This window comes from Salvelinus fontinalis, chromosome 3 (genome assembly GCF_029448725.1).
Source record: "Salvelinus fontinalis isolate EN_2023a chromosome 3, ASM2944872v1, whole genome shotgun sequence".
NCBI lineage: Eukaryota > Metazoa > Chordata > Actinopteri > Salmoniformes > Salmonidae > Salvelinus > Salvelinus fontinalis.
Genome location: NC_074667.1, coordinates 25,583,794 through 25,727,972, shown reverse-complemented (window position 1 = coordinate 25,727,972; position 144,179 = coordinate 25,583,794). Strand labels below are relative to the sequence as shown.

Genomic DNA, 144,179 nt, shown 5'->3' with positions numbered 1-144,179 from the left:
ACCTGTATTTGGGGAGTTTCTCCGATTCTTCTCTGCAGATCCTCTCAAGCTCTGTTAGGTTGCATGGGGAGCGTTGCTGCACAGCTATTTTCAGGTCTCTCCAGATATGTTCGATCGGGTTCAAGTCTGGGCTCTGGCTGGGCCACTCAAGTACATTCAGAGACTTGTCCGGAAGCCACTCCTGCATTGTATTGGCTGTGTGCTTAGGGTCATTGTCCTGTTGGAAGGTGGACCTTCGCCACAATCTGAGATCATGAGCAAGTTTTCATCAAGAATCTCTCTGTACTTTGCTCCGTTCATCTTTGCCTTCGATCCTGACTAGTCTCCCAGTCCCTGCCGCTGAAAAACATTCCCACAGCATGATGCTGCCACCACGATGCTTCACTGTAGGGATTGTGCCAGGTTTCTTCCAGATGTGACCATTGGCATTCAAGCCAAAGAATCTTGTTTCTCATGATCTGAGAGTCTTTAGGTGCCTTTTGGCAAACTCCAAGCGGTCTGTCATGTGCCTTTTACTGAGGAGTGGCTTCTGTCTGGCCTCTCTACCATAAAGGCCTGATTGGTGGAGTGCTGCAGAGATGGTTGTCCTTCTGGAAGGTTTTCCCATCTCCACAGAGGAACTCTAGAGCTCTGTCAGAGTGACCATGGGGTTCTTGGTCTCCTCCCTGACCAATGCCCTTCTCCACCGATTGCTCAGTTTGGCCAGGCAGCCAGCTCTAGGAAGAGTCTTGGTGGCTCCAAACTTCTTCCACTTAAGAATGACAGAGGTCACTGGGTTCTTGGGGACCTTCAATGCTGTAGAAATGTTTTGGTACCCTTTCCCAGTTCTGTGCTATGACACAATCCTGTCTCAGAGCTCTACAGACAATTCCTTCGACCTTTTGGCTTAGCTTTTGCTCTGGCATGCACTGTTAACTGTGTGACCTTATATAGACAGGTTTGTGCCTTTCCAAATCATGTCCAATCAATTTAATTTACCACAGGTGGACTCAAGTTGTTGAAACGTTAGGATTGTCAATGGAAACAGGATGCACATGAGCTCAATTTCGAGTTTCATAGGAGAGGGTCTGAATACTTTTGAAAATAAGTTTTTATTTTTATTTTGTATAAACTTGCCAATAAAAACTTGTTTTTGCTTTGTCATTATGGGTTATTGTGTGTAGATTGTTGAGGAAAATGTTTAAATTAATACATTTTAGTATAAAGCTGTAACGTAACAAAATGTGGAAAAAGTCAAGGGGTCTGAATACTTTCTGAATGAACTGTATATGGAATTGTTTTATACCAATACATTTTTAAATGAAGGCCAAGTTTTTTTTCTGGTGTGACTAGTTTGCACAATTACCAAGTCTCACCTCTCCTAACCTCTCTGCCCAGGTGTGTGACCTAGCCCAGCTGCAGCCGCACTGAGTACTGGAGCACGGCTGCAGATCAAGCTACCTTAACTCCAGTTCATGTCAAAGAAATACAAAACCAACCAACAATGAAGCTCAATGAGTACTTCTGTAATTGCTGAATCTGATAAATACCTGAAAATGTAATTTTATCTGTCAATAGAATTCTACTGAGTCTTGACAATTTCCACAAAGCATGAACCTTACCACTGTGAGATGTAAAAAGTTATGAAAGTTATGAGTAAACTTAGAAGTAGCCTATTTTTCATTTTAAAATATTCTATTTCCCAGCAAATATTGTAGCTCACATTTACTTGTTCACAACCTTACAGCAAGATTTTCAATGTTGTGGATACGTTTTTAACGTTGGTTCTCATGAACAAATATATTTACCACCACTCACTGACAACCCACATGTGATCCTGCTTTCGTGTTTTGTTCACGTACATTATCTTATAATCTTTATGCCTGCCTTTATATGGGCACCCTGAGAGACGCACACAGCACACTAATTAAGGGATACAATTCAATAGAATATGGAACGATCCGCAAAATTGGTTCATTTTCTAATTTTAAATTTCCAAAAGATTTCCTTTCAGTAAGAACATTACATCAGATACAGTGAGCTACAAAAGTATTAGGACAGTGATATTTTATTTTGGCTCTGTACTCCAGCACTTTGGATTTGAAATTATACAATGGCTATGAGGTTAAAGTGTAGACTGGCAGCTTTAATTTGAGGGTGTTTTTATCCATACCTGGCAAACCGTTTAGAAATTACACCACTTTTATACATAGTCCCCCCATTTTAGGGGATCAATAGGTATTGGGACAAATTCCCTTATATGTATATTAAAGTAGTCAAAAGTTAAGTATTTATTTAGTCCCATATTCACAGCACGCAATGACTACATCAAGCTTGTGAATCTACAAACTCGTTGGATGCATTTTCTGTTTGTTTTGGTTGTTTCAGATTATTTTGTGCCCAATAGAAATGAATGGTAAATAATGTAGTGTCCTTTTGGAGTTACTGTTATTGTAAATAAGAATAGAATATGTTTCTCAACACTTCTACATTCATGTGGACGCAGACCATGATTACGGATAGTCCTGAATGAATTATGATGAGTGAGAAAGTTAGACGCACAAAGATCCCAACCCCAAGATATGCTAACCTCTCACCATTACAATAACAGTGAAGATTATCTATGCAGTCACTTCACCCCCACCTACATGTACAAATTACCTCAACTAACCTGTACCCCCGCACACTGACTCGGTACCCCCTGTATATAGCCTCGTTATAGTTAGTGTTACTATTTATTATTACTTTTTATTTTAGTCTACTTGGTAAATAATTTCTTAACTCTTCTTGAACTGCACTGTTGGTTAAGGGCTTGTAAGTAAGCAGTTCACAGTAAAGTCTACACTTGTTGTATTCGGCACATGTGACAAATAAAGTTTGATTTAATTAGCATGTCTTGAGGGAATGATATAAACTTTCTCTCTGATCATTATTCACAATTCATTCAGGACTATCGGTAATCATGGTAGCATCCAGGTTAATGTAGAAGTGTTTAGAAACATATTCTATTCTTATTTACAACAAAAGTGACTCCAAAATGACACAATACATTATTTACCATTTATCTCTATTGGGCATAAAATAATCTGAAACACAACCAAAACAAACAGCAATTGCATCCATCAAGTTTGTAGTGTCACAGACTTGATGTAATCATTGAGTGCTAGGAATATGGGACCAAAAACTAAACATACAGCCTACTTTATTACACATAAGTGAATTTGTCCCAATATTTTTGGTCCCCTAAAATGGGGGGACTTTGTACAAAAAGTGCTGCATTTTCCAGACGCTCACCCGATATGGATGAAAATACACTCAAATTAAAGCTGACTGTCTGCACTTTAACCTCAAAGTCATTGCATAATTTCAAATCCAAAGTGCTGGAATACAGAGCCAAAACAACAACAAATGTGTCAGTCCCGATACTTCTGGAGCTCCCTGTATACATAGCAGGGTGATGAAGATATTCAGTTGGGATCATGCAAAGTTAACCTGTACTACAATGCAGTAAAAAAAGTGCTTAAAAGTCAATGTATCTGAACATTTCAGAAATGCATTTCATTAAAAAAGTTTTTGTTATATAAATTGCTAATGAACTTGGCATTTAGCATCATCCTGCGAGAGAGTTTGTCATATTAAAAGGGAAAGTTCACCCAAATTACAAGTTATGAAAAAATATGACAGCAATCCATGCTTTGGTCTATTTACCAGGCCACTGTTCCCAAATGCTTAATCTAAACCAAGTCAATGATATTGATATTAGCATTTTATATTCTTCATGTCCAAGTCATCTATAAGTAACTTAACTGAAGCGTGAAAAATGCTCGTATCGGTACCATTGACTTGCATTGGATGTGTGCCACAAATGCTAAAAGGTTAGCATTTGGAAACAGGTCAGGTAAACAAAACCAAAGCATGGATTACTGTCATACCTTGTCCAAAGACAACATACATTTGGTAATTTGGGTGAACACTCCCTTTAACAATGTACTTTGCTGCAGTAAAGCAAAGGCATTCTGAAATTGTAAGCTGTTAATGCCTAACTAAAACTGTATGGAGCTTGGTTTTTTAGAGAGTGTGTGTGTGTGTGTGGGGGCTGAGGGGTATAGGGGGAGAAACATGGCCTAGGTGGGGGTCGTATAAGAGGAGGATGTGGGCACGGCGCAGCTCTACGGGGGTCGAGGGTTTGAGAGAGACAAGGAACCAAACCACAGGATTCTTTGAAAACAGGAGATCTCAGAGGGCTTCAGAGCATCTCTCTACGCGCCTCAGAACAGTCAAGCCTTTGTTGGGCTCTCGAGTCGCAAAGCTGACAATCGAGAAATATTTACTCTCATGTCTGTTCAGGAACACAGTGTCGGAGATCTAAGAATGTTCAAGCATTATTTCCCATCTGTATGTTTTGTATTATTGTTTGCAAAAAAAAGTAATTCAAAAACATGGAACATCAGAATCTTGATAACAATAGACATTGTTCAAATATACACCAGATGTAACTGCTGTATATAAACTGTCATTCATTCTACAATAAACCATAGCAAGCCAAGTGTCCTCATTTCTACCACTTGCACCTGTTTGACCCGACACAGACACATTGCATTTTCTGTAGAACATTGTTCTAGAGATCCTCACTCCCTTCGAAAATATCTACCGGCATGTAGATAGAGGTATCAGGCAACCTCAAAATTCAATCAGAGATTTGTTTATTTCCTCTTACAGCTAATGTTATTACGCTGAAAGTAACACAGTCCTACCGCATTGTTGCTAACTAATAAAGTCATTTCAGCCCTAATTCCTAAGAACCTGATATATTTTATAGCCAACATAACAGATATGCATTCTAATTTACAATCTAGAAAAGTACATTTATTGAAGACGCGTGTGCTTGCTCATCTTAGTATTTTTCATGGTAGTGAGAGGCTCCTAGACTGCAGATTTGGATTGATCGACTGCCGCCCCCCTGTGGTAAATCTTGGCCCAAGCATAGAAGCGGTGAGATCTCCTTTTTCCTTTTTGTTTGAACAAAAAGCACTCTTATTCTTTTCTCTTTCATGAGATACAGACAGTTGTTGTGTGATCTCTTGTCTTGACAATGAAAACCACATGATCATTTTACTAAATGGCATTGGTTGAGATCAAATATGGCAAACAAAAATCATATGTTTAATTTAAAATAGGTTGTCAAAATTGGCTCAACAGACTGGTTGAGCTGCCTGTTAAAGGGTTAATCGTACCCCCAAGACATGCTAACCTCCCCTGTAATTGGTAATGGTGAGAGGTTAGCGTGTCTTGGTGTATGATCTTTGACCCTCTAACTTTCACTCTCATTATTCACAATTCATTCAGGATTATCTGTAATCATGGTAGCATCCACAATGTAGAAGTGTTGAGAAACATATTCTATTCTTATTTACAATAACAGTGACTCCAAAATGACAACACATTATTTACCATTCATTTATTTTGGGCACAAAACAAACTGCAAATGCATCCAACAAGTTTGTAGAGTCACAAGCTTGATGTAGTCATTGCATGCTAGGAATATGGGACCAAATACTAAACTTTTGACTAATTTATTTATAAGAATCTTTAGGGGTGTCAATAATCTTGACCACCTTTGAGGAAGAAAAAAATATATTACTTGTTAAACAAAATCTTTCTGAGCAATTACATTAGTATAAAATAGTATAATTTCCCTTTTTTTTAAGCATAAGAATATAGCTCAGTATTTGAATAATTTTTTTTATAGTCATTATTGCTCATGTTTATCAAGGGTGTCAAATTTTAGACCCAACTTTACATTGGATTTTTTTAAAGTCATCAACCAGTAATGTTATCATCAAATTTCAACCAGTGTTGTAAACATTGAAATTAGGGTAAAACTTCAACTTAAATATATTAAGACCTAATCTACCATAGACAAATAATAGTATACCTAGCATTGCGTTGAAATGATGGTGTCCTTTGGGCAATTCAGATGTCAATGTAGCCTACATTTACTTTCACATAAGTAAGTTACTTTCAAATCAAATAAAAAATGTATTTGTCACATGCGCCGAATACAACAGGTGTAGACCTTACATTGAAATGCTTACTTACAAGCCCTTAACCAACAATGCAGTTTCAAGCAAGTTAAACATTTAAAATAAAAGTAACAAATAATTAAAGAGCAGCAGTAAAAATAACAGTAGCGAGGCTATATATAGGGGTGACGGTACAGAGTCAATGTGAGGGAGCAGCGGTTAGTCGAGGTAACTGAGGTAATATGTACATGTAGGTAGAGTTAAAGTGACTATGCATAGATAATAAACAGAGAGTATCAGCAGCGTAAAAGAGGTGGGGCAATGCAAATACTATTCAATGTTATTTAGGTAGTCTACACAAAATAGTATGGAAGCTGATCACCATCTACATGTGTTGCCATGAGGGCTCAGCTGAAACATATACGGCTTGTTTTCAAAGGTAAGCAGGGTACATTGAGGTGGGCATCTGGATGGTAGACTTGTTCTCACTAAAGTCCATTACCCCTCATGTACCAATAGGAGTCACTGTTCAGGCAGGAATTGTAAGAATGTGGCTTCACATCTTACATCAATCAAATGTATTTATAAAGCCCTTCTTACATCAGCTGATGTCACAAAGTGCTCTACAGAAACCCAGCCTAAAACCCCAAACAGCAAGCAATGCAGGTGTAGAAGCACAGTGACTAGGAGAAACTCCCTTGAAAGGCTGAAACCTAGAGAGGAACCAGGCTATGAGGGGGGGCCAGTCCTCTTCTGGCTGTGCCAGGTGGAGATTTTAACAGAACAAGGCCAAGATGTTCAAATGTTCATAGATGACCAGCAGGGTCAGATGATAATAATAATCACAGTGGTTGTAGAGGGTGCAACAGGTCAGCACCTCTGGAGGAAATGTCAGTTGGCTTTTCATAGCCGATCATTCAGAGTATCTCTACCGCACCTGCGGTTTTTGGAGAGTTGAAAACAGCAGGTCTGGGACAAGGTAGCACATCCGGTGAACAAGTCAGGGTTCCATAGCCACAGGCGGAACAGCTGATACTGGAGCAGCAGCACGACCAGGTGGACTGGGGACAGCAAGGAGTCCTCAGGCCAGGTAGTCCTGAGGCATGGTCCTAGGGCTTAGGTCCTCCGAGAGAAAGAATTAGAGAGAGCATACTTAAATTCACACAGGACACCGGATAAGACAGGAGAAATACTCCAGATATAACAGACTGACCCTAGTCCCCCCGACACAAAGTATTGCAGCATAAATACTGGAGGCTGAGACAGGAGGGGTCGGGAGACACTGTGGCCCGTCTGACGATTCCCCCGGACAGGGCCAAACAGGCAGGATATAACCCCACCCACTTTGCCAAAGTACAGCCCTCACACCACCAGAGGGATATCTTCAACCACCAACTTACTATCCTGAGACTTCTCTTAAATTAGGTTGATGGAATGATGTTGAAACAATGATGTTGATTCAAATATACCATTTTACTATCAACATTGAAACAAGGTCAAATAACATGTCTAATCAAATATGAACAATTTCAACCACCCAATATACAGGTAGCTGACAAAATACTGGAAACACTTCAGTAAATGAGACACAAAGCATATTGAAAGCAGGTGCTTCCACACAGGTGTGGTTCCAGGGTTAATTAAGCAATTAACATCCCATCATGCTTAGGGTGATGTATAAAAATGCAGGGAAGGTCATTCTTTTGTCTACCATGGCTATACCCAAATAGGATGACAATGCCCCCCATCCACAGCGCACGAGTTGTCACTGAATGGTTTGATGTGCATGAAAACTATATGCCATGGCCGTCTCAGTCACCAGATCTCAAGTCAATTGAACACTTCTGAAGTGACACCTGAGACAGTTTTCCACCACCATTAACAAAACAGCAAATAATGGAATTTCTCATCTATGTCAAGGTGCATTGAAGCTGTTCCGGGTCGCGGTGGTCCAATGCCCTATTAATGGCAAAATGTAGATTTCTGCCTAAAGACATACCCAAAAGTAACTGTTAGTCATGTGCAATTACATATTTGACATACAAAAACGTGGTATATTTGGATAGACGACATCTGGGAGATTGAGGAAATTATCAGAAAATAGATAGGAGTTGTATAGCTCAAAACACACAAAAAACACGTTTGTATTTTTAAAGTCATCTTTCATTGACAAGCTGTAAGTGAATTATTGATGCCCAGAGCTGGAAACACATCAGATGGCTCCCACAAAGCGTGAACAATATCAGGAAACAGGTGTGGTCATGGGATGTTTCCAAGTCTCTGACCCAGGTAGCAATAGTTCGCATTACGCATAAAAGAGTCTAGGCCCTGCTTTGTCCCACCCAGGTCAACTGCATATCCCTGGAAAGCTTATCTCATTGACTACTAGACTGTCAAGATGCCATAGTAGCCAATCCCCTGTGTAATGGATGCCTACAGTGCGTAATGTTGATGACACAAGTTTACTGGAGAACTGAGATGAAGTAGAGACTCTGGACAGGGTGGATATTCGTATAATAAAAAGCAGTTTTATTCAGAGGTAAAGATATCTGATACAAGCATGCTTGGACTCGTTCATTCGGCTCGTAAGGAACCTGCAGACAGAGCCCAGATAACAGAAATACATAGTCATTTTATACAGCACAGAAAGTAGGTTGAGTCTGGAAGTTCTGGTCCTCTGGTTGGTTCTGATGAGTTGGGCGAGGTCTCCTTCAGGCTAGTATCACTGTCCCATTGGCTCTGAGTAGAGTTCTTTGTCTTCAAAAATGTTCAGACTGAAGAGGAGTTTTTTGTGTGTGCGTTGATGTTCCTGTCTTATCTGTGTTTTATGAAAGATTTACGTCAGCCCTCAGTCCTTGGTTATGTGTGTGTGTCTCATTATCTTGTGGGAAGCCGTACCAAGCACTCTTGCTCAAGGCCTTCCCTGCTTTATCAGTGTTTATGAATGTTCTGTGTCAGCCATCTGTCTCTGGTGTGTGTGTGCCTCAGTTTCTGCTTGTGAGTATGTGAGAGAACCTTGTTTAAGAAAGAAGTTAGTTATAACAATGTAATAGCAATATGCTTGTGTTATTACAATGGTATTTCTTACAAATCCCCCTCTTCACGTCTCATAAGAGACGTGACAAAAGCTAGGACAAAAGCTATAAATGGCAAAATTAGAGTAAACTTTATCAGAGATAAAGTTTTGATTCCCCCTCTTCACGTCTCATAAGAGACGTGACATAAACTAGGTAAGAGTAAGAAAAGCAAAAGTAAACAACCAGGGAAACTTTCTCAGAGAGAAAGTTTTAATTCCCTCTCTTCACGTCTCAAAAGAGACGTGACATAAACTAGGTAAGAGTAAGAAAAGCAAAAGTAAACAACCAGGGAAACTTTCTCAGAGAGAAAGTTTTAATTCCCTCTCTTCACGTCTCAAAAGAGACGTGACATAAAAAGCTAGAAATGGCAGAATAGGGCAAACTTTATCAGAAGATAAAGTTTTTTCATTCCCCCTCTTCACGTCTCACAAGAGACGTGACAAAAGCTATAAATGGCAAAATTAGAGTAAACTTTATCAGAGATAAAGTTTTGATTCCCTCTCTTCACGTCTCACAAGAGACGTGACAAAAGCTATAAATGGCGTTGAATCAGTCATCAGTCAAATAGCCTGGCTCAGCATCCTCCAGGGCAAGCAGAGGAAACATCTGTCCCTTCTCTGCCTGGTTGGGATCAATAGCAGTAGTTATGATCCTAGTGGCCAGTGTTCAAATACATGGAATGCAACAGCATCCACAAAGCACCAGTATCGCAGCGAAGACAGATATAGATACCAGTATGGAAGAAACAAGCGTCTTATATTTACCAAACGCATCCATCCAAGAGTCCCACATTGAGGTATTCACTCCTGAGTGGCTCTTCATTTTCCCATTAAGAGTACGAAGACCTTCTAAAGCAACAGTAAGACTACCATCAGTTGCTGTGTTATTGGGAATGAAAGTACAACATTGCTCTCCGAACATGGCACAAACACCTCCGCGTTCAGCCAACAACATATCCACCGCGATTCTATTTTGGAATGCCATCAGGGAAGTAGCTTCCAATTGGCCATGGACCGCCTCGAAGCCTTGTTGAGTCCAATTGCCCAGTTTCTGGACATTAAAATGAATGTAATTGATTCGGTCCACATTTTTATTAACTGTACACCACCAGCAAAATGATGATTCAAAACCCGCTGCAACCTGGTCTACTAGTTTATACTTATCTGTCACCCCCCTAGGGACTCCTATGGCGTCAATATAGGTGGGGTCTCCAGGATCCACTCCTGTTGATCTTTTGGACCGGGATAAATCCCCGTCCCTCTCTACACGGGCCATCAGGTCCTTTACTTCCATAGGATACACTGAAACAGGAAGAAGCAGAGAGACAAGAGCACAAAGACCAGTGGCATTCCCTGGCAGGCGGTCATATAGATGATTTCCTCCACACCACCACCAGACATCAGCTCTAGACACAGGTTGGAAAGGGGCATTAGGATTATGGGTATTATTGCACCATTCATAAGGTAGTGCTCCCAGTATTGGAGGGCCAAGGGACATATTTATACAAGTGAAATTAGCCCTGGCAACCCGAGAAGAAAACATCGGGGCTCTTTCTAGTACTTTTAACAATAGGGTAAAACTTGTCCCATACGGAGCAGTTGGCAGTTGGGTTGTCATGTTTCATAACAGGAAGAAGACATACGTCAGGTAGGGTAGCCGGTACAATGCGTAGGAGTGGACGGGCTCCCATACACACCACACAGCTCTGGTGGGTGGCCTTGCCCGCCTCCTCAGCCAATAATAGCCAATTATTCGTAAGTCCCGAGACCCCTGTAGCTGTAAGGATAGCACCGTCGAGAGTGGGCGGTGCAAGTTTGCCCACGATGAGGATGAGTAAGGACCAAAAGGAGACCACTCCAAGAACTACCCCTGGACATATTAGTAACCAAAAAACAAGAGTATGTTAAACCCTCAGGTCCATCCCTCTATACAACCTGTATCAGGTGGGCTCGTCGCCACCCGGGAACTTCAAACCTTCACAACAGGGAGGACAAACATCACTTTTTATTCATTTGACAACATCAACTACAGCGAACCAAGGGTCCTCCTCTGTCAGGCCCACTCTCCTGCGAAAGCTTGATTCCGTATCAGCCTCTCCTACTGGAGCATCAAGCAGCGGCATCATACCAGAGGCCCTTGCCACATCTGTAACAGACTTCTTCAAACAAGGTATGATACAGGCAGCACAGAAATGAAAAACAACAACTAGTGTCAGAAATTCAGTAATCATTATTGCAGTGTACTTACCAAACCAACCACCCAGCCAAGGGACCAGTCCAGTCTCCTCCACACCTGCAAGACCCTTCATCTCCACTGATAACCTTGCCAACCCACTCAGAGCTTTTGAAATGCTCCCATCCGAACTAGTATTGTTAGGGACAAACGTGCAACACTGTTCTCCAAACATTTTACATACGCCTCCCTGGATGGCCAGAATCATGTCCAGTGCTAGTCTATTTTGTCTACTGGTTTGAGAGGTAGCATCCAATTGTTCAGCCATTCCCGTAAGTGCTGTGTGGGTGTATTTAACAAATCATTATTAATTATAGTAGATATAATTGATCCAGGCATTATGCTTAGCATCAACAATAGCTGGGCCAATGATGGGCATCAGATGCCACAGGCCATCATTCCTGTTTAATGTCTGGAATTCGTGGGGGACCCCTATTGGGACCCCCAACAGGTTGGTGTGAATGTTATCTGTTCCCTCGGACCAAGGAGCGTCACGTTTCTGCCGTCTCCTGGGTTGGTCCCAAGCCTCTGTCATGTGCAGCTCCCAAAAGTTGGTTAGCTGTAACCTCAATAATAGGCAATGGTGTTTATCAGACTGGCCAAAACACATGTTCCCTGACAATCTCCTTTCCAAATGGGGTCAACCGCCTGGCAGGTCCACACATCCACCATACATCAGCAACACCTCTATTTAATAGTGACATTTAGTAATGCAGGCAGTAGCAGGGAACCTCCCATAGTCTATACCTCTACCTGTACCAGTGTTACAGCTGTAATATCCCCCATATGCCTTAACCCCCCATGGTGTCTTCTGGGGACGGACTTCTGGGAACACAAGACTCAGAGTTTTACACAGGGTTGAATTTGGCTTAAACTTTCCAATATGCACATCCAACCTTCCTCCTTACTTAGGGCAAATGGGCGAGCAGCCAGAATAGGTCTGGCATGTCCACATACGACACAGTCCTTTCTATTAAGTGTTTTATAGGCCAACCACATATTCTCCCTTCCCTCATAACCAGAATCAGTCCCCAATTGGTCACTATCTGAGATGTCTTTTACATTTATTACCTATACCAGATTGTAGAGTTTAGGTTATGGCGTGGGACTTGGTCTTGAAGTGGTGGAGGAGACCGGCTGAACCTGGTCCGTTGGAACTGGTGGTGGTTCTGGCAGTACTGTGATGGCAACATCCCCATCGTATCCTAAACAGACAACTCAGGACCACATACAGTCCTGTAAAGCCCCATCCTCTCCCAGATAACACATCATCAGCCAGAGACCAAGCAACACTTTCACTTCTATGAACAAACACAGTGAGGAAAGGTCGGGGGCAGGGAATTCTTCATTAAGGAGTTGACCCCTGAGCTTTATTAGCAACAGTTCTTCTCCTTAACTCTGTGATCATTCGGCAGTGTCAGTGTGTCTCACCCTCCAAGTGCGATATGCCCCCAGATCTAGTGAATCACCTTCTCCTTTAATTCACCTGCAATGCATAAAATCTTGGACATACAGGTTTGTTTAACAAACATTTTATCATTTGTTCTATCTGATCATATATTTACTTCTATGCCTATTTTTTAGCTAGAATTTTTAATTTTAAATTAGTTTATTATCCAATATGCCCCATCCTATCCTAGACCACAATGTACCCCTCCCCCGTTTGATACCTGGCTCTGCCCAGGTATCAACCTTATTAAATTTTCTTATGTTCTACATTATTATGTAGGAGCGCCCCTTTTATTTTCCACATGTCCAATTCTCCCTTTTGTCTCCATTCAGTAACTGTTATCTACCCATTCTGTTATCTCTGTCCTGGCGCCCCTTCCAAAACTCCCTTCTCTGCTCTCAAACCTTCAAGGTCTCAGCAGTGCGGGGAGGGCCACTCTGTCTGCCCTTTCCCTTATCTGTCTGTAGCTTGGTCCCAAACATTAACTAAGTGTCTCACTGTTTTGACTTTATCTAAAATCATGGATTTAAAATTAACAACATGTCTTATAGTGTCAATCTCTAAAGTCCTTACATAACCTTAATAAACCTATCTCTATCTTCTTATGGCCAAAACAAATGCTAACCATATAAATTCCTTTCTTTACTAATAAGCTCTCTATCACTTTTATTTCCATGCCCTATAGGCTTAAAATATCTCATGTTCAAACCAATTCAATAACAGCCCATTCAAAACCGTCATCGCCAATGTTTAAAAACAGAATCCTGACTCCTCTGTGGTTAAAACTACAATTATGGTCAAGAGTTATAAACTCTATTATATCAATTTACCTCAAAACTAGTATTCCCAAATGACCACAATTTCATTATCCTCACTACATTTCCCCTGTGGGTGATCAATCCACACGAAAATGCAATGAAGACAGGTCAAGAGGTTACATCACCTCCTTACATTCGTGTTTCATACTATATCTAGATTTACTAAAAGAACCCTTTATCTTAACAAAGTCCCTTGTCTAAATAAAACTCAAAGTAAAACACCTAATATTATCTTGTCTCTCGGAACACGGAAAACCCCTTAACCCAAAACGTTTACCACAAAAACAAAACCTAATAATTATGATAATACCCTTAAATCATTCGTTTTAAATTTCCCCGATGTTTCATGTACTAACCATACAACTGTGATAAACGTACACTGTCCCTTTAAAAACTCTCATGCCTGCCATACCAGGTTGCGAGTCATTCTTTGTTCCCCATAATGAAAACAGATCACGTTTAGAATACGTTTACTTATTGTTCGAATTCTCTGGTGTTACCTAAACCAAAACCCATAACTTTCAGCAACTTTTGAAAAGTATCTCAAAGCTATAATGTACACATTTTCCCTCTAAATGACACAACCAATTTTCTCTAGCATAATTTAATACGGCCACACCCGGTAAATCATTATCAAATGTTAAATATACAGGTTTAGTACTTTTATCAAATAGATTAGTATAGTTCAAATAAAGATATGCGTTTACTAGCGCTCAACCTGTGTTCAGAACGCAGCAACTAGCCAATATAATACCAAAAATGACTGTCTTATTCATGCCTCTAGGCAAAACATCTAGTTACTCCAACTAAGTTTAGCAGCAAAACTATCGTATAAGTAAAATCAACTTCTCAACTCTTTCCATTCCAAAGTGTAAACTTACCATATACTTCGCTAAATTTATATCGCATGTCAGCCAATCCATAACAATAATATCATTAGTCTGTAAATTTAACCTAAATAAGTTATTAAATGTATTCTCTCTACTCCGAATTGGTTCTAAGTTTTTCTGTCACCAGCCTTCAAACCGGCTCTCCATTTTCTGGGAGACCGTTGAGTGCTGCAATACTGCCATCTTCTGTCCATTCTCTGTACAGCTCTAAGAGTTATGAGTGTGTGAAGGAATATCACAAATAATGGGCCAGATATCCCATCAACCTTGCCCAGGGAGAGAGAAATGTCCCTCTAACTGGGAGAGGTTCCTTCTTCAGGGGAGGCGAAGTTTGATGCCGCATCACCTGAATCAGAAGTGTCTTAATTTGGAATCGAATTTAGGCCGCTCAAATCGGCTCTGACTTCTGTAAGGAATTGGAGCTAGAGTACAATGTGTGAGGTGGTGCCAAGGTGCGCCTGATTTACCTTTGACCTGAACTGAGTGTGAAGTAACCTCCTTCACTTCGTACGGTCCAGTCCACCTGGGTTCTAGCCACTTTCTCTTGTGGACTCTCACCCCACCCAGTCACCATTTTACATTCCGTGGTGGCGTGCCTCCTGGCAGCTTCCCCTCTCGGACCTTGCGAACCTGGGTAGAGAGTGCTACAGAGAGTTCCGTCAGTTGTTTCACATAATTACATCAAGAGCGGGCATATGACCTCCCTCTCTTGGTGGACCAGTCATTATCTCATGAGGAGAGAGATGGGTGCCTGCCCCTGGAGAGGCTCTCATGGCCATCAACGCCAGAGGCAGGGCTTCAACCCATATCAACTTCGAACCTGCACATACTTTAGCTATCTTAGCCTTAAGGGTTTGATTGGCGCGTTACACGAGACCCTCTCTGTCTTATAAATTAAGTACTATGTGTGTGTAATCTATCCACTATCTTTGTATACTTAGCCCGTCTCTGAGTATAAAACCCGAGACGAATTCTCGGTGCAAGTGCAGACTTATCTCTTGCACTTCACCCTCGCACACAAATAATTATTTACAGCAGTTATTAATGTTAATCAGTTTTTCGAGTTGTTGTATATTTTCCCAGAAGGTGTCGGAATCGCCCTTCCGGAAGAATATATTAACAAATCGAAGCGCTGCTGTACCAATTGTCAATGCAATTTTGAGAATTATTCTGCAATAGTTATAATTGCTTTTTAGTTTTTCGATTCGTTAAATACTTTCCCAGAAGGTGTCGGAATCGCCCTTCCGGAACAATACATCAACAAATCGAAGCGCTGCTGTACCAATTGTCAATGCAATTTTGAGAATTATTTTGCGATAGTTATTATCGCTTTTCAGTTTTTCGATCTGTTAAATATCCTCCCAGAAGGTGTCGGAATCGCCCTTCCGGAACAATACATTAACAAATCGAAGCGCTGCTGTACCAATTGTCAATGCAATTTTGAGAATTATTTTGCGATAGTTATTATCGCTTTTCAGTTTTTCGATCTGTTAAATATCCTCCCAGAAGGTGTCGGAATCGCCCTTCCGGAACAATACATCAACAAATCGAAGCGCTGCTGTACCAATTGTCAATGCAATTTTGAGAATTATTTTGCGATAGTTATTATCGCTTTTCAGTTTTTCGATCTGTTAAATATCCTCCCAGAAGGTGTCGGAATCGCCCTTCCGGAACAATACATTAACAAATCGAAGCGCTGCTGTACCAATTGTCAATGCAATTTTGAGAATTATTTTGCGATAGTTATTATCGCTTTTCAGTTTTTCGATCTGTTAAATATCCTCCCAGAAGGTGTCGGAATCGCCCTTCCGGAACAATACATTAACAAATCGAAGCGCTGCTGTACCAATTGTCAATTTAATTTTAGGAATTATGGAAACACCAACATCACAATAGAGGAAAAATACAAGTTAGTTTTCAGCTCGGCGGCTGTACAACGGGCCAAAAGAAGACTCAGCTGTCCTCCCGAAAGTTATCAACTTGTGAGTCTCGTGAAACGGCCAATCGTACATAGCATTCAAATTAACATTTCCACATTTGTATTTTATTACATAACAACATTAATACATTGATCGCAAGTTAAGTTCTTCACAGTGCATCTAGTTAAGTGCCAAGTCAACCATTGCCCGCTATCTGAACTCGTATTTTTATTTTTATTTTGTTGATTCCCCCTAGGTAACTTCCAAGTGTTTTAACCAATCAAATGTTGTTAAGTCTGGGGAACCTTTTTTAGACTTGGATTCTCACGGAATTCTCACTCAACCCGACTATCTGAATCTTTTTATCAAGTCAGTTACAATTATAACACAATTTCTTGGATTCTCACGGCTTCTACCCGACTATGTGAATCGTTTTACAACACAGTTACAATTATAACACAATTTCTTGGATTCTCACGGCTTCTACCCGACTATGTGAATCGTTTTACAACACAGTTACAATTATAACACAATTTATTGGATTCTCACGGCTTCTACCCGACTATGTGAATCGTCTTACAACACACATTTACTTAGATTCTCACGGCTTCTACCCGACTATGTGAATCGTTTTACAACACAGTTACAATTATAACACAATTTCTTGGATTCTCACGGCTTCTACCCGACTATGTGAATCTGAGTCTCGCGGCTTCTACCCGACTATGTGACCCTCTATAAGTTATTTGGATTCTCACGGCTTCTACCCGACTATGTGAATCTCTTCTTAATTACTTTAGAGTCTCACGGCTTCTACCCGACTATGTGACTCTGAGTCTCACGGCTTCTACCCGACTATGTGACTCTGAGTCTCACGGCTTCTACCCGACTATGTGACTCTGAGTCTCACGGCTTCTACCCGACTATGTGACTCTGAGTCTCACGGCTTCTACCAGACTATGTGACTCTGAGTCTCACGGCTTCTACCCGACTATGTGACTCTGAGTCTCACGGCTTCTACCAGACTATGTGACTCTGAGTCTCACGGCTTCTACCCGACTATGTGAATCTCTTCTTAATTACTTTAGAGTCTCACGGCTTCTACCCGACTATGTGACTCTGAGTCTCACGGCTTCTACCCGACTATGTGACTCTGAGTCTCACGGCTTCTACCCGACTATGTGACTCTGAGTCTCACGGCTTCTACCCGACTATGTGACTCTGAGTCTCACGGCTTCTACCCGACTATGTGACTCTGAGTCTCACGGCTTCTACCCGACTATGTGACCCTCTATATCTCAGATATCTTTACATGTTTGCTTTTACATTTACAATAGACATTTATCATAAATTTAACAGTAATCCATACTCCACCTCAGTACTTCTGATCTTTAAATTTGGATTTTCCTATTATACAATATGCAGATTTTGATTTAACAGGTACTGCTTACCTCTGTTTTGACGGCCGTCTAGATCAGTTTCCTGAGGCGAGCTGGATTCCCGGCTGCTCCGTCGGACCGGTCACCCTTCCTTTCTGATCCGTCTCTCACTTGTCTCTTTTCTCTGTCAACTTTGATGGATCGAATTCAGAGAAGAAAACCATTCCTCTGCTACCATTTTGTTGATGACACAAGTTTACTGGAGAACTGAGACGAAGTAGAGACTCTGGACAGGGTGGATATTCGTATAATAAAAAGCAGTTTTATTCAGAGGTAAAGATATCTGATACAAGCATGCTTGGACTCGTTCATTCGGCTCGTAAGGAACCTGCAGACAGAGCCCAGATAACAGAAATACATAGTCATTTTATACAGCACTCTTGCTCAAGGCCTTCCCTGCTTTATCAGTGTTTATGAATGTTCTGTGTCAGCCATCTGTCTCTGGTGTGTGTGTGCCTCAGTTTCTGCTTGTGAGTATGTGAGAGAACCTTGTTTAAGAAAGAAGTTAGTTATAACAATGTAATAGCAATATGCTTGTGTTATTACAATGGTATTTCTTACAGTAAGCAAGTAACATATTTTTGATGCGCAAAGATAGTCACTCAGTGGACAGTCAATGTTGCTATTAAGTCATACATCATCAGATAACATTGTCAATAGGTTAGATTTGTTCCTACCAACCTAATGATTCATCTGAAACCAATGTAGTTATAGCTCAAACACAGACCAAATCGAAGCTTACCTTGTAAAATGTTTGCTGTTTTACACAAACGTGTAAAATGAACATTTTGACTATCGGGGCTGGTGGTCAATAATCAATATAAAATAAAATATTTTAAAATATCCGCATGATCTGTGGAGTTCCGGCTTTCGATGTCAATCAACGTATTCCCTGTTTATTTCGTTGAAGCTTCACAACGCAAACCGGAATGTAGGTAGCAGCCATCTTGAAATTAGGTCATTGCCTCGGCATGTCCTTATACATACGCATGTCCATAGATGGTAGTAAGTCACATGAAAGAATTGAAGGCGCCAATCAATACCCAATATACTCAGCTTTTCGCAGATACCATGCTTTTGGAGATAGTGGCTACCGTTCTCATACCAGACTGAATTGAATAAATCAAATCTAAAAGGGTTCCCAAATATGGGGACTTTACATTTAGGAGGTTAAAACACTATGTTGGCAGTTACCTGTATATTAAATCTAGGATGAAACATATTTTGGGGGAATTTAACACAATTTCAACATATTCATAGTTCTGATGATCATGTTCAAATTAGATTGACGTAACAACCTGTCAATTTATTTAAGTTTAAGTTTGACCCTAATCTCAATGTTTACAACGCTGGTTGAAATGTATTTTCCACGTCGACAAATGACACTGAAACAAGTTGGATGTTTCATAGCTAATTAGTTTTGTTTTACTTTGTTGATTAGGCTACTCTGTATATCCAATATGAAACTCCACAACTCACCAATTGCATAGTTCGCGCACAGAATCCAACCATTATCCAGTGGTAGCGGTATTATCAGCGTCAGGTAGGCTACTATGCTCCAAAAGGGCCAAGATTAGGCTAACACCAGAGACAAACTCAGTGAGAAAGCAACTGTACCTATGATATCAATGCAAAACAATATGTCACAATAAAAGCTTGTTTTCGGTTTGATTTTTGATCCGATTTACAGCTGCTAGGACCATGGTTAAGTTTGATTGAAATTAGACAGACAAAACTCAATAGCTATTAATAGATTTCACCTAATAGCACTCTTCATCTAATCCATTCACCACCAGCTTGTCAAACCTCCTTTACAACCCAAACAGGAGCACAAACACTTTTGGGCTCTTGCGCCAGCCCTTGATGAGCTGAATCAGGTGAATTGGAGCAGGGCTGGGGCCAATGCTTACCCAGAAGCTCTCCAGGAGGAGGGATGGTTGATCCCTGTTCCAAAGGACATTCTGAATGAAAAAAGTCGAAGACAGAGTAACACATATTGTATCTCACTAATTATTGGTAAGACAAAGTGTACAGTGGAACTTGTAGGACAGATTCATTAATACACATGCTGGATAGGGGGAGGTCATATGCCATTCGGAATCAGTTCTGCTGAAACACTTGCTTGGAATTCAGACCAACAAAGTTTCTTTAAAGTAGATGTGTTTGATGTCATTGCAACATATGATTTTGGCTGTGAAGTAAGCTCTGTCACTTTAAAATGCGTCTTGCCGACAGAATGGAGCAAATGTGCAATTGCGTGTCGAGGTTGTCGATAACATAAAGCGATGACATAGTCCTTGAATGCACTATCGTTACGCTATCAGAACCATGTTATAGCATATATAATAAACAGTCTTGGCAGCTGATGAAGTGTATTACATTCATGACACAAACCCTTATTTTACAATAAGCATATGGCTAGCCAGCTAGCATACCTAAACTACTGCTGTGTAAAGTCAGTTGTCGTACGCCAATGTTGTTGCTGTTGAATTTTTATGATGTCCAGGTTGTCCGGGGCTTGACAGCTGTAAAACTTGTAAAATACTTTTATAAATGTATGTAGTTCTTTCCTTGAGCTGTTTTTGTCTATTAATGTTCTGTATAATGTCATGTTTCATGTTTTGTGTGGACCCCAGGAGTAGCTGCTGCTTTCGCAACAGCTAATGGGGATCCTAATAAAAAACGTCAAAGACGTCTAGCAACATCATCTAGAACACATAGTTGGTGAACATAAACAAACGAACATGGGAGCTTGTTTGTTGCAAATTGTGATGCCAAATAGCAGTGGTGGGAAAGGTATCCAATTGGTATCATACTTGAGTTAAAGTAAAGATACCTTAATAGAAAATGACTCAAGTAAAAATGTAAGTCACAGAGTAAAATAAGTGTCTAAAAGTATTTGGTTTGAAATATAATTAAGTATCAAAAGTAAATGTAATTGCTAAAATATACATATCAAAAGTAAAAGTAAGCAAACCAGACGGCACAGTTTTTCATTTATGGATAGCCAGGGGCACACTCCAAAACTCAAGACATCATTTACAAGTGAACCATGTCTGTTTAGTGAGTCTGCCAGATCATAGTCAGTAGGGATGACCAGCGATGTTCTCTTGATAAGTGCGTGAATTGAAATGTAAGTTAAGTAAAAGTAAAAGTTGTCAAAAATATAAATAGTAATGTACAGATACACCAAAAAAACAACTTAATTAGTACTTTAAAGTATTTACACCACTGGAACATGAAACTGTAACATTTCTCCATGTTAGCCTACTTTGCTTTACATATTTAGGGAAGCACGTGGAACTTGGTTGCTTTTGTTCATATTCACCAAACTGTCTGCTTTATATTCCACTAAACATATTTGTGATGAGTGTGTTCCTTGTTCAGCATCACAAGCCTATGATGGACTCATCCCGTAGCTTATGCCTGTGGTTGTTGTCTTGATCTGGTGCTTGTTTCCTTGCATGTGAGCCGGGTACATCTCCACAGGGTCAAGCTTAATGTTACACGCTGGACATGTAAAGGACTTGGCTGCAGACAGAGGAATATAGCAGACAGAATAATATTATTACTCAGAAACCTTGCTTTGCTCGGTTCCACACAACACTCAAACACATACAAACATTTTTGAAGGAGACAGAGCTATTTGAGGGGTTAAAAACCTTAGCCCATTTTCTCTGACCATTTTCTCTGGCAATGCTTTCCTTTCCAACCATTTCATGACTGGTGATCACCATAGACAGGCAGTCAGTGTAGGGCATGGGTACCTTGTGCGGGGTACTCTCAAAGGTCTTTGAGCAGCTGCTGGCAGGAGTGATTTCTCTGGTGCTAGCGGCCAACATAATGTTCCTGGGCCTTGTGGGGGTTGTTGCAGGTGGCACTGCTTGTTCGGATCACTCAGGTTCACAGTGGCTGAGGTGTCCTGGGGTCCCTTCCCCACCTCCTTGCCTGTTCCCTGGTCTGTGCCAGAGGTCTGGGGTGGGCCGGGAATGGGCTACTCAGGGCCACTTTGAGAGAGAGAGTGTCTGATTGGGAAAGAGAGATGTGTGGGTTCAGTTTTTAACACTGACTATTACTTAGTGTTAGATTACTAGTACTAACCTGCCTATTAGGCAGAGTGATATAGGCTGTACTAACCTGTGTATTAGGCACAGTGATATAGGCTGTACTAACCTCTCTATGAGGCACAGTGATTTAGGCTGTACTAACCTGTTGTGGAAATTACCACCAGGGATACCTGAATTCAATCTTAAATGAATCATTCTTTATTAACAGAAAGCTGGAGAGATCACAGTCAAACTTAGATGCATAAAGTACCAGTCTGAAGTGAGCTCTGCCGGGGCAGTCCTGTTAGTTTGCTTATATACTGCTTACACAGACAAGTTACCCGTTCAATCATGTGCTTGTCACCAACTCGGCCCCCTAGACAAGCATAGATCTGCCACCTTTTATATTTGCGTGATTTAGCTTATTCATTATTCATAATGAATTAATCATTCATGTTTGGTTTATGCATGTGAGCGACCAATACCTCACAAGGCTTCTTCTCTCCAAGCTGAGACCTTGAAACTGAGATATCCCTTTCGTTCTCAAAACAATGTTCTGGGCATACTGTCAAATTGCAAATACTGATAGTGACGATTGCTCCCAGGCACGATCAATCAGTCACTTGCATGAACCCAGTCAAATTGGTTATTAGAAAAGCACAAACATAAAATGTTCCTTCACACTGTCTATTAGGCAGAGTGATATAGGCTGTACTAACCTGTCTATTAAGCAGAGTGATATAGATTAGGGATATTAAACAGCCTTTAAAAAATCGGTTTTGCATTAAAACGATAAGAAAACTGCATAAAATTCCATGTGTATTCACAATGCAGCTGCGCTGCTGCCAGCAATGGTTTGGGTCTCACGGTGCGTCCCTTTCAGATGGTTAAGCATTGCATCTGTACTACCATTACTGTACCTCAATTCCACCTTCCACCTATCTCCACTCTGCTGATCCTCAACACTGGGGCCCCACAAGGGTGTGTTCTCAGCCCACTCCTGTACTCCCTGTTCACCCACGACTGCGTGGCCATGCACGCCTCCAACTCAATCATCAAGTTTGCAGACGACACTACAGTGGTAGGCTTAATTACCAACAACGACAAGACAGCCTACAGGGAGGATGTGAGGGCCCCCAGAGTGTGGTGTCAGGAAAACAACATCTCACTCAATGTCAGCAAAATAAATGTGATGATCGTGGACTTCAGGAAACAGCAAAGGGAGCACCCCCCTATCCACATCGACAGGACAGCAGTGGAGAAGGTGGAAAGTTTTAAGTTCCTCAGTGTACATTTCACCAACAAACTGGGCATACGGTCCACGCACACAGACAGCAAAAAAGATCATCAAGGACAATAACCACCCAAGCTAATGCCTGTTCACTCCGCTTCCATCCAGAAGGTGAGGTCAGTACAGGTGCATCAAAGCTGGGACAAAGAGGTTGAAAAATAGCTTCTATCTCAAGGCCATCAGATTGTTAAACAGCCACCACTAGCACAGAGAGGTGGATGCCTACCAACAGACTTGATATCATTGGCCACTTTAATAAATGGAACACTAGTCACTCTAATAATGCCACTTTAAGAATGTTTACATATCTCGCATTACTCATCTCATATGTATATACTGTATAATGTATCCTTCAAAATGTATTCTTTACTATCTATTGCATCTTAGCCACTCTGTCACTGCTTACATATTCTTATCCCATTCCTTTACTAGATTGTGTGTATTAGGTAGTTGTTGGGGAATTGTTAGATTAGATGTTAGATATTGCTGCACTGTCAGATCTAGAAGCATAAGCATTTCGCTACACTCGCAATAACATCTGCTAACCATGTGTATGTGGCCAATAACATTTGATTTGATTTGATTGATGAAAAACAAGATTCTATGGCTTGATGAAACCAAGAATGAACTATTTGGCTTGAATGCCAAGCGTCACATCTGAAGGAAACCTGGCACCATCTCTATGATGAAACATGGTGGTGGCAGCATCAAGACCTGGGGATGTTTTTCAGCGGCAGGGACTGGGAGACTAGTCAGGATCGAGGGAAAGATGAACGGAGCAAAGTACAGAGAGATTCTAAATTAAATCCCACTATAGACAGGTGTGTGCCTTTCCAAATCATGTCCAACCAATTGAATTTACCACAGGTGGACTCCAATCAAGTTGTATAAACATCTCAAGGATGATCAATCGAAACAGGGTGCAACTGATCTCAATTTTGACTCTCATAGCAAAGGGTCTGAATACTTATGTAACTAAGGTATTTATGTGTTGTTTTTTTTAATACATTTGCAAACATTTCTAAAAACCTATTCTTGCATTGTCATTATGGGGTATTGTGTGTAAATTGATGAGGAACATTTTTTATTTAATACATTTTAGAATAAGGCTGTAACGTAACAAAATGATGAAAAAGTCAATGGGTCTCAATACTTTCTGAAGGCACTGCATATTTTTTTCAATATTAATATCATACAGTTGACACATATGCATGCAATTCCCTGATGCATTTAGTGCTCAAAATCTTTGACAGCTGAACCTTGAGGTGGACCATCATATTTTAAAGAAAAGCTTAAGAAAACAATACAAAAATTGCACATGCTACACATCAAAACACAAGGAAGAGTGTTTTTGTAATTTGTTATATGCTGTATTGAAGGACATGTAAATGTGGCTCATTTGGCCAATATCCCCCCTTTATTGATAGTGCTGGCTGCACCATGTCGGATCTGAATGCATTTGAATGTCCGGTACATTTTTCAAATGTCTGGTAAATAAAAATCTGCCAGATCACGTTGTCTGACGTCAAATTGTCCTAAAGGAAACTTTGAAAAGTGCATATTGTTTTAGAATATTCGCAGGAAAATCTGTCGCCAATTGGATGGAAACCTATAGACACCCTCAAAACTCTGGTAAGTGTGCTAGTCCAGTGTGTCACGTTCCTGACCTATTTCTGTTAGTTTGTTGTATGTGTTAGTTGGTCAGGACGTGAGTTTGGGTGGGCATTCTATGTTTTCTGTTTCTATGTTGGTTTAAGGGTTGCCTGGTATGGCTCTTAATTAGAGGCAGGTGTTTGGCGTTCCTCTAATTGAGAGTCATATTTAGGTAGGCTGTTTCACTGTGTTCGTTGTGGGTGGTTGTCTCCTGTGTCAGTGTTTGTCGCACCATACGGGACTGTTCGGTTTGTTTTGTACATCGTCATTTTGTGTAGTCTATTTTTTCCCTGTTCTTGCCTTCTTCGTGTTTATGTAAGTTCGTCATCCAGGTCTGTCTACACCGTTTGTTGTTTTGTTAGTTTATAGTCAAGTTCGTGTTTTCGTGTTTTCTTTTAATAAATTATGTGTTCACAACCCGCTGCGCCTTGGTTCCATCACTACTCCTCCTTTTCGGTTGAAGAGAAGGAGGACCACCATTACAGAACCACCCACCAATCCAGAATCAAGCAGCGGTGTAATCGGAGGAAGGGACAGCGCAAGAAGGAGGAATGGACTTGGGACGATGTTTTGGACGGTAAAGGTTGCTATACATGGGAGGAGATCCTGGCTGGAAGGGATCGCCTCCCATGGGAACAGCTAGAGGCACTGAGGAGAGCAGAGGCAACCGGAGAAGGGAACCGGAGTTATGAGGGGACGCGTCTAGCACGGAAGCCCGAAAAGCCCGTGAGTACCACCCAGAAATTTCTTGGGGGGTGGCTAAGAGGTAGTGGGCCAAGGGCAGGTAGGAGACCTGCGCCCACTTCCCAGGCTAACCGTGGAGAGCGGGAGTAGGGGCAGACACCGTGTTACGCAGTAGAGCGCACGGTGTCTCCTGTACAGGTGCATAGCCCAGTGCGGGTTATTCCACCTCCCCGCACTGGTAGGGCTAGATTGAGCATTGAGCCAAGTGCCATGAAGCCGGCTCTACATATCTGGCCACCAGTACGTCTCCTTGGGCCGGCTTACATGGCACCAGCCTTACGCGTGGTGTCCCCGGTTCGCCTACATAGCCTGGTGCGGGTTATTCCACCTCCCCGCACTGGTCGGGCGACGGGGAGCATTCAACCAGGTAAGGTTGGGCAGGCTCGGTGCTCAAGGGAGCCAGTACGCCTGCACGGTCCGGTATTTCCGGCGCTACCTCCCCGCCTCAGCCCAGTACCACCAGTGCCTACACCACGCACCAGGCTTCCAGTGAGTTTTCAGAGCCCTGTTCCTCCTCCACGCACTCTCTCTATGGTGTGTGTCTCCAGTCCGGTGCCTCCAGTTCCGGCACCACGCACTAAGCCACCTGTGCGTCTCCAGAGCCCTGTACACACTGTTCCTTCTCCCCGTACTCGTCCTGATGTGCGTGCACTCAGCCCGGTGCCACCAGTGCCGGTATCACGCACCAGGCATATAGTACGCTTTGAGAGTCCAGTGTGCCCTGTCCCTGCTCCCCGCACTAGGCTTGGAGTGCGTGTCTCCAGTCCGGTGCCTCCAGTTCCGGCACCACGCACCAGGCCTACAGTGCGTATCAGCCGGCCAGAGTCTGCCGTCTGCCCAACGGCGCCTGAACTGTCCGTCTGCCAAGCGCCGCATGAACTGCCCGTCTGCCATGAGCCTACAGAGCCTTCCGCCAGACAGGAGCAGCCAAAGCCTTCCGCCAGACAGGATCAGTCTGAGCCATCCGTCTCCGCAGCGCCATCTGAGCCATCCGTCTCCGCAGCGCCATCTGAGCCATCCGTCTCCGCAGTGCCATCTGAGCCATCCGTCTCCCCAGCGCCGTCTGAGCCATCCGTCTCCCCAGCGCCGTCTGAGCCATCCGTCTGTCCCGAGCCATTAGAGCCGCCCGTCTGTCCCGAGCCGTCAGAGCCGTTAGTCAGTCAGGAGCCGCTAGAGTCATTCGTCAGTCAGGATCTGCCAGAGCCGCCAACCAGACAGGATCTGCCAGAGCCGCCAACCAGACAGGATCTGCCAGAGCCGCCAACCAGACAGGATCTGCCAGAGCCATCAGCCAGCCATGAGCGTCCAGAGCCGTCAGCCAGCCATGAGCGTCCAGAGCCGTCAGCCAGCCATGAGCGTCCAGAGCCGTCAGCCAGCCATGAGCGTCCAGAGCCGTCAGCCAGCCATGAGCGTCCAGAGCCGTCAGCCAGCCATGAGCGTCCAGAGCCGTCAGCCAGCCATGAGCGTCCAGAGCCGTCAGCCAGCCATGAGCGTCCAGAGCCGTCAGCCAGTCATGAGCTGTCCCTCAGCCCAGAGCGGCTATTTATCCAGAACTGCCTTTCAGTCCGGAGCTGCCCCTCTATCCTGAGCTATCCCTCTGTCCTGAGCTATTCCTCTATCCCGGTGCTGCCCCTTGTGTCGATGTTACCCAAAAGATTAAGTGGGGGTAATATGAGGGTGGTCATTTGTAGGGGGAGATATAAGCTGGGATTGACTATGGTGGGGTGGGGACCTCGCCCTGAGCCTGAGCCACCACTGTGGTCAGATGCCCACCCAGACCCTCCCCTAGACTTTGTGCTGGTGCGCCCGGAGTTTGCACCTTATGGGGGGGGGGGTTATGTCACGTTCCTGACCTATTTCTGTTAGTTTGTTGTATGTGTTAGTTGGTCAGGACGTGAGTTTGGGTGGGCATTCTATGTTTTCTGTTTCTATGTTGGTTTAAGGGTTGCCTGGTATGGCTCTTAATTAGAGGCAGGTGTTTGGCGTTCCTCTAATTGAGAGTCATATTTAGGTAGGTTGTTTCACTGTGTTCGTTGTGGGTGGTTGTCTCCTGTGTCAGTGTTTGTCGCACCATACGGGACTGTTCGGTTTGTTTTGTACATCGTCATTTTGTGATATAGCGAAACACCTGAGTGAGTTGGGTGTGCAATTACGCAGGTACTTTCCCTAACGGATGACACAAACAACTGGATTCGTTATCCCTTTCATGTCCTGCCTCCAGTCCACTTACCGATATCTGAACAAGAGAGCCTCATCGAAATTGCAACAAGCGGTTCTGTAAAAATTACATTTAAATCAGAAGCCACTGCCACATTTCTGGATTGGGCTGCGCTCAGAGTATCCTGCTTTGGCAAATCGCGCTGTTAAGACACTGATGCCCTTTGCAACCACGTACCTATGTGAGAGTGGATTCTCGGCCATCACTAGCATGAAAATTAAAGACAGGCACAGACTGTGTGTGGAAAAAGACTGAGACTCTCTCCAATACAACCCAACATTGCAGAGCATCCTTTCAAGCACACCCTTCTCATTAACCTGTGGGGAGTTATTCAACATTTTCGATGAACAAATCAAGTTTTATATGTAAGATGGCTAAATAAAGAGCAAAGTTATTATTATTACATTATTATTTGTGCCCTGGTTCTATAAGAGCTCTTTGTCACTTCCCACGAGCCTGGTTGTGACAAAAACTTACACTCATTCTTATGTTTAATAAATGTATTGTATAGTGTGTGTGGCAGGCTTACAATGATGGTAAAAAACAACATTTGAGAGTGCGCTGACCCTGGTGCTAAAGGGGGTACGCAGCTGGAGGTTGAATGTTTGAAGGGGTACGGGACTATAAAAAGTTTGGGAACCATTGATCTAAAGAATAAGCTACAGACTAGGGTTGAATATTTTCCCTGGATTTTGCAAATGTTCCATCCGGAAAATAATCCCTTTTCTCTTGGGTAACTCTGTATTTTCCCACCCAAACCAGTAGTGTTATTCTAAAGCATGCAAAGCATATTAATATGTCTGGATTTGATTAGAGCTTTGATCGACATGAACATTCAAGTCTGATGCTACTTGAGCCTGATGAGCCATACATTACATACATTTTATGAGCCCTACATTAATGCCCTACATTTAATGATCCCAAGCCCTAAAAAGCCCAAATGATTGTGCCATTATCCAATACTTAGCCTATGATATAGGCTACCATACATTACGCACAACAGAAAAACATAAAAGCTCAGAGGTATACAGTGGCTTGCGAAAGTATTCACCCCCTTGGCATTTTTCCTATTTTGTTGCCTTACAACCTGGAATTAAAATAGATTTTTTGGGGGGTTTGTATCACTTGATTTACACAACATGCCTACCACTTTGAAGATGCAAAATATTTTTTATTGTGAAACAAACAAGAAATAAGATCAAAAAAATGAAAACTTGAGTGTGCATAATTAGTCAGTCCCCCAAAGTCAATACTTTGTAGAGCCACCATTTGCAGCAATTACAGCTGCAAGTCTCTTGAGGTATTACTCTGTAAGCTTGGCACATCTAGCCACTGGGATTTTTGCCCATACCCCAAGGCAAAACTGCTCCAGCTCATTCAAATTGGATGGGTTCTGCTGGTGTACAGCAATCTATGTCATACCACAGATTCTCAATTGGATTGAGGTCTGGGCTTTGACTAGGCCATTCCAAGACATTTAAATGTTTCCCCTTAAACCACTCGAGTGTTGCTTTAGCAGTATGCTTAGGGTCATTATCCTGCTGGAAGGTGAACCTCCATCCCAGTCTTAAATCTCTGGAAGACTGAAACAGGTTTCCCTCAAGAATTTCCTGTATTTAGCGTTATCCATCATTCCTTCAATTCTGACCAGTTGCCCAGTCCCTGCCAATGAAAAACATCCCCACAGCATGATGCTGCCACCACCATGCTTCACTGTGGGGATGAGGTTCTCGGGGTGATGAGAGGTGTTGGGTTTGTGTCAGACATTGTGTTTTCCTTGATGGCCAAAAAGCTCAATTTTTGTCTCATCTGACCAGAGTACCTTCTTCCATATGTTTGGGGAGTCTCCCACATGCCTTATGGCAAACACCAAATGTGTTTGCTTATTTTTTTCTTTGAGCAATGTCTTTTTTTCTGGACGCTCTTCCGTAAAACCCAGCTCTGTGGAGTGTATGGCTTAAAGTGGTCCTATGGACAGATACTCCAATCTCCACTGTGGAGCTTTGCAGCTCCTTCAGGGTTTAATTGTGCTCCGTGGGATGTTCAAAGTTATGGATATTTTTTAAACACCCAACCCTGATCTGTACTACTCCACAACTTTGTCCCTGACCTGTTTGGAGAGCTCCTTGTTCATCATGGTGCCCCTTGCTTAGTGGTGTTGCAGACTCTGGGGCCTTTCAGAACAGGTGTATATATACTGAGCAAGAGGTCAAGTACATTAGAGTGTCTAATTTGAGAAACAAACGCCTCACAAGTCCTCCACTGGCAGCTTCATTAAATTGTACCCGCATAACACCAGTCTCAATGTCAACAGTGAAGAGGCGACTCCGGGATGCTGGCCTTCTAGGCAGAGTTGCAAAGAAAAAGCCATATCTCAGACTGGCCAATAAAAATAAAAGATTAAGATGGGCAAAATAACAGACACTGGACAGAGGAACTCTGCCTCGAAGGCCAGCATCCTGGAGTCGCCTCTTCACTGTTGGTGTTGAGACTGGTGTTTTGCCGGTACTATTTAATGAAGCTGCCAGTTTCGGACTTGTGAGGCGTCTGTTTCTCAAACTAGACACTCTAATGTACTTGACCTCTTGCTCAGTTATGCACCGGGGCCTCCCACTCCTCTTTCTATTCTGGTTAGAGCAAGTTTGAGCTATGAAGGGAGTAGTATTCAGCGTTGTACGAGATCTTCAGTTTCTTGGCAATTTATTGCATGGAATAGCCTTCATTTCTCAGAACAAGAATAGACTGACGAGTTTCAGAAGAAAGTTCTTTGTTTCTGGCCATTTTGAGCCTATAATCAAACCCACAAATGCTGATGCTCCAGATACTCAAATGGTCTAAGGCCAGTTTTATTGCTTCTTTAATCAGAATAAGTTTTCAGCTGTGCTAATATAATTGAAAAGGGGTTTTCTAATGATCAATTAGCCTTTTAAAATGATAAACTTGGATTAGCTAACACAACATGCCATTGGAACACAGGAGTGATGGTTGCTGATAATGGGCCTCTGTAAGCTTATGTAGATATCCCATAAAAAATCTGCCGTTTCCAGCTGCAATAGTCATTTACAACATTAACAATGTCTACACTGTATTTCTGATCAATTTTATGTTATTTTAATGGACCCCCCCAAAAAATATATTTAAAAAACAAGGACATTTTTAAGTGACCCCAAACTTTTGAACGGTAGTGTATATTAGGTATAAAAAATATACCAATGGAATGAAAACAGCTATATTTATTGGTGTTGACAACCTATTGGTATTGCATACTCTTCAGACAGCCATGTTATTCAGCAATGTGTGAAGTGTTAATGCCTTATGGAATTGAATTGGCCTACACAAGTAAATTAAATGTTTTACGGCAAGATGTAACAATTTTCAGTTAGGCATCAAAGTTTTAAATAGATTAAGTCCCTGAAACAAGCATTTTCATCTCTGCATTTTGTGCAATAGCTAGTTTCTTAACCCAGGTGCCAGTTCAGATTGTATAGGAGAAAAATATTTAGGCAACAATTGGTTGCTTGCCCATCTAATGGGACAGCAACTGCAGTGGATGGATTGTGCTAGCAAATTGGCTTCAAAGCGAATGCAGCTATTTAGGGCCTCCCAGTCAAGTGTTTGAGTGGGACCTAGCTAGCTAGCTATTGGAGTAGGTACAAGGCTAAGTGCAAAACGACATTCAAGTTGGAAAGACACGATTGTTTACCGACGGAAAGGGGTCCTCTAGGATATCTGGTTAGCTAAAGTTGACCTTATCATAGGCTACAGTGCCTTAATCGACATTTAACAGTTAGTGAACTAACCTTAGCTCGCTAATTTGAGAATGCCCTTGCCTTGGCTAAAGACGTTAGCATTGCCACCTAGCTTGTTAGCTACGAACTGTAATTTTACATTCTTATTGAACTCACTTTCAATCTGTGAAACATTGGTATTATTAGTGTTCATACAGAACCCACATTATGATAGAAAATATTATTTTCAGTATCTGACTCCACTAGCAGGGGAGAACCGATACTTTGCTCTTACATCTTTGTTCCTATCTGAGCAGCGCATGCGCATTGCACAAAAAAAAAATATATATATATATATATATATATGTTGCAGAATGGTCCTGGTTATCTGGGATCCTTGGGATGTCCCAACTCTGACTTTACCCCATTGACGTTGATATTTAAAATGGTGAAGGTAAATGACCACCATACAAATATTCCTCCCTTAGTGGTCTTATTTTCATGGACAGACTTTGGGCAGAGTAAACCTTTAGATCTTTACTCTCTGTAAAGTTAAAATTTTGTACTCAACTTGCATATAATAACTGAGAACATGTTTGTTTTTCTTTTTATTTGTATTTTCAAATCATGTTTTCAAAAAGGATAACATTGCTCTCATCATGATATTTCTCTTAAACTATTCTTTTGTTGAAACAGATCAATTAAAGAGAGGACAATGATGAAGACATTAATAACAAAATAGATACTTTATTAAAGGAAATGGCATGTGCATGATGTTACAACTGTAATTGATAGTCTACAGCAGCAGAAAGGGACAGAAAAAGGATGCAATGGTAAAGGGTGATGCTATATGATTATCAAAGTGGATAAACCCCAAAATTGGACCAAATCACATGAGATTAGAATAGAGGTCATGAAGGAAACAGACAGAGACAAGGGAGGATTTTAATCAGCCACGGTTGATAGGTTGTCTAAGGTTATTTTCTCTTCTGAAATTCTCTGGCCAGGACATCCAACTGCAAAGAGAGTAACATGACATGAATTATAGGTACAGTATTTTTTTTGCCTTCATTTATTCCATACATCAAAATAATTGTATTTCCGGGACCCGGTTCCCCCTACCATTTCCACCCCTGGATATGCAACATGCCTGTAGACAAATAATAATACTATGCTCACACACTAGTGGCATTTCATTATTCACCCTGAATGAGGGACTGATTCAGACTTGGGACACCAGGGCTACATTCATCAGGGCATAGCATTATGGAAATATCAGATAGAACTACATTATGTAGAACAAACATGCCTCTGACACTGAAAAGGGCATCACATATGTAATGTTCCGCAACATTTGCCTATTCATCATAGCCCTGGTGAGTGGCTAATCAGTGACCATGTAGAAAAGAAAACGAGAAGTATTCCGGCCCCTCAGGCTCAGATTTGAGCTATCCCTGCCGTATATGATTGCCACCTGATACAGTATCATTACATGAATGTACTACTTTCTTCCCGCCCCTGCACTTACAATAACGTTTTTAAGGATGTTCCTTCGCTGGGGTCTCAGGTAGCTGCATTCTCCTGCCTCACAGAGTTTAATCTCCTCTGAAATCTGAGACAGAGAGATAACAGCATGATGGTGACACAAATGGCTACTGTGTGTTACCCAGACAGGAGCTAAACACCCATCTTGACTCCTGATGAAAAGTGCTGTATGTAATATCCATTTGAGTCATTGAGCTTGTAGTACTGTGACCCACCTCAGAGGTGGTAAATGAGTCCAGCTCCCTCTTGCCTCCAGGGTACCAGCCATGGGACCAGTGCTGGGAGGAAGACAGCTGGGCTCCCAGACACAGCAGCAGCCCCAGCATAAACACCAGTCTAGCCACACTCACCATCACTGAAGCTGAGTGGAGAGGGATGGAGAGGTGTAAGGAGAGGGAAGTTGTAGGTTAGGAGAGGATGCGACACTTGTCTGTGCAATAAGGCATACCTTTCACAAGGAAAGAAAGGGAGGGATGGGGGCTGGTTATACAATTAATGCTTCACAAACGAGAGAAAGTGTGAGAGGCTGCTTTAACACAGGCTGCTCAATTACACAAAAAAAAAAAAAAAAAGTGTCTTTTGACCAATCAGATCTTTTTCCAATAATTGGGCAAAAGATCAGAATTAGGCTGCCTGTGTAAACACAGCTCATGTGGCCTGTCCTACTACTGCTGGTAGTGACATGTGATGGCGCCTTCTGATCGGCCAGACTTGCAAATTAGGGTATCCAAATGTTGGTGAAGAGGAACAATTGGACAGGCAAACAGCAACACGCAACAACAAGCCTTAACAACAAGCCTTAAAGTTTAAAATATGTTTTTCTTGTGCCACTCATAACTTATCCAATGCAGGAGATATATTTGACACAATCAAATAATATTTATGCAAGGGGAGAAAAAAAACTCCACAAACACATTTTGCAGTGGGTTTTAAAGATCAGTTTCTCATAGGCAATTGTTGAGGTAATTTCTTCAAGATTCCACCAAGGCAGGATTGAAAATAAAGAACATGTTAACAGCGTAATATTTATTGTAAAATGACGATAACTATCAAGGATTTTTTTTACGTCAAAATTATTCATAGACAGCATCAAACCCAAAGCAAATGCAATAATCCTATCAAAAATCTCACTTCATACCCATTAATACTCAAGAGCAAAAATCAGAGCAATCCTTACCTTAGACCCTTAGTCCGATAATCACTGTGGTATGGAATCGGTTGTCACTGTTGATGTCCCCCAGGTACGTCTGTGTGTCCACTGTTCACTTCTGCTTATTATTAACCTGTTGGTATACAGCAACTCAGTGGCACGTCACTTTTCCTGAGCCGATAATGAGTGTTGTAGAGCTGGTCTCTTATGGTATCTCTGAAGCCTCCTCTTCCTCCTCAATTTATGTCCCCACCCCCACGCCACTTGGCCCTGCCCATCGCTGACCCCTTTGCTCCTTCCCCTCCCAGCGGTCAGCTGAGCGGTGTTTAGGGACGCGTAAGATCCGCTCAATTCCAATTATCATCTCCAAACAGTCCTGACCTCCCTTGGGATGTCCTTCCTCACTCTATCTAATACCCCCATTTCACCCTCCCTTCCTGCCCCCTAACACCAAAATCAACATATTTAGTGACGTAGGGTGAGTATTGGTTAAGTGGGACACCTGGCAAAGTGGGACACTTAAGCTTTGTAATGGATATCTTTGCATGTGTACAATAACATAACCAACAATCAATGCCTGTGTGTTAGAGATTATAAAAAAAAAAAAAAGGGTTCAATGGGTATGACGTCATCATTGTGGGCGTGGCATCCCGTGTAATGACATGTGTCTCTAGACACATAATGGTAAGTAAAATGACATAGGGTTCTGAGGTGAATTATCAAATGTTCAATTTAATTTTCCTCAAATCTGCTATCAGCTAGCTTGCTAGAAAAAGCTTGCATAGCTGCATTTTACTTAGAAAGATATAACCTAACCAACATAAAAACTCTGAGCTAACTACTGTATATTCATAACCATACAGGTATATGACGACATTTTTATTTTATTTTGCTCTATTTGACTCTGGTGACAATAAAAGTCATTGAAATTGATGAGGGATAAGGTCTTTCTGGTTTCATTCTACAAAATGTCCATTACAGTGTAGTGTTTAGAATGTTGAGCTGATAGGCCGAGATTCAGTTCATTTTATTTATGGTCTATACAATTACATACAGTGGGGCAAAAAAGTATTTAGTCAGCCACCAATTGTGCAAGTTCTCCCACTTAAAAAGATGAGAGAGGCCTGTAATTTTCATCATAGGTACACTTCAACTATGACAGACAAAATGAGAAGAAATAAAATCCAGAAAATCACATTGTAGGATTTTTTATGAATTTAATGAACCATACCCGGCCAAAATCATAGAAAACAAAAACATAGAATGCCCACCCCAAATCACACCCTGACCAAACCAAATAGAGACATAAAAAGGCTCTCTAAGGTCAGGGCGTGACAATATCCTCTAATTTATCCTTCTTCACAATAAAGAATTAAGTGTCCCACTTTGCCAATCAAGGTGTCCCAATTTGACAGTATCAACGTAAAAAATGTGGTCTCAGCACAATTTGCGTTTGTAGAAGAGTCATCCATCCTGTGTTTAACATTTCTTTCTTTGCTCTTTTGTATAGTGTAGTAGAGTTCTTAAGATATTTAGAATGGTATCATGTTGGGGGTTATGACAATGGGGTTGTTCTGTAAGGTGTTCCAGAAAACACATTTTCAGAAAGTGTCCCACTTTACCGATACTCACCCTACAGTATATACACATACACTACCGTTCAAAAGTTTGGGGTCACTTAAAAATGTCCTTGTTTTTGAAAGAAAAGCACATTTTGTCTATTAACATAACACCAAATTGATCAGAAATACAGTGTAGACATTGTTAATGTTGTAAATGACTATTGTAGCTGGAAACGGCTGATTTTTAAAGGAACATCTATGTAGGCGTACAGAGGCCCATTATCAGCAACCATCACCCCTGTGTTCCAGTTGCACGTTGTGTTAGCTGATCCAAGTTTATAATTTTAAAAGCTGTTAGTAGCCCATGTGCCTATCCCTAACAATTTGGTCTGTTTTCACCTCTTAATTTTGCCTACTGTTCTGACTTGGTGGTGCACATGCAGCCTATAACCTGTTTTTGAGAAATGTAATCTTTCATTGTATGCTTATATGCCCTCTTTATTTATCCTACGGTTCTGACTTGGTGTACAGGGGGAACACTGTAAGAACAGCCCATGTTCTGAATTCTGTCATTGTACATTTCAAAAGTGCTGAACAAATAGTTATATTGACTACGTCCGTCTTAGCTCGCTCATTAATGTCTTAATCGATAGCATCTTATCTGCTTGTTGTCCCCTTTTGTACATCTCAATTGCCAGTAGAAACCACATTTGTTTAAGCAAGTCAGCCATATCAGCTATGTTTTTTTTAAAGGCAGTAAATGAGGCTGAATGAACGGTTTCGTTGCCAGACAAGGCTCCGCTAATAGCCAGGTGTAGCACTGGTAAGGTGTTGGGACTGCTGTTGGGATTCTGCTGTTGGGACAGCTTTATGTAGGCCCTAACAGTTTGTAGGCACCATTTGTCACTGGTATAGTGCAATTAATGTATTGTTTGGTGTAGTGGCTTTGCTGCCATTCATCCCACTTTTTTTGTTTTGCCCCACCAAGATTTACATGCTAAAATTGCCACTGACAAGTACAACTATCACTTGAGAACTGACAAAATTGGTGTCATTTAGCTAACAGTATGCGGGACCGAAACATCATCCCAGGGATCAGTGTTGGTCTGCAGTCCGGGGGTTGAGGATCACTGACCTAGGCCAAATCCCATTTCCTCTGTATTTGCCCATGCTTAAAGTGGTGCCGTGGCCTGTCACACGGCCTCCATCACACTGGATTGACCGCCAGGACACGGTTGCCATGGGGACACCGGATGAGCAAACGAGCACGATCAAACATACCAGCCACCACCATCACTCTCATTTCCCGTCTGACAGGCCTTTTTGCTTGGGGGAAGGGGTATCAAATTGGAGAGTGGCTAATTTTCATGTTTAAAATGCATAGGGGTAGTTCCTATCAGGCAGTTGTTTGACAGTGTCGTCTCTCTGTTGACTTAGACAGAAATACTTTATCTGCTGACTGACACGGTGCTGCCAGCGCGAGGGGAGAGCAGGAAGCAGAAGGACATGATGACAGAGCACTGCATGAGTCACCGAGGAGACATCGCCTTGTCCGCCAAACCTTTCTGAGACGCGCCAACGGAACCGGAGAACCTGGGCCCGTATTCACAAAACATGTTAGAGTAGGATGTATGATCAGTTGATCTAGGATCAGTTTAGCCTTTTAAACCATAATGAATAACAGGAGGGACCTGATCCTTATTAGACTAGGGGCGTCAAACTAATTTTGTCCTGGGGGCCCGCAACGAGGTCTGGAGGGCTGCACAGAAAATTGGTTATATTTCCTCACCGGTGAAATTTGACAAAAAATCTATCATTTGGGGTAATTTCAATACTCCCTGACTGTCTAGCTTTCATTTTGGTGATTATTAGCGAGCTGGACACAGTCACGGATCTCTATGAATGTAAGTCCACTATAATTTCTACAGTATCCATTTGGTTTCAGTCATTTTAAAGTAGGGTATAATGAGTTTGTTTGTTTTCCCACCCGTGGAATAGACCATGGTTAGTTGGATTAGGTGTGTTAGTGAATAGAAGCCTAGACACACAGTGGTCTTCCAGGTCCAGATATCCATATCCTTGCATGAGTAGCCTCAGTCAAGTTCTCACAACAAGCTGTATAATTTAGATCATGTATTATTTGGATATGGATTAAAATAGGGGTCTTCAACGTTTTCTTGCCCAGGCAAACCAGCGTCCCCATAATGTTTTTATTTTATATTATTTATTTAACCTTTATTTAACAAGTCAGCAACATGTTTTTTCCCCCCCACGTCTTCTCTCATCTGCTGAATAATAAATAGCAAGGACAGGTAACAGGTAACCAACATTTTATATGGAATAGACTTGGTATACAGTTTTGCATTATTATAATGCCCACATTATAATTGGAAGAAGTGCCAACTGTAACATAGCCTACTACATAAAAGTAACTCTAAACATGTTCGCTAATACTGTAGCTGCTGTTTAAACAAAGGTTAGCATTGTGTTGGCAAAAATGAATCAAAGTCAAGAAAGCTTGCCAGTAGCCAGCGGCACTTGTGACTGGTATACGCAGGTGCTTTTTCAAAGCATATGTCATATACTCCAGTGAGTGTAATTGGTTCCAAATTAGTGTAATTTACTCTATGAGGAGTTGAGAAATAAAGTTGACATTGTTAGAAAGAAGATATTCCCCCTTTGCTACTGAAGGTATGTAATTAAAATGTTGTTTCTTCTGTTTTTGCCCTGCGATATTCCTAACATTGGATTTTTTATATACAGTGGGGAGAACAAGTATTTGATACACTGCCGATTTTGCAGGTTTTCCTACTTACAAAGCATGTAGAGGTCTGTAATTTATATCATAGGTACACTTCAACTGTGAGAGACTGAATCTAAAATAAAAATCCAGAAAATCACATTGTATGATTTTTAAGTAATTCATTTGCATGATATAAGTATTTGATAACCTACCAACCAGTAAGAATTCCGGCTCTCACAGACCTGTTAGTTTTTCTTTAAGAAGCCCTCCTGTTCTCCACTCATTACCTGTATTAACTGCACCTGTTTGAACTCGTTACCTGTATAAAAGACACCTGTCCACACACTCAATCAAACAGACTCCAACCTCTCCACAATGGCCAAGACTTATCCTCTGCAGCAGATGTAACTCTGGGTCTTCCTTTCCCGTGGCGGTCCTCATGAGAGCCAGTTTCGTCATAGCACTTGATGGTTTTTGCGACTGCACTTGAAGAAACTTTCAAAGTTCTTGACATTTTCCGGATTGACTGACCATGTCTTAAGACAAGGGTTAAGGGTGAAAAATGACCCGCCACTATGTTAAACAGCAGAGAAACCCCCTAAATTATATTTTTTCAACTTGAAATTTGATTACTTTTCCTAGAGTGACCCCAACATTAGAAAAAATTTAACATTGTGTTTGTTCTCATTTCCATGAAAGCTGTACACCACCAGGGTAGACCCGACAGTTATAAAATCATGCACACACCACAAAAAACACAATGAGAAATTGAGATTGTGTGCTACTGATTAAACTCCCGTGTGTGGTCCCGTGTGGCTCAGTTGGTAGAGCATGGCGCTTGCAACGCCAGGGTTGTGGGTTCAATTCCCACGGGGGGACCAGGATGAATATGTATGAACTTTCCAATTTGTAAGTCGCTCTGGATAAGAGCGTCTGCTAAATGACTTAAACGTAAATGTAAACTCAGCCAGCAGCTCCTGAAGAGGAAGATCACCATGGTTGGCACAGTTAGAAAGAACAACCCTGAGCTCCCCCCTGCACTCCTCGCAACACGGGGGAGAGAGGCGTTCTCATCAAAGTTTGCCTTCACCCCTACCACCACTCTAGTTTCTTACCTCCCAAGAGGAACAAGAATGTGGTTCCCAGTGCTGGGAAAGCTGTTCAGGGGGCTGAATCTTGTCCTGATCCACCCGAGCCTGCAGCTGGGGCAGGCAAGAGGAGGAGATGCCAATTCTGCCCCCCAAAGGACGGTAAAACAAATGCTATGCGCTGTACATGTGAGAAATACATCTGCAAAGTCCATGCACCCACACTTGCATACTGTCCTACTAATTAGAGTTGATTGATTTATGTTCTTCACGTTTTTGTTTTGTATCCATTATCTTATTTTATTCTTAATTATTGTTGTTGTTTATACACCCTGTGGGTGGGGGGCAATGGTTAAAAAAATGGGAGAAGACTATTTTGCAGTTGAATTCCTCATTGTACAGTATAAGAATATATCATTATTTTGTCAAAAAAGTTCAAGACTGTTATTGTTTCCCTTCAATAAAATGCATTCAAAACGACTTTCTGCACATTTCTGCTACTTTCTTAGGCGATACAAGTGGCATCTCTTGCAAAAATCATGTTTACACCTATGCAGTACCTTTAGCAATAATAATAATAATTATAAACCTCTACTTTAGTAAAGAAAACAATTATGACAGGTGTGTTGTAATAAAAACGAGTGGTGTCCACTGATTAGATGCAGTCTTTCTGCATTGTGAATTGTGCATTGAGGGAAAACCCAGATATTCAAAGTTTGTGATGCATGACAGGTTGTTTCTTCATACAAAATAGATTTGGGGTTTAAAATTCAATTTAGCTGATGTATTTTAGACATTTAGTGAAGGCGGGTCCTTTTTGACCCTTAGGACAAGGGGAGTATACAGAATGTTAAGAATACACAAAGGGTTAAAGTAATGATTGACGGCTGTTTCTCTTTGCTTATTTGAGCTGTTCTTGCCATAATATGGACTTGGTCTTTCACCAAATAGGGCAGTCTTCTGTATACCACCCCTACCTTGTCACAACACAACTGATTGGCTCAAAAGCATTAAGGAAATAAATTCCACAAATTAACTTTTAACAAGGCACACCTGTTAATTGAAATGCATTCCAGGTGACTTCCTCATGAAGCTGATTGAGAGAATGCCAAGAGTGTGCAAAGCTGTCATCATGGCAAAGGGTGGCTACTTTGAAGAAACTGAAATATAAAATATATGTTGATTTGTTTAACACTTTTATGGTTTCTACATGATTCCATATGTGTTATTTCATAGTTTTGATGTCTTCACTATTACTCTACAATGTAGAAAATCGTCAAAATAAAGAAAAACCCTTGAGTAGGTGTGTCCAAACTTTTAACAAGATATATATATATACATACATACCACACACACACACACACAAATCGCAGACCTCCAGTCAAATACCCATGGATTCAAATATAAATGTTTCCATCACTGCCTTTACACACATTCCAACAACCCCTGCTGCAGTGTAATGTAATGAGACATGCAGCATGAATATTTGATATCTGCCAAAACACTCAATAACAGTGCATGACCTGGATGTGCATTTGGGAACACCACCATCAGTCAATCATCCAGAGTGTAATTAGTTTAAGAACAGGGTTGTGACGTTGGGAAAAAACGTTTGAAATGGCATTTAAATGGGGAGATATTACCGGTACTTGTCAGAACATATATTCGAATTTTCCATTACGAAAAGTTTTCCTATGGTGTGCCCTACTGAACAGAATGCAGGTTAGAGGACTTAGTTAAATTGAAGATGATAGTATACACATGTAATATATATATATATACACACACATATAAATACAGTTGAAGTCGGAAGTTTACATACACCTTAGCCAAATACATTTAAACTCCGTTTTTCACAGTTCCTGACATGTAATCCTAGTAAAAATGCCCCGTCTTAGGTCAGTTAGGATCACCACATTATTTAAGAATGTGAAATGTCAGAATAATAGTAGAGAGAATGATTTATTTCAGGTTTTATTTAATCACATTCCCAGTGGGTCAGAAGTTTACATACACTCAATTAGTATTTGGTAGCATTGCCTTCAAATTGCTTAACTTGGGTCAAACATGTCAGTTAGCCTTCTACAAGCTTCCCACAATAAGTTGGGTGAATTTTGGCCCATTCCTCCTGACAGAGCTGGTGTAACGGAGTCAGGTTTGTAGGCCTCCTTGCTCGCACACGCTTTTTCAAATCTTCTATAGGATTGAGGTCAGGGCTTTGTGATGGCCACTCCAATACCTTGACTTTGTCCTTAAGCCATTTTGCCACAACTTTGGAAGTATGCGTGGGGTCATTGTCCATTTGGAAGACCCATTTGCGACCAAGCTTTAACTTCCTGACTGATGTCTTGAGATGTTGCTTCAATATATACACATACTTTTCCTTCCTCGTGATAAAATCTATTTTGTGAAGTGCGCCAGTCCCACCTGCAGCAAAGCACCCCCACAACATGATGCTGCCACCCCCGTGCTTCACGGTTGGGATGGTGTTCTTCGGCTTGCAAGCCTCCCCCTTTTTCCTCCAAACATAATGATGGTCATTATGGCAAAACACTTATATTTTTGTTTCATCAGACCAAAGGACATTTCTCCAAAAAGTACAATCTTTGTCTCCATGTGCAGTTGCAAACCGTAGTCTGGCTTTTTTATGGCGGTTTTGGAGCAATGGCTTCTTCCTTGCTGAGCGGCCTTTCAGGTTGCCAATATAGGACTTGTTTTACTGTAATTATAGATACTTTTGTACCTGTTTCCTCCAGCATCTTCACAAGGTCCTTTGCTGTTGTTCTGGGATTGATTTGCACTTTTCACACCAAAGTACGTTCATCTCTAGGAGACAGAATGAGTCTCCTTCCTGAGCGGGATGACGGCTGCGTGGTCCAATGATGTTTATATTTGCGTACTATTGTTTGTACAGATAACCGTGGTACCTTCAGGCGTTTGGAAATTGCTCCCAGGGATGAAACAGACTTGTGGAGGTCTACAATTCTTTCCTGAGGTCTTGGCTGGAATTTTCTAAGCTGTTTAAAGGCACAGTCAACTTTGTGTATGTAAACTTCTGACCCATTGGAATTGTGATACAGTGAATTATAAGTGAAATAATCTGTCTGTAAACAATTGTTGTAAAAATTACTTGTGTCATGCACAAAGTAGATGTCCTATCCGACTTGCCAAAACTATAGTTTGTTAACAAGAAATTTGTGGAGTGGTTGAAAAACGAGTTAATGACTCCAACCTAAGTATGTAAACTTCCGAATTCAACTGTATATATTACACGTACATATGTAAACTCAGCAAAAAATAAATAAACGTCCTCTCACTGTCAACTGCGTTTATTTTCAGCAAACGTAACGTGTGTAAATATTTGTATGAAAATCAGATTCAACAACTGATACAAACTGAACTAGTTCCACAGACATGTGACTAACATAAATTGAATAATGTGTCCCTGAAGGGGGGGGGGGGGGGGGTTCAAATACAAAACAGTCAGCATCTGGTGTGGCCACCAGATGCATTAAGTATTGCAGTGTATCTCCTCCTCATGGACTGCACCAGATTTGCCAGTTCTTGCTGTGAGATGTTACCCCACTCTTCCACCAAGGCACCAGCAAATTCCCGGACATTTCTGGAGGGGAATGGCCCTAGCCCTCACCTTCCAATCCAACAGGCGACGTCGTTGCCGGTGATGTCTGGTGAGGACCTGCCTCACAACAGGCCTACAAGCCCTCAGTCCAGCCTCCCTCAGCTTATTGCAGACAGTCTGAGCACAAATGGAGGGATTGTGGGTTCCTGGTGTAACTCAGGCAGTTGTTGCCATCCTGTACCTGTCCCGCAGGTGTGATGTTCGGATGTACCGATCCTGTGCAGGTATTGTTACACATGGTCTGCCACTGCGAGGACGATCAGCTGTCCGTCCCGTCTCCCTGTAGCGCTGTCTTAAGCGTCTCACAGTATGGACATTGCAATTTATTTCCCCGGCCACATCTGCAGTCCTCATGCCTCCTTGCAGCATGCCTAAGGGCACGTTCACACAGATGAGCAGGGACCCTGGGCATCTTTCTTTTGGTGTTTTCAGAGTCAAAGTTCTCTTTAGTGTTTTAAGTTTTCATAACTGTGACCTTAATTGCCTACCATCTGTAAGCTTAATGACCGTTCCACAGGTGCATGTTGATTAATTGTTTACAGTTCATTGAACTGAACTGAAGCATAGGAAACAGTGTTTAAACCCTTTACAATGAAGATCTGTGAAGTTATTTGGATTTTTACGAATTATCTTTGAAAGACAGGGTCCTGAAAAAGGGACGTTTTTTGTTGTTGCTGAGTTTATATACATATGCGCACGCACACACACACAATTAACTGAAATGAACACTGAACTGCAGTAACTATTGTTACTACAGTTATATCAGTAACTATTGCAGATTGTACCAGATAATGCTGTGTAGTCAAGAAACAATCTCAAGCACTTTATTTAGGTTTGAACAGTATCTTGCTTTGAAAGGCCATTTGGCATTATATAATTATATATAATTTTATCATATATATAATTATATATACACACATATTCAAATTTTTGAATAACAAAACACTATAAAATGAAACAAACGCAAATTAAAAATGATTTTAAGACAATAATAATACAAATTAAAAATAGCCAAAACAAAAAATACATTTCAAAATGGTCCCAGTACAGTTTTAATATAGATTCTTAAAAAATGATCAAAATAAAATAAAAAGCAAGGCAGCAGAGAGGAATGAAATATAAATAACCCTACATTATGTACAGAAGGGAGTGGGACAATGACCGGTTATAAGGGAGACAAAACCGGCCCAAGGGGGCAAAGAGAACGAGAAGGCGGCGGAAGGAGAAAGAGAGGATAGGAGTTAAGAGAAAGAGCGAGACAACTTTGGGCATCTCAAAAGGGACAGCTAAATGGGCTCAGAGGAGAGACAGGTTTAGGGGTGGGAGAGACTGGTTGAAACCTATGAAGTCCCACTCTGTTTATTTCACTGTCGTTCACTGTCTCTGGAGAAAGGTGTGCCCTGTTACTCAGACAGGGATATTCAAAATGCTCTACTGGGGCATAGCGTCACATTTCAATCTGCAGCTAGCAGATGGTATGGAACAAGGACCCAGACACGCTAGGCTGTCCTCTGTAATAACCAGTAAACTATGTCTTTGTGATTGCAGTAACTCAGGGCAATGTATTATACCAACTATATTTGGTTAGGTGGAGGACTCAACGAGGGGCCATAAAGAAGGAATAGTCAAAGGTCCAGCACTTCAGTGACATGGAGTGAAGACGTAGCCGGAACACAAAACAATGGAATGGCTATGAATTGGAATGGAACCAGGCGTTACAGCATGAAATGGAAAGGGGGATACCTAGTCAGTTGTCCAACTAAATGTATTCAACTGAAATGGGTCTTCCGCATTTAACCCAACCTCTCTGAAATCAGAGAGGTGCGGAGGGCTGCCTTAAAAACGGCATCCACGTCTTCGGTGCCCGGGCAACAGTGCCTTGCTCCGGGGACAGAGCGACACATTTTTACCTTGTCAGCTCGAAGCTGGTTGAGCATGAACAGAAGAATAAAAAGGCCCTAATCCTGCTCTCAGAGTTACAAAGCCAAGAGGCTTTGTTGACAAAGTTCTATACGATGGCTCAGAGATAGTGGGAAGGGGGCAAATATATGTACTAATCTGTAAGGTGATACTGGTTTACCAAGCTTCTATACACCAACACTCGACCAACTCACTGAGGGAGAGGTGCAGTGAACATTTACCATATAAAATCGACCTGTGAGGCACTTCCTGGAGTGACGCTTTAAGTCAACAGGGTTGGGTGTTGGCACAATGTCATTGGGAAAAGGGGATTCTTACATTTGGCTAAACATTCAGACACAGCCAATGACAGACAGAGCCATAGCATGGAAGCAAGGTGGATAGAAACCGCAAACTTTCTGGCTCAAAAGAAGAGTAAAACCCTCCCTCCTCGTCAAGCACACAAAACACCCACCCTGATGATTACAAAGATCCAACACACTCAAAACATCCACGAAGTAAAACAAAAGGTAACCAATTGTAACCCATGGGCACTTGGGTAGAACGTGGTCTGAAATGACGGTGACAGTTTAAGTGACTGGTCCAAATGAGACATCCAGTTTGAAGATCTCTACCTAGCTATTTCTGTCCCATGGTTTAACCTAGGTTTCCCGGTCAGAACTAGAGGCCTAACTAGAGGCCATAACCAGAGGCTTTTATAAGGCCTCTCCAACGTTGACATTAGGGTTGCAAAATTCCTCAAAAATATTCTTAAAAAGTCTTGGAGGATTTCTGGAATCAGAAGGGAATAAAGCAGCACGGCAATCCTCCAAACTGGAATTCTTCAAAACAGGATAATAAAACAAATCGCAACCCTAGTTGACATCAAGTAATTGCCTATCTAAAAGGGCCATGTTACCCATCTGGCCATTGTATCATTGGTTAGTCATTTCAAGGGCATTTTTTTGGTGCAACTAGCACAAGCTTTTTGAACAAACCGACAATAACTCCAACAATTTCTCAATAAATGGTGCGTTTTTTTTTTGTGTGCAGAATTTGTAGGTACTCTTTCTAATTCAATGATCCGAACACATTGACAGAGTTGGATTGTGCTCCTTCCTTTCTGCTCTATAAAAATATATTATAAAAAGGGAGAAGTCAAACCGATCTATTCCAACTACTGAACAGTGGGGGTTGTGCACGGTGCAAGCGTTTGTCTACACACTGCTGGCTGTCCTAATGACAAAAACAATGCTGAGACCTCTATGATGGGACAAATAGAGCCATCTGCATAGAAGAGAATGAGTTTGGTATCGACTAGGCTTGGCAGATCTTCATGGCTCTCTAGCATACCTGACAACTCCACAGACCAATGGAGAAACTAGGATCAAAATGGCAGCTCTCACAATTGACCAATAATCCCTGATCACAATTGACAGCTAAAAACCTCATGTCGGTTACTCATTCACTCATACCAGGGTTGACACCTTGGTTCATGGGAAGGGGGTGGGAATCATATGACCTGCACCCTACACACTATTACTGTTTACTACAATCCTTTGGGGCCAATTGGTAGCTGTGATTGGCTAATGGACCAGAGGCAATTCCATTTGCACTCAACCAACTAAGTAGACAAATTGAAATTCTATTCATACATTGAGAGAACCTGTACGGGAAACCCCCCCCCCCCCCAACAACTGGCAATTTCAAGTCATTTCCTGAGTTGACTGAGATGAGATGGAATTGACCTCGAACTTGTTGCTAGCTAATTGACATCATTTATATTTCATTACAAATCGCAACTAAAGACGGCGGCCTCATCCACAAACCCAGAGCGTGTGTTTCTAGCCAAGCCCTTGTAGGTAGCCATTTTGTTTAACATAAAAAAATAAAAAAATCACTGCAAACATCCCATGTCACACGTTTCAACAAAAAGTAACAAAGCAATCATTTGGGGTGGGAGTATCAAAGCAACAGCATTAAAGTATAAAACATTGCTCAGTATTAGTCATAAAAACACTAACAGCACAGTATTGAGGTGCCACAACAGATGGTGAAACGTTCTAAATGTTGCAGATAGAAATATATTGAATAGAGCAGACAAATCTCTATTACATATGACAAACAATCAAATATGTTCTACACAATACATTTCTAATCGGAACGTTCTATAACATTTCACCATCCTGGACAGGCCCCAGTTGAAAAACAGAGAGGGATGTCTTCACATTTTGACGCCATCTTCTCAAACAACCTATACCGAAAATAAATATCTGCAATGGAGTACAAGTAAATGGAATGATACGTAAATAATAGATAGGAAATGTCTTCCCCCATTCTAATTGTAAGCAATTAAATATATGAATACATGAGAATCTCCATGACATTACAAAATAATTGCATTGTTAGTTTATTTGACCCATAATCTATGTAGTTTTCTAAATGGAAATTCTGAAATAATCATTGTATTATGGCAACATTCGAGCCTCCTACTCATTATCATTATGCATAGGCTATTTTGAATGCATTGTTGGCCAAATCTTCAACACGCCCATTACATTTAAATATATCTGACGTTTGATATTCAATTTATTTTCGGTATGGGCAACTTCAAATTCCATAAACGTTCTACACACACAGAATCCACTGTGACGGCAAGCATGTGCAGGTACACCTAAACCATAATTGTTTTCTATGTCCTTGAACACAAACGCAGCAAAGCCACAATGTCTTGGACTGTGTGTGAGAGATGTGGCTTGCGACGGCCTGGGCCTGGCTCGCAGATGGAGACGCTCCTGGGAGGAAAAGTGGCCCCTAGGTTTAGATCTGGGATCAGCTCGCCCTCCCCAAATCCTATGCTTAACTATGAATGGGGGAAACGCAAAACTGACCCAAGAACAGCGTCTAGGTGCAACTTCACCCTTCATCTGAAGAGACTGTTTGGCACACGGCTCCCTTTTAAACACACACATACAGTGTGATTGTGCCCTGATAAATCATTGGCTCTGTGGTGCTATGCTCTTGTGTAAAGGTGGGTTTAGCTAATGCCATGGCTCCTTGACCTCTGTATGAACTGTGAACTTTGAACTCAAAGGAAAACTAATGGAAAGAGTTTAGATCATGTGATTGGCTAGGCCAATTCTGGAAGTGCTCCTGGCCAGCTGTAACGTGTTTGTGTGTGTGTCTGTGCGTGTGCATACGTACAGATGAATTCTGATTGGCTGTGTAAATCCATTCCTCTAAGGAAGATCTATCAGCTTTTAGCTTCAGCCTGAATCAGATAAAGCCATCAACAACGTAAGTCTCAAGTCACTCAACCGCAAAAAACAAAAAAGAGAACACAAAGAAAACCCAAACACCATTTCCTCGACTCTCGATTTGACACACACCTCTAAAGAGTATGATTTATATACAGTACCAGTCAAAATTTCAGACACACCTACTCATTCAAGGGTTTTTCTTGATTTTTACAATTTTCTACACTGTAGAATAATAGTGAAGCCATCATAACTATGAAAGAACACATATGGAAACATGTAGTAACCAAAAAAAGTGTTTAACAAATCAAAATCTATTTCATATTTTAGATTCTTCAAAGTAGCCACCCTTTGCCTTGACAGCTTTGCACACTCTTGGCATTCTCTCAACCAGCTTCATGATGGAGTCACCTGGTATGTATTTCAATTAACAGGTGTGACATGTCAAGTTAATTTGTGGAATTTCTTTTGCATTTGAGCTAATCAGTTGTGTTGTGACAAGGTAAGAGTAGTATAATAAAAGACCAAGTCCATATCAGGACAAGAACAGCTCAAATAAGCAAAGAGAAACGACAGACTTTGACACTTTCTTCAAGTACAGTTGCAAAATCCATGAAGCGCTATGATGAAACTGGCTCTCATGAGGACCGCCACAGGAAAGGAAAACCCAGTTACCTCTGCTGCAGAGGATAAGTTCATGAGTTACAAGCCTCAGATTGCAGCAATAATAAATGCTTCAGAGTTCATGTAACAGACACATCATAACATCAACTCTTCAGAGGAGACTGCATGAGTCAGCCCTTCATGGTCGAATTGCTGCAAAGAACCCACCTCTAAAGGACACTAATAAGAAGAAGACTTGCTTGGGCCAAGAAACACGAGCAATGGACATTAGACCGGTGGAAGTTTGTCCCTTGGTCTGATGAGTCCAAATGTGCGATTTTTGGTTCCAACCGCCATGTCTTTGTGAGATGCAGAGTAGGTGAACGGATGATCTCTGCATGTGTGGTTCCCACCGTGAAGCATGGAGGAGGAGGTGTGATGGTGCTTTGCTGGTGACACTGTCAGTGATTTCTTTAGAATTCAAGGCACACTTAACCAGCCTTCTGCAGTGATACGCCATCCCATCTGGTTTGCGCTTAGTGAGACTATCATTTGTTTTTCAACAGGACAATGACCTCACACACCTCCAGGCTGTGTAAGGGCTATTTGACCAATAATGAGAGTGATGGAGTGCTGCATCAGATGACCTGGCCTCCACAATCACCTGACCTCAACACAATTGAGATGGTTTGGGAGGAGTTGGACCGCAGATTGAAGGAAAAGCAGCCAACAAGCACTCAGCATATGTGGGCACTCCTTCAAGACTGTTGGAAAAGCATTCCAGGTTAAGACAACACCAAGAGTTTGCAAAGCTGTCATCAAGGTAAAGGATGGCTACTTTGAAGAATCTAAAATATACCATATATTTTTATTTGTTTAACACTTTTTTGGTTACTACATGATTTCATATGTGTTAATTCATAGTTTGTGTCTTCACTATTATTCTACAATGTAGAAAATAGTACAAATAAAGAAAAACCCTTGAATGAGTAGGTGTGTACAAACTTTTGACTGGCAGGTCTATATACACACATACCCATGAAACCCATTATGTCACCCTAAAAATGCAGCCAAACTTGAACTTGACCTAAAAACAAAACCCCCAAATGTGACAGGGTAAGTACAGTATATGTACATTGGGTGTTTTGGGGAGTGTCTGGATGTGGGGGGGGGGGGGGGGGGGGGATAGGGACAAGGGGCCGTATTAACAAGCTCAATATTACAAAATATTCAAGAAGGCATCTCTGATATTCACTCCCTCCGGTACACTGCAGTGCTGCACTTGGCTCTGTCAAAAAAAACTTCAATTCCCTTTTCCTCTGTGCACGCAGGCTGCCCAGTCATCTAAGCCGTGAACAGTTTGTTTCTTTCCGTCGGGTACGTGTGGGTTTGGTGTGTGTTTATGACTGTGTATGGATGTCCGTCCCCTGTGTGGGTCCCTACTTGAAGTTGGCGTAGTCAGAAAAGGCATCGATATACTCCTGGACCACTTTGTAGCAGAACTCGTACTGCTCCTAAACACGAGAGAGAGAGAGAGAGAGAGAACATCCTAATGATGAGTAGAAAATATAAAGTACACAACCAAGATCAATTCATTTGCACAAACTGAATTGCAAAAGTCGCCGAAGTGGCCGAAAAAGCTGTTTCCAATTCCGTCTAAAAGCAGCAGAGAAAAGGGAGGCAGGTAGCCTAGCGGTTAAGAGCATTGGGGCCAGTAACTGAAAAACCTGCCAATTTGCCCTTGAGAAAGGCACTTAACGTCTATTACATGACTCAAAAGTAAATGAACTCAAGCACACACAATGTCTCATTTGGTGACGATCAACTATTAAGAAGAAATGGAGGGGGAAAAAAGAAAAAGACATGTGGACAGAGGGAGTTTCTGACTAGGTGAGCCAAGAGCTCCAAGAGGAGTTGATGCTTGCTTACTTGTGTTTACATTTGTTGTGGACAACAAACATGGTATGCTAGACACTAAGCAGCACCATTTTCACAATACTTTCCACATTATTCACATAAGGTGACATTTAGCACAAGGATTTTGGCCGTGAGTTCACCATAATAATGAATAGACAGGAAGGCATATTACTGAATGCGAGTTCCTAAGGTTGCAACTCCTAATTGCATCACATGCATTGAACAGTTGGCCAAACACATAACACATAATTTAAGGTGTATAATTACATTGCACAGCAGATTATAATGAGCTTTACAGTATATATATATATATATATATATATATATATATATATATATATATATATATATATATTCTCTTTTTGTGTGATAAATTATGTCCATAGTGTCCTCACCAGTGTCTGCACCATGTGGGGCCTCTGCAGCCGGAGGCTCTTGACAGTCTGAAAGACGTCCAGGATGGCCTCAGCCTTCACCCGCTCCAGGACCGTGCTCAGGGCACAGAAGGTCCCCGTCCGCCCCGCGCCCGCACTGACAACACACACACACAGAGATAGAGATAAACCAAGGTTAGACACACACGCACCCACAAAATATAGTAAATGGTAAACGCTACAGAGTTGGATGTTAGGTTACACATTTCTGTAAAGGTATTGACTCGAACATTGTTAAAACGTTAGGTGAAGGTTACCTGCAGTGGACAGTGATGGGGTGGTTGCCAGATTGTTGCTGCTGCTTCTGGACCGCAGCGATGATGTTGATCATCCCCTTCCCGTCGCTGGGGATGCCCACCTCCGGCCAGCCATGAAAATGGAACTGCCTCACCGCACGAGCCTTGTTCTCCTAAAGAGAGCGAGCGAGTAAGAGAGAGAGCGTAATGGAGACACACCCACACTCAGAGGACACACAGAAGTGACTGAATTCAAATCTAGTTGACCTTGGCTTAGGGTGTGTGTGCAGATGGTGTTTTGAATGGGTTGTGTTGACTACTAGAGTTTTTAGTTGTTTTTTTTCGAGGCGGCCTCTGTCCTCACCCGGTTGTTGGTGACCAGGAGGTCTCTAACAGTGTAGCTCTCACTCTCCTCCTCCCTCTTCAGCTCGATGGAGAGTTCACCACACACCATCACCCCATCACTGGGCCAATACTGAGCACACTTTTCCTACAAAAAGACAGGGGGGGATGGAGAGAGCGGGGGAGAGAGAGAGAGAGAGAGAGAGAGAGACGGAGAAAAAGAGACAAAGTAGGTGAAGCTCAGTCATTTCCCGGGCTCATGCCACTTATCATTCAGCTCCAGGAAGTAGTTAAAACTAGCAGAGAATGATCCTCTAATCACAAGACAGAACCGGGAAACGGACCAATAAGAAGACTTTCCCCTTCCAATCATTGTTTTCTCTACTTCTGGCATGGCATGACTGGGCTGAGTAAAAAGTCCATCTCTCCGTACCTGTCCTCTCTCCTCCAGCTCAGTGAGCATGACTATGGAGCAGCTCCTCCACTCCCAGATCATCCTCCAGAAGTCTTCGATGGTGTGCTGCAGCGGGCCCTGACTGGCGATGTACGAGTCCTTCTGACGGTAGCCCTGGACCAGACACAGAACAGCTTAGACACACCAAACCACACACGCACACCTCCACAACCATTGTAGGAGCCATTTCGGCCTTTATCAGTTGTGTAACCTTCCCAGACTCTCGCCAAGGTTCTCTACCTCCACGATCATTTCAAGACAAGCTTATCCTTACATTCAACCTACATGTGAATAGTTACTTGTGTTGGTGTTAAAGTTCTGTTAACTTGTCTAATTTGAAAAACCACCAAAACCCGTAACGCAGTGCGACTGTCTACTCACATCGATGAAGGAAGCGTTGACATAATCCGTGCTCTCCTCCCCTCTCTTGACTGGAATGATCACTCTGTTGAACTCATCTACACGACACCCACAAACAGGTTACATTGCACGGAGTTCTGGGACAGACTTTAACATTAAGACTTTAACATAGACTGCGGTAATCTGCTACGCTAAAGCCTAGGCATTAGCTCGGGGAGCTAACACAAGTCTTCAGGTCTCAGGCGAGGTATCTGGAACAGTAGAAGCCGTCAACTCACATGGGATGATCTGGAGAACTCGGTTCTTCTTCATGTTTGCCGGCAGGTTGCCCGTCCTCATCTTGTCGTTCTGGATCTTGATGGAGGTCAGCTTCTGTGTGGGGAGACAAAACCCCAGGCTTAGCATTCACAGACTCGAAAAAATATTACCCAGGGGGGAAAATGCTCTCAAGACAACTGCCACTGCAACAGTTTAAACCTGAATCATATTCATTAGTGCACACCGTAGCAAAACATTTTGCAACATCAAACAAAAACGACCATCAATTTTCTTCCATTTGAGTCAAATAGATGTGCTATGGTCAAATCCTTTTAAACACTTGTAGTTGAGGTGCGCTTGATTTAGCTTGGACTTTGCACTTTTGGGACTATTCCATTACACCAGACAAACAAAATCACCTTGAACTCGGCTTCCATGCCCCCACACCCGGCGGCGGAGGGGGCGTAGAGCTTGGCCAGGTGGGACTCCAGGGAGGTCACCTCCAGCTCTGTGTCTCCGTACAGGTAGTGCTCCAGCATGGCCTGGAAGATGAACACGTATTGCATCTGTGGGGAGAAGGAAGAGGGTGAAGTAGAGAGATAGTGAAGAGAGAGCGAAATCCTTATAGACTTTTAGCATACTTGCAATGCTCATATTATACATCCACAAGAGGTGTCAGAAGAGAACACAACATGAACAGGTAATACCCACACACTCAAAGCTCCCAATTTGAGACTTGAGTGGAAACCTGCTTATAGAATTCATACATTATAATGCTGTGAGTGTGGGGTCTTTATTCAAGTCAGGGTAACGATGTGGTCTTATTCAAGTCAGGGCAATGTTGTGGTCTTATTCAAGTCAGACTAATAATGTTATGTTGTGATCTTATTGCAGTCTGGGTAATGTTGTGGTCATTACAACTTACGTCGGTCTGGACCATTTGGCAGCGCTGGGCTCTGATGCGCGTGACGAAGCCAAAGACGTCCACCTTCCTCTCGGTGTTCATCATATCCAACATGGCGTCTATCACTATGAAGGTACCTGTCCTCCCCACCCCCGCACTGATACACAGTCCGACACACAGGTAGAAAGAGAGAGTGAGCGTGAGTCAGAAACAAACATACACAGAAAGCTACTTCGTAGTGTGTGACTGAATCTGGGTCGTGTTAGCCCGCTAAGCTTAAACCTAGGCATTAGCTGGGCATCTAGGCATCAGCGAACCACCTCCGCTGCCACCAATAAGACACGCGCGCGCACACACACACACTGACCTGCAGTGGACCACGATGGGGCCGGAGTACTGGGGATTGCAGGTCTTGACTTTCTTGAGGAACTTAAGCATGCCGATGGGTGTGAAGGGAACACCAAAGTCTGGCCAGCTGGTGAAGTGGAACTGGGTCACCAGCCGCTGGGGCTTCTTACCCCCCACATCCCCCACCTAGAGAGAGAGAAAGGGGGAATGGCAGAGACAGAGAAACCATTGGGGTGACTGTTTTTGGAGTATCAGACAAGCTTAGTGCCATCTTCACCTTAACCTCGCTCACAAACTTTGCCATCAGCGTACCAAACAGGTAGAGACCTGCTAAGCGTGTTGTTCATTAGAGAATGCTTGGTGTCTGTAGGGCATGGGTTTGATAGATGGTGTGGTGAGAGGAGCCAGGAGAAAAGAGGATACACGAGGGAGGGAGGAGAGAGAAGCGTACCTGTGGATACAGAGGAGAGAAGAAAAGAGGGGGGGGGGGACGCCAGGGTTACCTGTTGGATGCAAAACTTGCGGATGGTGTAGTCCACCAGCACCATCATGTCTTCCACAGAGACCCGGATGTTGCCGTAGGTCCAGCAGCCCTGGTCCGGCCAGTACTGGGCACACTTACACTGAGACACACAGAGAGATTGCCGCTGTATGGATTTCTTTCAAATGAAAAGAAACAAACACTCATAGTCGTACACTAATACGTTCACGTTGGAAATTTGACATGCTGAACATACCCCATCAACTTCATATAGCCTCTACTAAGAAAGACCTAGCCGGGGTCTTTTCAGGAGGGTGCAAGGTTACAGAATGGTTCAGATCGAAATACATTTTTTAGAACGTATATTATAAATGCATTTAAACTGTTAAAATAGGCAACGTTCTGAACTTTTCACCTTCCTGAACACACCCCCGTTTTCACCCCACCCCCCTCTTTCTCCTCTTCCTTCCCTACCTCTTTTCTCTCCTTCAGGTTGGTCACCATCACGATGGTGGCTGTGTTCTGTTCCCAGATCATTCTCCAGAAGTCGTTTACCGTCTCCTCCTTTGGCCCTGAGAGAGACAGATATATTATCATCGCTGATTAAATACAATCCTGTATGTTTGATTTGGCAAAGTAATATGTCGTCATATTACGATGCCAATAAAGCTCATCAGATTGAATGGAACCGAGAGACTTGGAATCCGGGCCTGCGTCCCATATGGAACACTATTCCTTATTTAGTGCACTACGTAGTGAATAGGATGCAAGGACTCTGGTGCAAACGTAGGGCACTAAATTGGGAATAGGGTGCATTACATGAGCCTATCCCAGCAGCTAGAATAGCCACCTTACCTTGAGCTGCAATGAACTTGTTCTTCTCTTGGTAACCCTGAGAACAAGAGGAAGGCAGAAAAGGAAAAGGGTTAGAAAAACGTTTTGTTTGAATGCTGAATCCGTTTAATGACCATGTCTTGCATCGTTAAGTAAAGTTCTGATGTCTCGTCCGTGTTTCTCTACTTTCTGATGTATTGATGCCGTTTCAAAACGTCATGCGCACTGAGATGCGTTCTACAAATGAAACAGTATTTTTTATAAAAAGAGAGAGTGCAAAGGAGAGCGACGGCGAGAGAGCAAGAGTGATGAATAAGTCACCATTCTAACGCAACCTTTTATCGATCTGTTTAAACTTTATTTATCCAGGGAGTCCCATGGAAGTCAAAAGACCTCTCTGACAAGGGAGAACTGGCCAAGGGGTAGCTCAATATCAAAATTTAAAAAAACACATCAAACACAGCTTGTCATTGATGTCCATGGCTTGTGGCGTCACTCACGTTGATGAAGGACGCGTTGATGAAGTCAGAGTCTGGAACTCCCTCTAGAGACGACAGATGCACCCTGGAGTGGTCATCTGAAAACACACACAAACAGAACCTTGATTAGACGAATGGCAAGCCTGTGTTTTAAAAAAGGAGCTACATGTAACATGTACATAATAGCGCCAAATGTCAAATACATACCGATAGAAGCAAAGGAATAGAAATCCACAAGAGTAAAACATACTTGGTAGAACACCGCTCGATGCTGCTAATTAGCACTTTTACAGAGACTAGCCGGGTCTAGCTGTTGCTGTATACAACTTCCTGAATTACGATTCGTTCTTGTTCGCAACGTTGACAATCTATTTCCAACGGATGTTTTTTGGATAAGGTAACAAGCAGTTCTATGCCATGCGTTTCTAAGCAGAATCAGGCTTTAGCTCTGCGTTGGGGACTCACACGGCAGGATGTTGACGTATCGGTTCTTCTCCTTGTTCTCCTCCTTAGAGGCCGCGTCGCATGACGCCTGGATGGGGCACACCGGCAGCGCCTGGACACACAGACAGAGGGCCATCAGACACACAGACAGGTAACATTTATCTGAGATGAATGCCCTGTAATGCATGTTCCTATCGGTGTGTCCCTAGAGTGATATTCTTCTTTGCATCTCCAAGAAAATCAAATAAGGAAAGGAAGCTAAGGGAATTAGGTATTATTGGGACACAGCTTATAGGCTCTGCGTAGGGGAGTATACCACTCCAAATCAGTAGCTACTCACACGCAGAGCGTTCTAGTTGCAAGTTCTACCCGCCTATTGTCCTGACAGGGCCATAGATGACTAATGTGTGTAAGGTGTGTGTGTATATATATATATATATATATATATATATATATATATATATATATATATATATATATACATACATACAGTGGGGAGAAGAAGTATTTGATAACCTGCAAAATCGGCAGGTTTTCCTACTTACCAAGCATGTAGAGGTCTGTAATTTTTATCATAGGTACACTTCAACTGTGAGAGACAGAATCTAAAACAAAAGTCCAGACAATCACATTGTATGATTTTTAAGTAATTGATTTGCATTTTATTGCATGACATAAGTATTTGATACATCAGAAAAGCAGAACTTAATATTTGACACAGAAACCTTTGTTTGCAATTACAGAGATCATACGTTTCCTGTAGTTCTTGACCAGGTTTGCACACACTGCAGCAGGGATTTTGGCCCACTCCTCCATACAGACCTTCATGTTTCGGGGCTGTCGCTGGGCAATACGGACTTTCAGCTCCCTCCAAAGATTTTCTATTGGGTTCAGATCTGGAGACTGGCTAGGCCACTCCAGGACCTTGAGATGCTTCTCACTCCTTAGTTGCCCTGGCTGTGTGTTTCGGGTCGTTGTCATGCTGGAAGACCCAGCCACGACCCATCTTCAATGCTCTTACTGAGGGAAGGAGGTTGTTGGCCAAGATCTCACGATACATGGCCCCATCCATCCTCCCCTCCATACGGTGCAGTCAACCTGTCCCCTTTGCAGAAAAGCATCCCCAAAGAATGATGTTTCCACCTCCATGCTTCACGATTGGGATGGTGTTCTTGGAGTTGTACTCATCCTTCTTCCTCCAAACACGGGGAGTGGAATTTAGACCAAAAAGCTCTATTTCTGTCTCATCAGACCACATGACCTTCTCCCATTCCTCCTCTGGATCATCCAGATGGTCATTGGCAAACTTCAGACGGGCCTGGACATGCGCAGGCTTGAGCAGGGGGACCTTGCGTGCGCTGCAGGATTTTAATCCATGACGGCGTAGTGTGTTACTAATGGTTTTCTTTGAGACTGTGGTCCCAGCTCTCTTCAGGTCATTGACCAGGTCCTGTCGTGTAGTTCTGGGCTGATCCCTCACCTTCCTCATGATCATTGATGCCCCACGAGGTGAGATCTTGCATGGAGCCCCAGACCGAGGGTGATTGACCGTCATCTTGAACTTCTTCCATTTTCTAATAATTGCGCCAACAGTTGTTGCCTTCTCACCAAGCTGCTTGCCTATTGTCCTGTAGCCCATCCCAGCCTTGTGCAGTTCTACAATTTTAGCCCTGATGTCCTTACACAGCTCCCTGGTCTTGGCCATTGTGGAGAGGTCGGAGTCTGTTTGATTGAGTGTGTGGACAGGTGTCTTTTATACAGGTAACGAGTTCAAACAGGTGCAGTTAATACAGGTAATGAGTGGAGAACAGGAGGGCTACTTAAAGAAAAACTCACAGGTCTGTGAGAGCCGGAATTCTTACTGGTTGGTAGGTGATCAAATACTTATGTCATGCAATAAAATGCAAATGAATTACTTAAAAATCATACACTGTGATTTTTTGGATTTTTGTTTTAGATTCTGTCTCTCACAGTTGAAGTGTACCTATGATATAAATTACAGACCTCTACATACTTTGTAAGTAGGAAAACCTGCAAAATCGGCAGTGTATCAAATACTTGTTCTCCCCACTGTATATATTACCAGTCAAAGGTTTGTACACACCTACTCAATCAAGGGTCATCAAAATTATGAAATAACACATATGGTACAGATTGGTTTCCCACGTCCTCATGTAGTAACCAAAAAAAAGGTTTAAACGAGACAAAATATATTTTATATTCGAGATTCTTCAAAGTAGCCACCCTTTGCCTTTATGACAGCTTTGCACATTCTTGGCATTCTCTCAACTAGCTTCACCTGGAATGCTTTTCCAACAGTCTTGAAGGAGTTCCCACATATGCTGAGCACTTGTTGGCTGCTTTTTCTTCACTCTGCGGTACAACTCATCCCAAACCATCTCAATTGGGTTAAGGTCGAGGGATTGTGGAGTCCAGGTCATCTGACGGAGCACTCCATCACTCTCATTCTTGGTTAAATAGCCCTTACACAGCCTGGTGGTGTGTTTTGGGTCATTGTCCTATTGAAAAACAAATGAAATTTCCACTAAGCGCAAACCAGATGGGATATCGCTGCAGAATGCTGTGGTAGCCATGCTGGTTAAGTGTGCCTTGAATTCAAAATAAATCACTGACAGTGTCACCAGAACAGCACCCCCACACCTTCTCCTCCATGCTTCATGGTGGGAACAAAACATGCGGAGATCATCCGTTCACCCACTCTGCGTCACAAAGACACGGTGGGTCGGTACCAAAAAATTCTAAAATTTGGACCAAAGAACCAGACCAAAGAACAGATTTTCACAGATCGAATGTCCATTGCTTGTGTTTCTCGGCCCAATCAAGTCTCTTCTTCTTATTGGTGTCCTTTAGTAGCGGTTTCTTTGCAGCAATTCGACCATGAAGGCTTGATTCACGCAGTATCATCTTAACAGTTGATGTTGAGATGTGTCTGTTCTTGAAGCATTTATTTGGGCTACAAATTCTGAGGCTGGTAACACTAATGAACGTATCCTATGCAGCAGAAGTAACTCTGGGTCTTCCTTTCCTGTGGCGGTCATCATGACAGCCAGTTTCGCCATAGTGCTCTATGGTTTTTGCGACTGCACTTGAAGAAACGTTCAACGTTATTGAAATATTCTGCACACTCTTTTACCAAGTAAGGCTATCTTCCCTACCTTGTCACAACACAACTCAAACGCATTAAGGAAAGAAATTCCACAAATAAACTATTAACAAGAAACACCTCTTAATTAAAATTAATTCCAGGTGACTACCTCATGAAGCTGGTTGAGAGAATGCCAAGTGTGCAAAGCTGTCATCAAGGCAAAGGGTGGCTACTTGAAGAACCTCAAATATAAAATATATTTTGATTTGTTTAACACGTCTTTGGTTACTACATGATTCCATATGTGATATTTCAAAGTTTTGATGTCTTCACTATTATTCTACAATGTAGAAAATAGCACAAATAAAGGAAAAACCCTTGAATGAGTAGGTGTCCAAATGTTTGACTTGTATGTATGTATGTATGTATGTATGTATGTATGTATGTATGTATGTATGTATGTATGTATGTATGTATGTATGTGCGCGCATACATTGAACTCCTCCCGGAAGAGCTTGTTGTCATCAGCCATGCGACGATTCATATCCTCCTCCAGCTTGTCAACAACAAGGGGTGGGTACTTCCTGTTGGTGCTAGGCGAGCGGGCCAATAGCGGCACACTCTGGAGCTCTGCAAGAGCAGGAAGGGAGGGAAGTAATGGGACAGGAAAGATAGGTGGCGATTGAGGCCCACAGGGGAAGGGGGGGGGGGGGAAGAGAAAAACCCTTATTGTTGAGACACTGACAACAATAAAGAGTGACACATTCACCAACCAATGATTATAAATTCATGAACTATAGAAAATGTTATATTATGATAAATATGTTATACATTAAAACAGATTCTAATCTACACATGCAACTTCTCCAAACTGACTGTGTGTGTTAATAAAAGCCCACAAGGGGGCACCATAAACCAATCCAACACTGCTAGTGTGCCACAACTCATCATATTGAACAACTGCTGTGGCCAAGAATCAGTAAATGATCAGAAAACCAATGTAATTTTATCTGATCACAGAACAATGGAGAAAGTTGGCTATGATAGAGACATGCATAAAAATTCCGGTAAATGTACGCCCACAGACAAAACATGCACGTTCTCTCACAGAAAACACACGTGTGTACACACATACGTGTACAAACACACACGGTTACCTGTATCATCTGATCTACCGTTGGTCAGCCTGAAAGAGTTGGAATGGCTGCCGGCCTGCTTGTACTTCTTAAACCTGTCAATCATACGACACACACGAATACTCACACCCCTTGACTTTGTCCACATTTTGTAGCGTTACAAAGTGGGATTAAAACGTCAACGATCTACACAAAATACACGGTTATGTCAAAATGGAAGAGATTTACTACTTTTTGTTAACGTAAAACAAGTATACAACCCCCCCCCCCACCCCCAGAGTCAGTACATGTTAGAATCACCTTTACCAGCGAATACAGCTGTGAATCTTTAAGGGTTGTACAACATTTGCCCATTATTCTTTAAAGAAAATTTTTAATATCTGTCAAATTGATTGTTGATGATTGCTAGACAGCCATTTTCAAGTCTTCCCATAGATTATCAAGCCGATTTAAGTCAAAACCGTAACTAGGCCACTCGGGAACATTCAATGTCGTATTGGTAAGCAACTCCAGTGTATATTTGGCCTTGTGTTTTAGGTAATTGTCCTGCTGAATGTCTCCAAGTGTCTTTGGAAAGCAGACTGAACCAGGTTTTCCTCTCAGATTTTGCCTGTGCTTAGCTGTAGTCTGTTTCTTCTTATCCTAAAACTCCCTAGTCTGTGCTGATGACAAGCATATCCATAACATGATACAGCCACCACCATGCTTGAAAATATGAAGAGTGGGACTCAGTGATGTGTTGGAATTTCCCCAAAGACAACACGTTGTATTCAAGACAAAAAGTACATTTCTTTGCCTCATTTTTTTTGCAGTATTACTTTAGCGCATAAATGCAAACAACATTTTTTTATTCTGAAAAGGCTGCATTCTTTTCACTGTCATTTATGTTAGTATTGTGGAGAAACTACAATGTTGTTAATACCTCCGCAGTCACTACCTCACCGGCAACGGAGTTAAAAAGGACGTCTATCTTTTTTTAGTATTTTTTTTTAAACTTCGCTATTTGCGAACCATTGGAAAACCTCCCTGGTCTTTCTGCTTGAAATTCACTGCTCGGCTGAGGGAACTTACAGATAATTGTATGCGTTGGGTGCAGAGAGATGCAGTAGTCGTTTAAAAAAAAATCAACACTATTATTGCACACCGGAGTAGTCCATGCAACTTGTGACTTTTTGTTAAGAAACTTTTTACTCCTGGACTTATTTAGGCTTGCCATAACAAAACATACTTCATTGACTCAAGACATTTCAGCTTTCCATTTTTAATGAATTTGTTACCATTTCTAAAAAAAAAAATATTCAACTTTGACATTATGGGGTATTTTGTGTAGATCATTGACACAACATCTCAATTTAATCCATTTCAATTCAGGCTGTAATAACAAAATGTCGAAAAGTCGATGGGGTGGGAATACTTTCTGAAGGCCTTGTACATGCAGAATATCACCCACACAGTCACACACACGGCCATTGCCATGGTAACTACTATAACACTTGGTTCATCCACACTGGCCTCTATAGGGTGTTTGTGTTTGAAAGAAGACACGCAAACTATTTCCTGCTCTGCGCTTTTACAATGTGGAATGAATTGTGTGAGGTGTGTACGACACCGTTAGCATTGTACATGGGTCTCATATCGGACTATTGTATAGCTCTATTCCAAAGATAAATCGTGCCTGCATCCAAACTTTTCTTTTCAGTTTAAAAATGCTTCCCTGAGACATAAGGCTGAAGGCACGACTGTGGGGGAGAAAACCAGGGTGTATTCATTACGGCACACCATAGCAAACTGTAGCAATATTTTTTGCAACGAAAACTAACGTTTATTGGACAAGTTCAGGAAGCCCCTCCCCGTTTCTTCAATTTGGTGCCTGATCCAGGGATGAGTTTCCACTGGACCACACAGGCCAAGTACTAGCTGAACTCCAGTAAGATAAGACTTCTGGTTTAGTTACAAAAAGTTGCGCTACGGTGTGCCCTACTGAACACAACCCAGATGAGTGGTGTGGGTGATTTCTGCCAGAGGGACATGACTGACCTGAGCATATAGAGGATGATGATGATGAAGACGATGACGAGCAGGGATGACAGAGCCACCATCACCGCAATGATGGGCGTGTCATCTGATTGCGTATTTTGGTCTGAGAAAACGAGGGAGAGAGAGAGAATTTAACAACATTCTAAAAATGAGTACAAGTTCGATTTGGCATTTGATTGAGCCTGTCTCGGGTGCCCCAATGGGGTTTGGGTTGGCACTTCTTGGAGAATTCATTGGATCCATCGCACCAGGCAAGCTCGATCAAGCGCACAAATCAGCTTAAGTATTTGAAAGAAAACCCATACTATTCAATACTGTTAATAGTTAACAGTATGCATTAGACAGGCTATATGAAACTGTCCACTCCATGATTTCTACACTGATTACAGGAGTGGGACATCTTGGTAACAGTTTTTTGGACAGCGTTGTCATTAGTCTTACATAACATTTGCATAATAATGACAGAAGCGATGCCGTTAACTGTCGTTACAGAGCAGAAAGAACACGACACAAACGATGAGACTTTGCTTCTGTAGATTGGTTAACCAAATAGTAGAGGAACAGTCATACATTGTATATACTTAAGCAATAAGGCATGAGGGGGTATGGTATATGGCCAATATACCCCGGCTAAGGGCTGTTCTGGATACAGCCCGTAGCCGTGGTATATTGGCCATATACCACAAACCCCCGAGGTGCCTTAATGCTATTATAATGGGACACAGTACACATTGAATGGTGCTGCACCACGTTGGTAGGAAGGTAAGTTAAACTGATGAGCAGTAGAGGGGGACTATTCAACCCATTCCAATTCAACGGCTCATACTGCGGGCACAGAGGACGGATCAAAAATAAACAGACAGAGGAGAGATGCAGAGCTTGAATAGTGCGTGTGTTCGACAGGCCAGTTCAATTATTGGCACGTCGCTGCCACGACTGCTTATGACATCAGAAAAGTAGTCACACCCCTTGACTTTTTCTAAACGCTGTGTTATAGCCTGAACTTAAAATGGAATAAATTGAGATTGAGTCACTGACCTATACGCAACACTCCATAATGTCAAAGTGGAATGATGATTATAAATTAATGACAAAGGAAAAGCTGAAATGTCTTGAGTCGATAACTATTCAACCCCATTTGTTATCGCAAGCCTAAATAAGTTCAGAAGTAAAAATGTGCCTAAAGTCACATAAGTTGCATGAACTGTGTGCAATAATAGATTTTTCAATGACTACCTCATCTCTGTACCCCACACACACTACATGACCAAAGGTATGTGGACACCTGCTCATCTTACATCTCATTCCAAGATCATGGGCATTAATATGGAGTTGGTCCCCATTTTCTGCTATAACAGCCTCCACTCTTCTGGAAAGGCTTTCCACTAGATGTTGGAACATTGCTGCGGGGACATGCTTCTATTCAGAGAGCATTAGTGAGGTCAGGCACTGATGTTGGGCGATTAGGCCTGGCTCGCAGTGCCAATTCATCCCAAAGGTGTTTGATGGGGTTGAGGTCGGGGCTCTGTGCAAGCCAGTCAAGTTCTTCCACACCAATCTGGACAAAACATTTCTGTATGGACCTCGCTTTGTGCACGGGTGCATTGTCATGCTGAAACAGCAAAGGGCCTTCCTCAAACTGTTGCCACAAAGCACAGAATAATCTAGAATGTCATTGTATGCTGTAGTGTTAAGATTACCCTAAACTCGAACAAAGGGGCCTAGCCCGAACCATAAAAAACAGCCCCAGACTATTATTCCTCCACAAAACTTTACAGTTGGCACTATGCATTCGGGCAGGTAGCTTTCTCCTGCCATCCGCCAAACCCAGAACCGCCCGTTGGACTGCCAGATGGTTAAGCGTGATTCATCACTCCAGAGAACACATTTCCACTGGTCCAGAGTCCAATGGTGGTGAGCTTTACACCACTCCAGCTGACGCTTGACATTGTGCATGGTGATCTTAGGCTTGTGTGCGGCTGCTCGGCCATGGAAACCCATTTCATGACGCTCCCGACGAACAGTTCTTGTGCTGAAGTTGCTTGCAGAGGCAGTTTGGAACTTGTCATTGAGTGTTGCAACTGAGGACAGATGATTTTTACGTGCTACGCGCTTCAGCACTTGGCTGTCCCGTTCTGTGAGCTTGTGTGACCTACCACTTTGCGGCTGAGCCGTTGTTGCTCCTAGACCTTTCCACTTCACAATAACAGCACTTACAGTTGACCGGGGCAGCTCTAGCAGGGCAGAAATTAGACGAACTGACTTGTTGGAAAGTTGGCACCTATGACGGTGCCACATTGAAAGTCACTGAGCTCTTCAGTAAGGCCATTCTACTGCTAATGTTTGTCTATAAAGATTGTATGGCTGTGTGCTCGATCTTATACACCTGTTAGCAACGGGTGTGGCTGAAATAGCCGAATCCACTAATTTGAAGGGGTGTCCCCATACTTTTGCATATATAGTGTATCTGAAGGTCCCACGGTCGAGCAGTGAATTTCAAACACAGATTAATTCACAAAGCAGGAGAAAACTGAGTATCGATCAACAATATTGTAGTTACTCCACAATACTAACCTAATTGACAGAGTGAAAAGGAAGCCAGTACAGACTAAAATACTACAAAATATTAATTCTGTTTGCAAAAAGTAATACTGCAAAAAATGTGGCAAAGAAATTAACTTTATGTCCTGAATACAAAGCACTAGGTTTGGGGCAAATCCAACAACATCACTGAGTACCACTCTTCATATTTTCAAGCATGGTGGTGGCTGCATCATGTTATGGATATGCTTGTCATCGGCAAGGACTAGAGTTTTTAATAGGATAAAAATAAACCTAATAGAGCTAAGCACAAGCCAAATCCTGGTTCAGTCTGCTTTCCAACAGACTCTGGGAGACAAAATCGCCTTGAAGCAGGACAATAACTTAAAACACAATGTCAAATATACACTGGCGTTGCTTACAAAGACAACATTGAATGTTGCCGAGTGGCCTAGTTACAGTTGACTTAAATGGCTGTCTAACAATGATCAACAACCAACTTGACAGAGCTTGAAGAATAAAAAAAATAATAAAAAAATGGGCAAATATTGTACAATCCAAAGTTCTTAGAGACTTACCCAGAAAGACTCACAGCTGTAAGCGATGCCAAAGGTGATTCTAACATTGTGAACACTTATGTAAATTTGATATTTCTGTATTTAATTTTCCATAAATTTGCTAACATTCCTAAAATCATGTTTTCAATTTGTCATTATGCGGTATTGTGTGTAGATGGGCGAGATGTTTTATTTAATACATTTTGAATTCAGGCTGTAACAACAAAAAGTGGAATAAGTCAAGGGGTATGAATACGCATTATGTTGTGCTCATGTTAGCTGTATGACCTTTCTGTATGACCACGTTGTAACTTGAGACAATATACACACACACACTCTTACCTGTGTCATCATCTCCACCACCTGAGGGTAAAACAAGAGTATCATTACTATCCAACATTTTTATTTTATTTTATCCTACACCCCACACACAGACCTGCTCGCCTTTCACTCTCACAAGCACACACACAAAAACACTCAAACACAGATACACACCTGTAGTAGTGTCACTAGTCGTGTCGGGCGACGTGGCTTCCACCGTAGGTTCTGTGGCGGTCTCCAGCGAGGGATCTGTGTGACTGTCCGGAGCAGAGGGAGTGGTCCCATTCTCTCCTCCCCGACTGACTGTGGTCGGAGCAGGGGGTGGTTGCGGGGCGGTGGTTGGACCCGTGGGGACTTGGGGGGCTATGGTTGGGCCAGGGGGTGGTGGAGGGGGGATGGGCGCCTGGGTGACACTGGGGCCTGCAGTCAATATGTTCCCCTCTGCGGTGCTGGTTGTTGTCAGGGTCGTTACGGCAGCCGTGGGGGTTGCGGTTGTTGGAGGGGCGGTGGTTGTTGCCACTGGAACATTGTGGAGGGTGGTGGCTGGAGAATCCGTGGGTTTGGCAGTGGATACTGGACCTTCTATGAGAGAGATACAGTTTATCTAGGCCACGGGTTCTCAAACTTGTGATAGCTAATTCATCGGGGACCATTTCATAATCAGAACACAACTTCAGTGAGATGAGAATAACATACAAGGAGTTTAATTAGGACTTCAGCAGTGCATGGACGGACGGACAGACCAAGTCTCGGGCACCGGGAAGGAACATTTTAAAGGCCTGCCTCTGAGAAAATGTTGCTGTTTTCAAGCATATTTTCTGCAACTCTACACATTTTGTCATGGGGCAAAGATTTTTTGTTATTGCAGCTTTAAAGCCAAATCTACACATTTTGCCATGAGGCAGATATAACTTTGCAGTTTTAAAGTAAATTACGATGCATTTTATTTAAAAAATAAATAAAATATTTTGGAAATAAAATAAGTATTGAGTTGAAAAAATTATAATTGGTGGAGTGCTGTGGATACCAATATTCCCATGTTACCCAGGGTCAAGAACATAAATTGTAGATGAATAATTTTACATTGTATTATATTACACCCTCTGAATTTAATCTGTTAGTAATATTTACAGTTGAAGTCAGAAGTTTACATACACCTTACCCAAATACATTTACACTCAGTTTCACAACTCCTGACATTTAAAACCTAGTAAAAATTTGTTAGGATCACCACTTTATTTTAAGAATGTGAAATGTCAGAACAATAGTAGAGAGAATGATTTATTTTCAGCTTTCATTTATTTAAAATCACATTCCCAGTGGATCAGAAGTTTACATACACTCAATTAGTATTTGGTAGCATTGCCTTCAAATTGTTTAACTTGGGTCAAATGTTTTGGGTTCACTTCACCCAACAATAAATTGGGTGAATTTTGGCCCATTCCTCCTGACAGAGCTGGTGTAACTGAGTCAGGTTTGTAGGCCTCCTTGCTCGCACACGCTTTTTCAGTTCTGCCCACAAATTTTCAATAGGATTGAGGTCAGGGCTTTGTGATGGCCACTCCAATACCTTGACTTTGTTGTCCTTAAGCCATTTTGCCATAACTTTGGAAGTATGCTTGGGGTCATTGTCCATTTGGAAGACCCATTTGCGACCAAGCTTTAACTTCCTGACTGATGTCTTGAGATGTTTCTTCAATATATCCACCTAATTATCCTTCCTCACGATGCCATCTATTTTGTGAAGTGCACCAGTCCCTCCTGCAGCAAAGCACCCCCACAACATGATGCTGCCACCCCCGTGCTTCACGGTTGGGATGATGTTCTTCGGCTTGCAAGCCTCCCTCTTTTTCCTCCTAACATAACGATGCTCATTATGGCCAAACAGTTCTATTTTTGTTTCATCAGACAAGAGGATATTCCTCAAAAAAGTAAGATCTTTGTCCCCATGTGCAGTTGCAAACCGTAGTCTGGCTTTTTTATGGCGGTTTTGGAGCAGTGGCTTCTTCCTTGCTGAGTGGCTTTTCAGGTTATGTCGATATAGGACTCATTTTACTGTGGATATAGATACTTTTGTACCCGTTTCCTTCAACATCTTCACAAAATCATTTGCTGTTGTTCGGCGATTGATTTGCACTTTTCGCACCAAAGTACGTTCATCTCTAGGAGACAGAACGCCTCTCCTTCCTGAGCGGTATGACGGCTGCGTGGTCTCATGGTGTTTATAATTGCGTACGATTGTTTGTACAGATGAACGTGGTACCTTTCGGCATTTGGAAATTGCTCCCAAGGATGAACCAGACTTGTCGACGTCTACAAAAAAAATCTGAGGTCTTGACTGATTTCTTTTGATTTTCCCATAAGGTCAAGCAAAGAGGCACTGAGTTTGAAGGTAGGCCTTGAAATGCATCCACAGGTACACCTCCAATTGACTCAAATGATGTCAATTAGCCTACCAGAAGCTTCTAAAGCCATGACATCATTTTCTGGAATTTTCCAAGCTGTTTACAGGCACAGTCAACTTAGTATATGTAAACCTCTGACCCACTGGAATTGTGATACAGTGAATTATAAGTCAAATAATCTGTCTGTAAACAATTGTTGGAAAAATTACTTGTGTCATGCACAAAGTAGATGTCCTAACCGACTTGCCAAAATTATAGTTTGTTAACAAGAAATTTGTGTAGTGGTTGAAAAACAAGTTAATGACTCCAACCTAAGTGTATGTAAACTTCCGACTTCAACTGTATATATAAAAATATATATATTACCATTTTATTATATTAAGAGATCTGGCTGGAGACCCCCTGCCGTACCTCCATGACCGAACTTTGAGAACCCGTGATGTTTGTGTTGAGTCATTTAATGCCTCAACTGCGACTTCATTGGAGTTGCAGTGATACAAACAAGTATTTTACAATACAAGAACGTTCAATATGTCAAATGGTGTCAGCGGTAGGATCCGACTGTTCAGGTGATAATGTCATGTGGGTCCTCCTTACCTGTGGGGTTGAGAGATGGTCCCTGGGCTGAGACGGAGACCCCGAGGGCCACACTGAGCAGCAGGAGCAGGGGACACACACCCATACTGCCCTGGGAGAACGGGGACACACGCCTTACTGACAACCCAAAAATTACCCTTTCACAGTGCAACTGGTCATGATCGGATTATAAATTCATGTGTGGTACTTGTAACTGGAGGCCTAATCACATTTAGAGAATAATCCAACAAAATTTGGGTACTTACATTTTTGGGGGGGGATTAAGATTTTTTTTACAAGAAAATATAAGTGTCTTAAATGCATTGATTATAGGGTAAATCCTTTTGAATTCAATCAGTTTGACCGCACCGCTTTTTGATTTAAACCAAACTTTCCATACATGTTTGCCCACGGAAGACGTGGTCAGAAAGTGACTTTTTGGAATGAATGCCAAAACATTCTGGAGAAAGAGGTACTCAAAATTGACCAATTTTGCATACCCCAACATACCATGAGACAGCCATGTCTTTCACTGGAAAAGATAAACGGTTGAGATTTATATAATTTTAATGAAAAATTAAAAAATGCAAGAAATTATAAAATAGTTTAACAAAGTTTTGTTCAAACCAATAATGGGATGCAGTCAGAACGTGATTGAAATCATATGGATTTACCCTATAATGATGAGTGGAACAAGGAGTTGATCTCTTACCTTAAGGAGCGAATTTGGCATCAATCACTCATTCGCACAGTGTGGTCCTGGATGCAAACAGAAAAGGAGGAAGACACTGTTAGAAACTCAAAGAGGTGCTTAGAAATGTTTCACTAGTTAGTTTAACTAGTTTTGTATTATTCATTTAACTTGGATCTTGCTGGTTTGCCTGTTGAGAACATTCCTACTATACTGAATGAAAATATAGTTCATATACAGTGCCTTGCAAAAGTATTCATCCCCCTGGGCATTTTTTCCTATTTTGTTGCTTTACAACCTGTAATTTAAACAGATTTTTATTTGGATTTCATGTAATGGACAAACACACAAAATAGTCCAAATTGGTGAAGAGAAAAAAATTACTTGGAACAGTGGTGGGTGCTTATGTATTCACCCCCTTTGCTATGAAGCCCCTAAATAAGATCTGGTGCAACCAATTACCTTCAGAAGTCACATAATTAGTTCAATAAAGTCCACCTGTGTGCAATCTAAGTGTCACATGATCTGTCACATGATCTCAGTAATATATATACACCTGTTCTGAAAAGCCCCAGAGTCTGCAACACCACTAAGCAAGGGGCACCACCAATCAAGCAGCACAATGAAGACCAAGGAGCTCTCCAAACAGGTCAGGAACAAAGTTGTGGAGAAGTACAGACCAGGGTTGGGTTATAAAAAAATATTCTAAACTTTTAACATCCCACAGAGCAGCATTAAATCCATTATTAAAAAATAGAAAGAATATGGCACCACAACAAACCTGCCAAGAGAGGGCCGCCTACCAAAACTCACAGACCAGGCAAGGAGGGCATTAAGAGGCAACAAAGAGACCAAAGAAAACCCTGAAGGAACTGCAAAGCTCCACAGCGGAGATTGGAGTATCTGTCCATAGGACCACTAAGCCGTACACGCCACAGAGCTGGGCTATACAGAAGAGTGGCCAAAAAAAGCCATTGCGCAAAGAAAAAAATAAGCACACATGTTTGGTGTTCGCCAATAGGAATGTGGGAGACTCCCCAAACATATGGAAGAAGGAACTGGTCAGATGAGATTAAAATTGAGCTTTTTGGCCATCAAGGAAAACGTTATGTCTGGCGCAAACCCAACATCTCACATCACCCTGAGAACATCATCCCCACAGTGAAGCATGGTGGTGGCAGCATCATGCTGTTGGGGATGTTTTTCCATCAGCAGGGACTGGGCAACTGGTCAGAATTGAAGGAATGCTAAATACAGGGAAATTCTTGAGGGAAACCTGTTTCAGTCTTCCAGAGATTTGAGATTGGGATAAAGGTTCACCTTCTAGCAGGACAATGACCCTAAGCATACTGCTAAAGCAACAATCGAGTGGTTTAAGGGGAAACATTTCAATGTCTTGGAATGGCCTAGTCAAAGCCCAGACCTCAATCCAATTGAGAATCTGTGGTATGACTTAAAGATTGCTGTACACCAGCAGAACCCATCCAACTTGAAGGAGCTAGAGCAGTTTTGCCTTGAATAATGGGCAAAAATCCCAGTGGCTAGATGTGCCAAGCTTACAGAGACATACCCCAAGAGACTTGCAGCTGTAATTGCTGTACAAGGTGGCTCTACAAAGTATTGACTTTCGGGGGGGTGAATAGTTATGCATGCTAAAATGTTCTGTTTTTTTGTCTTGTTTGTTTCACAAAAATATTTTGCATCTTCAAAGTGGTAGGCATGTTGTGTAAATCAAACCATGTTGTAAGGCAACAAAATAGGAAAAACGGGGGGGGGGTGGGGGGGGATATTTTCGCAAGCCACTGTAAATCAGTCAATTGAAATAAATGTATTAGGCTCTAATCTATGGATTTCACAAAACTGGGCAGGGGTGCAGCCATGGGTAGGCATAGGCTCCCCCCACCCCCCGCTCCCAGACGATCCTACAGGTGAAGAAGCCTGATGTGGAGGTCCTGGGCTGCAGTGGTACATGTGATCTGCGTTTGAGACCGGTTGGACATAATGCCAAATTCTCTAAAACAACGTTGGAATGCTCAACTAATCCCAAACTTGCCAGGTGGTGATTTATCCAGATCTGACCCTTACCTCAAAAAATCCTAAAATTAAAATTCTGAAAGCGTTACATATCCCGAGTTAGGTTGTGAAACCATGTCTGCATAAACCCACAATTTTTTGGTTTGCTCATTTAACAGCAGCCTTTATCAAATGTTAGCCTAACACACTACTGTGACCCATGCGGGAATCTTACTCACAACCCCGATGTTGCCAGTACCATGCTGCAACCAACAGCCCCGCATAGAACCCCACCATTCTGTGTCTGCTAAATCCCAGTCGCTCCCTCTCTCCTAGATGTGTCTTGTATCCAGGTGGTGCTCCATAACATGAATAATAAATGACTACATCATTCTGGGACACAGCGAAGAAAAAAACGGAACAAAAAAACATTTTATGTAGGCATATATGCATTTCAACTTGGGCTATTACGCAAGACTGCAGATAGCCTAGTTAATCAAGACGTTAGACTGAGAAGGAACGCAGAGACTGGATTAAGACAACTTTGTTCAGATTTTGGATTTGGACACGGATTTCGCAAAATAGCCTGTATTGCGCAATACTTTCAAATCAAATGTGTCGCATTTCTGCATTGACTGCAGTGGAGCTCACCTCAAAATACAATGAAAGGGAGTCAGTTGAAATAAGGGTGAGTGTGTGTGTAGGAAAGGGCCTAAGGCGCAGGCTGGGTGGGCTGACAATGGTGTAATCCCACCAGTCCACTGGGTGCGGCCTCACTGACTGAGCTGTGAATCTCGTGGTCTTGATACAGGAATAATCCAGCCCGTCTGGCTCTCTTTACTGCGTTCTAGCTCCACACGCACACACGGGTGAATTCAGACGAGCACAAAGTACGGTTATCAGGGATTTACTGCCAGAGCGTCAGAATTGGGTGGGGAAAAAGCTACTGTGCTATTTGTATCTAGGGGGAAAACTCTGATCCATCCTTACTGTTTAAAGAAAGCAAGTGGTTAAAATGGGTCTATCAACGAGTAGTATGTATTCTGTTTTGTTAGGAGCAATTCCCCGTTAATGGAATTACACCGAGACTCAGACTTTTCACGTTAAAATGTATGCCAAACCAAATCTATTGATTTCAAAGTTGAACAAACCATACAACTCTACGCACAAGGTCTACTAATTTACACAGAGAATTTCACAAAAACACATTTGCTGGAAGAACTGTGCTGATGCAAAATTGGGCAACAGAATTACGGTAAAATCTCCCTCAGCTTTTTATGCGACCACATTTTCCAGAAAAATGGGGTGTCCGCTATGACTGACACCTCGAGTTTTACAGAATTACGGTAACGGAATTACATCACGGGTCCCTGATCTGTACTATACAGAAATGCATAATTATGGATATGAATTTCATGCTCTTCATGGTGATGTATCCTGAATAGCTACAAAAAGGTAGAAATATGCAATATCCTTATTTTGAATATTATTCTAATGAGCTCCGCCCCTAAACAACAACATATGGTTGGTCCGGACCAGACCAAATCTGAACCAATGATAGATGTTTATGTTTCACAAGTTTGGACATCACAGTATAGTAGAGCTCAGGAGAGTACACTACAGTGGGACTACTGTCCAAACTTGTGAAACAGACGTCTATGATTGGTTCAGATTTGGTCCGGCCAGGGCAGACTGAACAAATTTCACCGTCCAAGGACGTCTGATGTTGGTCAGTGCTTAGTGGGCGAGGATGCTCGCTACAGTAAACGGAAAGAGGGTAGAGGTGTCACTAAGAACCAGGTTGAGGTGACATTAAGGAGAGGGAGAGAGGTTGTCCTGAATGTTTTTCACAGACTTGCTTTGACCACCAGACAACAGAAAGAAAACAGTTATGAGCTGAACATAACAGTGTGCCAGTGGAAGGGAGGACAGCAGCAGGTGACTCAACTGTGGTTTGTGACAACTTTGATTTCCTATTGTAGCCAATTCAGTTGCAGTAATTCCACTACCGATTTGGTAACAGAATTACGAGTTTTAAACACTTAACTATTCATAAACAAACTTGACATCAATAAATTCACTAACGAATTGGTAGGTCTACCTTGTTACTTCTGTGAACTTTCATTATCCTGCCTTACGAGGGAGCGAAATTAGAAAATATCTTAAAGTTGTGGGTTTTTGGTAACAGAATTACAAGGCAATGTTTCTTAAATTTACAGAAGGCAAAGAATTTCTCTAAAACTAAATATAAGTGTTGATATTAGTTGGCAGGGGTCTTCTGCATTGTGTTTTCATATATTTTTAATACATTTTAAGACTTTTTCTGGTAGATGTCTAAGAACCCTTTTCCATCAGTTCGACCATAAATCAAAGCCTTTGCTTATTCCACATTTTTGGGTTGGAAAATGTATATATATATATATATATATATTCATTTGACACCCAATGTGACATTGCTCCTATGCATTGTACATGTTGGTGCTTATGGGTCCTTCTAGATGGAAATGTCCCTTAGCGCACAGAATCGTTTTTAAATGGATTGTGAAAACCACACTTGGTATTTGAGCTTGCACACTCATGCTGCATATTATTTAGCCTAGCACTGTACCTACCTACCCTTCCAATACTTTTGCTCTTTGCCCGCTTCCGTTCCCCTTCCCCGGTCTTATCCACCCACATTTACGCACCCACAGCAGACAAAACATCCACAATTACAGTTCTCCCTACCGTGCCAACCACCTCCCCAGAAACCTCAACCAGTGCTGCAGTTTCCCCTCAGGCCTCAGCCAACTCCGCTACTGCTGCACACAGGGTGGATTTCACTCGTGCCGTTTTCCACCTCTAAACGAGGACAGTGAATCGGGATTCGTCCCTGTGCTAAATTTAGAAGTGTTCCTAAATTCAAAAGGGTGGCCTAGTGCATCGCGAGTGTTTGTTTCACTTGACTTTAAAGCAAACTAATCGCTGAAGACTCCACTGAGCTGAATCCAGGATAGAACAAAAAGGAAAACCAACAGATAGCCTAGGCCTACAAACTCAACCCACTGGGCAAAAACTGGCTGAATCAACATTGTTTCCACGTGATTTCAACCCCAAAAAAATCTATGCGATGACATTGAATCAATGTGGAACATTTATTGGATTTGCTTTAAGTCCTCAACATAGTGGCATTTCATAGTTTTTTGTCCAACTTAACCTAAATCCAAATCGTGTTTTATTTTTATTTTTTACATTAGTTGACAACAACCAAACGTAAATCAAACCTAGACGTTGAACTGACGTATGCACTTAACTGTAGCTTATGCATGTCATACTAAAATGAAATGTATCAACTTTCCTTCCTTCCTCCTAAATAAAACACTTAAAAGACGTGCCCAATAACGTCAGAAACGAAGTATGGAAAGGCGCAAAGTCTATGACAACCGTTTGACCCCTTTCTCTGAATCTCTCCCTCCCTAGTAGGCCAGGCTGTCGATCCAGCTGACTCAGACTGCAGGAAAGTCTTAAAACGACGTGAGCCCAGCACATTGCTTCCTTCCCCTGCAGTCTGGCTGCTAGTACCGCAAACTCCTCACTCGTCCAAAATCAGCCTCTGACCCTTGAACCCTTCCTGTACAATGCCCCAGCCTCCCCTCACCTGACCCATAGAGCAACCATCCTCCTAACCAATGACTCAGCTATGACACAACCATTCCCCATTGACATTAGTGACTTTAAAAATCACATTAGCCTGACTGAAGTAGAAGCTTCCTCTCTAAATTAGGCTAAATGTAGCCTGGTCGCATCATCGGTCTGGTATGAATCAGCCTTTGTGCTTATGAATCGGCTTGCATCATTGGGAGCCTAAACAACCTTTTTGGACAAACATGACTCACTGCTGTCACCCTGCTGTGATAAGGTGGCGTGTTCATGTCGGTGAGGTGAAGCTGTCCGACACTAACTGGAGCTAGTAGCCACATGGATGCAGTTTATGAGTGTAGTGCCTACCAGTCTGATCTATAGGTCTGAGTGCATCAGCCTATGGGGACCTGGCTAACTGCATTTTGCCCACCAAAAGCAGTCCCCAAAACCTTTCAGTGTGTGTGTGTGTGTTCATCCACAGAGGAGTGTGTGCTGTGAGAGGGGTGTCCCAGTGACTTAAGTGGAGAGAGGACATTATTAATTCAAGAGGCACTAGTCAAGTGTTTCCAGTTCATACCTAGGCTATACCCACTCAACACAACAAAGTGCCATCTTGTATAGTCAAGTTAGAGAACAGCCACCCTTCGGCGTGATGGATCTCCATTTGTAGCGGAGGCGGTAGAGAAAGCTTTCTCAACAATCTCTGGTTGTAGTAGCAGCAGAATGGGGAGGGGCTCGGAATCACGCACATCCATATGAGCATATTCAGCCTCATCACTAAGCTGATGATAGACAGTCTAGCGTTCTAAAAATACAAGTTTGACAACACAAACATCTTATATGCCTAGTAGCCTATGCCATGATACTGTACTGCAAAAAAGGTACAACGTTCTCCTCTTGCGCTTAACAGTTTCCTGTTACGAAAGCTTTGTTGACAGCCATGCCCGACCAAGATATTCCGCTAGTGCAGAGAACAAAGTGGTCCACAGCGGCTTCCTCTCACTGTTTCATTTCGGGATTGCAATCTTCCGCTATCTAGGCCTAGTTCCACACAAGCACATCCAATTTGATTAAGGCTACATTGACCACGTCTAACGTTCTAGCAAGCTCCTGTGGAACTAAAAACGTTTTAACATTACACCACCTGGGTTTGCTTGGGCCAGTATTTGCAAAACTTTTCCAAAAGTGCCCCATTCTTCACTTCCGGTGTTTCGATATCTTGCTGCATTTTCATCACAGCAACCTCCTGAGATGAGATGTCTTGTCAAGTGGTCTATTTCTAGGTGGCGCTCGGTTGTTCTTCTACTGCGAGACTGACTACTGTTTTGATGCCACCCCACCTAAATGGAGAGTGAGTGCAGATTCAGAAGTGACTACAATGGAGAATATGTTCTATCAATCAGCCTAACTTTCATGCCGCTTCATTAATAGTCAAGGGCTATAATAAAGCCGTCCACAAACCACAGTCATGTTCGATATTGCGAAGGTCTGTTTTTCAGTATTTTTCCCTCATGCTTTGTTTAGTTGCCATCTGATTTCAAAGGGATCGAAAGAGGTGAAGGATCAATATTTTTTTTTGCAATTGTCGGTAGGAGAGAAAGGTGTTAAAGTGTGACAGGGCGCGCACCCAACCATCTTCATATTCAAACAAATGTGCCTCAAACAGCAACAGGGGTCCATACACAGCCTATTCAGAACTCCCGACTCCAGATAGAATGCAGACGATCGCCAAGATATTCCAAAAGCATCATGCATGTTAGTCACTGTGGTTGACTGTTGCCTCAAACAATACGCTCCCAGGGGTTAAAGCTACAATATCTAACTTTTGGGGCGGCCTGAGTAGAATCTCTGCTAGTTTTTAATGGCCCATTTACATGGCATACTAGGCCATGTGACCAATCACAGCCCTCCTTTTAGGCTTGGGCGGTATCCAGATTTCCATATCGTCACACCGTCCACTTATCCTGGGATTGATCGTATTACCAGCACAGCACACAAGGGGGCGCTAACACCGCAGGAAAAGACCATTGGGTCTCTTACCAGAATGCTAATACTAATAGCAAAAAAAAAAATCAGACACTAGCTAAATGCAAAGAGGAAAATCCAGCTCAAAGTTACAGGCATAGCTGGAAGCTACCGAATGTCATTTTCAGTAAGTGTGGCATTTACAAGTTTAAGTGAACGAGAGAAATTGTTCAAATGAACAAAGTTGTGACGCTGCTCTTCCTTCAGAAAAGCATGCACGTGTACACGGCACAGAGAAGAAATCTAGAAGAAAATGATTGAAATCTAAATACTACTCATATTACAGAAAGTTGTAAAGCGTCATATGACACCAATGTTTGCAGCGTAGCACCTACAGATGAATGACTACGGAGTCTTAAAGGAGGCCAGGCTAAACGCAAAATGTCATAAACCAACTTCGATATTATTTATCAATAATGCTTTTAGATACAAAATGCCAAATATGTCTTCCTCCAAAAGGACTGTTCTATGTTCTGTTCGATGCCAAAATCCGCAAAATCGTGTTCTATTTTATGTCGGTTTCGTGAGGAATCACTTAGAGTGTCTCTGCTCATTTTCTTTCACATGGACTGTGCCTCGGCTAATACACAGAGGCCATTCTGTCCAGCTCCATCCAATTAAAGATGCCAACGTAGAGACGATTGGGAGGAGAACAAAGACACTTTGTGGCACAGCAGGATTAGAGTAGGCCCCCATACCTACTTTGCAGGTGTTAACATTAACCAATGAACGGATCCATTACAGAACGTGAGCCTAACTTATCACAACGATGACGGAAGTTCCCCGGACATGCTTGACAGAGGCTAAAGAAGCCGACGTGGGAATCTCAAAAGGACAGACCGACTTTAAAAGCAGTCATTTGACAAACAATTGACCATGACACAAAGAAAGAAACACCCTGTTACTTCAAAGTCTTCCTTGCAGTTTTAACAACTGTGGATATGGATGTGGACCTGTGTTTTTTGCATGTAAGTGGTGCCCACAGCATGACTACAGAATAAATACATTGTTCCCTCTCCGCCTGTGACCAAGTGTCAGCCTAATCAGTGTGAAATGACTGCGTGGTCACAGGACTGCGTTTCACCTCCTGGTATTTCATTCACGCAATTGTGAGAGATTTACTTCAAGGGGCATTTTACCATTCGTTTCGTATTTCTTGTCCATATGGTCTCGAAATATCATACTGACATGAAAACAGCTAAAGCACAGTGCATTTTAGATCTACGCTAGATCCTCCCACCTGTTCACATCTGCTTTGGGTTTAGGCAACGCTTGTAATAAGCAGGGCTACACACTGATTGACAATCCTCTCCTCACCTTATAACATCAACCTGAGCAGCTGCACTAGACTCAGCGGATTCACCTAATTCTCTAAAGTTAAATTCTCTACAGTTGATACAGATATGGAAACTCAGCGCATCTGATAACGGCCAGTACATTTGACTGAGTCACTCCTACATCTCAAGCAAACCAGCTCATGAGTGAACATTGCGTGCCAAACAACACCATCAACTCTAGTTCATCCAAGGCGGGTAGCTTAGATTGTCAGGACGCCGGCAGCGCCCGCTGATAAGCAGCCCAACGGCCTTGATGGAACTGACGACAGCAAGACAAGCATGTACTGGAGCAGTGCAACCCCCCCCCGCTCACTCACTCGAGGGTGCACTGCTTCACGAGTCATCGCGAGGAGAGATAATGGCAGTCTGTCTGCCCTCATTCATGGCATATTAATACTCTGCCTGTGTCCTGAGGGGGATCCGCTGAGGCAGGAATACTCTGAATGACCCTCTTCATGACAGCTCAAGTAGGCCATGCCCAAGACTCTCCCTCGCCCCCAACACAGACCACAGATCCTCAACGCCACACATCACCCACAATACTCTGGACTTCCCTTTTTATAGGGCTAGTACTGCTCCTAGTATGCTCTGTGACAGTGTTCGCTCACCTCCTTCATATGAGCCAGGAAATTGGTGAAATGGAGTGAAAGATCCAGGATTTGCGCCAAGGCAAAATGTGCTGTCAGCCAAAGCTTGTGGGAGTGTGTCCGGCTCAAAGGACCAAGCGCAAATGTGGTGACTCAGTCAGGCTGTGCATGTAGGCTGCTTCTGCTTTGTTGTGGGGTTTCTCACAGAGCACGCCAGGGGCCTCTACAGTCTACCCACATCACACAGAGAAGAGGATGTGGCGGCGCTAAGCAGCGGCCTTCCCCCAAAGCCACTGTGACCCGGGAGCGTAGTGTGGGCCAAAGAGGCAGGCTGAAGGCCACAAACCCACACTTACTCTCACTCCATCAGCAAATGTAGGGACGACGGGCTTCCATGCATTGGCCTGCATACAAAACTATAACAAAGGGTCAACATTGTGAACTTGTGCATTTCTAATGGTTTGAATCCCTTATTGCCTAAATGGAAACTCATGTGCTGAGTTAGCTAGGATTGGAAACTGTGGCCATTGAGTTGTAACGTGCAGTCTCATTGCTGCTTGCAGTCCTTCATACAATTTTGCTAGCATTAGCCTACTTTCATATTTACATTTTAGTAATTTTGCAGACGCTCTTATCCAAAGTGACTTACAGGAGCAATTAGGGTTAAGTGCCTTGCTCAAAGATTTTACCTAGTCGGCTCGGGGATATAATTTGAATAACCAAAACACCACTGGCTTTTTGGCCAGCTTCCCTGATTGGGAAGTGGACTGCAGTGTGATGGGATGCAGAAGCTTGCCCCCTATGTGGACTGTTCGGATTATTGCCAAGGGGTGGTGGTCTTACTGGCGCTTTTACAGTCGCCGAAGCATCACCCAGGTGGGTGCTACAACACAGTAGTGGGCGATTCTGTACTGTGAGTACACTGCATTCGGAAAGTATTCAGACACCTTCACTTTATCCACAGTTACTTTAGAGCCTTATTCTAAAATGGATTAAATAATTGTTTTTCCCTCATCAATCTACACATAATAGCCCATAATGGCAAAGCGAAAACAGTTTAGAACATTTTACAAATTATGAAAAATAAACTGATCACATTTCGTATTCAGTCCCTTTGCCATGAGTCGAAATTGAGCTCAGGTGCATCGTATTTCCATCGATCATCCTTGAGATGTTTCTACAACTTGGAGTCCAGCTGTGGTAAATTAAATTGATTGGACATATGGAAAGGCACACACCTATCTATATAAGGTTCCACAGTTGACAGTGCATGTCAGAAGAAACACCAAGCCATGAGGTCAAAGGAATTGTCCATAGAGCTACGAGACAGGAAAGTGTCGAGGCACAGATCTGGGGAAGGGTACCAAAACATGTTCCAGGATTCCTCCAATGGCATTGAGGAGTACACCACATCAGTCAGTGGCTTCATCAATAAGTGCATCGATGACGTCGTCCCCATAGTGACCGTAAATACATACTAGAGGTCGACCGATTATGATTTAACTCCGATACCGATTTATTGGAGGACCAAAAAAAGCCGATAACGATTAAATCGGCCAATTTTTATTTTATATATTTGTAATAATGACAATTACAACAATACTGAATGAACACTTATTTTAACTTAATATAATACATCAATAAAATCAATTTAGCCTCAAATAAATAATGAAACATGTTCAATTTGGTTTAAATAATGCAAAAACAAAGTGTTGAAGAAAGTAAAAGTGCAATATGTGCCATGTAAGAAAGCTAACGTTTAAGTTCCTTGCTCAGAACATGAGAACATATGAAAGCTGATGGTTCCTTTTAACATGAGTCTTCAATATTCCCAGGTAAGAAGTTTTAGGTTGTAGTTATTATAGGACTCTCTCTCTCTATATGATTTGTATTTCATATACCTTTGACTATTGGATGTTCTTATAGGCACTTTAGTATTGCCAGTGTAACAGTATAGCTTCCATCCCTCTCCTCGCTCCTACCTGGGCTCGAACCAGGAACACATCGACAACAGCCACCCTCGAAGCAGCGTTACCCATGCAGAGCAAGGGGAACAAGTACTCCAAGTCTCAGAGTGAGTGACGTTTGAAACGCTATTAGCGCGCACCCCGCTAACTAGCTAGCCATTTCACATCGGTTACACCAGCCTAATCTCGGAAGTTGATAGGCTTGAAGTCAAACAGCAGAGCTGCTGGCAAAACGCACAAAAGTGCTGTTTGAATGAATGCTTACGAGCCTGCTGGTGCCCACCATCGCTCAGACTGCTCTATCAAATCAGACTTAATTATAACATAACACACAGAAATACGAGCCTTAGGTCATTAATATGGTCAAATCCAGAAACTATCATCTCGAAAACAAAACGTTTATTCTGTCAGTGAAATTCTGAACCGTTCTGTATTTTATCTAATGGGTGGCATCCATCAGTCTAAATATTCCTGTTACATTGCACAACCTTCAATATTATGTCATAATTACATAAAATTCTGGCAGATTAGTTCGCAATGACTGTTGCATATAGCCTGACTCTGCGTGCAATGAACGCAAGAGAAGTGACACAATTTCACCTGGTTAATATTGCCTGCTAACATGGATTTCTTTTAGCTAAATATGCAGGTTTAAAAATATATACTTCTGTGTATTGATTTTAAGAAAGGCATTAATGTTTATGGTTAGGTACACGTTGGAGCAACGACAGTCCTTTTTCGCGAATGCGCACTGCATCGATTATATGCAACGCAGGACACGCTAGATGAACTAGTAATATCCTCAACCATGTGTAGTTATAACTAGTGATTATGATTGATTTTTATAAGATAAGTTTAATGCTAGCTAGCAACTTACCTTGGCTTCTTACTGCATTCGCGCAACAAGCGGGCTCCTCGTGAGGCAGGTGATTAGAGCATTGGACTAGTTAACCGTAAGGTTGCAAGATTGAATCCCTGAGCTGACAAGGTAAAAATCTGTCATTCTGCCCCTGAACAAGGCAGTTATCCCACCGTTCCTAGGCCGTCATTGAAAATAAGAATGTGTTCTTAACCTTGTCAATAAGGGGGCGCTATTTTCACTTTGTAAAAAATCGTGCCCAAATTAAACTGCCTCGTACTCTATTCTTGCTCGTACAATATGCATATTATTATTACTATTGGATAGAAAACACTCAAGTTTCTAAAACCGTTTGAATTATATCTGTGAGTAAAACAGAACTCATTTTGCAGCGAACTTCCTGATGAGGAAGTGAAAAATCTGAAATCGAGGCTCAGTTCCAGGGCCGTCCTATTCATTTGCTTAATCTATGGATATACATGCACTTCATACGCCTTCTACTAGATGTCAACAGGCAGTGGGAGGTGGAATGGGGTGTCTAGCTTGATCTGAGGTCGAATAAGAGCTCTTGGAATGACGTGACCCCAAATTTCCTTTGTCCAGCAAGGCGAGGGAAGGAACCCTGGATTGCCTTCTGAAAAGCTTTCGGTATAGACGGCTAATATCTCCGGCTTTGATTTCATTTGATACATGTGATAATATCACCGTAAAGTATGTTTTTTCAATAAAGTTTTATCAGATTATTGAACGTTTATCGGGAGTTTTGGCGTTTTCCGTTCTCTGCGTTTGGTGAAGATGGACAACTTCGCGCCACTTGGCTAGCTTTGGTTGCTAATTCGACAGGAGAAGAGGACATTCTGAAACCAAACAACAATTTATTCTAGACAAAGGACTCCTTGTACAAGATTCTGATGGAAGCTCAGCAAAAGTAGGAACCATTTATGTTATTTCGTATTTCTGTGGAAAATGTTTATTCCTATTTTCCGCCCTCATTGCGGGCGCTGTCTCGCTATAACGTAAGCTGTTTGTCGTATGGTAAAGTTATTTAACCCTCGGTTGCAACCGCGCACTAGGGGGCGCTGTTGAGACTATTTATGCTAATTGGCGCTACATTATTGAAACGGCTTCCCACAAAATCCTTGATCGTACAATATGCATATTATTATTATTATTGGATAGAAAACAGTCTATAGTTTCTATAGGAGTTGAAATTTTGTCTCTAAGTGGAACCAGAGCCCATTCTACAGCGAATTTCCCTGACATGGAGTGCGAGATTTCAGAAATGTTGGCGCACTGTTCTGAGAGTCAGTTAAAAGGGCACTGTGTATTGCTATGGACTATACGGACACTTCTTACCCGTCTTCCCCTGGATGCCTTTACGTGATGACGATTCCAATGGGCGTCCGATGTGCGCGTTCACAGGCCCTATAAATTAAAAAACCCAGTAGCTGAGGCAAGTCTTTCTCTTCGGCTGCGTCACGCGCGTGGAGGGACACCGGAGCCCTCTCCGCTCGTTCCAAGCGTTAGTTTAGCCTGTTAGTCATTTGCGCGCTCCCGGTCGACTCTTGGTGTCACCGTCGTTATAGGAGTTAAAAACATCATAAGGTAGTTAATTTAAAGCGTTTTATAGCAGATTTATATCGCGTTTAGTGCGATTTTGCGGACATTTATGTTTGAAACGATGTGAGGATAGCTGGGCACGCTTTTCAGTTCATCCCGAACGCAGTTGGCATTTCCGACAGTGGCAAGAGGACAGCTTTCCACCAAGAAGACGATTACTCCCGAAGAAAGGATCCTTTGCCCAAGATACTGATGGAAGAACAGCTCAAAGTAGGACATTTTTATTATGATAAATCGTGTTTCTGTCGAAACATTTTAGTGGCTTAGGACGCCATGTTTTTTGACGTAGCTTCGCTTGGCGCAAACTGTATTGAAAAGTAAGGATAAATTAAAAAATGTAATTCCGCAATTGTATTAAGAATTAAATTGTCTATCAATCCCTGTCCACCCTATATTTTTTAGTCACGTTTATGAGTATTTATGTATAAGAGTAGATCACTGTCTAAGTGGCGCAAGGACATTTTCTGACCAGCTGAGCTACATTTCACATTGTCTAACCATGATTTTGGTGGCTAAATATAAACATTTTCGATCAAACTCTATATGGATTGTGTAATATGATGTTACAGGAGTGTCATCGGAAGAATTCTGAGAAGGTTAGTGAAAAAATTAATATCTTTTGGCGATGTTGACTTTTATCGCTCACTTTGGCTAGAATCAATGCTGGGCTGCTATGTGCTATGTGCTATGCTAATATAACGATTTATTGTGTTTTCGCTGTAAGACACTTAGAAAATCTGAAATATTGTCTGTATTCACAGGATCTGTGTCTTTCGATTCGTGTATGCTGTGTATTTTTACGAAATGTTTGATGATTAGTAAGTAGGTAAACACGTTGCTCTAAGTAGTTTTTGCTATTCCATTTGTGACGGTGGGTGCAATTGTAACCTATGCCATCTACCTGAAATATGCACATTTTTCTAACAAAACCTATCCCATACCATAAATATGTTATCAGACTGTCATCTAATGAGTTTTTTTGTTGGTTAGGGGCTATAAATATCTTAGTTTAGCCGAATTGGTGATGGCTACTGGTGTTGGTGGACAAATAAAAGATGGTGGATTATGCTAATGTGTTGTTAGGTAATAGATGTACATCTTTACATATTGTGCCTTCCCTGTAAAACATTTTAAAAATCGGACATGTTGACTGGATTCACAAGATCTGTGTCTTTCATTAGCTGTATTGGACTTGTAATGTGTGAAAGTTAGAGATATTTAAAAAAAAATGAGCGCCACGCTGGATCCTAGACAGGTGTGAAAAAAAAGGGGGGGGGGGGTGCTAACGGACGGGCGAGGTTGGCAGGTTAAGAACTAGTGTATCTTTCATTTGCTGTCCAACATGTATTTTTTAGTAAAGTTTATGATTGAGTTCTTTGTTTAGATTAGGTGATTAGATTAGGTGACTGTCCAAAATTTCTCTGGAGAATTCTGGTGAATTGATGGCTACATATTCACAATGTATAACCACGGTTTGCAGCTCAAAATATGCACATTTTCGAACAAAACATAAGTGTATTGTATAACCTGATGTTATAGGACTGTCATCTGATGAAGTTGGTCAAGGTTAGTGATTAATTTTATATCTTTTGCTGTTTTTTTGCGATCGCTACCTTTGCGGTGAATGAATGCGGTTGTGTGTTTGGCTATTGTGGTAAGCTAATATAATGCTATATTGTGTTTTCGCTGTAAAACACTTAAAAAATCTGAAATATTGGCTGGATTCACAAGATGTTTATCTTTCATTTGCTGTACACCATGTATTTTTCATAACTAAATACTCATCATAAAACATTTAGGTTTCACGTTGCTCTCTGTAATTATTCTTGCTGCTTCGGTGCTATTTGTGATTGGTAGCTGCAATGTAAAAATTGATTTATACCTCAAATATGCACATTTTCGAACAGAACAGATTTATTGTATAACATGTTATAAGACTGTCATCTGATGAAGTTGTTTCTTGGTTAGTCACTAATTTATATCTCTATTTGGTCGGTTTTGTGATAGCTACCTATATGGTGAAAATATGCGGTTGAGTCTTTTGCTATTGTGGTTAGCTAATAGAAATACATAGTGTTTTCGCTGTAAAACATTTTAAAAATCGGAAATGATGGCTGGATTCACAAGATGTTTATCTTTCATTTGCTGTATTGGACTTGTGATTTCATGAAAATTCTATTATATGATATCCCTGTCGCGTTAGGCTAGGCTATGCTAGTCAGCTTTTTTGATGGGGGGGGGGATCCCGGATCCGGGTTTGTGACTCGTGAGAAGGTGTAAAAAAAAATAATAATAATAATCTGCAAAATCAGCCTCCAAAATAACCGATTTCCGATTGTTATGAAAACTTGAAATTGGCCATGCCGATTAATCTGACAAACTCTAGTACATACCCCAACCAGAAGCCATGGATTACAGGCAACATCCGCACTGAGCTAAAGGGTAGAGCTGCCGCTTTCAAGGAACGGGACTATCCCGAAAGCTTATAAGAAATCCCACTATGCCCTTCGACAAACCATCAAACAGGCAAAGCATCAATACAGGACTAAGATCGAATCATACTACACCGGCTCTGACGCTCGTCGGATGTGGCAGTGCTTGCAAACTATTACAGACTACAAAGGGAAGCACAGCCGAGAGCTGCCCAGTGACACGAGCCAACCAGATGAGCTAAACTACTTTTATGCTCGCTTTTTTGGCAAATAAAACTGAAACATGCATGAGAGCACCAGCTGTTCTGGAAGACTGTGTGATCACACTCTCTGCAGCCGACGTGAGCAAGACCATTAAACAGGTCAACATTCACAAGGACGCAGGGCCAGACGGATTACCAGGACGTGTACTGCGAGCATGCGCTGACCAACTGGCAAGTGTCTTCACTTCACTGATAGTGCCTGTTCCCAAGAACACTAAGGTAACACTACAGGTACCCCCCCTGTACCCCATTGCTTGCTGTTTGGGGTTTTAGGCTGGGTTTCTGTACAGCACTTTGAGATATCAGCTGATGTAAGAAGGGCTATATAAATAAATTTGATTTAGCCTCGCTATTGTTATTTTACTGCTGCTCTTTAATTACTTGTTACTTGTATTTCTTATTCTTATCCGTATATTTTTTAACTGCATTGTTTGTTAGGGGCTCGTAAATAAGTATTTCACTGTAAGGTCTACTACACCTGTTGTATTCGGCACATGTGACTAATAAAATTTTATTTCATTTTTATACATTTGCACACAACTTTTTTCCTTGTCACTATGGGGTAGTGTGTGTAGATTGAGGGGGGAAAAAAGCTATTTAATCCATTTTAGAATAAGGCTGTAATCTAACAAAATGTGGAAAAAGTTAAGGGGTCTGAATACTTTCCGAATGCACTGTATATGAAAAATAATATTAATCTATCCATTTATCTAATACCAGGCAGGCAGGCAGGCATTAAATGTACGTGCACATCAGTTTGAGAAACGCACCAGGAAAGCAGAATTTTCTTTAAACATTTCACCCCCCTTCCCAGTGCACCGGGTTAGACAAATCAAGCGTACCCTCTATTTTCAAAGGACTAGCCCCACCCATAACCTCCAGGCCTATGTGACTTTTCCACACTGACCAACCCCTGCAGAGACCATAATCACACTCCCTCAGCCTTTGCAAGATAAGAGACCCATCCCAGGGCCATCAAAGACCCAGAGCTTCTCTACACCCTCTGACATCATTGTTCCCTCTAGATTTGTTATCTTATGTAGGGCAGGAAAAATTGACACCAAATAACTTTTCCACTAATACCATTTGAGGACAAGCCTAACTGGGCTATGGTCAGAGCTAGGTGAGATGGGAGGCCCACCATAAATCAGCTAATAGGTTGAGAACATTGTAGGGCCTACATAACATAATAAAACCCTCTACAGACAGTTCTTGTGCGACTTGTTAATCCATAGGTGAATTAGTGTCAGTGATTTGGGTCCCCATTGAAAAGACACAGAAAAGAGAAGTGTTACATGCTGACCAGACGCGTCGCAAAATATATGTAGAAATCCATGTTATTCAATTATTGCGCGCACCAACGAGCGTCTGCGATGCCAAGGGCTAAAATATAACTCCTTTCTATTTCTGACGCAGATCGCGCTGAAAGTCCTGCCTCTCCCATCTCCTCATTGGTTTATAGAAGCAAGTACCCACATGCCATCTCCTCATTGGTTGTACCCACGTGGGTGATTGAAAGACGAACTGTTTTGCCGGTTGTCGTGGTAATTCTATGAAAGTGTAGATGCGATCACCATATAAGTTCAAAGATGAAAAAGCCTGGAAGGAGGAGAGATGACTAGAAACGATTCGGTTGGCCGTTGTGTGGATTAATTGTAGGAGTAGAGGACCTTGTGCATTTCAGGTAAAATAACAACTCAATGTTTATCCCAGGACAAATTAGCTAGCAACAGCAAGCTAGCTAAATAGGACAAATTAGCTAGCAAGTGCAAGCTAACTAGCTAAATTGCCATACATGTTTAATGCTTTTCGACCTGTCCCCAAATTAATGTCATTGCTTCAGAGTTTGTTTTGATATTTTAACCTGCGTGTCGTGATCGCGTTTGGTGTCAGAAGACAAAATAATGTATGCATGATGGCACACGCGCGCAGCCGGTTTGGGTTCCGTATTAGCTTCGAAATGAGACCATTACTCTTGACACTCAGTGGAATTTAGCCTAATTCAAAACATTTTAATAGGTCTAAATTCTGCAACGAGTGCAGGTTGACAGTGCAAGTGATCGCAGTCAAAAATGGGCCTAAATAGGCTAATGTGTTTTGAAAAGCGCTCCACTAGTGTTTACAAGGTCAAACTGTCACTCAAGGTGCACTTTTTCAATGAGCTGCTACTACCGTGTCTAGACTCTGGGGCAATAGAAACTGTCCTACACCCTCTAGAATGGTAAAGAGTTCATGTCCAACACCCCTCAGTTGTTAGATAGGGCCGAAATATTTACCCTAGCATCTGATGTTATTTACATCAGTAGCTAGGCTTATGCTAGTGTTATCCAGAGGTTTTGCTAGGATTTCAGGACATTGGTGGGGAAAAAACGATTTAAAATTTCAAAAGCTAAATGTATCAATCTAGTGCACTTTGAGATGAACATCGAGTGAGATTAAATCTACTAAGAATGCCGAAGAAAGTAAAATCAACTCATGTCAATTCTATTCAAAAGTCAATACAAGACATTCTGGGAACTTGCACCATACCACCTGCCACAGCAGACACTGCCAGTTCCCATTACAGTAGCTGTGAGTCTCTCTACGCTGGAACACACATCTACAGTGTATTGCCAAAAACCTCCATACCACAACAACTGACTTGTCCAATGAGCCAAACTGCTTAGAGTCACTCTCTCTCTCTGAAAATGATATCATAATCGAATGACTAAGTTACTTTATCTTTCAAAAGGAGAGATGTGGCAGACTTTAACGCCAAAGTACAGTGCATTCCACTAAACACAATCATTTTCTGTACTATATTTACTGCCCTATTAAAACATTTGTTTTAGGATAGGACCCTGGGTGTATCTGAAACAAATCTGTAAATAGATTTGATGATGGTTTGGAATCTGGCATTATAAACAAGACAAACATATGTCAAATCAGCAAATGCCTGAATTAAGTATGCTTTCAAGTTATTGAAATGCACCATACCGGTAATGGAAAATTCAGGAAAGCAAAAGGAAGAATATCAGGCAATCATTGTTTATTTAATCTTTCTGAGAACAGAAGATATGCTTCTGAGAGTCTTAGCTTTCAGGAATGGAGTCATAATTGCTAATAGCCCAAACCGTTCCAAGGCTGGAGCCAAATTCATAGGAAGAAGATCACAATTGCATTAGCATTTTGCCACGGCAGCAGCTACATTTCCTGGTGTCCAAACACATTAAAGCACTTACATTACATACAAAACAAAAGATAAAAAAGTACATCATATAACATTATTACACCACTACATATCTACAATACAAAATGTACAATACCACCATACAACAATATATGTGTGTGCCTCATCACAGTCCCCGCTGTTCCATAAGGTGTATTTTTACCAGTACATTTTTGGGGGGGATTCTACTGCTTGCATTTAGTTACCGGATGTGGAATAGATTTCCACGTAGTCATGGCTCTATGTAGTACTGTGCGCCTCCCATAGTCTGTTCTGGACTTGAGGATTGTGAAGAGACCTCTGGGGCATGTCTTGTGGGGTATGCATGGGTGTCCGAGCAGTGTGCTAGTAGTTTGTACAGACAGCTCGGTACAATTAATTTCCCCAGTAATTCTGTGCAGTTTTGTACAAGTCCTTTCTAATGAGTCATGCGCGACTTGTGAACGTTGTAGAGGGTAATCTTAGCTTTCATTTGTGGGGTCAAAATAGCTAATAGCCCAAACAATTCACACGCTAGAGCCAAATTCATAGGAAATAAACAAACTCAACATGCCACACTGGCTTTAGAAACCGCTGGGTGCAAAGTTATACAGCCTGTCCGCCCCTTCCGATGCGTCTGCATGGTCCTAAAGCACGCTGAATAATATTTATTTTTTTACAGCAGGCAATTTCACAATTCTTCAACCATCAAAAGGTTCAGGGCTGCACTGTGCCACACCCTTTTATCCATTTAGCTGATATCCTGTTTTTATTAAATTGATCACTAAATTTCCTTTGCAAGTTTGGGTAGAAAACCGATGAAAATAAATTGTGTGGTCATCACAATTCAAGCCAGTCGTCCATGAAAGCAATCAATTAGCTTAATTTCTCAGATCAAATTATATTTAAACAAAATAACATTTCAGGAACGCTAATCTTATCCGTTTCTAACTACAGAAACAGATATCCTATTGATTCCTGTTTACAAACAAAAATTAAAGCAGGAAGCACAAGTGACTCTGTCAATAAAGAAGAGGTCAGATGATGCAGATGCTAAGCTACAGGAATGTTTCGCTAGCACAGACTGGAATACATTCCGAGATTCTTTCCGATGGCATTGAGGAGTACATCACATCAGTCACCGGCTTCATCAATAAGTGCATCGATGACGTCATCCCACAGTGACTTTACGTACATACTAGAGGTCGACCGATTATGATTTTTCAACACCGATACCGATTATTGGAGGACCAAAATAAGCTGATACCGATGAATCGGCCCAATTTTTATTTTGTTTTATTTTATATATATAAAATATATATATACACACACATACAGTTGAAGGCGGAAGTTTACATACACTTAGGTTGGAGTCATTAAAACACGTTTTTCAACCACTCCACAAACTTCGTTTACAAACTATAGTTTTGGCAAGTCGGTTAAGACATCTACGTCGGTTAAGTAAATTTTTCAACAATCATTTACAGATTTCACTTATAATTCACTGTATCACAATTCCAGTGGGTCAGAAGTTTACATACACTAAGTTGACTGTGCCTATAAACAGCTTGGAAAATTCCAGAAAATGTCATGGCTTTAGAAGCTTCTGATAGGCTAATTGACATAATTAAGTCAATTGGAGGTGTACCTGTGGATGTATTTCAAGGTCTACCTTAACTCCTCTTTGCGTGACATCATGGGAAAAATCAAAAGAAATCAGCCAAGACCTCAGGAAAAAAATTGTCTGGTTCATCCTTGGGAGTAATTTCCAAATGCCTGAAGGTACCACGTTCATATGTACAAACAATAGTACACAGTATAAGCACCATGGGACCACGCAGCCGTCATATCGCTCAGGAAGGAGACGCGTTCTGTCTCCTAGAGATGAACGTACTTTGGTGTGAAAAGTGCAAATCAATCCAAGATCAACAGCAAAGGACCTATCTATCCACAGTAAAAACCAGTCCCATATCGACATAACCTGAAAGGCCGCTCAGCAAGAAAGAAGCTACTGCTCCAAAACCCCCATAAAAAAGCCAGACTACGGTTTGCAACTGCACATGGGGACAAAGATCATACTTTTTCTTAAGGACAACAAAGTCAAGGTATTGGAGTGGCCATCACAAAGCCCTGACCTCAATCCCATTGAAAATATGTGGGCAGAACTGAAAACGCGTGAGCGAGCAAGGATGCCTACAAACCTGGCTCAGTTACACCAGCTCTGTCTGGAGGAATGGGCCAAAATTCACCCAAGTTATTGTGGGAAGCTTGTGGTAGGCTACTCAAAACGTTTGACCCAAGTTGAACAATTTAAAGGCAATGCTACCAAATACTAATTGAGGGTATGTAAACTTCTGACCCACTGGGAATGTGATGAAAGAAATAAAGCATTCGCTCTACTATTATTCTGACATTTCACATTCTTAAAATAAAGTGGTGATCCAAACTGACGTTAGACAGGGAATTTTTACTTGGATTAAATGTCAGGAATTGTGATACACCTTAGCCAAATACATTTAAACTCAGTTTATGTAAACTGCCAACTTCAACTGTATGTACAGTATGTATATATACTTGAAATAATGACAATTACGACAATACTGAATGATCAATGAACACTTAACTTAATATAATACATAAAATCTATTTAGTTTCAAATAATGAAACATGCTCAATTTGGTTTAATGCAAAAACAGTGTTGGAGAAGACAGTAAAAGTGCAATATGTGCAATGTAAAACATTTAGGTTCCTTGCTCAGAACATGTAAGCTGGTGACTCAATATTCCCAGTAAAGAAATATTAGGTTGCAGTTATTATATGGATTATGACACGTTGACTATTTCTCTCTATAACATTTGTATTTCATATACCTTTGACTATTGTATGTTCTAATAGGCACTTTAGTATTGCCAGCCTAATCTCAGGAGTTGATAGGCTTGAAGTCATAAACAGCACTGTGATCAAGCATTGCTAAGAACTGCTGGCAAACACAGAAAAGTTTGAGTGAATGCTTACGAGCCTGCTGCTGCCTACCACCGTTCAGTCAGACTGCTCTATCAAATATCAAATCATAGACTTAATTATAATATAATAAAACACATACGATCCTTAGGTCATTAACATGGCCAAATCCGGAAACTATAATTTCGAAAACAAAACGTTTATTCTTTCAGTGAAATATGGAACCGTTACGTATTTTATCTAACGGGTGGCAACCCCAAGTCTAAATATTGCTGTTACATTGCACAACCTTCAATGTTATGTCATAATTATGTAAAATTCTGGCAAATTAGTTCGCAACGAGCCAGGTGGCCCAAACTGTTGCATATACCCGGACTCTGCGTGCAATGAACGCAAGAGAAGTCACACAATTTCCCTAGTTAATATTGCCTGCTAACATGAATTTCTTAACTAAATATACAGGTTTAAAAAAAATATACTTCTGTGTATTGATTTTAAGGCAAAAGATGTTTATCGTTAGTCACATTCGTGCACCGATTGTGCTTTCTTCGAATGCGCCTTTGATAAATCACAGGTTTGGCGAAGCAGGCTGTGATTCAATAAATGAACAGGCACAGCATTGATTATATGCAACGGGACAAGCTAGTTAACCTTGTAATATCATCAACTATGTGTAGTTAACTAGTGATTGTGTGAAGATTGATTGTTTTTTTATAAGATAAGTTTAATGCTAGCTAGAAACTACCCTTGTCTCCTTGCTGCACTCGCGTAACAGGTTGTCACGCTGCCACGCAGTTTCCTCGTGGAATGCAATGTAATCGGCATCCAAAAATGCAGATTACCGATTATGAAAACTTGAAATCGGCCATGCCGATTAATCGGTCGACCTCTAGTACATACCCCAACCAGTAGCCATGGATTACAGGCAACATCCGCACTGAGCTAAAGGCTAGAGCTGCCGCTTTCAAGGAGCGGGACTCTAACCTGGAAGCTTATAAGAAATCCCACTATGCCCACCGACGAACCATCAAACAGGCAAAGCGTCAATACAGGACTAAGATCGAATCATACTACACCGGCTCCGACGCACGTCGGATGAGTTTGCAAATTATTAGACTCCAAAGGGAAGCACAGCTGCAAGCTGCACATTGACAGGAGCCTACCAGACGAGCTAAATTACTTATATGCTCGCTTCGGCAAGTAACAAGCAGACCAACAGTGTTATTGGGCACAGGGACTAAGGTAACCTGCCTAAATGACTACCGACCCGTAGCACTCACGTCTGTAGTCATGAAGTGCTTTGAAAGGCTGGTCATGGCTCACATCAACACTATTATCCCAGAAACCCTAGACCCACCCTAAATTGCATACCGCCCCAACAGATGCATAGATGATGCTATCTCTATTGCACTCCACACTGCCCTTTCCCACATGGACAAAAGGAACACCTATGTGAGAATGCTATTCATTGACTACAGCTCAGCGTTCAACACCATAGTGCCCTCAAATCTCATGACTAAGCTAAAGACCCTGGGACTAAACACCTTCCTCTGCAACTGGATCCTGGACTTCCTGACAGGCCGCCCCAAGGTGGTACGGGTAGGTAACAACATACCCGCCACGCTGATCCTCAACACGGTGTAGCCTCAGGGGTGCGTGCTCAGTCCCCTCCTGTACTCCCTGTTCACTCATGACTGCATGGCACGACTCCAACACCATCATTATGTTTGCCGATGACAACAGTGGTAGGCCTGATCACTGACAACGACGAGACAGCCTATAGGGAGGAGGTCAGAGACTTGGCCGTGTGGTGCCAGGTCAACAACCTCTCCCTCAACGTGATCAAGACAAAGGAGATGGTTGTGGACTACAGGAAAAAGACAGAGCACACCCCCATTCTCATCAACAGTGCTGCAGATGAACAGGTTGAGAGCTTCAAGTTCCTTGGCGTCCACATCACCAACAAACTATCATGGTCCAGACACACCAAGACAGCCGTGAAGAGGGCACAACAAAACCTGTTCCCCCCCAGGAGAATGAAAATATTTGGCATTCGTCCTCAGAAGGTTCTACAGCTGCACCATCGAGAGCATCCTGACTGGTTGCATCAGTGCCTGGTATGGCAACTGCTCGGCCTCTGATCGCAAGGCACTACAGAGTGTAGCGCGTACGGCCCAGTACATCACTGGGGCCAAGCTTCCTGCCACCCAGGACCTCTATACCAGGCGGTGTCAGAGAAAGGCCCTAAAAATTGTCAGACTCCAGCCACCCTAGTCATAGACTGTTCTCTCTCCTACCATACAGCAAGCGGTACGGGAGCGCAAAGTCTTGGTCCAAAAGGCTTCTTAATACCTTCTACACCCAAGCCATAAGACTCCTGAACAGCTACCGTAATTAAATGGCTACCCAGACTATTTGCATTGTCCCCTCCCACACACTTTTACACTGCTGCTACTCTGTTTTATCTATGCATAGTCAATTTAACTCCACCTATATGTACATATTACCTCAATTACCTCGACTAACCTGTGCCCCTCCACATTGACTCTGTACCGGTACCCCCTGTATATAGCCTCGCTACTGTTATTTTACTGCTGCTCTTTGATTAGTTATTTTTTTACTTAACACTTATTTTTGTTAACTGCATTGTTGATTAAGAGTTTGTAAGTAAGCATTTCACTGTAAGTTCTACACCTGTTGTATTTGGCGCATGTGACAAATAAAATTTGTTTTTTGGTGGCATGACCCTGTATCAATCCCCCCCAATCACTACTAGACTCCTCTTTGCGAGGAGCAGTGATGAGCCCAGACATGACAAGACGGGGTCGGGGCAGTCCAGGTCTGACGAGTCAATGTCAGATCGAGGCAAGCAGCTTCTGCTTTGCACTTGAGTAGTCAAGACATAACAAGCCGAGCTTGGTGGAGAGGAAACTGCATTCTGGGATAGCGCATAGTGGGGCGAGACCAATGCAACTGCTCACACTGAAGCAGTCCAGACATGTCAGCTCCCTTTGTACACAGCTGCACACAACTCATTTATATGATGACACGCCACGCTCTGCCATAGGCCTACTTCCTACTTGGAGTATTGCCGTTGTCAATCTATCCATTCCTTCCTTTCTTGACATAATGTTGATATTTGACCATGTTATCATACTGATGTTATCTTCTTTGACCCAAATAATGAAAACCATAGTCTGTTCCCTTTTTGTAAGCTGTTGAATGTTATCCATGTTGCTGGCTGTGACCGACAGTGAGCATACATGTAGCTTTAATAAATAAAGCTTATGTGTATTAGGCCATATTCTATACATATAACATCTCCACTTTCACCATGATTAAGTCAGGTCTCATGAGAATTAAATAAAGACTCAAGATGCACTACATTCTCAAGCTTTGGTGCAAATATCTGCTAATGATGAAACACAAATGGCATCAAATGACAGTTGTCTCCAGCTTAATAAAATCCCTGGTTTCAAAAGGTAAAGTGACAGAATGTAGCAAATTTTCCTGAATGACTCCTGCTTTGCCAAATGTCTTTTCTGTGTTTAGTAACCTTTATTGATTAGATAATTGAGGAAGCTACAGCACGTCACTACAACACTACCTACAGTATGTGGTAAGTAAATACTAAGGCCCTGCCCTGAAACTAACTTTTTGAATCCAACCTACCTGCATAACTAGATTTAGGCTTGACTAAGTCGACTCAGGATCCAGTCAAGCCAGAATAATTAGTATGAGAAGAGGAAATGGGGAGTGCGAGGCAGGGTCAAGCAGTATGATGCGTGTCGAGACTAAATAAAGAATATCTGCTGTGATTTGAATGGGCCTGGCTGTCTAAAGCGATATAATTCCTGCGTTGTGGTCGCACTCAGCCCCCTATCCACCCCACCCCGGCAACAAAGCATTGATCAATATGTACTTTTCAGTGAGGTAGAGCTCACTGGACCGCCTTTTGGTTTTATTTCGCATCGTTACAATGTATGCGTTCACAGAACACACTATCATACGGACTTCCAATAAAAAAAAACTATGTAGACATTCCTCCTCTCCCCCTTTCTCACCAGCCCCCCTCGAAAAATGTCCCTCCCTGCCTCCAAGCTAGTTGTGTGAATGTTCTGTCGCTACAAACATTATTGTTTGAGCTCCCATGATGATAGCCATGGAACGTTTTTTTTTTTTTTTTTATCACCTAGCTTCCCTCTCGGCCTTATCGCGCTCATCACCACAACGATGTTCGCCGTGGAATACTTTGCTATGATAATGTGTGGGACAAACCAAAAGTGCTTGTTTGTGACCAAGTAGTCGGACTTTATTACAACTAAATGAAGCACGCTACACTGTAACTAGTGACAATTTACAGTAGAACAAAAACAAAACTCACCACGACTTCCGTTTGGTTTTGCACAATCCTGAATATTTACAGTTGTGCAATTCCTTTCTTCCTTTTTCCACGTTCTTAACCCCGGCCCCTCTCTTCACACCCCAGGAACCAATAGTGTGTGTATGTGGGGTGGGGGGCCTGGGTGATATGAACGATCTGGGACAGACCGCCAATTTGGAGGCAACAGATCGCAAGTTTGTTTATGTTAACGAATGACTAGAACGGTCCCAAAAATTCCTCAATGTTCCCGAGGGTGTTCCTAACGAATTGGTGTCTCTCCGTCTTCCTTGAGCATAGGGGGCGTGAATCCCACTGTTTATTCGCTGTATCCGGGCGGGTCAGCCGTATCTTTTAGTCCGCCATGTTGTCTGCATTAAGGAGGGATGGGAAACAGAGAATTCCCAGTCCTGGCCCCTCCTCTCCCTCCCTCCCTCCCTCCCTCCATAGCGCCGATGCGACATCTGGCGGTGAATCTGTGACATCGTCACGAAACCGAGTCAACAACAGCAGCCCTATGCAGAAGAGCAGGAGTCCACCATCTGGTCATGTCTATCACATAAGCTGCGTTTACACAGGCAGCCCAATTCGGATATATATTTTTTCACTAATTGGTATTTTGACCAATCAGATCTGAAAAATAATATCAGAATTAGGCTGTCTGTTTAAACAACCAATATTGGACAGGCTTATTAATTGCTCATATACTACACACAATCCCATTTAGTTTACAACAGCAGCTTGCTGTCAACATAGGCCAGTGGTGGTCACTAACCCTGGTCCTGTTAGTGGGTGCAGCCTTTTGCTCCAGCCCACTTAGCCCAGCACTACCACACCAGATTCAACTAATCAAGGTCTTGAGACTTGATGCTCAATTGATAAGTTGAATCAGGTGTAGTGCTAGAACAAAAACAAAATAGGATCACGGTTGGTGGGTGAACCACCGTAAGAGGCTTTACTAAAACTCTCAAACTTAACTCTGGACCACGAAGCCAGTTCCACCCCATTTTTTAAAGAATTGTTCCCCTCTAGTCAGGGACTGATTTAGCCCTGACACCAGGTATGTGCAATTAATTATCTGGTAGAACAGATGACTCAGGGTGAGTTGAGTACCCCTGTACTAGAATGTAAATGTTTCTCTGACAACTTCAAAGTTCTAAGATGGAAAACAGTACTGTCCCAATCAGCTTTTTTCTGTAAATGGTATCCATTTCTGGAACTTCCAGATTACTTTAAAATGTTTGCAAGATTTACATACATTTTACTTGAGGTTTCAAACCCAGCATCACACCGTTGCAATTCAATATTTATGCAACACCTAAATGAACAAAAAACAATTACATTTGTCTGCACTAATGTCAGTCAACATATTCAATTACAACACATTGTGTTAACATTGATTTTCCACACAGCAAAGTATCAGATATAGGAATATGTTTATTACTAATTATGAATGAACAAGTCAATAATGCATATAACACTTATAGTGAATTAAAATAATATACATGTATCTTGTATATCTAAACAAGGCCCATTCATTGAACACCACCACTCTGGTAGAGAATGTGACTTACAAGTTCTATACATCTATTGTTGAATGGGAAAACATTTATTTTGGTACCGTTCAAAAGCCTGAAGGTGTCATCCCCATATTGCCTTCTCTTTTATGTAACCGGTCCTCAATTTCATTGTGCGTATTTTATGTATACTCTGGGTTTGTATGCATTTGAGTCTATGGGTGTTAGCTGTTGTTGAGCATGGGTCAGGAGGATTTAATCTGTTGCGCAGCTGCTTGAGTGGTCAATGCAGAGAGACTAGTTTGAAGGGAGTAAAATAAAGTGTGTGTTTGAGAGGCTAGCTCAGATGGCTAGGTTGGCGATGACAGCTCTGGTGAACTCGTCGCTTGTGGCATAGCCCCCCAGGTCTCCTGTGCGCACCTGCCACAAATAAAAGAGCAGTGTCACACACACACAGGCCCAGTTTCCCCAAAAGCAGCTTAAGGCTGCTCATCCTTTGGGAAACTGGGCCCTGGTCCATTCAGGAAAGACAATGGTCCTCACAAATATATACACAAAACATGACTAGTGTGTAAGAGAGCCTTTTTCACCGCCAAACTCAGACACACATTAGTAGGGTAGAGGAATATTGGCTTATGTTGAAGCAACTCAAGTCCATGGTCGTATGTATATATTTACTCATAAAATAGTTAACGACCAAACATACTAAATAAGAATGGATGACTCAGACTACGCTAGCCATAAATGTAGATTACTATGTTGGTCTTTTAACAGATGCTGCACCACTCATCCTACGCCTGGAAAACGAAACAATGCGAGTTTAAATCACACCTTTTGATGACATTTTTTGTTGTTGAGAAAACAGGCCAACACAAACATTTTCCCATCTTTTATTCTTCAGTATTTGACCATGATAATATATTTAAATACCACAAAAATGTCCATCAGCCATTGTAACAGTTAGGGAACAGGGAAGGAGTGTTATTTCAAAGATCCAATATTATAACCACAGTCCTAAAGCCAAAACCATTATAAATAACAATTATTTGTCCAGAACAGCACTTTGAAGCATTTATAATACCTTACCACTTACTGACATAAGCCAATACATTTGAAGTCCCAATGACTGACACATGCCAGTCTAAGTCTCTATTTGAAATGCTACCACTGAGATCATCAACATAACCAATATATAATTGAATGGACTTTTGGCACAAAGTACAAAGCCAGAGTGAACTCAGGCAAGGCTGGTCATAGGCTGAGGTTCCAGTGGCTTGTTCGTTGGCAAATTTAATGATGAAAGAGCTTAGCCTGACTGAACAGCCAAACACGATGGATCTCCAAGGTCACAACTCCAGCAAAAAGCTACCAAGATAGTGACCTCTACGATACACATTATGTGCGTTTTACACAGTGGACAAAATATTAAGACATTATTTTTCTTTTAGTAACTAGTGATGACTAGAGTACGCAGATGAGCGACAACGGAACACTAAAAGGTTCTATGAAGCTAGCTACAGATACCAAACGGTGAAATTTGCTAACGCAACAATATCAAAACATTTGATTGTAAATTCTGAAAATGTTCACCCTTCTCAGGGATGACCTCTACATCCTGCCTCTTAAGACAGTGGTGCTGATATGGGTTCATGAGAAACTTCCATGTTTATTATGACTCAGTGGAAACCAGTGCAGTTTTTTATTTTTTATTTACAGCAACTAAAACAGTCTTGACGTGACTGTGCACGTAATTAAGGTTGTGATTAAGAAGGCCAGTTAAAAAGGATACTGCAAGATACTGGCAATTAAGCTGTTTTTCTACTTACCCAGAGTCAGATGAACTCATGGATACCATTTGTCTCAGAAATTCGTACAGAATTAAGGTAGTTCGAGGTAGTTTCAAGAGCCAATGCTAACTAGCGTTAGCGCAATGACCGGAAGTCTACAGCTATGGTAGTCTACGCATATGCTACCACGGTAGCCTTAGTCCAAGCCAAGGAAAGTCTGCACATAGTCAAAGGGTTATGAACGACGTACTGTATATGCCTGGCACGCCTCAGGACTGTGAAATTGCAGGCCAGATATCCATTGATACAGTGCTGTGGTAGAGATTTCCCAATCGCTTTGGCATTGGTGAATTGTCCTCGTGGCTCGAAACCTGCTTGACCAATACTGCTGAATAACACACGGCCCAACCAGTATGGACTGCGAGGCTGGACTGGTGGAGATCAATGTAATATAAAATCGTACGCTTGTCCACAGCAGAGACAATGAAACAGCTCAGAGATAGGAGGAAGAGTTTGAGTGGAGGGAAAGAGAGTTAGCTGACAAATAGAAAGTAGACTATTGGGAGTTAGTAGAGCAGACAAAACAGAAGATTCTAGAACAGCTTATAGAAGAGTGCAGCCAACAGCAGAGGTAGTACAAAAGAACAGGCTGACACGGAGGAAAAGAGAGAAGCAGAAAACAGCACCAAGCAGGGGGTGCTCAGTTTGAGAAAGGGTTCAGCAAGGAAAAGACCGGGAGAAAATAGAAGGCCACAGCATAAATGGACTATTTGGTAAAAACTGACGATAATGATCTGCTTTGGCCAATAATTTTTGAATTTGAGCAAGAGAGAGTAACTAAATAAAGGATACACCGAGCGCGTAAAGAGGAATATGAAAAGAAAGCGGAGGAGAGAGCTGCCAAGAGTGACGTAAGTGTGAGTTTAGTGGGAAAGTAAGCAAAAAAGTTAGTGGGGTAAAGTTGAGGGAATATGGCAATATTGGGTTTACAGTAAAGGGCAGGACGTTCAGGGGATCGGGACTTCTTTAGTACATGGGTCGGTGGCGGAGGTTCCCCACAACGGCTTGCACAAAGTCCCCGGTCGTGCTGTAACCGCCCAGGTCTCGCGTCCGCACCTGCGACACACACACACACACGCGCAGACGCACAGGGATAGGGTGCAGGGGAAGAGGAGGAGCAAAGGAGATGGAAAAGGGGAGGGTACTTCAGACACTAGTGGACTGACAAACACCATACTTCACACATTCAGATACCCCGTCCTTCAACACTCAAATTGAAATAGCACACTTTGCCCACATTCAGACCACAACGGCCGTTCTGTCGAACAGAAATCATTCCCCCACACTCCTTCTGCAAAAGGACACCTTCTGTGCCATGGCTGACATGACAGAGCCATACCTTAGCGCAATGGTGTGTTGATGCATGTGCTGCCTAAGAACCATGTTATTAGTTAGGGTTAGTGCTGCTGCTTGTAGTTCAAATAAGGTCTGGGACGCACACCACAATTAGTAGGATCTTTGTTACCAGTCAGTTTCTATGGTTACAGAGCTGTGTTCCGTCACCTCACTGTGCCGGCTGAGAACAAGGACAATGTTTAGCATAATCAAAAGGCTCTCTCACACACACACACACGGATATGGGTTATCGATTGTTAGGTGTAATTTCATGGCTAAATGCACTTAGTCATGAATTGATGTTTGGATCAGAGTATTTGTCTTTACACTTTTTAGCCATAAAAAGTATTTTTTTGAATTGACCCACAAAATGCATGGACAAATATGTTATGTTGCTAGAACACTGTTCTTAACCATTCAACTTTAGAATTAGTCATACACTGTATGCGTTTAGACAAACACTCACTCTCCAACACACATGTGCATGCACACAAACCAATAAGATTGAACAGGACGTTGATACAATAGTCACACACACACTTACCTTGCCCTGTTTGATGACCTTCCTGACAGCATCTGACACCATATTGGAGTGGTATTCCAGGCTGTAACACAAAACACAGTCAGTTGAGATTGTGTGCGCGCACACACACACACACTACACATGTCCCATTGGGAGCAGTGCCCACTCACTTGAGGTGATGGAGCATGTTGGCAGCACTGAGCAGCATGGCTGTGGGATTGGCGATGTTCCTGCCTACAGCCTGGGCAAAGGGGTGCCGCGCTCCCTAAGAAAGAGGAACATTTTATTTTCAGGCTATTTTACACATGCTTATTGTAGCACTATACTGATGGTTGAATGTCTAATGTAACAAGTGTATGATTGCAGCTGACTGGTTAAGACGGATCTCCGGCAGACAGACACTCACGGTCTCAAACACGGCATACTCGGCGCTGTAGCTCTCTCCTGGCACCACTCCTGCCCCGCCGACCAGCCCAGCGGCCAGGTTGTCAATGATGTTGCCATAAAGGTTGGGCATCACCAGCACGTCAAACTGGTATGGGTTCTGGACCAGCTACAGAGAGAGGGTGCATATTTGAGTGAGAGACAGAGAGCGCAAGAGAGAGACAGAGAGCGCAAGAGAGAGAGCGAGGCATACCTGCATGCAACAGTTGTCTATGATGATGTTCTCATATTTGATCTTGGGATACAGCTCTGCCACCTCGGCACAGCACTGTAGGAACAGGCCATCTGCAAGCTTCCTGTAGAAAGACAGAAGGAGACAAAATCAGATGTAGAATGTACATGTCAGTGCAATGGTTCCCAAGTTCCTTGCGCTGTAACGTACCTAAAGCCATTAGAATAAAAAATAAAAAAAGTAAAATAATTAACAGCTACACAAACACTGTGCGTTTCTGATTCCACGTGTTGAGTCGGGACCACCTCTGTCCACCATCCTTAGCAGGGCTTGACATTCATTTAAGTTATTGTTACTTATTTTTTTACATCTGTCATTCGGGCAAGTAGGACAGATTTTTGTCTGAAAGCTCCAGTCGCTTCACCACACACACACACAAAACAAAGTCTAACACCATGCACCAAAAAGGTGCCTGAAAATAGTGTTGTATGATGCAAGGAACCACTTTACAAAATAACATTTATCATCATCTTTCAGAGAATCAGGACAAAAAGTAAATCACGGTATTAACCCATTTTGGTCAATAACAAATATCAGAAATATTTATTTTTAATGCAGTTGCTTTCCATTAGTGGCAGGGCTCTAGTCGGACTTTTTCCAGCGCCAAGTAAGACATGAAAGAAGTTAGCCATTTCATCTAACATGTTCAGGGAATGCATGTTGAATATTTTGATGTGCAACAATAGGATCCAGAATGAGCAGATTTCTGCATCTTCATACATTCTGTTTTGCATATTGGCCTAGGCTATATGCTACATAATTCACCACCTGAGGAAGTGCGAATTCAAAACACATTAGCTAGATTTCTAACCGTAAATATATTGTTGCTAGTTAGCCATGTAATTGATCTAAGAGTAAATTCAATGTCCAACAAATTGTTTATTTATTTCCCCCCCCATTGGCAGGCCGAATAGGGTACTTGATGTATTCACGGCAAATGGCGTGCTCCGCTCCACCTGCGCATCATCTCAATACATACTCTGTAAAATGGTGGTATTTCCTCAATATCGAGTGTTGAGAAAAAAATGTATACTTAGAGACTAGCTGAGACTCCCCTCTCTTTAACAGCATTTATACATGCTAATAGCTAAATAGATGTCGGCTCGGGTATTCGAACCAGCAACCTTTCAGCTCTAACCACTAGGCTACCTGCCGCCGTAGTTCACTATCGAGACAGCTAGCAAGACTATATGGTTGTAATTGGCTATCTAATTAGTCTGTCTCTCTCCTCGAGCAACGGTACATGACTGTACAAACCCTGTTTGCTGACCAAAAAGTAGCTGCAACTGGGCAAATAACTCACTAACTAGCAAGGAATATCAACAACCCGCCTCTGGGTTTGATCTCAAAAGTGCATCTCGTGACCGCAGGTGATTAAAAAACCCTTGTACCTTAATGCAATTAAAAAATTCTACTCATGCGCTTTACAGAGATAGGTAAAACAGTGTGCAGCATCGTCTACAGAGAAATTTGATCAGAGTAATTGTTTGATAGTGATTGTGTGATATTTTTTTACTTGTCCATTCAAACAACTTAAAATCTATATTCTGCTTGCCCCACAATTATATATATTTTTTTACTTGTCCCGGACAAGAGGGCAAGGGTTAATGCCGAGCCCTACATAAACAGTTGGTTTGGCTGTAGTTGGATAGATGTGTAGAAGCCTTTAAAATGAGGTTGCTTATTTGGCAGCGAGACTCACATGATGTTGGCCTTGTGGACCGCCGTGACCTTGCTGCGACCCTTCTTGGTGGCGTAGTCGAAGGCAAACTTGGCGATGCGCCGAGACTTCTCCCTAGTGATGATCTTCAGACATTCAATCACTCCAGGCACGCTCTGAGAGGCAGAGGGCACAGAGTTCAGACCAGGACACACTTCCATCTGACCATGGTTTGACCATGGTGTTGGAGTGCTTAAATGTGGTCATTTTCTGCCCAGTGTACACAGGCACACGGCGATGCGGACTGGAGCTTGATTTGGCCTCTGCATGCCTCCGCAGGCTCTGCAATTGCGTCAAATCCTCCAATTCGAAGCCTCCGTCCACATTTTCGGATCAAGCCTAAATTGGCTTTTATGAGTGAATGTTGAAATTAAATTGGGATCCTTAACGTTAAGATAAATTGCTAACCGATTTCAATTTCCACAACAACTAAGAGTGTTGGAGTGGGAGGCTCAACTTCTCCCGTTTAGTTTTCCTGGCTACCACACTGAACAGCGTGAAGCAAACCCGTGCACAGATACTGTGTGACTGTGTGAGAGCGAAGTGTTGCTCATCTCAATATCCTAGTCTATTCATTGATGATAGGCCCTGCTTTACTGAAGTTGTGAGCCCAAAAATGGCGAGGTACAGCATTTCATTGCGAGAGACAGCTTTGGACTGCCGATAGATTGGTGTAGTGCACGGTTCTGACTGGCTGCCTGGAAGCCGACCTTCCTATACTGTGCACCTCCCCTCTCTCCACCCTCGCCATGAAAGATGAGTGTTTGTGTTCTCGGAAGTACACCAACTTGTGTCCTCCATTCCAAAAAATACTGAATCCTACGAGTTGATTCCTGGCGGAATAGAATCTTAACACTCATAAATGGGAGTCGATACCGGGAGTCAACGGACCAATTATTATCTATTCTCCACCACGTCATCATTGTTAACAGTAGGAAAAATGGCAGAGAAAGTTAAATGAGAAGTAAATGCAAACTTTGCGAGGTGGAATTGAGGTACAGTAATGGTAGTACAGCTGCAATGCTTAACCATCTGAAAGGGATGCACCCTGAGACCCAAACGGTTGTCAGCAGCAGCACGGCTGCATTGTAAATTCATGTGGAATTCTATACATTTTTCTTAGCGTTTTAACGGAAAAAAGTAGCGCCCGCTTTACTTAAAGTAACTAATATTATTACTCAAACTTGAAAAGTAATGTTACAGTAATAATATTACTTTTGAGTAACAGAGTAATGTAACGCATTACTTTTGAAACACGTTACACCAACACTGGTTGTGATAGATGATTTCATGTAAAAATGTGTGTATTACCCATACAACCAACTAAACATGGTTAGATTTCAAATGAGGACTGGGTAAACTGGTTTTAGCTAGCCAGGCCGGGGGAGTGGCGATTTCCATTTAGGACCAATGAAATGGTCATAAGTGGGCAAACTTCACCCACCTAACACCCTAGTCGAGCTGAAACCAACACACCCATTAGTTGTGGCAGTGTGTGGTGATGTACCTCGTGCTCCAGAGAGCTGTACTCTCCCTCAGTCTGCTCTCGGATGATGACCAGGTCCAGGTTGTTGTGGCGGGTGCTATAGCCAGGCAGGCTGTTCACGTGTACCACATTTGCAAACAGGTCCAGCCTACGCCTGAGCAGAGCACAGGAGGGAGCGGCTCACTAATAAGGACAGCCAGCCACACACTAAGAGTTCTCATAGCAATAGTAATTTATTGTGTTGGATTCATGCTAGCGCTAGATCTATTATGGCCTTACCTAATTTTCATCTCAAAGCCAGCCAGCTCCCCTTTGAACTCCATGGGGGTGTTAATCTTTCCTGCACACACGGAGAAAAGAAAACCACTCAGTCAGAACACACTGATATGGTAAAAGCAGACAAGAGGAATCAAATCCCCAACAAAGGAGACAAGTTAGTTACCTTTCATGGCCACCCTGTTGGTCTTCATGGAGGCCAACACCTGCTCCAGCTTCTCGTCGCTGTCCATATGCTGCACCTCACTTAGGTGGAACTCCTCAAACTCCACTGGGACGTCACCCGCCTGGAGAGGGAGGGAGGGAAGGAAGGAAAGAGAAAGGCAGGGTTAAGGGTAGAACCAAGGAAATAAGACAAGGGGACGAGAAACAGGATGGACATATCGAGGATAAATAAAAAGAGTGAGCGAATGAAGGCAGGCCCCCCAAAAATTGTTGAAGACTCCAGTCACACAAGTCATAGACTGTTCGCAAAGGGAAGTGGTACCGGAGAGCCAAGTCTAGGCCCAAAAGGCTCCTACCCCCAAGCCATAAGACTGCTGAAGAATTAATCAAATGGCCACCCGGACTATTTACATTGACCCCCCCCCCCCCATCCCCTTTGTTTTTATTATCTATGCATAGTCACTTTACCACTACCTACATGTACAAATTACCTCGAATAACCTGTACCCCAGCACATTGACTTAGCCTCGTTATTTTATTGTGTTACTTTTTCTTAACTCTATTTCTTGAACTGCATTGTTGGTTAAGGGCTCGTGAGTAAGCATTTCACGGTAACGTCTACACCTGTGCTATTTGGCGCGTGTGACAAATAAAATGTTATTTGATTTGAATGGACTATAAACGTTATGAATTAGTCTTGCATATTCAGTTATCAATGAACACAGAAAGTATCGGATTGAGCGCAGCGCATGCTTGGCACATGTTTCTGGCAAAAGTGAATTCCATTCCCACATGGGCCACATAATGTGTGTATTGACTGCTGAGACAGGGTCACAAGCATGAGGGTGAGGTGGGGTGGTGGCCTAAGTAATAGCATACCTGGAGGAGAATGTGCTAAGGAGATGAGTCAGCTATATGTCAACAGAGGGACAACACATCCACACCAATCTGCACTCTGTCACATTGTCACTCCAGGTCAGCATTGAGAAAGTGGAGCCACCATAATGTACATACCTTGAACACCTCCTTGACGGCAGTCATCAGTTCAGGTCCTACTCCGTCCCCGGGCACCATGGTGACTTTGAATGTGGCGTCGGCGCGGGCCGGGGGTGCCTCAGGCCCACCCAGACTGCGGGTCATAGTGAGGGACCGGGCAGCCAGCTGCTGCCACCACGGACCAGTGCCAGTAAGGCCCTAGACCAGGACACAATAGTTAATTAGTAGGTCCACTGTATAAAGTAAGCATAATCAGATGGTCTGGTTGTCGTTATAGCTAATGTGTATTATCTGCCAGTGTCTTTATTCTTTTTTTTTATCATTCTATAAACATTTTGGATATGCTTGGTCGGTCATTTTCAACATACTTTCGTGTCGTCTTCATCAGCAAACTACATCATACCTAAACACACTTTCATTCTAAATGTAAAAATGTTGGCATGAACAGAGACTGTCACGTGGAATGTACGTCACGATTATCAGACAATTACAACAGACTTTAACTAGCCAGCTAACCCTGCTTATACAATGTCAAAAAGCTGTTGCGTACCATTTTGTTTGAACAACAGGAGAAAAAAAGTCAACCAAATCAAGTTTAATCAACTGTCCAAGGACCAGGTTAGACGAACCTCTTGATTTCAGGCTATTACGGTGTGATGAAGTAAAGCTGTGGGCTCCGGTTACTTATTACATGTGTGTTCGAAGCACTGCACCACCGGTAGGTTGGTCACACTTGTTTGTATCCAACTAGCTACAGTATGTGTATTGCGGGAACGCTTGCTAGTTAACTTGCATTAAGGACTAGTGATCTGTATCTGTCGAAATAACAACTATAATATTCTTCTACATTTGGAAATGTATGCAAAACTGGAGATTCCACCAAGTAGGTGTAGATATGGCAATAGGCTACTTTGGGACATTAGGTAGGGTTGTCTCCCCAGGTGGTCTCCGGCAAGTTGAAAGGACATACAGAGCATTTGGAAAGTATTCAGACCTCTTGACTTTTCCCATATTTTGTTACATTACAGTATTATTAGAAAATGGATGAACTTTTTTTCCCTCAATATATACACACAATACCCCATAATGACAACATTCCACAGGCCACAATCAATATTCTGAACAACTATGCGAAGGAGATGTGTTTCATGCTGCATGAAGCAAATGGTGGTCACACCAGAGTTCTCTGATCCACGACCCTACCTTTATTTTTACATTAAAGTAATCTTTATCTGATTTGTTATCCTGAGGGTCTCTGAGATAAAATGTAGCACAGTTTTGTTTGATAAAATCTATTTTTATATTCAAATATAGGAATTGGGTTCTACAGTTTGAACCCCTGCTGTCTCTGGCTCCACACCCACCCCGCCCGGCCATCTAGATGTGTGAAAGTTAGCGTATAAGCTAATGATCCATCATGTATGACATTCCTGGGAGTGTGTAAACTTACAAAAATGATATGGTAATACAAAATGTATGTTCTCCATAGTTATGTACTTGAAAAATGTATCAATTGACCAATTCGGCACATTTGGGCAGACTTGATACAAAACGGTGTGCAGTATTGCAATGCTTCACTGGATCGACACTGCTGCCATCTAGTGGCCAAAATCTAAATTGTGCCAAAACTGCAATATTATATTATGGCCTTTCTCTTACATTTCAAAGATGATGGGAAAAAAAGAAAAGAGAACACATGTTTTTTGATTTTTATTATCTTTTACCAGATCTAATGTGTTATTCTCCTACATTAACTTCACATTTTCACAAACTTCAAAGTGTTTCCTTTCAAATGGTATCAAGAATATGCATATCCTTGCTTCAGGTCCTGGCTACAGGCAGTTAGATTTGGGTGTGTCATTTTATGCAAAAAATTGAAAAAAAGGGTCCGATCCTTAAGAGGTTTTAAGCTGTCTGTGACCAACAGATGCATATCTGTATTCCCAGTCATGTGAAATCCATAGATTTGCGTCTAATGAATTTGTTTAAATTGACTGATTTTCTTATATGAACTGTAACTCAGTAAAATCGTTTAAATATAGTTACGCGACATATCTAAGAGTAGCAAATTAGATTAACTTATCTCGCTAGCCAGCCTGCTAACGCTAGTATAATGTGATAGCTTTACCATCTGTGTTAGCAGGTCAGGTAAGAAATTAGTGGCAGAATAAGTATTATGCAAATAATTTGTTGTTGTGACAGTAAAATATGTTAATAACGACATGTGAGGCTGCTGAGAAGGTTAATTGAAGATGACCAACAACAAAAAACACACAAAAAAACGTGTCAGTTTACTTAGGAAGCCGCCAAAGTTAGGCTACTTACATGGGAGTAACCAGAGTACCCTACTGCATACACCTACTCAGGGTGTGGTCACGTTTAGCCACATCTATTCCACACGTTTAAGTCCATTTTTCATGCGACTGACATGCGGTAATGATAAATAGCTTAATAGCTTACAGTTCTTGGAATCTGTTTTAATTGTGATAGGCTCATGTTTTACCTGTACTGCATTACCCCAATACTTATTTTGCCAGTAGGCTACCCAGTACTGGACCATAACTGTACTGACTTTCACCCCTGGGTTTAACCTACTAACCTAATATGCCAGACATACACCACACGATTTTGTCACGTTTATGCAGTCCCAGACTCATTTTCATGATCGAGGTGAAATCCTTTGAACTTTGGCTAGGATCAGTATGTCGGGACTCGCTTAATTTGACTTGGTTAAGGACGCACCGACGATGGCTGTTCCATTTTCCAGACCACTGTTGGATGTCCAGATAATTTTCTGACATGTCAGAAGTGTTGGTCATGTATTTTGTAGTGTGAGCAGTGCTACGAAGCGATTGGGCAAGGACCGTTGCCAATAGCCAATGAGCACTCAGCATTTGAGACCAAACAATGACAGCGAAAAGAATAGTGACAACACCCACGGTGTGGACAGAGGTGATGGAAGACATTAGTGGAGCTGTGGAGAACGCGGCTGCCTTTTCGATGGGCCAGTTCATTTTACATGGCCCAGTGCCACGGACGAACGGCGTTAACTAATTTTAGACAATTCCATTGGTCCTTAAGTGAAACCTCCACCTACATGGGGCACGGGCCATGCAAAACTAACTCCACCAAAAATATATGAAATAATATATGAAATTAAGTCCATATTCTGAGCCTCTGACTCTCTTTATGTTTCTGCACACTAATAAAAGCAGCTCAGTGTTTGCGTATCGGCATTTGTTTCCTCTGACAACTAAGAAAACGCAGGGGGGTGAACTAGACTAGGTTATCATCTTAGCGTAACGTGAGTTACCCACGTCCTGGGTTTTAAGATGGATGGAATGAAAGGATTGGGACTGGAAAATTGGAAAATGTGAGCACGTTCAAATTTTATAAATCGTGTAACGTTACTAGTGTATGCCCAGCATAACTGAAGCTGTGGTCTGAAGCTGATAACCATGAGACATCAATCCGTTAGCAGGTTGTTCATTGATACGTTGTTAGATTGCTGGTTAACGTTAGTGACAACAGTCAATGGCATGTGAATGCGACATCCATTCAATTTCCACCTGGCTGCGTATCTTAGTTAGCTAGGTAGGTAACCGACTAGCCTTATCGTAGTTATGATAACTAACGTTAGCTTTCTGTCTGTAACTTACCAGTACTAGGAGCTAGCCAGCTATGGACATTATCCTGTCGCAATACCTTTGGTGACTAACGTTATAAACTGCTTAATATAAATTCCCCTAACAAAACAACGGTAGTCATCAATAACACATACCAAAAGTTTTACGTCACACGAAACACTGTCCACAATTTGATGGCTGTAAACATCATCTACCGACTCACCTTGGCCAATGTTACAACGCTTCCTCTCAAGGCGGCAGCCATCATGATCCACAAACCAGAAAGAATGTGGAGGAAATGAATTCTTCTTCGATGAGGTTTAAGCGCAGTTGGCATCCAATAAATGTTGTATTGCCGCCACCTACTACACTGGAGTACAACTTCCTTACACTTTGGTTGAAAAAATAAATAAACAAATACCCTACCATCTAACGTTACACTCACAAAAAAACGTACTCCACTAATTAAATCTATTTAGTTCTACCTCAGGCCAACCACCTGAAAGGATGGGACACCACCACTTAACACACCCTGTAACTCTTCTGATGTCAAGTCTCGCACACCCAAATACCTCTCTGCAGCTGCCACCACAACCTCCATTTTCTGTGACTTACGTTCCATCCCTGCAGTAAAGTTGATAACCATTGCTATAAATGCTAAAAATCCAATCTTACTGAAACATATCACTTGTTGGCCTATCCCTCTGTACTGGTACAGATCTACTACTCACACCACTCCTCTCACGACCCTTCCCCCTTGACCCATCTTCCTATACTTTCTTCGCTGCCTCAGCATATGACAACTTCTGCACTACTCTAACTCTGGAACCTGCCTCTCTCGCACAGGACATTTCTGCACTCGATCTTGATCTTTAAATTCTTCTTCTATGATATCATGGTGGTCTATAAACAAATTTGTAAAGTGCATGCCACCACCTACTGTGCTGGAATGTACAATCAATCATGATCTGCCCAATTCTGTACTACCATGGAAATTAAAAACCAAATAAATCCCTAATAACTTCTACAATACCCTCCCCAACCCCCCTACACAATTAAACTTGATCTATATCATGCTGAAACACTCCACCGTTAGGATTGTTCAGCATGTCAACCATTTAAACCATAGCCACGGGAAGTACGGGTGCTGCAGCACCCCCTGAAAAATCGGAATTAAAATATTCAAATATATATATATATACAGCTCTGGAAAAAATTAAGAGACCACTGCAACATTATCAGTTTCTTTGATTTTACTATTTATTGGTATGTGTTTGGGTAAAATTAACATTTTTGTTTCATTCTATAAACTACTGACAACATTTCTCCCAAATTCCAAATAAAAATATTGTCATTTAGAGCATTTATTTGCAGAAAATGACAACTGGTCAAAATAACAAAAAAATATGCAGTGTTGTCAGACCTTGAATAATGCAAAGAAAATAAGTTCATATTCATTTTTAAAACAACAACACTAATGTTTTAACTTAGAAAGAGTTCAGAAATCAATATTTCTAAGGAGTAATGTTAGACTCCTTTAATACATTATTAGGCTAGGGGATCCCTCATCCGCATTGGAATGTGCTGGGTACCAAAAGGGATGAAATCTATTTATTTTTTTTGTCATACACTTGGTAAACAACAGTTGTAGATTAACAGTGAAATGCTTACTTACGGACCATTCCCAACAATGCAGAGAGAAAGAAAATAGAAAAAAATAGAAAAGTAATAACACTAAATAATAAATACTCAATGGGTAATGATAACTTGGCTATATACATGGGATACAAGATAATTGAGGTAGATGTGTACATATAACTAGGAATAAAATGACTAGGCAACAAGATAGATAATAAACAGTAGCAGGAGTTTATGAGTCAAAAAAAGTTAGTGCAAAAAGAGTCAATGCAGAAAGTCCGGGCAGCTATTTGGTTAACTATTTAAATAACTATTTAGCAGTCTTGTGGTTTGGGGATAGAAGCTGTTGAGGGTCCTCTGGGTTCCAGGCTTGGTGCATCGGTAACATTTGCCATGCGGTAACAGAGAGAACAGTCTATGACTTGGGTGGCTTGAGTCTTTTCTGGGCCTTCCTCTGACATTGCCTGGTATAGAGATCCTGGATGGCAGGGAGCTCGCCCCGGTGATGTATTGGGCTGTACACACTACCCTCAGTAGCACCTTGCAGCTGCCTTACCAAGCAGTGATGCAGCCAGTCAAGATGCTCTCAATGGTGCAGCTGTAGAACTCTTTAAGGATCTGAGGGCCCATGCCAAATCTTTTCAGCCTCCTGAAGGGGAAGAGGTGTTGTCATTCCCTCTTCAAGTCTGTATTGGTGGTGTGTGTGAACCATGATAGATCCTTAGTGATGTGGACACCATGGAACTTGAAGCTCTCAACCTGCTCCACTACAGCCCCGTCGACGTGAATGGGGGCATGCTCGGCCCTCCGTTTCCTGTAGTCCAAGATCAGCTCCTTTGTCTTGCTGACGTTGAGGGAGAGGCTGTTGTCCTGGCACCACACTGCCAGGTCTCTGACCTCGGCCCTATAGGCGGTCTCATCGTTGTTGGTGATCAGGCCCACCACCGTTGTGTCATTGGCAAACTTAATCATAGTGTTGGAGTCGTGCATGGCCACGTAGTTGTGGGTGAACAGGGAGTACAGAGGGGACTAAACTTTCACCCCTGAGAGGTTCCCGTGTTGTCAGTGTGGCAGATGTGTTGTTGCCTACTCTCACCACCTTGGGGCGGCCCGTCAATAAGTCCAGGATCCAGTTGCAGAGGGAGGTGTTCAGTCCCAGGCTCCTTAGCTTAGTGATGAGCATGGAGAGCACTATAGTGTTGAACACTGAGCTGTAGTCAATGAACAGCATTCTCACATAGGTGTTCCTCTTGTCCAGGTGGGAGAGTGCAATAGAGATTGCGTCATCTGCTGATCTGTTGGGGCGGTATGCGAATCGGAGTGGGTCCAGGGTGTCCTGGATGATGGTGATGATGTCAGCCATGACTTGGGTATAGGGACTAGGAATTCTTGGGTACAGGGACTAGGTTGGTCTGCTTGAAACATGTAGGTATTACATACTGGGTCAGGGAGAGGATAGAAAATGTCAGTGAAGACACTTGCCAGCTGGTCAGTGCATACTCTGAGCATGCATCCTGGTAATAAGTCTGGCCCTGCGGCCTTGTGAATGTTAACCTATGGAGAGTGTGATCACACAGTCGCCCCGAACAGCTGTCATTCTCATGCATGGTTCAGTGTTGCATGCCTCGGAGCAAGCATAGAAGGCATTAACTTGTCTGTTAGGCTCGCATTGCTGGGCAGCTTGCGGCTGGTTTTCCATTTGTAATCTGTGATAGTTTGCAAGCCCTGCCACACTCGATGATAATCAGAGCCGGCGTAGTTGGATTCGATTTTAGTCCTGTATTGGTGCATTGCCTGTTTGATGGCTCATCAGAGGTCGTAGCAGGATTTCTTATGTGCCCGGATTAGTGTCTCTCTCCTTGAAAGCGGCAGCTCTAGCCTTTAACTCAGTGAGGATGTTGCCTGTAATCCATGGCTTCTGGTTGGGATATGTATGTACGGTCACTGTGGGGAGGACATCGTCATGCACTTATTAATGAAGCCGGTGACTAATGTGATAAACTACTCAATGTCATCAGATGAATCCTGGGACATATCCCAGTCTGTGCTAGCAAAACAGTCCTGTAGCTTCTCATCCGCTTCATCGGACCACTTCTGTATTGGTACTTCCTGTTTGAGTCTGCTTATAAATTGGAATCAGGAGGATAGAGATATGGTCAGATTTGCCAAATGGAGGGCGAGCTTTGTATGCGTTTCTGTGTGTGGAGTAAAGGTGATCTAGAGTTGTTTTTGCCTCTAGTTGCACAGGTGACACGTTGGTAGAAATGTGTTAAAAGGGATTTCAGTTTTCCTTCATTAACATCACCGGCCACGAATCCCCCATCCCCACACCCAATGCCGATAGCTGCTTAACATTTTAAAATAGTTATTTTTACCTATTTGTCATCACATCATCCATAACCTCTGGGGCAAAGTGTCAAAGTGTCTTATATTTACCTTGTTGGGTACCTTCTCAAACTACACTATTCAAGCAAACGTCATTTCCTCAATAGGCAAGTGATCGCAAGTCAGCGGCTGCTCGCGTAGGAGTTTACTATATATGGGCAACGCCAGGCATACCGAGAGTGGCGTTTGCTTCCGTGTTTGTGCGATTAGCAGTCTAGACTAGCCGGTGGATCAGAGGGGTTTGGTGTTTCATTCATTTGGAGGAATTAATACAAAATCAGCGAACATGTCATATGAATTGAGTAAGTCGTTTAATTTATTTTGCTTTTTGAAACAATATACAATAAAGATGGTCCTTTAATCGCTTAATCATAACAAATTAAGTGTTTCACTGGAGAAGCAGCTAGCTAGCTAGCTTGCTACGTGTATATTGCACAAACCTCGCCCAATTTGCATTTTCAATCACGTTTCTTGTCTTGAAAGCCGTCACACCGCTGCCAAGGTTCCTGTGTATAAATAGCTACGCATCCGTAATTGAGGTGATTTTCCTCTTATTGGATGGCGCTTGAAAGTGAACCTACTCGGTTTTGAAATTGCCATAAGAAATATGCAACGCAATATGACAATTCACGAGCATGTGGGTCGTTGTGCGTGCTTTTAGCAAATATATTAGTCGCGCGCATAGTTGACATTTTTACATTGATCAGCTGAAAGCAGAGGTAGATGTCGGCCTATTTAGTGATTGTCTTTGGGTTAGACTGCTATTTACAATGTGACTTGCCTAGTAAAATGTTTTTTTTTGTTTAAAAAAAATATATATTTTATTTCAATGACCTGGCATATTTACATAATACAAGCTAGTGTAATTCAGTTTTTATGAGTTGATTTGAAGTACAGTTTTGCTTTGTCCGTTTTTACAACCGCTGTCATCGTTGTGTGGGTTATTTACCAACCACATAGGTCAATGCCTAGACTAACCTATACCATGCCTATAATCAGATAGCAATAAAAATAACACACTTTTCCGTGTCATTCACACAGAGCATGTATTTGCCAGCCTCCCGCAGATGGAACGAGGAGTCGCCAAAGTCCTAGGTGGCGATCCCAAAGGCAACAACTTCCTCTATACCAATGGAAAGAGCGTAATCATCAGGAACATTAATGTAATTAATCCAGTCAATGTATCACCTGACACATTGTTGACGGCTGATAACCTTAAACTCATAGGCCTATATCTGAGTGTGTTCATGGAGAGTAAAATATGTGATCTGGGCTGCCTGGTCAGATTTATTATAGGATATAACCTCTTCCCCAGTCTATATTGCAGCTGTGTGCATTTAAAAAGTATTCTTGGGTTGGCTGGTGTGGGTGTGAGACAACCTGTACTAATGTTAGAGTTCTGCTTAATCTCTGACAGAACCCTGCCATAGCTGATATCTACACTGAGCACCCTCATCAGGTTACTGTCGCCAAGTACGCCCCCAGTGGCTTCTACATTGCTTCTGGAGGTAGCTATGGGTTATCATGTCTTATCATGCTTCAGATGCCAAGAAACAGGAAAGCTTTTCCAATTCACTCGCATCTCTTCTGTCAATGGATTTGGCATCTTCGTTGTGAATGGTGAAAAGACCAGCTATAGATGTTTTGCATGTACCTAGAGTCATCTCATGCATGTTTATTCTGTGGAGATTATGTAATTTGCATAGAGCCAAATGGCCGGAGATAATTTTCATGGGAGTGATGCCAAATCTGTAACGTTCAAATGTAATGTTTCCTACAGATGTGTCTGGTAAGATCCGTATCTGGGACACTACCCAGAAGGAACACCTGCTGAAGTATGAGTACCAGCCTTTCGGGGGGAAAATCAAGGACATCGCATGGACTGAGGACAGCAAAAGGATTGCTTGTGTGGGAGAGGGACGTGAGAAGTGAGTCTATAGGGCCTAGTGCAGGACAGGGACATGGAGCCTACACACTTGTCTTCCAAATAAGCTCACAGGTTTTGCTAACGGTGCAGTATGTACATATTGGTGAACAATGGTTGAATGTCATTGACAATTGTATAAGCTTTAGGTCAGCAGTCATCAACACGTCTCCTGGAGAGTTAAAGGGTGTGCAGGCTTTTGTTCCACATCAGCATTAACACACCTGATTGAATTTGAGAACCTGAGTCAGGTTTTTTTTTAGTAGGCACAAGACATTGTTTTGGAACAGATCCCAATAATAATGCATATTTTTGGTTAAGGCGATACATATATAAATTTTTTTTATTTATTTTTTAATCCTTTTTATAGAAACTATTTTGTCTGAACACAACCCAGCATGTTGGTTCTTGGCTGGAACAAAAGCTTACTTCTCTTGAAATAGTAGTGGCCACCCCTGTTCTTAAAGTGAACATCCCAGTATCTGATAAATTCAATATTCCAGTATGTGACATTATGTCTTAGACTTTTTAAAATATTTTTTTATGAGATATTTGCAATTTGGGACATGAGTACTTATTACTTTTTTCTCCCTAGAATGAATTGTTCTTATTGGATAATGGGAACTTCGCAATCTTGTGAATGACTTGTTTAGATTTTATTCTGGCTCTTAGTGAATGTTTTGTAATTTTCTGTCTCACTTTTTTTTTAAATGTTTGTTCTTCCTCCCAGGTTCGGGGCTGTGTTCCTGTGGGACACTGGCTCCTCTGTGGGAGAGATCTCAGGCCACTCCAAAGTCATAAACAGCGTAGATATCAAGCAGACTCGCCCCTACCGTCTGATCTCCGGAAGCGATGACAATTGTGGAGCCTTCTTTGAGGGACCACCTTTCAAGTTCAAGTTCTCAATCACAGTGAGTGTGTGTGTGAGGTTCCTGAGAAAATATTGGAATTGGTTCTCAATGTCCATCAGTGTGTGGTTGGGAGGGACTTGTCTATAGGTCTCTAACTGTTGTCCTGACTATATTGACTTTTGATACTATAGGCCGGATTCACTTGGGGGAATCCCGACCCGAGTTAAGCGCACGTAAATAGACCCTAATTTCCTTTTATGCACTTCTTTCCACGCATAGCTGACCGTTAACTTAAGCAAGGGAATAGCATGGTATTCACCCGCTATTCGTTTGTGGAGTAGATCAAATAAAGGTGTGGCAGAGACGCCGTATTCTGAATTTAATTCCACCACCTTTACACATGAGGAAACCACGAATAAGCTCTAGCGAACCTACCTGTTCCAAGTGGAAGAAGCATCCCATCTACTTAATTTTCCCCCGATAGAAATACCACCACTCTCTATGCACTGTAGTTTACAACTTGATAAGAGCTAGGTAAATGATTCATCTGTTTGGATAAGGGAATTGTAAATATAAATGACACTTGTTTTTACACTGAACAAATATATAAAATGTAACAATTTCAGAGATTTTACTAAGTTACAGTTCATATAAGGAAATTCGCCTGGGCCTGATCTATGGATTTCACATGACTGGGAATACATGTATGCATTTGTTCTTCACAGATGCCTTAATTGAAATGTTGTGACCATCATTTCTGTTGCATAGAGTTGATCAGGCTGTTGGTGGCCTGTGGAATGTTGTCCCATTGCAGGCAATGGAAGAACTGGGATATTTTCAGCTTCGAGGAATTGTGTACAGATCCTTGCGACATGGGGCTGTGCATTATCATACTGAAACATGAGGTGATGGCGGCGGATGAATGGCACGACAATGGGCCTCAGGATCTCGTCACGGTATCACTATGCATTAAAATTGATAAAATGCAATTGTTGTCTGTAGCTTATGCCTGCCCATACCATAACCCCACTGCCACTATGGGACACTCTGTTCACAACGTTGACATCGGTAAACTGCTCACCCACACAACGCCTTTCTGCCATCTGACCGGTACAGTTGAAACCAGGATTCATCTGCAAAGAGCGCACTTCTCCAATGTGCCAGATGAGCATTTTGTCCGCTGAAGTTGGTTACGACGTCGAACTGCAGTCAAGACCCTGGTGAGGACGATGAGCTTCCCCAAGATAGTTTCTGGCAATTTGTGCAGGTGGAGGGGCTGGTATGGTTACACGTGGTCTGCGGTTGTGAGCCCTGTTGGACGTACTACCAAATTCTCTGTAAATGATGTTTGAGGTGGCTTATGGTAGTGAAATGAACATTCAGTTCTCTAGCAACAGCTCTGGTGGACATTCCTGCAGTCGGCACGTCAATTTGAGACATCTGTGACATTGTGACAACTGCACATTTTAGAGTGGCCTTTTATTGTCCCCAGTACAAGGTCATGCAATGATCATGCTTCTTGATATGCCACACCTGTGGATGTATAATTCCTAAGTCTGAATTGGCCGCTTGGTATTTGTCCTATGGCCGGGTTACCCCTGTTGTGTATACTTGGATACGTTTGTTGACCGTGGAAGGCCTCAAGTCTACTTTGGTTTCTTGTAAAAGAGAGGAGATATACTTTGGTAACTTTGTTTGTTGTGCTACGCTGCTGCTGGAATTAGTCTGGTCAAATGTTTTTTTATTTCTGACGTCTAAAGGGTTCCAGAACAGAAACCAAAAGTCTTCTCCATTTGTAGTGTAACATATAGCGACGTGGTCAAGGAAGTACTCTGGTCTTGGGCCTACGCATTTATATTCTTAGCTACTTTTTTGAGTGGCTCTCAGTTTGTTCCACTCTTTGCTTTCACGGTATGTTTTTTAATTTTTTTGTGTACATTCACATGTTACATAGTCCACAACCCCCTTTAAAATCTGTTTATATTTGTGTACATTCACATGTTACATAGTCCACAACCCCCTTTAAAATCTGTTTATATTTGTGAACGGCATTTCTACATTTTCAAAAAGGGAAGTACAGTCTACTACCAACTTATTCAGTAAAAACATTTTGGTGCATTATGCCTACCAAACACTACCGGTCTTGGCGCAGTCATCGTTAAGCAATTTTTTGGCATTTCCCCCAACTGCCCTTTTAGCAAGAAAGCTGTCTGTTTGGACTTGGCTTTGCAACAGGCTACCACCAATCACTGTTTGTTGTCTTGGACCACATCCATATACATTCAGTTCTTACACATCCCTATTTGAGTGCCATAGTGTAGCTTGGCAACAAATCTGGTGAGAGGGGAGATGACCCTAATAAAATAAATGCTTTTGTTTAAGTGTCATGCTTTGGCTTGATGTGTGTATTCACAAATCCGGGCAAGCCTTGCAATGAGCTGAACATTAAACAAACACACTCACTGTTCATATGTCTGGTTACTCCCATGCTGTAATTATTCTTTAAGCAATGTTGCTGTAGATGGTAGTGCTGAACACTATACCATTTTCTCTGTTAGGACTCTAAGTGATAAACAAATAGGCCTTAGATGTGGTTTCAATAGTCAAACCGGACAAGATAATGTGTCAGAATGTCGCGTCTGTCTGTAAATGTTTCTTAAACCTGATTTTGTCTAACCAGCATGCACACCTAGATGGAGGCATCTTTAAAGCGTTGCGTTTAGATCAAGTGCTTTGGCAATTCCCGATTTTGCTGAAAACATTTGTATTCTGAGCTCCGTGTAGTTCCATGACAAGATAAATGAGACTTATGTGGTCTATCAGATGGGTGTCATTGCAGGTTGAAAAGGGAGCTTTATGAAATGAAACAGAGATTTCTCTGTATTTCCCCTAAGGGTCTCCAGTAGTAGGTTGTCCCTTCTGCGTGTGCATATTCTCTTTTAAAAGAGAAGGGGGTGGCTGTTCCTGAAAGCTGGACCAATGAGTAAGCTGCTTGAAATAAATTTATATTTTCAACAAATAGACTTAAACTTGACATGGTATAATTGACTTGGCGACAATAACCAATATACAAATGTAGCCCTCTTAAATCAACCAGATAATCCAGAGTTATATTTGACTTTTTATAAAAGTTCTGGCTTACTTTATAATCCTGCTTTTTGGAATGGCCTGAAAGTGTCTAACAATCTCTCCTTCTCTACACCATCCTAGGACCACAGCAGGTTTGTCAACTGCGTGCGTTTCTCTCCAGACGGGAACCGGTTTTGTACGGCTGGCGCTGACGGTCAGGTGAGTATGTGAGCTGCTCCAGGGTCAGGTACCCAACATCACTAAGGTTGTCTCAAACCCCACAACTGATGCTAGAGCATTGACAGCATGTCTTAATTGTTAGAGAAACAGTTTTTGTTATGCCTAATATAGGAACTGAATAATGTATTGTCACGGGAGTATTTTGTAAATAAGAATAGATTTTTATGAACACTTCTACATTCATGTGGATGCTACCAAGATTCTGGATGATAATGATGAGTGGGGAAGTTAGAGGCACAAAGATCTTAACCCCCCCCCCCCCACCAACATTTTTTTTAAATAATTATAACCGCCCCTGTTATTTGTAATGGTAAAAGGTAAGCATGTTTTGTTGTAGCCTCTAAATTTCTCACTCATCATTATTCATGATTTGTCTTAGGATACTGATTTAGCCATGTTCATAAACTTCTTATCTACTCACTTAGAAATCAAATTACTCCAGTCACCATGAAGTTACTATTTGGTAAAACAAACCGCAAATGCAGCCGAGTTTAGAGTCAACCGCTTGATTCCGTCATTGCGAGCAAGGAATATGGGACCAAATACTGAACTATTGATTACTTCATACACTAAGTTAATTTGTCCAAAATACTTATGACTTCTTCAAATGGGTGGGTGGGGGGGGGGCTAGATGCATAAAGTGCTCTCATTTCTAAATGCTAAAACAGATGAATGGAAATATCAAATAAAAGGTGACCTTCTGTACTGTCCCCTCATATGAATCATCATTTGATCTCAAATCCAAAATTCTGGAGTATAGAGCCCCATAAAATGTATCTTCACTGTCCAAATACATATGATGTTGAGTGTAGTTTTAGGTTGGTGGAGGGGAGTAAGAGTACAGTAGGAAACAGCTGTGAATTAGCACATTTTGTCCGATACATTTCAGTGAAGCCACAATTGCTGACTGTAGGGCAGTAGCAGTCACGTGTTTCTTCCTGATGGTGAATGGAAGCAATTTAACCGTATGTTGCTGGTTTTTACTCGTTACTCTGTTTTCCTAGATCTTCCTGTACGACGGAAAGACTGGTGAGAAGATTTGCGCTCTGGGCGGAGCCAAGGCCCATGAGGGAGGAGTCTATGCCGTAAGTACCTCACAGGCTTCCGTATCGTTTTTATCTTCCACGTCAATGTTTAACTCTGACTTGTGGTTTGAAATGTGTAGTCATTGGGTTTTTACTTTAGCCTGCTGAGAATGGAAACTTGTATCCCCCCCCCCCCCCCCCTTCAGCATAACTTGTCAGGCTCCGATGAGGGCGGTGAACACCCAGTCCAGATTAAAGTGGCCATGTAGTCTTCCAGAGGGGCTTGAATGTAAACAAGCTAAATGGATGCTTTCCTTTTCAAATGAGAAGTGCAATCTATTCCTGTGAAAAGAAGACCTACTTACTTTAATTTCCCCCTAAGAAAAAATTATTTCATCTTGTATACCCCAACAATGCTTTTTAAAATTGTTGTTGTTATTATTATTATTATTTTTTTTTTTTTTAACAGGGTAGACATTAAGACCTAAGTCTCTTTTACAAATTTGCCCTGTATATACAACAGAAATATTTACCTTCTGTGTATACATAGAACATCAAGATGCACTGTATTGCTGGAACAAAATTGAAATGAATTTCATCACAACTAAAAGCAGCTTTACCTAGCTCAGTGGAGACCGTAGGAACTTTAAGAGTTAACCAATCCTGTGAATGGGTTATGCAACTCGGGTGTGTCTGTACTTCAACAGCAGTGTTGGATAAGACGAAATTCAGGAAGTAGGGCCTTGTAAACAAAAGGGGCCTAATGTAGAGATCTACGGGTCTTTAGCGAAGACCAGCCAACCTTTCGTTGCAGGATGACACGGTAAGTATCAAAACTGTCACCTGTAACAAAACGAAGGGCACTACGGTAGTAGCAGCTGTGCTTTGATAAATATCACATCAAGAACAGATAAGTTTGACTGAATAATCTGCTTCCAACTTTAAATAACCAGATAATACATTATTAAAAATGTAACATTTTATCCATATTAATCCAAATGCCTAAGTGTATGCGGGAACATGTTCATTTGGAGGCCCATCTGAGGGAACATGTTCATTTGGAGGCCCATCTGAGGGAACATGTTCATTTGGAGGCCCATCTGAGGGAACATGTTCATTTGGAGGCCCATCTGAGGGAACATGTTCATTTGGAGGCCCATCTGAGGGAACATGTTCATTTGGAGGCCCATCTGAGGGAACATGTTCATTTGGAGGCCCATCTGAGTGAACATGTTCATTTGGAGGCCCATCTGAGGGAACATGTAGTTATTCTGTAACCTATCTAGAGTTTTAAAACATGTATTTCATTTTGCCTGTATTAAGCACAACTTTTAAATCAGCAAGGGATTCCTTCATGGCTATAACATCAGGTCAGTTTTAACAGAGTCAGGTCAATAGCATGCATAATGGTATCATCGGCATAGAGATGAAGTTTACCATTTTTAACAGATTGACCAATCATTTTTTTTTTTTATATAAATAGTGACGCTCAACCCCTGTGGTACATCTTTTTGTACTTTAAATTCAGATTTAACCACATCAATCATGATAACCGCAGGCGTCAGAGCTCAGGCCTATCGATGACAACTCATTCAATAAAATAGCATGATCAACAGTATCACGCTTTTGACAGGTCCACAAACAAAGCAGCGTGTTTAGTTTGTGTCTAAAGCATTGCCAAGCTCATTAACTACAGTGGTTGCTGAAATGGTGCTACGCCCAGGCCTAAACCCTGATTTGGTTTATATTCAAAATACATTTCTCAGATTTAAATAGCAAAGTTGTACATTTACCAAGGATTCAAGAATCTTAGACAAGGAAGACTTGAAATGGGTCAAAAATGAAGATCACTACTATCCCCACCCTTATGGTGTGGCGTGAGCTAATTTCCATACTTTTTGAGTATTTCCTGTTCACAATGTTAAATAAAGAATGTGTGTTATTGAGCCAACAATGATGGGCACTGCACACAAAAACAGACCAGGATCAAATTTGTCCGCCCCTGTGGGTTTCTCGTCTATTGCTAGCAAAACATCCAGGACTTATTTTTCTGTAAATAGTCAAAGCTTACTTTAAATAGTCCCCTATCAGCGTCCAGACCAATATTCACAATGATGGGCTTAAGTTCTTTCAAAGAGAGCCCGCTGAAATAAAATGGTGTTTTTTAATGCATCAATGATGGCTTTTTTTTCTGTAATGAGGCCAGGGTCTGAATTAATTTGTTTTGGCGGAGGAAGTAGAACCCTTTAGGGATTTGAGTTTTCCAAATTTGCATTTTTTTTTTAAATTTAGCCAGGTTCCCATTACAATCCGAAAGAGCGGTTACATAATAATCAGGTTTTGTCTTTCTGATTTGTCTTACACAATGGTTCCTTTAAGATTTCCAGCCTAAGCCTGTGTTCCTGGCCTTGAGATAAATAAACATAATTACTGATCTTATCCCTGGCACAGTCAATTAACACACACGAAATCTTATACATATTTGTGGATTCATTTACTTCTACTCGATGCCTCCATTTGTATTTGCTAAAGTTTTTCAGGAAGAAAAATTGTCATGCTTTCCCAGCTTATACCACAAGAGAAACCGTAGCTGAACAGGTGTCTGCTGAAAGCACTGATAACCGACAGTGATTCGACGCTTCTAATCTGTGACCCTGTGTCCACTCCTTCCCTCTGTTCTCCTCCAGGTGAGCTGGAGCCCCGACAGCTCCCAGCTCATCTCTGCCTCGGGCGACAAGACGGTGAAGCTTTGGGACGTAGGCACCAGCACGGCCCTCACCACCTTCAACATGGGCGCCGACGTCATGGACCAGCAGCTGGGCTGCCTGTGGCAGAAGGACCACCTGCTCAGCGTCTCCCTGTCTGGTTACATCAACTACTTGGACAAAAGCAACCCCGACCGGCCGCTCCGCACCATCAAGGTCAGGCCAAAGCTTCTTTAACAATACACAATTTTCAGAATGTTATGTTCATAGTGTGAAAGCAGCTTAAAGGAGTTGGGGATCCAGAGTCAGGGCTGGAGGGGTTGTTAAGATTAGGGTTATCTTTTGAACTCTTTACAGACACAACTGGCAGGCCTTATCTCCTGACATTGACGGACCGCCCAGAAACGCTCCCTAGCAGATTTATTTACATGTTAAGAACTCTATGAATGTCATCTGTATCCTGATCACAAAACCGTCCTTTAAAAAATGATTCTCAAGCCACTTGTTGTTCGACACGTGCACGTAGCTCAGTGACAGGAAATGACATACAAGTGGTTCTCGGCAGTCACCAAAATTCAATAGTTAATTTGACAGTTTTCTGGAGAACGCTAAAAGTTGCTTATTGATTTGAAATGCTGAAATCGTGGCCGAACTGAAAGTGTCACAACTGATGGTTTTGAGTCAAACTGAATGAATGTTCTGCTCCACTAATCATTTGATGACTGGGTGCTAAACAATACGTCTCTCTTTATCATGTGCCTTACAGGGTCACAGCAAATCCATTCAGTCCTTGACGGTTCACAAAAACGGGGGGCGTTCTTACATCTACTCGGGCAGCCATGACGGGCACATCAATATCCTTTCACTGGGAGGAGGGCATGCTGTGTCAACACTGAGGCCTATTAAACATGAGCGCCGCTTTCCGCTGAGTCCATTTCCCCTGAGTGAATGGGAACTATATAATGGGGTCTGGTTGGCATTTGGATCACGAGGCTAATAAATACCCTCAAGTTCTAATAGTCAAGGCCTTGTGTATGCAGAATCCAACAGCATGATTGGCACTTATGAAGACTCGCATAAAATCGAATAGCCATTCCTGCATGTGTCCCATAGCTGCTGCTGATGTCATCGTCTCGGGTAGATTAGCAGGAGGCCCACACCGCTGTTATGGTTTTATGGTCCCTTGCGTTTAAGTTAAGCCCATGAGACCTGCTCCACTGCCCTCTCCTGGTCTGTCAGATGATCCTTAACCGTGGCCTCCACATTACTGGGACGCGGAGACCGGGGAGAACAACGACTTCTCAGGGAAGGGCCACAGCAACCTGGTCACCAAGATGGCTGTGGACGATGCTGACCAGCTGGTGACCTGCAGCATGGACGACACGGTTCGCTTCACCAGCGTGACCAAGAAAGAATACAGGTGGGTCCAGACGCGATCGACTTTGAGGTAGAATGCCAGAAGTGCACTTGGCGTAGTGTGTGTGAAGCTTTTGGGGGGGGGACTTATCCTGATATGAGAGAGGGATACATTTCACCGAACTCTTGAACAGCTTCCTATGGAATATTTTTATGTTGACTTCTTATCTGTATTTGGGGTAGCTTTGTAATAATACTGCCTGCTTTCAAGATTTTCACTTATTCTCATTGGGCAAGCTCCAGCAGTTTTGATGTCAAACATTATGTTAATTTATAAACCCGGAGCAACATCTATATTTGACACATCCTTTGATACACCGTTACATTTTATTAAGAGGGGAAAGTACACGTTAATAGGGATCTATTGACAACAGACATATATTTTTCACCCAGAGGACTTAAAGGTCCATGTTTAATGGAAAAAGGATTCTATGGTACTTTGTTGTTTTTGGCAGTGCTTCCAACCTGGTAAAGATGGACGTCCAACCTAAACATGTGTCAGTAGCAGCAGGGGGGCTCGCTTTGGCTGTGTGCATCGGACAGGTAACCCAAGTCAACTCCTGACGTGTGCCCACTCATGTCATGCAGGTGTCATAGTTGGAGTGTTTTGTAGTCTGGGTTGGGGGGTCAAAATGAATTTAATTGACTCAGAATGGGTCTGTGGCTTGTCTGTGCTAGATAATGTTAATATTGACTGTGTGTGATGGTCCTCAGGTGGTGTTTTTGAAAGACAAGAAGAAGGTGTTCACGCTGGACAGTCTGGACTACGAGCCGGAAGCAGGAGCAATCCACCCAGGGGGCAGCACTGCGGCAGTGGGCGGGGCAGTAAGTCTTCCTATAGCAACTTCATTTGAACTGGAACTATTATATTGTGGTGTTGGATCAGAAAAAATTGAATTTCAAGATCTATTGGACAATGTCTTGTGTCAAATTGTCAAGCAGTCTAATGTTTACACTTGCATCAGGGGCACAATTAATCATTGCTATGAAACACTTCAGAATGTACTTAAAACTGGGTCAGATCGAACTACTATATATTTCTCCCCTTGTCATTGGCATTTCTCATTGCCACCTCTCGCTCTCCTCCTGGCAGGATGGAAAGGTCCGCTTGTATTCTGTCCAAGGCAACACTCTGAAGGACGAGGGGAAGAGCGTGGAGGCCAAGGGGCCAGTCACAGACATGGCCTACTCCAAAGATGGCGCCTACCTGGCCGTCACTGACGAGAAGAAGGTCGTCACAGTCTTCACAGTGGCAGACAATTACTCGGTACGCAGCCTCTCGCATGTCCCTCTGAAGCAAAGTTTGCAAAAACAAGCCTCATTAACGTGTTCTTCCGTATTCGCTGTCCTGAATGCTAGACTTATAAACGTGTTTACAAGAAATGTATTCCTAAAGCCCAATGAACAGCAGATGCCATTTGGGTTTATGAATATCAATCAGTCGTGTGGAGTAGACTTTTTATTTTCCATGGTGGATTCTGCATCCATTTCTGTTTATTCCCCCTTCAACAGGTCAAAAATGATTTTTATGGCCACCACGCAAAAGTGGTCACCCTGGCCTGGTCTCCCGACAATGAGCACTTTGCCAGTGGTGGGATGGACATGATGGTCTATGTTTGGACAGTGAATGACGCAGACAAGAGACTGAAGATCCCAGGTGAGGGCCAAAATAGTATTCAGTGAGCAGAGGTATACACACAAAGTATATTGATTTACCCCCCCCCCCCCCCCCCCTGTCGGGATATTGAAAGCCCCTGTGTAACCGTATCCAGACATTTCAAACCAGCACTATGGAAACTGAAGGTTTGAATGGATACTATGTCACCACCTCTCCTTTCTGAAGCAAACATTTAGCGCTGGTAGCTAAATATACCTTTTTCTGCAGGTACTTAGCTTTTTGTCTGGACAACAATAGCTAAAAATACACCTTTTTCAGTGCCTCTGACAAAGCATCTTAGATTTTTATTACCGTTGCTGATGAATCTTGCAGAATTTCTCAAATGTCCCCCAAAAGAAATATATTCACCACCACTGGATGGCAGTCAGCATTATTCCTTCCTGTCTTCTGCAGGAAGACATTCCAAATGCTCACACTTTTCAGTGGAAAACCAAACACTCTACTTTTTAGCAGTAACACATACTGTATATGCACTCCCAATTCTAAAATGTTAGTGTTATGACATCTCTTGATAACTAGTAATTTGCCCCGTTATGTTTTTTTTGGCTGTGTCACTGTAAAATGACTGTTCTCCCATCCCTTTCCAGATGCCCACAGGTTGCACCATGTCAGTGGCCTGGCCTGGATAGATGAGCACACTCTAGTGACCACCTCTCATGACGCCAGCGTCAAGCAGTGGACTCTTAAATTCTGATCGTCACAAGACTGGATCATTAGGGACAAGGACTACTGTAGACCTCTCTCCCTTTCACTTTCTGTATCTAATTGATGGTCTCTTGTCAGCAACCCCTGAAATAGTCAGTCTGTCATTGTAGGGAAAAGCTCATATTTAAAACAAAGTCACAACGCTGTTTTATTCTTTGAAGCTTTTAAATGATTCATTAATCCACGAACAAAGAAAAGGACCCAAATAGCAGCACTTGATATCTTGAGCTTTTCTGATCAAGAGAACCAATTTAAGATCAACATTCCAGAGGCAACAGCCTTATCTCAGTTAAAACTGAAATGCCTGTCTGTGTTGTTGGAGGGTCATTTCATCTCAACTCAGGGAATTAAATGAAATTCAATTCATGAATTGAATTAAGTCCTTATTGAAAATAATGGAGGTATATTTTGGTTACAATCCTGAATGGCGTTGAATGAATGGCCCTCCAACTGCTTGCCTGTTAGTTTGTTACCATTTGTATGGGGGTGGGTATTTAGTTCTCAATTTTCTTTGACTCCATAATTTGTTGTAATTCATAATTTCTAGTTGGAACAAATGTGGTTGGTAGAGCAATAATAGGAACTTTAAACAACAAAGAAATTAATCATGTATTCAAAGAAGCTCCTGTAATGTTGCTGTGTGTTTGTTTTTGCCTCACGATGCTCCCGCGTCTCACTTTTTATTATATTTTTTGATGCTTCCACTTTTTTTTTTTTTTTTTTCTGAGGGTGGATGTGATTCATAATATTAATGACAAAAATAAATTTTTATGCATTTCTAGCAACTCATGTCCATTTCGTGCTACTCATGCTTATTGCTAACTGTGCTTGTTCAACATCATTACCAGGAGGGTAATGGGTACCAGTTACTGGGCTAATCAAGGGGGGACAATTTGCTTTATGATGATTGGAGAACACATGCGCGTAGGTCTACAGGACTTCCAAAATCAAACTCTCTTGTAGTGGTCAGTATAACTTTTCAGGAATAGAGGAATAACAAATCTCAAGTGATAGACGTTCGACTTCTGATCACACCATTTGTGTTAGTAGTTCCTTAAGATATAATGCAACTATTAAAAAATATTATTCTGAGTGCACGGGACCTTAATGTTTTTTGGGCCACCTCGACTATAAATATTTTGGACTTTGCTTATGCACCAGATTGCGCAATGTTAAAAAAAACTAAAAACTAATTGAAACATTGAACTACAGTGACAAACTTGCTGTTATAACCCAATTAACTCCCCATCTGATTTGTGTTGTATTTAACCATGTGAAGAATGGAATATGAACGTATCAATGTGACCTTTTGGGAACTGCAGAACAATGCATTCAACTGAAATGTGTCTCACATTTAACTGAATCAGAGAGGTGCGACAGGCTGCCCTAATCGGCATCTGGGGAGCAGTTGTTTGAGGTTAACTGCCTTGCTCAAGGGCAGAAGAGCAGATTTCTCCACCTTGCCGGCTCGGGATTTGAATGGTGACCTTTCGGTTACTGGGCCAACGCTCTTAACCGCTAGGCTACCTGTTGCCCGGATCACAGGGTAAATGTATGTATGCCTTGCTAAGAAATTGTCGCCCATTCATTCATTACTCGTTTACTCTCTTGATGCCTCCATGCTGTTCTTGTCAGAGCTATGTGCTGAATGTCTTTTGGTGGGGTGGCAAAGCTTAATTATGTTTTGATAAAAGCACCCAATTTGGCACATACAGTACCAGTCAAATGTTTGTACACACCTAACCATTCAAGGGGTTTTATTTTTAATATTTTCTACATTGTAGCCCTAACCCTAATTCTAACCCTAACTATGGAATCACGTACTAACCAAAAGTGTTAAACAAATCAATCTATTCTTTTGATTCTTCATAGGCATCCTTTGCCTTGACTGCCAAGAGTGTGCAAAGCTTTCTCTCAACCAGCTTCACCTGGAATGCTTTTCCAACAGTCTTGAAGGAGTTCCCACATATGCTGAGCACTTGTTGGGTGCTTTTCCTTCACTCTGCGGGCCAACTCATCTCAATTGGGTTGAGGTTGGGTGATTGTGGAGGCCAGGTAATCTGATGCAGTGCTCTATCACTCTCCTTCTTGGTCAAATAGCCCTTACACAGCCTGGAGTTGTGTTGGGTCCTTGCCCTGTTAAAAAACAAATGATAGTCCCACTAAGCGCAAACCAGATGGGATGGTGTATCGCTACAGATTGCTGTGGTAGCCATGCTGGTTAAGTGTGCCTTGAATTCTAAATAAAAATCACTGACGGTGTCACCAGCAAAACACCATCACACCTCCTGTATGCTTCACGGTGGGACTCCCCCCTACGAAGATCATTGGTTAACCTACTCTGCGTCTCACAGATGCAGCAGTTGGAAACACATCTCTCAAATTTGGACGACTCAGACGAAAGGACAGATTTCCACCGGTTTAATGTCCATTGCTTGTTTCTCGGCCAAAGCTAGTCTTCTTATTAGTGTCCTTTAGTAGGGGTTTCTTTGCAGTAATATGACCATGAAGGGCTGATTCACGCAGTATCATCTGAACAGTTGATGTTGAGATTTGTCTGTTCTTGAACTCCGAAGCATTTATTTGGCCTGCAATTTCTGAGGCTGGCAACTCTAATGAACTTATCCTCTGCAGCAGAGGTAACTCTGGGTCTTCCTTTCCTGTGGCAGTCCTCATGAGAGCCAGTTTCATCATGTCACTTGATGGTTTTTGCGACTGCACTTGAAGAATCGTTCAAAGGTCTAGAAATGTTCCGGATTGACTGACCATGTCTTAGAGTAATGGACTGTTGTTTCTCTTTGCTTATTTGAGCTGTTCTTGCCATAATATGGACTTGGTCTTTTACCAAATAGAGCTTGGTCTTTTATCAAATAGGGCTATCTTTTGTATATCTTCCCTTACCCTGTCACAACACAACTGATTGTCTCAAACACATTAAGAAGGAAAGAAATTCCACATTAACTTTTAACAAGGCACACATGTTAATTGAAATTCATTCCAGGTGACTACCTTATGAAGCTGGTTGAGAGAATGCAAGCGTGTGCAAAGATGTCATCAAGGCAAACCGTGGCTACTTTGAATTATCGCAAATATAAAATATTTGTTTAACACTTTTTTTGGTTACTACATGATTTCATATGTGTTGTCTTCACTATTATTCTACAATGTATAAAATAACACAAGAAAAACCTGTGAATGAGTAGGTGTGTCCAAATGTTTGACTGGTACTGTATAAGATAACACACATGTTTTAATGTTATATTCAATGAGACCATGAATACAGTAAAACTACAAAATAAGATGGATGTTTTAAACCACCTCAGATTCTGGAGGATTCTATTGAACATAACATACTTTACTTACCAACAATGTGATATAGTATACATTATACGGCCACAGTCAAATTAGACTATTTTAACAATTTAGTTCAGGAATTCTCTGAATATCAACAAAGATCATTTTAACAGAATTGGTTGTATTGTAATACTTACAAAATCAAATGCCTGTGTTAGAATCTGAATAGCAGTTTGACAGAGATTGTGTTGAGTATCTGGAATATTCTCTCCAACGTTCATCAAGGTATGATCATGAATATGACCAAAGTCATGGGATGGAAAATATCTTCCATTGCAATCATATTGTGAAATGAGTGCAATCAATCTTTAAGTGTGTGAGCAACAGTGCCAACTATTGCATATACTGTATCCCTTAGTTACAGTATCAACCTAGCTATCTTATGAAATTAATTTGGACATTTAACTCAATACTTTTCTCATTGTTATTTTTAATGGGGTAGCATTAGTACTAAGCACACAAAATATAAACCTTAACCTGAGATATAAAAAACAATATATTCAGACCATATACAAATGTTTAACTATATCTACACGCCAATAGTTACATTAAAACACTAATGGATGGCCCTGCATAACACGTTTTGTCTTGGATGAAGTGTTCTTATCCTGACAAACTTAGAGGGTGGCTAAATTACCATAGAATGGTAACACAGAGCGCATCATCAAATGCTTTAGAAATGTGTACTTGTTTGTATCATTAGTTACAATAATCATCTTCAATAATCTGTCATCATGGATTCGGAATATATATATATATATATATATGGTTTATACACTAAAAAAATTGTATTCGGTGATAATGGCCAAAATATATCATTACCTCAAAGAAAGGTGTGACTGCATTTACACTTGACCCCTTAGTTCCAATATCTCTGCCCCAGATTGTCTGATCCTCACAAGGGAAAGTGCTTATTGTTTGGAACTTTCTTTCCGAGTAGTTAAAGGGAAGTTCTGGTGGTCAGGTCTGCACAAAGCTGGCCTGACCAATAAGAATCCATGTTCCAAGGCTGTTTTAATCACGTCGACTGGAATATGCTCCAGGGCGCCTGTGGGAATGACGTCAATTTTTATTTATTTGTTATTCATTTCACCTTTATTTAACCCGGTAGGCTAGTTGAGAACAAGTTCTCATTTACAACTGCGACCTGGCCAAGATAAAGTAAAGCAGTGCGACACAAACAACAACACAGAGTTACACATGGAATAAATAAAACATACAGTCAATAACACTAGAAAAAAAAAGTCTATATACAGTGTGTGCAAATGAGGTTAGATAAGCAACAAATAGGCCATAGTGGTGAAATAATTACAATTGAGCAATTAAACACTGGAGTGATAGAGACTGGAGTGATAGATTTGCAGAAGATGAATGTGCAAGTAGAGATTCTGGGGTGCAAGGGAGCAAATAAAAATGGGTGGGCGATTTACAGATGGGCTGTGTACAGGTGCAGTGATCTATGAACTGCTCTGACAGCTGGTGCTTAAAGTTAGAGAGGGAGATATGAGTCTCCAGCTTCAGGGATTTTTGCAGTTAGTTCCAGTCATTGGCAGCAGAGAACTGGAAGAAAAGGTGGCCAATGAGGAATTGGCTTTTGGGATGACCAGTGAAATATACCTGCTTGAGTGTGTGCTACGGGTGGGTACTGCTATGGTGACCAGTGAGCTGAGATAAGGCAGGGCTTTACCTAGCAAAGACTTATAGATGACCTGGAGCCAGGGGGTTTTGGCGGCGAATGTGAAGCGAGGGCCAGCCAACGAGAGCATACAGGTCGCAGTGGTGGGTAGTATATGGGTCTGTGATAGACTGCATCCGATTTGCTGAGTAGAGTGTTGGAGGCTATTTTGTAAATGACATCGCCGATGTCAAGGATCGGTAGGATAGTCAGTTTTACGAGGGTATGTTTGGCAGCATGAGTGAAGGAGGCTTTGTTGCGAAATAGGAAGCCAATTCTAGATTTAATTTTGGATTGGAGATGCTTAATGTGAGTCTGGAAGGAGAGTTTACAGTCTAACCAGAGACCTAGGTATTTGTAGATGTCCACATATTCTAAGTCAGAACCGTCCAGAGTAGTGATGCTAGTCGGGCGGGCAGGTGCTAGTAGCGATTGGTTGAAGAGCATGCATTTAGTTATACTAGCATTTAAAAGCAGTTGGAGGCCACAGAAGGAGTGGTGTATGGCATTGAAGCTTGTTTGGAGGTTTGTTAACACAGTGTCCAAAGAAGGGCCAGATGTATACATAATGGTGTCATCTGCGTAGAGGTGGATCAAAGAATCACCAGCAGCAAGAGCAACATCATTGATATATGCAGAGAAAAGAGTGGGCCGAGAATTAAACCCTGTGGCACCCCCATAGAGACTGCCAGAGGTCCGGACAACAGGCCCTCCGATTTGACACACTGAACTCTATCGGAGAAGTAGTTGATGAACCAGGTGAGGCAGTCATTTGAAAAACCAAATGTTTCTATTTTTTAATTTAGGTATATTATATCAGCTGGTTACTGTAGTTAATAAATGGGTCTTTATCCAATCATAACTACTTTTTCTACATGTAATATGGATGTTTGTCATTTTTATGCCACATGACTTCTTTTAATTTTTCATTGGGAATCTACTGATGAATTAACATGAAAACAATAACGTTATAGTTTAATTCAACAAATGTATTCATTCACATCGTAGTGTTTTAATGTCGTTGAATTCACCCCAATTATGCAATTATGCGTAGCACATGGGGATGTGCGAAACTTACATGCCGACCAAACCGCTGGCTAGCGTGCACATGTTGATTTTGTACCCCCACACCAGACACGATCAGGACACGCAGGTTGAAATATCAAAACAAACTCTGAACCAATTATATTTCGGACAGGTTGAAAAGCATTAAACATTTATGGCAATTTAGCTAGCTAGCTTGCTGTTGCTAGCTAATTTGTTCTGGGTTGTAAACATTGGGTTCTTATTTTATCTGAAATGCACAAGGTCCTCTAATCCGACAATTAATCCACAGATAAAACGGTAAACCGAATTAGTTTCTCGTCATATCTCCTGCTTCTTTTTCTTCTTTGGACTTTATATGGCGGTTGGCAACCAACTTTACGGTGCATTACTACAACCAAGTGGAGTGTGGACTTCAGTTCATTTTTCAATCACCCAAGTGGGTATATACTCCTGAAAAACAATGAGGAGATTTGAGAGGCAGGACTTGCAGCGCGTTGAGCGTCACAAATAGAACCAAGTTCTATTTTAGTGCCTGGTCACGCAGACGTTCGATGTGGCGTGCGATCAGTGTGGGTGCAATGATTGAATAACATGTATGTGTAAATTTGTGTTCCCACTTGCGCAGCCTAATAGTTTTTCGCATGCATAACTGGCAGCAGACATCCTGGTGACCACTCTGACCGCTGCTATTGGTCGTGTTCCCATGCTCAGACATTGCATGCATCAACCAACGGTTGCGTACCACATCTTCAACTGTGCCGTCGGGCACCAGATTGCTTAAACATATGATGTGGTTAGCTGATACCTAAAATACCTATCCAGGGGGTGCAAGATCTGGCATGTGTCAGCAAAGTCTGAGCAGGGGAACAAAACCAATAGCAGCGGTCTCTGTAGTTCTGAAAGGAAGGGGGACACCTCAAAAAGGGCATTGCAGAGCCCATAAGGCCCACTGTTAAACTCAAACAAACCACAAGGGGTGCCAGAGGCAGTTTTGTGGTGATCCGCTTCGCCACCTGATTGTATTCACTTGCCAAATCAATTGCTGAAAACTGTTATCAACCTTGATCATACTACAGTTCAACAAGACCTTTTGGCTGTCTTTTACAGTGGGTGAATAAAGATAGCAAATATGAAACACCTTTCAATGCGGTAGTGATGGCCATTCAGGCAAGGCCATTCAGGCATTTTTTCCCCCCCAGTATGTTTAAATTAAGTTACCCAGTTATTCCTCATGTGATAATGCTAATGGGTTTAGTGTGAGTCCTTAAGACAAGGAAGTCCGCTAAGAGACCGGTGAGTTATCCTGTCTCTATTTGTTTTTTTTTGTTTTGTTTTGGAGCTTACAATTGCATAAATGTGATGGTGTGTTAGTAAGTAATGTTTCCGCAACCAAAAAGCAATTCATGTCAATAATATATATGTAGTAGTAAAGTGGTTTGTTTACTGTCAGAGTAGCTGATCCAGTCACCTTCCTCAATATGAACAGCAATGTCTTTCTGGTTCACTATTGGTTCTGGTTCCCGGCAGTTGAAAACATGAACAATATGATTTGCAATAGCAAAAGTCTACTGTTGGTTTAGTGATCAGATTAAGGACTATTGGTAGAGGAAACAGACATAAATGAATAGTTCTAATGAGATGCTACGTTGATATGTGTGAATGTTTAGTATTTTTTTCCCCCACATATTGGATTAGTTTGGGTCCTTCTCAGAGTTACTGTTGTCATGAGGTGGGAGTCACATACCAGGGGCTGAGGAATTCCCTCATGGTCCCAGGAATTCTGGTATTTAAATAAGGTGGATATGTTTGTTTTTATCTGAGAGAGATTCCTCAGCAGCATTCAGACGGAGAAAAGTGGAAGTGTGTAGCATGTTTGTGTATGTTTGTCGCTCAATTAGTAGCTACATCAAAGTAATCAGCCGTTTAGGAACTGCTATTATAATAACAATATGGTTTTGCTGGAAACGATACCGTTTGGGACACACTATGTAAGTATTGTTTTTTTAGTTTGTTTTTTTAAAGATGATGACGATGTTCATAAACTGCTACAGTTCACATTTCATGATTGTTTAAGGTCCACTATGTGTTAACCAAAGGTTTGTAGTCTTCAACGACAATTCTCACAAGGCTAGGTTTACTGTTTTAACCTCTAATCATACGCTTCGCTCAGTCTTATGTCCCTATTAAATCAAAACAGGTCACCTGATTCCAGTAAAAACAAAATTCTCTCCATGTAGGGAGAGAGCATGTTTGAGTTATTACGTGGTTAAGGGATTTCCTTACATTTCACAATGTTTAAAGAGCAACTGCCCCTAAAAAGCAACTTCTTGTTTTGAAAACATCGATATGGGTCAGAAACCTTTATTCTAGTCTCAAAATTGACTACAAATTGTAATTAGGATCATTTTGATCATAAAGTCAGCCCAAAACAGAGATTGGTGAGTTGATAGGCGGGAAAAAAATGGTATGTCAGGGAATGAAGGGTAATGTAACAGTTTTTCTTGGGTTAAGTTCATTCCAATCCTGCCCACAGCTGGCAGCACCCAAGTAATCATCAATTCGGCGCACAGCCTGATCATTTGATTGTTAAGGCCATGGTCAATTTGGTTTGACATTCAATTTCCCTATAGGGCTAGTTAGGGACCATTAGTAAATTAAACAATGTACATGGGACAATATTTTTAAATGTCAATAGCTCTAAATCTCAATTACTTAACCTCAAACCAACTTTAAATTGTACAAATGGATAAACACATATTGAAAGCATTTAATAAGTCAAAAGATGTGCAACATGAAAATATTGTCCCATTCACATTGTGTCATTTATTGACGGTCCCCAACTAACCCCAGAGATAGGCTATCCAATGTCAAACCAATTTTACCATGGTCACACACCAGCTGGCTGAAGCTAATTGGCGAAAGAAGTTGGCTAGCACTAGCTAGCCAAGTCGACTTCAAGACACAAAACTTGAAACAGTCTAATCAGATCATCTAGAAGAGTGAGTGACTGTAACTGTGTGAATGTACAAACACTTACCACGTGTGAAGACACACACACACATTAAACCACCTCTTCCAAGACAACTGTTGTTTGGCTTCAGTTATGGCCGCCGCAAATCTTAATGACCAAGCTGAAAAACTAGGCCAAATCAGGAAGTTCAGCCACCCTTTAACTTAGTTTTTCTGAGCACATGCATCCAAACATGCATTCCTGTTTGAATAGGATCTTAACTTCAGGGCCTTGTGCATTATATCCTGTGACGTTAAAATGTACTGTACCTGAGTGAGAATTGATCAAATTTCAATCAAATGTATTTATAAAGCACTTCTTACATCAGCAGATGTCAACAAGTGCTATGCAGAAACTGAGCCTAAAACTCCAAACAGCAAGTAATGCAGATGTAGTTGCACGGTGGCTGGGAAAAACTCCCTAGAAAGGCAGGAACCTAGGAAGAAACCTAGAGAGGAGCCAGGCTCTGAGGGATGGCCAATCCTCTTCCGGCTGTGCCGGGTGGAGGTTATAAGAGTATATGGCCATTTAAGGCCAGATTGTTCTTCAAGATGTTCAAATGTTCATAGATGACCAGCAGGGTCAAATAATAATCACAATGGTTGTAGAGGGTACAACAGGTCAGTACCTCAGGAGTAAATGTCAGTTGGCTTTTCATAGCCAAGCATTCAGAGGTCGAGACAGCAGGTGTGGTAGAGAGAGAGAGAGACGAAAACAGCAGGTCCGGGATAAGGTAGCACGTCTGGTGAACAGGTCAGGGTTCCCTAGCCGCAAGCAGAACAGTTGGAACTGGAGCAGCAGCACGACCAGGTGGACTGGGGACAGCCACGAGCCATCAGACCAGGTAGTCCTGAGGCATGATCCTAGGACTCAGGTCCTCCGGGAGGGAGAGAGAGATAGAATTAGAGGGAGCATACTTAAATTCACACAGGACACCAGATAAGACAGGAGAATTACACCAGATATAACATACTGACCCTAGCCCTCCGGCACATAGACTATAGCAGCATAGATACTGGAGACTGAGACAGGGGTGGGTCGGGGGACACTGTGGCCCTGTCCGACGATAGGGCCAACCAGGCAGGATATAACCCCACCCCCTTTGCCAAAGCACAGCCCCCACACCACTATAGGGATATCAACAGACCACCAACTTACTACCCTGAGATAAGGCTGAGTATAGCCCACGAAGATCTCCTCCACCGCACAAGCCCGAGGGGGTGCAAAGCCGGGAAGATCACATATGTGACTCAACCCACTCAAGTGACGCACCCCTCCTAGGGACGGCATGGAAGAGCACTAGTAAGCCAGTCACTCAGCCCCCATAATAGGGTCAGAGAATCCCAGTGGAGAGAGGGGAGCCGGCCAGGCAGAGACAGCAAGGGCAGTTCGTCGTTACGGTGCCTTGCCATTCACCTTTGCACCCCTGGGACAGACCACACTTAATCATAGGACCTTAAGAGATGAATCTTCATTAAAGACTTAAAAGGTATTACTCAAGGTTAAATTTAGATCCACGGTTAGGTGTTTAACCGATTTTTGTACTCTGACATCCTTGGGTAGGTGGAGGGAGTCTGGAAGGGTATCTAGGAATCTTTGGCTTGTCCAAAGATTTATAGCACTGCTTTTGATGATCCTTGGTTGGGGTCTGGGCAGATTATTTGTTTTGATTGCAAGCGTAATAAAATTGTGGTCCGATAGTCCAGGATTATGATGAGGTAGGGCCGGAGACATGTTTGATAAAACCAACTGAGACAATGATGGCTCTGAAAGCATTTTGGAGTGGGTCTGTGGACCCCGGGGGCCTGTAAACACTAGCTATAAAAAGTGATTGAGTAGGCTGCATAGACTAGAAGCACGACTAGAAGCTCAAAAGACGAAAATGCAGTCATTTAAAAATATATATGTTTTATTTGCTGTCATAAATGTTAGCAACACCTCCGCCTTTGCAGGATGAGTGGGGAATATGGTGACTAGTTACAGTTCATATAAGGAAATTAGTCAACAGAATTTTTTTACATTTAATTTATTTAACCTTTATTTAACCAGGAAGGGCTCATTGAGATTTAAAATCTCTTTTTCAAGAGTGTCCTGGCCAAGATAGGCAGCACCAAGTCATTAAAAAAATTACAGACAGACAACATGAAAAACTACAAGTAATCTAGTAAAAACCATTGAATTCACAAGAGTATAACAAAATAAAAAACAGCAAATTAAAAACATTGACAGGTCAGGGAATCAGTCTCAAAATCCTTCATCAGTGATTTAAAAACACCAATCGGGACAAGTTCTTCCAGTTTAAAAGTATTTTGTAAGGTGTTCCAAGACGATGGCGCAGAGTACATAAAAGCCCTTTTACCAAATACAGTTCGGACATTTGGAACAGTTAGCGGCGGGATAAAGTCCAGCGAACGACGAGAGTACCCACCACATTTCTGAACAATAAAAATGGCCAAATAAAAAGGTAGTAAACCCAAAATGGCTTTGTAAATAAAAGTATACCAGTGACTGAGCCTACGAGTGACTAGAGAAGGCCAGCCAACCGTGGTATTCAAAGTGCAGTGGTACGTAAGGGTTTTGCAGTTTAAAATAAATCTCAAAGTGCCATGGTAAAGAGTGTCAATTGATCTCAAATACTGAGCGGAAGCATTCATATATAAAATATCCCCATAGTCTAGTAAAGGCATAAATGTAGCTGATACTAGCCTCCTTCTGGCTTCAAAAGAAAAACAGGCCTTATTCCTAAAATAAAATCCCAATTTCAGCTTCAATTTTTTTGTAAGTTGTTGAATATGCAATTTAAAAGAGAGGCCGTCTTCAATTAAAATGCCAAGATATTTCTATGAGGTTACAACCTCAATCTCCTTGCCCTGACAGGTAGTAATAGGTGAAAGGTTCAGAGGTCTATTTCTTGCATTAGAAAACACCATTAGTTTAGTTTTGTCAGTATTGAGGATAAGCTTCAATTGACACAAGGTATGTTGAACAGTATAAAAAGCAGTTTGCAAGTTCTGGAAAGCTTTCGTAAGAGACGAGGCACAACATTAAATAACAGTATCAGCATAAAAATGAAGTTGTGCATTTTGGACATTTTTGTCTAAATCATTTATATAAATCGTGAATAAGAGAGGACCAAGTACAGAGCCTTGGGGCACACTTTTAAAGACAGACAATTTAACAGACATAAGCCCATCAAATCGAGTGCACTGAGTTCTATCAGTGGTACATTGATAAAATAGAGTTAGTAAATAAAAACTCTTTTAGCTGTTCACTTACAAGGGTTTCAAGTATTTTCACCAGGGGTGACAGCTTTGAGATTGGCCTATAATTATTTAAAAGAGTTGGATCTCCCCCTTTTAAAAGTGGTAGGACAAATGCTGATTTCCAGATCTTTGGAATTTCATTACATTCCAGGGTTAGATTGAACAGATATGTAATTGGTTCAGCTATGAAATTAGCTGCCAGATTTAAAAAGCAGGGATCCAAAAGATCAGGACCTGCAGGCTTTCTTTGATCTAAGGATTTCAGGGCTTTATGTACCACCTGCACTGAGAATGGCAAAAAGCTAAAAGGTTGACCAGCTCTCACTGGTTCATCCACACAGGGTTGTACAGAGACAGAGGACACTGGTTCATCCACACAGGGTTGTACAGAGACAGAGGACACTGGTTCATCCACACAGGGTTGTACAGAGACAGAGGACACTGAATCAAACAGCCTACCAGATGATACAATGTGCTCATTGAATCAATTCAGCATTTCAATTTTGTCATATATAGCAACAGAGTCCTTCAAAACACATGACGGTAATTCATTAACATTACTGTTACCAGACATAGACTTAATAGCCTTCCAAAACGTTCTAGGGTCATTCAGGTTATCAGTGGTAACAGACATAAAATATTCAGACTTGGCCTTCCTGAGAGGAAAATAACACTTGTTTCTTAACTGCCTAAAAATAAGCCAATCAGCATCAGAACATGATTTCCTTGCTTGAAATGAATTCATTAGGCCCTAATTTATGGATTTAACATGACTGGGAATACAGATATGCATCTGTTGGTCAAAGATACCTTAAAAAAAAAGGCAGGGGCATGGATCAGAAAAGCAGTCAGTATCTGGTGTGACCACCATTTGCGACACATATCTTCTTCGTATAGATGATCAGGCTCTTGATTGTGGCCTGTGGAATTTTGTCCCACTCTTCTTCAATGGCTGTGCGAAGTTGTTGGATATTGCTGGGAACTGGAACATGCTGTAATACACGTCAATCCAAAGCATCCTTCAAATGCTCTATGAGTGACAGGCCATGGAAGAGCTGGGCATTTTCAGCTTCCAGGAATTGTGTACAGATCCTTGTGACATGGGGCCGTGCATGGACGTGCGTGCATGAATGGCACGACAATGGGCCTCAGGACCTCTTCACGGTATCGCTGTGCATTAAAATTGCCATTGATAAAATGCAACTGTATTCATTGTCCATAGCTTTTCCCTGCCCATCCCATAACCCCACCGCCACCATGGGGCCCTTTGTTCACAACGTTGACATCAGCAAACCGCTCGCCCCAAGGACGCCATACACGCTGTCTCCCATCTGCATGGTACAGTTGAAACTGGGATTCTTCAGTGAAGTGCACAGTTCTCCAGCCGGACAGTGGCCATCAAAGGTAAGCATTTGCCTGTCAGTTACGACGGCGAACTGCAGTCAGATCAAGACCCTGCTGGGGATGACGAGCACACAGATGAGCTTCCCTGCGACGGTTTCTGACAAATTCTACGGTTATGCAAAACCAATTCATCATCAGCTGTCCTGGTGGCTGGTCTCAGACAATCCCGCAGGTGAATAAGCCTGATGTGGAGGTTGTGAGGCCGGTTGGACGTACTGCCAAATTCTCGAAAACTACTTATGGTAGAAAAATTAACATTCAATTCTCTGGCAACAGCTCTGATGGACATACCTGCAGTCAGCATGCCAATTGCATGCTCCTTTAAAGCTTGAGACATCTGTGACATTGTGTTGTGTTACAACTGCACATTTTTAGAGTGCCCTTTTATTATCCCCAGCACAAGGTGCACCTGTGTAATCATCATGCTGTTTAATCAGCTTCTTAATATGCCACACCTGTCAGGTGGGTGGATTATATTGGTAAAGGAGAAATGCTCACCAACAGGGATGTAAACAAATTTGTGCAATAGATTTAAGAGAAATAAGCTTTTTGTGAGTATAGAACATTTCTGGGATCTTTTATTTCACCTCATGAAACATGGGACCAACACTATATATTTATATTTTTGTTCAGTGTAGTAATCATGGCCAAGTACCGACCGGACACGCAGGACACGTGCCCAGGGGGCCTGACGTCCATGGGTCCTGACCTCCAGGGGGCCTCGATTGATTTGTTAGTCACTCTCACTTAACATGGCATAAGTCATGGCAAACCTGCAGAAATGTCTCTCTGCCCCATGCAAAATGTATTGAACTGCAGAAAACCTGCTACGGTTCATGTCTGCACCCCGTAAATCTAATTAGCATCATACAAAAATCCCCATAAAAATCTGTCAGTTTAAGCTAGAGATATGACTTTTTGCATTGGATGTGTCTCAATCCAAGCCATCCGCCTATGTTGCACAACTGCGGTGAAAGGTGACAGAGCTGTTGAGTGGTGTTTGTCAGACCATGAGATGTCCTGAAAATCGGTCTTCTCACAATATCGTCTGTAGCGTCTGAACTATTATGACCCCTCTATGGAAAGATGAGACGCTCACGAACAGATGGTGTTCTACATTTTGCTCCACGGCCCCTGCAAGTGTCTTGGGACTCGTCTGAAATCGGTACAGCCGATCTGCCAACTTCTGTTCGTAGCGTCTGAACAGTTTGGGCTACACCATATTATGAGCCCTCTGTGGAAAGGTGAGACTCTCACATACAAAGTACATGTCAGTTTTGCTCTAGGATGCCCACATGATTCACAAGACTCCTCTGAAGGTTGAAAAAATGAATGGAAGTATTTATGGATACTGATCAAGGACTAATAAGGGGTTAAATACATGTAAAGAAAAATAATGTTTCCTAATCTTTCTAATATTTCTCAGATATAGGACAGACACTAAATAACAAACTTCCTTTCGATATTTTGGGGGGACTATCTGTTGTTCCATGTAGTGAATCTGTTATTCAATGC

The 144,179-nt window shown here is 42.0% G+C and overlaps 5 protein-coding genes across 10 annotated transcripts in view; 1 reads left to right on the top strand and 4 right to left on the bottom strand.

Annotated features, from left to right (window-relative positions):
- The window catches only part of LOC129841780 (T-cell surface glycoprotein CD8 beta chain-like), a 23,771-nt gene extending 4,783 nt beyond the window's left edge, over positions 1 to 18,988 (bottom strand). The window contains exons 1-2 of the mRNA XM_055910018.1: positions 18,570 to 18,988; positions 1 to 7,125 (exon numbers count right to left, since the gene is read on the bottom strand). The exon at positions 1 to 7,125 is cut by the window's left edge and continues 1,100 nt beyond it. The gene's annotated coding sequence lies outside the window, so the exon portion shown is untranslated. The remainder of the gene's footprint in view (positions 7,126 to 18,569) is intronic.
- Positions 18,989 to 32,230: 13,242 nt separating this feature from the next.
- LOC129841764 (progonadoliberin-2) lies at positions 32,231 to 34,435 on the bottom strand. The gene is made up of 4 exons (XM_055910017.1): positions 34,230 to 34,435; positions 33,268 to 33,413; positions 33,036 to 33,119; positions 32,231 to 32,523 (listed from the first exon to the last, which is right to left on the bottom strand). The coding sequence occupies exons 2-4, from the start codon at positions 33,403 to 33,405 to the stop codon at positions 32,485 to 32,487; spliced, it is 261 nt and encodes an 86-aa protein (XP_055765992.1). The 5' UTR covers positions 33,406 to 33,413; positions 34,230 to 34,435; the 3' UTR covers positions 32,231 to 32,484.
- Positions 34,436 to 44,045: 9,610 nt separating this feature from the next.
- On the bottom strand, positions 44,046 to 97,508 carry LOC129841708 (receptor-type tyrosine-protein phosphatase alpha-like). Of its 5 annotated transcripts, none has more exons than XM_055910011.1 (23): positions 97,112 to 97,508; positions 69,877 to 69,923; positions 69,186 to 69,276; positions 66,358 to 66,765; positions 66,205 to 66,225; positions 62,765 to 62,867; positions 60,749 to 60,822; positions 60,085 to 60,221; positions 56,507 to 56,597; positions 56,063 to 56,139; positions 55,584 to 55,620; positions 55,203 to 55,300; positions 54,751 to 54,906; positions 54,267 to 54,433; positions 53,921 to 54,056; positions 53,415 to 53,561; positions 53,016 to 53,109; positions 52,759 to 52,835; positions 52,357 to 52,491; positions 51,946 to 52,071; positions 51,603 to 51,754; positions 51,307 to 51,442; positions 44,046 to 50,508 (listed from the first exon to the last, which is right to left on the bottom strand). In XM_055910011.1, exons 2-23 carry the CDS (start codon positions 69,895 to 69,897, stop codon positions 50,434 to 50,436), a joined length of 2,559 nt encoding a protein of 852 aa, XP_055765986.1. In that variant the 5' UTR covers positions 69,898 to 69,923; positions 97,112 to 97,508; the 3' UTR covers positions 44,046 to 50,433. The 5 variants fall into 5 exon arrangements, with proteins under 5 accessions (XP_055765986.1, XP_055765988.1, XP_055765991.1 ...); XM_055910013.1 differs by having other exon boundaries at positions 53,016 to 53,106; XM_055910016.1 differs by having other exon boundaries at positions 54,751 to 54,870.
- Positions 97,509 to 98,527: 1,019 nt separating this feature from the next.
- idh3b (isocitrate dehydrogenase (NAD(+)) 3 non-catalytic subunit beta) lies at positions 98,528 to 111,606 on the bottom strand. Of its 2 annotated transcripts, XM_055910009.1 has the most exons (12): positions 111,499 to 111,606; positions 107,668 to 107,847; positions 106,655 to 106,775; positions 106,492 to 106,552; positions 106,234 to 106,366; positions 104,709 to 104,842; positions 102,968 to 103,070; positions 102,737 to 102,883; positions 102,501 to 102,595; positions 102,352 to 102,412; positions 101,403 to 101,528; positions 98,955 to 99,045 (listed from the first exon to the last, which is right to left on the bottom strand). In XM_055910009.1, the coding sequence occupies exons 1-11, from the start codon at positions 111,541 to 111,543 to the stop codon at positions 101,439 to 101,441; spliced, it is 1,170 nt and encodes a 389-aa protein (XP_055765984.1). In that variant the 5' UTR covers positions 111,544 to 111,606; the 3' UTR covers positions 98,955 to 99,045; positions 101,403 to 101,438. The 2 variants fall into 2 exon arrangements, with proteins under 2 accessions (XP_055765985.1, XP_055765984.1); XM_055910010.1 differs by lacking the exon at positions 101,403 to 101,528 and having other exon boundaries at positions 98,528 to 99,045.
- Positions 111,607 to 115,455: 3,849 nt separating this feature from the next.
- On the top strand, positions 115,456 to 130,006 carry LOC129841666 (WD repeat-containing protein 1-like). The gene is made up of 15 exons (XM_055910008.1): positions 115,456 to 115,600; positions 116,340 to 116,461; positions 116,716 to 116,806; positions 117,079 to 117,226; positions 117,953 to 118,133; positions 121,284 to 121,361; positions 122,387 to 122,467; positions 125,095 to 125,328; positions 125,879 to 125,968; positions 126,378 to 126,532; positions 126,984 to 127,071; positions 127,243 to 127,353; positions 127,622 to 127,795; positions 128,041 to 128,185; positions 128,794 to 130,006. Exons 1-15 carry the CDS (start codon positions 115,585 to 115,587, stop codon positions 128,898 to 128,900), a joined length of 1,821 nt encoding a protein of 606 aa, XP_055765983.1. The 5' UTR covers positions 115,456 to 115,584; the 3' UTR covers positions 128,901 to 130,006.
- Positions 130,007 to 144,179: the final 14,173 nt, after the last annotated feature.

Bases quoted from the DNA above. Each gene is read 5' to 3' on its own strand.
- LOC129841764 (XM_055910017.1), bottom strand. From the start codon at position 33,405: ATGGTGAGTGTGGCTAGACTGGTGTTTATGCTGGGGCTGCTGCTGTGT. The intron at 33,120-33,267 runs GTGGGTCACAGT...TCTCTGTCTCAG, and splicing joins ACTCATTTACCACCTCTGAG to ATTTCAGAGGAGATTAAACT. The intron at 32,524-33,035 runs GTAAGTGCAGGG...CTCTCTTTGCAG, and splicing joins ACATCCTTAAAAACGTTATT to TTGGATGTCCTGGCCAGAGA.
- LOC129841708 (XM_055910011.1), bottom strand. From the start codon at position 69,897: ATGCCAAATTCGCTCCTTAAG. The intron at 66,766-69,185 runs GTAAGGAGGACC...TCTCTCTCATAG, and splicing joins ACCATCTCTCAACCCCACAG to AAGGTCCAGTATCCACTGCC. The intron at 60,823-62,764 runs GTCAGTCATGTC...TATGATTGACAG, and splicing joins ATCATCCTCTATATGCTCAG to GTTTAAGAAGTACAAGCAGG.
- idh3b (XM_055910009.1), bottom strand. From the start codon at position 111,543: ATGATGGCTGCCGCCTTGAGAGGAAGCGTTGTAACATTGGCCAAG. The intron at 107,848-111,498 runs GTGAGTCGGTAG...GTCCTGGTCTAG, and splicing joins GCGTTGTAACATTGGCCAAG to GGCCTTACTGGCACTGGTCC. The intron at 106,367-106,491 runs GTAAGGCCATAA...TGCTCTGCTCAG, and splicing joins GGCTTTGAGATGAAAATTAG to GCGTAGGCTGGACCTGTTTG.
- LOC129841666 (XM_055910008.1), top strand. The intron at 126,533-126,983 runs GTGGGTCCAGAC...TGTTTTTGGCAG, and splicing joins GTGACCAAGAAAGAATACAG to TGCTTCCAACCTGGTAAAGA. The intron at 128,186-128,793 runs GTGAGGGCCAAA...ATCCCTTTCCAG, and splicing joins CAAGAGACTGAAGATCCCAG to ATGCCCACAGGTTGCACCAT.